This window comes from Heteronotia binoei, chromosome 18 (genome assembly GCF_032191835.1).
Source record: "Heteronotia binoei isolate CCM8104 ecotype False Entrance Well chromosome 18, APGP_CSIRO_Hbin_v1, whole genome shotgun sequence".
Classification (NCBI taxonomy): Eukaryota; Metazoa; Chordata; class Lepidosauria; order Squamata; family Gekkonidae; genus Heteronotia; species Heteronotia binoei.
Window position 1 is genome coordinate 48,751,950 of NC_083240.1, and position 133,024 is coordinate 48,884,973.

At 47.4% G+C, this 133,024-nt stretch overlaps 1 protein-coding gene across 1 annotated transcript; it reads right to left on the bottom strand.

Moving 5' to 3' along the window:
- Positions 1 to 11,067: 11,067 nt before the first annotated feature.
- Positions 11,068 to 118,947, bottom strand: MNT (MAX network transcriptional repressor). Its single transcript, XM_060258987.1, has 6 exons — positions 118,872 to 118,947; positions 99,881 to 100,454; positions 96,027 to 96,068; positions 93,439 to 93,550; positions 14,930 to 15,122; positions 11,068 to 12,623 (listed from the first exon to the last, which is right to left on the bottom strand). Exons 1-6 carry the CDS (start codon positions 118,945 to 118,947, stop codon positions 11,917 to 11,919), a joined length of 1,704 nt encoding a protein of 567 aa, XP_060114970.1. The 3' UTR covers positions 11,068 to 11,916.
- Between the last annotated feature and the right edge of the window lie 14,077 nt (positions 118,948 to 133,024).

The window sequence follows — 133,024 nt, forward strand, 5'->3', positions numbered from 1 at the left end:
TTGGGATATGAAGACAGGCCTCTGACAGGTCAATCAATGCCATGAAGTCTCCTTGTTGGATGGAGGTTAAGATGGACCTCAGTGTCTCCATCCGGAATTGCTTTGTGATGATCCACCTGTTTACCCACTTGAGATCCAGGATGCCTTGGACATTGCCATTCTTCTTTGGTACAATGAAGAAGACCAAGTAAACTTCCTGAGATCTCTCTCCCTGCGAAACCAGTTCTATGGCCCCTATGCTGACAAGATGGTTGATGGCTAACAATAGTGAACAGTGTTTTTCAGATAGGCAAGATCTGGGGACTTGGGTGGTGGTCTCTGGGGATGGAGTGAAACCGTAGTGCAAGGGTGGCCAACGGTACCTCTCCAGATGTTTTTTGCCTACAACTCCCATCAGCCCCAGCCAGCATCCTATCCTTGAGTCGTCCAGGGACTCGGCATAGTCAGGCTGAGGTGGTCTTCTTTGGCTCCTTGGAGGATTGACTCTCCTTTCCAGAGAAAGGGGTCCTGTTATCTCTAGACTTGGGTTGCCATTTTTATCTAAAAGACTTGTGGGTATTTTGTCTGGAGTCTCTTCTGTTGTCCCAAAAGGGCTGGAATCCCTATCTGTTCCTGTTACCCCGTCTCTTGGAAGGAAGGACCTTCTTCTTGTCCCTGTCTTCTGTCAGGAATCTGTCATGCGCCTCTCTGAAGAGGAAGCCTCCCTTTAAAGGAACTGCCGCCACCTTTGCTCTAGCTGAGGGGTCCGCATCCCAGTTGCGTAGCCAAGTGTTTCTTCGAGCCATAACACTGGATGCCATGGTTCCAGCCAATAGCTGCATTGCTTCCAATATGAAGTCTGCTGCGAATGCATTCACCAGTGTGACCTTCTTCAGACAATCCTTCACATCCTTAGGGAGGTTGTCTCTTTTGGAGAGCTCTCATAGCCAGGTGTAGGATGCTCTGCAGAACAGGGAAGCCGTTGCTGACACCTTGAGGGAAATGGAGAATGCCTCAAGGTCCCATCTGAAGGCTTGTTCTATGCTTGTCAGAGGGGTCCTTTGGCATCCCATCAGCGTCCATAGGTAGGATGGAGTTGGAAGCCAAGCTGTTGACTGGGTCATAGGAAGTTTCAGACGTTTAGCTGCCTCAGGAATAAAGGAGTAGAATTTAGAAAAGGTAGAAGAAGTGGCTTTAGGCTTTGCTGGATGTTCCCACTCAGCCTTGATGATGGAGAAAAAACCTGCTGGAAGGGGAACCTGAAGTAGTTCGTAGTTGGATTTGGGAACAGTGTCATCCGTCCCCACTGGGAAGTCCGTAGCCTCCTCCTCCTTGACCTTGGGGGTGTACTGTAGCTGAAGTGTCCTGACTACTTTGGGCAGCAGGCAAAAATAAATATCTTGGGGGAAAGTTTAGAGTTGTAGCAATCGTCTCTTCCTCCTCTGAAAGTTCCCCATCATCATTGGGTAGAGAAGAGTCAGAGAGATCAGAAGCCTCCTCCTGGTCTGAAAAAGAAAAGCCTTGGGCCTGGGAAGATGACTGACCCCCTGTCTTTTAACACTTGGGAGGGAAAGAAAGACTCCTCTTCCTTGTCTTGTTCTCTGTGCTGCTGTTTGGAAGCTTTCTTGAAGGGGAGGTCTGGCTGGGTACTCCCGGTGGAAGCTGTCTGCACCTCCCTTCTGACCAGCTGTTGGCTCCAGGAGAACAGATTGGCTTTGGCATCCTCCCATGACAGATCCACAGACTGGGTGTCTGCCCTATCCTCCTGGGCTGGGGATTCAGAGAGATCCAGGTCACATGTAGCATCATCCATGATTGTTCCCTTAGAGAAGTCAGAGGGGGTGGCCATCTTGATAGTTTAGAACTGAAAGTGAAAGTAAACAGAAAATGGCCACCTTTCTAAATAGCCCATCTACAATGGCCAGGACTGAGAAAGTCTCACCATAGTCTGTAAGGCATTGCTCCCACCCACCCCCTTATTAGTTATCAGCAGGGACTTCAGGTCTCCTGTCAGACCTATAGGGCGCTCATCATCATTGGGTAGAGAAGAGTCGGAGAGATTAGAAGCCTCCTCCTGGTCTGCAGACCTGCAGCAGCGGCATCGATTGCTGCAAAGAGTTCAATGCTGATGGGGGGATCCCCCCACTCTTCAGTCTTCTACACTCTGCGTGCTACAACTCCTGGGTTTTTTTAAAAAAAAATTCTCTGGGACAAGAGTGAAGAGCTCTGCCAGCACATCCTGCTCTGAGGGCAGGGCCAAGCAAACTGGAAACCAAAGAGACAAGCACCTCCCCTCCGGGATCAAGTGTGCTGGCCCTGCCTTCGAAGAGGAGCTACGATCTCAGGAGTAAGGACTGGACCACTCTGGGACCACCGGAGAACTCCCTGCAAACAGAAACCCAACACAGAGAAGTGACAGAATCTCCCTTCCTGCAACACTTAATTTTTTTTGTCTGCAGGGAGATTCTAAGCACATGAAAGAACATCCCAAGCTAGACGTGCAGTCTTTCACACCCACACTCTGCCATCCCATTCTCATGAACATGTCGAAGAGGACTTGATCTTCAGATGCAGGTGACTGAAGAGATCCTGAGGGGATGCACCCTTTCCCTCTCCAATAAATAAAGGAGCCAAACGCTCACACTTCTGGGGAAAGGGGACAGAGCACAGGGTGTTGGTGGCAGATGACCCACTAAAGTCCTAGCAGCTATCTGGACTTAAACAAAAAATCATGGGAAACTCTTCCTCCACATAATTCTGTCAGTGGGGTAGAGAACTACAATTAATTACTTACTAAACAACCTCGTCATAGCCATGCAAAGCAATGCCACTGCCTTTCAGAACAAGGGCCATTCCTTGGGTAGAAAAACAAGCATTGAATAAACATTTTGAACAAAATTTTAAAAATGAAATGCAAAGGGGGTTTCAAGCAAGTTGAGATGCCAAAATATGGTTGTCAAATTGAGTGTGGTGGGGGCTGTGAAGGAAGGTGGAATGTGATGTGCCTAAGCACACAGCACTCCCCAGTGCCGACCAGCCATCCACCCCCCCATGCATAAATGGCATTTTTTGGCACATAGACATAGAGCTGGAAGGGACCTCAAAGGTCATCTTGTCCAGCCTCTGCACAGTGCAGGAAACCCACATGTCCATGTGCCCCCTCTGTTGCAAGTGTTTTGTCTCCTTGTGTGGAAGCACTATGAAGGCATGTCCAGAGCATTCTGTGATGCTCCCCCAGAGGTGATCTGAACATTTTCATCACCAAACTAAGTGGGAGGGAAAGATGCAAACAGTCCTTTTCAAGATTCTGTTGCTCCCCAGACTCCCGAGTCCACTTGCGAAGAGGGCGGGATATAAGCTTAACGTAATAAATAAAATAAATAAACACATTTCTAAAACATGAAACCTTCCCTTTTCCTGCTGCCACTACAGGCTTGGCAGGAATAATGCACAAATGGTCCCATTTAACCAGGGAAAGTCAGGCCCAAGTAACCAAATCTCACCAAAATGTCAGCCAACAAATCTTCTCTTGAGTAGGCAGCTGAATCTTGGTCATGTGTGTCTGTCTAGCACTGAATCGCAGTTCCCCCACAGCTAATTTATTAAAACCCTGATCACCTTGTTCACTTACATGGACACATGATGGAGAATTTGGTGGGATTCTGCATTCAGCCATCTTCTCTACTGTTCATTTGCCACTTGAAGGGAGACCTTTCTGTAGGGAGGCCAAGTACAGATCTGATTTTGTGTGTGCAAAACTTAGGCAAGTAACATTCATTTCATTTATACCCTGCGTTTCTCCCTAATGGGGACCCAAAGAAGCTTACATTGTTCTTTCTTTCATTTTATTCTCGCAACCATCCTGTGAGGTGGGTGAGGCTGAGAGTATCTGACTGGTCCAAGGTCACCCAGCAAACTTCCATGATAGTCGGAATTTGCACCTGCCTCTCCCAGAGTCTGGCATTCTAACCACTACACCTGAAACCAAGAATGGGCAACAGTGAGCTAGAGTATATAACAGTGTGAGTGTATACACCAGTTTTATTGGTAAGAACTGGTAATTTGGATTTTTAAAATCCTCAATAGAAGCTGGGGGTTGCATGCAGAGGGTTCTGGCCAACAATGGGCAACAATGAGCTAGAGTACCAGAATACATTATACAAATCAAATACATTGGGCTATCCCATTTTCCTTTTTTTAAAAAAAGATGCTTGGATCTCAGCCATTTCTGGACAGGAGAACCAACAGATAGCAAGCTGAATTTCCAAACAAGGACTAGTTCAAGATCAGAAATGAAACATTTTGCAGATTTTGGCCTGCAACCTAAAGTCATGGTAGCAGCCAGGACTCCTGCAAAGTATCAACCAAAACACTATATGCAATACAAGGGTAAGATACCAGCACTCTTCCTTCCCTCCTTTGAAACCTGTCTCAGATTCGGGGAGGGGGGCAACAGCAGCCAGGGACACCTGGCAATGAAGTGAGCCATACAACTGTGAACTTGCCTGCCACAACCAGTTTGCAAGAAGAGATGATTTCTGGCAGCAGCCAGGAACATACCTACATGAAGGAACATGCCTACATGATCATGTACGCACACATACACACTTCTGCTTCTGTTGCCCATGCGATTAAGCAGAGATTCAGAAATCACGTCTATGGTTGGTAGGACATAAATATTTTAATCCGGTTACAAAATAAACCTAAAAGCTACTGCCACCTATCAATATTACACAGCTGCCTCTTCCCGATTCTGAGACACATGCCCATTCCAGATGGGCTTTGTAACCCACTGGCTTTTGAAGGCAAATGGGTCTTCTAAAAAATGTTTCACAAACCTTAATTTGTCAAAGCCACCCTGGCTCCTGAAGTGAATCTAATTCATAAGTTTCATGCACCTGCAGGACAAAATGCTGTCCTCCTACTATTAATCAAGTTTTAATCTGGATTTTCCAAAACCAGTTTTTGCTCGAATATTGTTGTTATTGTTAGAAAGCCTTCATTATCTATAAGACAGCACTTCACCTCATAGGCACCAAAGTGGGTTTAAAGAGTCCGTTTGCGGGGGGCATTCATCAGGCCCAGCTTCTATGATTTAAATTCACCACCACCACAAGAGTTAAGGCTGATATTTTAAGAGTTCTGAATAGTTTGCAGGTCTCCAGTCACCAAGTTGTGGTGGAAAGACACAGGATATACATCATCCCCTTAGTCAAGATACCAGATGATCTTGATAGGCTGGAAAACAGGACTAAAACAAATGAAATAAATTCTAACCGGGATAAATGTAAAGTTCCACATTTAGGTTGGAAAAATAAAATGCATCATTATATGATGGCAGTAGATTATGCAAATAGAATCTTGGGGTCTTAGTGGACCATACACTGAACATGAGTCAGCAGTGTGATGCAGTAGCTAAAAAGGTCGATGCAATTTTGGGTTGTATCTACAGAAGTGTAGTGTCCAGATCATGCAAAGTGATGGTATCACTTTATTCTGCTCTGGTTAGGCCTCACCTAGAGTATTGTGTTCAGTTTTAGGCACTACAGTTTAAGAAGGATATAGACAAGCAGGACAACAGATTGCAAAGTTCTCCAAGAGAAGGGATACAGTGATCATGGGGGATTTCAATTACCCACACATCTGTTGGAAGTCCAACTCTGCTAAAAATGAAAAGTCAAATAGAATCCTGACTTGTCTTGCTGACAACTTCCTTTTCCAGAAAGTGAAGAAGGAAACAAGGGGATCTGCTATCTTGGATTTGATTCTCACCAACAAGGAAGAATTGATTGAAGAAGAGGAAATAGTGGGCACCCTGGGCAGTAGTGACCATGTGATTTTGGAATTTACAGTCTTAGGGAAGGGAAAAGCTATACGTAGTCAGACTTATAGGTTGGACTTCAGAAAGGCAAAGTTCGATAAACTTAGAACTATGCTGGGTAAAATCCCAAGGTCAGAAATACTTAGGAAGAGAGGGGTTCAAGAGGGGTGGGAGTTTCTTAAAAGCGAAATACTGAAAGCGCAATCACAGACGATTGCTATGAGAAGAATAAATGGAAAAGGCCTAAAGAAGCCGAGAAATAAATAAAGAAATAAAAAAGACTCATTTAGGAATTGGATGGAGAGCCTTATAACCAAGGATGAATATAAACAAATCACCAGTGCTTGTAGAGAAAAAGTTAGGAAAGCTAAAGCTCAGTATGAGCTTAGGCTGGCCAAAGATGCTAAAAACAACACAAAAGGGTTCTTTTCTTATGTTCAGAGTAAGAAAAAGAGCAAGGACATGGTAGGCCCATTGTGAGGGCAAGAAAGTGAAATTGTAACAGGTAATGAAGAGAGGGCAGAACTAATCAATTCCTGTTTTTTCTTTCTTCTCTTCTGAGGGAAATGGTGCTCAGCATGGCAAAAACAGAACATATAAGGAGGGTATGAAGTTCCAACCTAGGATCAGCATAGGGGTAGTACATAAACACCTAGTTTCTTTAAATGAAACTAAGTCCTCAGGGCCAGACGAAATGCATCCAAGGGTACTAAAAGAGCTTGTGGGTGTAATTTCTGAGCCTCTGGCTATTATGTTAGAGAATTCTTGGAGAACAGCAGAGGTGCCGGAAGATTGGATGCGGGCAAATGTTGTCCCAATCTTCAAGAATGGGAAAAATGAGGATCCGGGTAACTACCAACCCATCAGCTTGATGTCTATACCTGCAAAGTTTTAGAACAAATCGTCAAACAGTCGGTCCTAGAACATTTAGAAAGAATGGATGTGATAACTAAGAGCCAACACGGTTTTCTCAAGAACAAGTCATGTCACACTAACCTGATCTCTTTTTTTTTTGAGAAAGTGACTACCTTGCTGGATCAGGGGAATGTTGTAGACGTCGTTTATCTTGATTTCAGTAAGGCTTTTGATAAAGTTCCACATACTATCCTTGTTGACAAGTTGGTAAAATGTGGTTTGGATCCTGTTACCGTTAGGTGGATCTGTAACAGGTTGACAGATCACACCCAAACAGTGCTTGTGAATGGTTTCTCATCCTCTTGGAGAGGAGTGACAAGTGGAGAGCCTCAAGGATCTGTCCAGGGACCTATTTTGTTCAACATCTTTATAAACATTTTGGATGAAGGAATAGAGGGAATGCTTATTAAATTTGCCGATGGTACTAAATTGGGAGGGGTTGCAAATACAGTAGAAGACAGAAACAGGATACAGGATGACCTTAACAGGCTGGAAAACTGGGCTAAAACCAAGAAATTTTAACAAATAAATGTAAAGTTCTGAAATTTGGTAGGAAACATCCCATGCATAGTTATAGGATGGGAGAGACTTGTGTTAGCAGTAGTATGTGAGAAAAGGATCTAGGGGTCTTAGTGGATCATACGCTGAACATGAGTCAACAGAGTGATGCGGTGGCTAAAAAGGCAAATGCAATTTTGGGCTGTATCAACAGAAGGATAGAGTCCAGATCACGTGATGTGATGGTATCGCTTTACTCTGCTCTGGTAAGACCTCACCTGGAGTATTGTGTTCAGTTTTGGGCACCACATTTTAAGAAGGATATAGACAAGCTGGAACGGGTCCAGAGGAGGGCAACGAAGATGGTGAGAAGTCTGGAGACCAAGTCCTACAAGGAAAGGTTGAAGGAACTGGGTATGTTCAGCCTTGAGAGGAGGCGGCTGAGAGGTGATATGATCACCATCTTCAAGTACTTGAAGGGCTGTCATATAGAGGATGGCGTGGAATTGTTTTCTGTGGCCCCAGAAAGTAGGACCAGAATTAAATTGAAATTAAATCAAAAGAGTTTCTGGCTCAACTTTAGGAAGAACTTTCTGACCGTTAGAGCGATTCCTCAGTGGAACAGGCTTCCTCGGGAGGTGGTGGGCTGTCCTTCTTTGGAGGTTTTTAAACAGAGGCTAGATGGCCATCTGACAGCGATGGACTAGATGGTCCTGGACTAGATGACCCTGGAGGTCCCTTCCAACTATGATTCTATGATTCTGTGTCTAGAGGAGGGCAATGAAGATGGTGAGGTGTCTGGAGACCAAGTCCTACAAGGAAAGGTTGAGGGAACTGGGTATGTTTAACCTGGAGAGATGACTGAGAGGCGATATGATCACCCATCTTCAAGTACTTGAAGGACTGTCATAGAATCAACATTGCTGTCAGATGTCCATCTAGCCTCTGCTTAAAAACCTCCAAAGAAGGAGAGCCCATCACCTCCTGGGGAAGCCTGTTCCACTGAGGAACTGCTTTAATGGTCAGAAAGTTCTTCCTAATGTTTAGCTGGAAACTCTTTTAATTTCAACCCCTTGGTTCTGGTCTGACCTTCCGGTGCCACAGAAAACAACTCTATATAACAGCCCTTCAGGTGTTTGAAGATGGTGATCATATCGCCTCTCAGCTGCCTCCTCTCCAGGCTAAACATGCCCACCTCCTTCAGCCTTTCCTCATGGTCAAACCAGAACCAATGGGTTGAAATGAGATCAGAAGCGTTTCTGGCTCAACATTAAGAACTTCCTGACAGAGCGGTTCCCCGGTGGAGCTGGCCTCCTTGGGAGGTGGTGGGCTCTCCTTCCTTGGAGGTTTTTAAATAAAGGCTAGATGGCTATTTGACAGCAATGCTGATCTTGTGAACTTAGGGGAAGTTTTCCATTGTGCAGTGGGTTGGACTAGATGACCTTGGAAGTCCCTTCCAGCTCTATGATTCTATTATTAAAGGCACCATTCCTGGCAAAATTGTCTCCAGCGCCCTTCACATATTAAGCCATCAGTGCATGCATGACCATTCTGGAGCAACTTGCAGAAATACTTCCTCAAGAATCTAAAATTGTAATGACCTGGATAGCCCAGGCAAGCCCAATGATCTGGTCAGATCTCTCTCAAGTGGACTTCACTGAACCAATTTCTAAAGGAAAACTATGACCTGGATGCTGGGGGTGCAAAGCGATGAACATATGAAACTGCTCTCTACTGAATCAGACCCTCGGTCCATCAAAGTCAGTGTCTACTCAGACTGGCAGTGACTTTCAGGGTCTCAAGATGAGATTTTTCATGCCTACTTGCCTGGACCTTTTAGTTCGAGATCCTGGGAATTGAACCTGGGACCTTCTGCTTACCAAGCACATGCTCTACCACTGAGCCACCATTCCTCCCCAATCTACAATAGTGCTTGTCACAAAAACAAAGGGCATTTTATACATACATGATCACCTATTTTCACATCTTTCTATTGCCCAAAAACTCCTTGGATATCAGCTTGTCCAATCCAGCAAGGAATTTCTTGCAGAATAATCTCACAGTGCACGGTCAAATGCCTTAACAATCAAGAGATTCTGAATATTATAAAAGAAAAAAGGAAAAGAAGAGATTTTGAATACATAGCTAAGGATTGAAAATAAAATGGCCAATGTTTAATGCCCCTGTATAATCTATGGCGCATCCTCATTTGAAATACTGTGTAGTTCTGTTCACCATGTCGCAAAAGAGACATCACAGAGCTGGGGAAAGTACAGAGGAAGGCAACCAAAATGATTAGGAGGTTTGAGAACCTTCCTGAAGATGAAAGGCTGAAAGGCTGAGACTGTTCCGTTTAGAAAAGCGACGACTAAGGAGGGGGGGCAGAATGTGATAGAGGTTTATAAAATTATGCATGGGGGAGAGTGTTGATAAAGACACATTTTTCTCCCTCTCCCCAAATGTGAGCTTGAGGGCATCCAATAAAGTTGATGGGCAGTAGATTCATGATGAACAAAATAAGGTGCTGCTTTACACAGAGAGTGATTCAAATGTGGAATTTGCTGCTAGAGGCTGTTGTCATGGCAACAGGAATAAACAGCTTTAAAAGGGGGTTAGATAGAGTCATGGAGGAGAGGTCTTGCCATGGTGACTGAGGGGAACCTCCACATTCAGAGGCCACCAAGGGAAGGCCTGAGCTCCCATGCCCCACTGCTGGCCCTCCAGAGGAACAGCTTGGCTACTGCATGAGAGAGGGTGCTGGACTAGATAGGCCACTGTCTGATCCAGTAGGGCTCTTTTCTTATCAGGGGAAGGCCTTGGCCTCTGCTGTTGGCTGTCCAGGAACTGGTTGGCCACTATGAGAGGTGGGATGCTGGACTAGATGGACCACTGGTCTGACCCAGCAAGGTTCTTCTGATGTTCATAAATGTAAAGTTTGTCAGTGAACCACAAAAATCAGTGCAAGACTGCAGTTGGTCCTCCCATGTTTGGGTTGGGGGGAATGTCAGTCCAGGCCATTCTCTGGCAAGACTTCACAGTCCTTAAAGTTGTCTCGTATTGAACCAAGAGGGTCCTCTAAAACAAATTCTGCATTCTCGTGGCCACACACTGTAGAAGACAACATTTGGTTCCCCATTCCTGACCTACAGATGGGGGCACCCTCCCCAGATCAACAGAACCAGCAAGTTCCTTGGAAGACCACTCCAATACCCACCTGCCCTGAAACTTAAAAGATAAATAGGAAAGAAAAAAGCCTGAGACTTCTAGTGGAATGGGTTCAGCATCCGTGCATCAATGTTGAGAGGGAAGAGCCTGTGTTTTCTTTGATGGTGGAGGTCTCCCCCTCCCACCTACAATTTTGTAGGTATTTTTTGTAGAGATTTATACCTTGCTTTTCTACCCAGATGGGGGCTACAACAGCATTCAGCTTACATCATCATTATCTCTTCTTCCATTTTATCCTCACGGACACCACCTTCACGGAGTTGTCTGGGATGAAGCAGTGCAACTGGCCCAAGATCATCTAACAAGCTTCCCTGGCAGAGCTGAATATTCGAACCTTGGTGTGTACAGAGACTATGGTTATCACACAATTAAAAAAAATCAGTCAATTAATGAGCTTTAGTTGATTAACAGCCAGTTCAATCTGCATTTGAGCAATGGTTTCCCCGTTCTCTCCAAAATGCAATAGGAGCCCCTGTCGTTTCTGGAGGAGAGACAAGCCGGGAATGGGTCATCCTAGATCATCATACAGAATAAATCAACTTTCGAACACTGGAAATGAGAGCAACAAACTGAAAGATCATAAAATGTAAAGCTCTGGGAACTCAAAGAGGAAAGGAAGCCCAGCTTGGTGCCACTTTTTTTTCTTCTCCTTTTATTAGACAGAGGATTTCTTTAAAATGCCATAACAAGTCACAGTGATTATAGATGGTTTACTGAAATGCAAATATACTGAAAGGAAATACCGTAACATGTTATGCTCCTGTTTTTAAAATATGGTTTTACCCTGGTCCGCCAAACCATCTGTCTTTGAAGATTCTGATTTTAAAAGGATGCTCTGTCTTCTTAGTCCAAAGGAAAGAGTGTCTAATATTCCTGCAAAGAATCCACCTGTATCAATGGCCTTCACTGATAACCATATTTATATATATATATGTAGCTATAGGCAGGTAGATATATATAAATATATATATTTATATATATATTTATATTCTATGATTTTCTTTTTTTCTTACTCTATGCAGAGTCTCAATAAAGAGATCAGCCATTTTTATTTAAAAAATCCTACAAAGAAGCGACACGTCAAAAAAAAGGGTGGGGGATGTGGAAAAGAGAAATTAAAAAGTCTTAAGGACGTTATAAGTCGTATCTCCTTGATTACATGTAAAAAGTGGGGGGGTTAATAATCACTATGAAGGACCATTAAACATTTTCTCTGATTGGGAGGGAAGGTTTCAAGTGCAAAGCTGACCCGATTTCTCAGTTACCGGGTTGCTTAGATAAATGGAAAGAAGGAAAAGTGTGTGTGTGTGTGGGGGGGGGGGGTAATTTTTAATTTTTTGCCAGTGCCCCATCCCACCCAGTCTTTTGCACGATTCTCACAGCAAAGTTCCCGCACCCGCTGTGGCTCTCTCCTCCTCCTCTGGAACGGGGCGCGCTTGGAATGTATGGAGTTTGGGCTGGAGCTCCCCGTTGCTCTCTCAGGCCAGCTTCAAGGTGCTTACCGGGAAAGAAGGCATGGTGACCATAGTTACCGGGTTCAAGACCGTCTGCCCCACCAACTGTTGGTGGTGGACCACCGGGGTTCCTACAGCAGCAGGCTTGGCCATGACTGCTGGCTGGCCAAGGCTTGTGGTTCCGTTCACTTGCTGGTGAGAAATGGTGTGGGCGATGTGGCTGACCACTGGCTGGCTGACGGCCACAGACTGCGAATAGAGGGGGAGCTGCTGGCCCAGGTGGGCCACGTGGTTGAGGGTTGCCGGGTGCACAGTGATGTGGCCGATGGGCTGAGCCGTGGTGGTCAGCTGGACCGGGCTGGAGGTGGACGGTGCAATGTGCGCGATGTGCTTGGGCTGGGGGCCCTGGAGGACGTGGTTGACAGTCTGGATGACGGAGGCGTGGGTGGTGGCCGTGTGGGCGATAACAGTCGATTGCACCGTGGAGGCGGCCACCAGGTGAGTTTGTGCCGGGACGATGGCCTGGGGCTGGACCAGTGCTTGAGGCTGGAGGGGGGGCTGCGTGTGGGGTGGGGTGTGCTTCTGGGGGAGAGGCAGCACCGGTGGGTGGTAGGAAGCAGCATTCGGGGGCAGAGGCTTCAAAAGCTCAGAGTGCTGCCGATGAGCAAGCTTTGGCAACGAATTCACTGGCTGGTCCTCTTCCATGTCCTCATCTATGTTGTCTTCACCCTCTGGAGGAGGAGAAAGAAGGAAGGGGAAAGAAAGACAAAGGAAAAACAGATCAATGGAACAACTATCTACCCAAGAAACCTCCATAGAGAGAGACCCCTGCCTACAAGCTGTTGTCTGGGCTGCAGCAGCAAGCAGGGCTCACACAGGATGGAACGCACCTGCATTTAAAAAAAAATCCCATGCACACAGAAAACTAGCATGCTAGAGAGAGGTCCAGGCTCTTCTCTCCAGTATGCTGGCTTTCTGCATGCAGGGAACACTTCTGCATGGATGAACTTTACAAAAAGAGCCCAAGAGAGATCAGAGCCAAGTTCCTTGAAGCGCAGCATTCTGCTTCCCACTGTGGGGGCCTCCAGCCAACTCCCCACAACAGGCATTTATGTAATGTTATGTATTTGGAAAAGTCTCCAGAGACTGTTTGAGGAACAATCATGGAAACAGTGAAATATTTGGAATAACCCATAAAAAACAAACCAGGGCATAAAAGTAGCATTCAGCAGTTCAAAAAATAAGCCAAGGATTGTTCTCAGCCATAAAAACAGTTGAAAGAAGCCATAAAAACAGTTGAAAGAAGCAGCAGCGCTTGGGTCTGGGGCCAGGCCTGAAGGGAATCTCCACCCCTTGGTCGTCTGCTGCTGCCCCACACAAAGAGTAGCCTGCTAGGCCTACAGCCCCACTGGCTCCTCTTGCCAGGACAGCTGGCTCGATCTGGGGCCTGCTGGCCAGAAAGCTCCCTGGATGACCCTGGAGCCACTTCTCTCCCTCAGAGGTCCCAGTAAAGGATACAAAATATTAAAAATGAGCTTAGCCCCTCTCTTCTGCAGGCACCCCATGAGGCAGGCTGGCAAGTCTTGCTTTCTCAGCCTCAGCTCTCCAGTCTGGGCAGTGCTCTACAGCCCAGGTTTGTCGCACAGATAAAATTGTAATATTTTGGCATCTAGCTTCTTTATTTTTGAAAAGTAAGTTTCCCAGTCTTCGGAGTCAAGTAGCAGATAAGCTTCAAATCATCCTCCAGCAACCTGACACATTCTAACCCACACCAGCCTTGCTCAAAGCTGGCAAATCAGTCACAGGGAGGTGATGGAGGGCCTGACAGCCGTGTCAGAAAGCTGAGCCTGACGCCAAAGCAGAAGGAGTGAGAAAAGGGGCAGATCTGCCCAAGACTGAGTCATACCCTCAGTTTCTCCAGTTCAAGACGGTCTACTCATGCCAACTTGTGGCTTCCCAGAGTCTTGGGTAGAGGTCTTTCACATCACAAGAGAAACCAGGAGATGCCAGGGACTGAACCTGGGGCTATTTGTACATGTAAGAGATACTCTACCTGCCACTGAGACATGGTGCCACCCCAATGGGGGTGGGAAGAGCAGCTGAGCCCTGCACATGCTCTGCTATCTTTCTATTTTCAAGGGATTGTAAGAGAAACAAAGAGGGAAGCAGCAAGGGGCATTGTGTTTCCTCTTTCTCTCCTCTTGGCTACCCACATATCCTCCTCACCCTTCTCCCCTTCCCACCCACCAACCCACCTACCTTTTGTCTGTTCCACCCATTCATTATTCATTTATTTCATTTACACTTGGGGATGTGAAGCATTTTATCCTCACAATTATGTGAGGCAGGTTAGGCTGACAGAGCATGACTGACCCAAAATGAACTTCCACATCAGAGTGGTGATTTGAACTGGGTCTCCCAGATTCCAAGCTGAATCTAACCACGACACCACAGTGGCTTCCTTGGGGAGGCTGCAGTTGAACAGCATGTGCTGGGTGAGTCATGCACATTCTATGGCACATCTATAGCAGAGCCATGTCTCCTGTCTTTGCTGACAGAAACCAAGGTTTGAAGGCTCATGATACTGCATGGTTGCCTAGCAGCGACCACTGTGGCCATCTGCTTCTTAAAGTTACAGGAGCAGTTCCTATTATTTTAGAGGTTTTAATCCCCCTGTGCTTTTTAAAAAAACCCAGATTTTCCTGCAAACCTGGGGCATTTCTCTGTTGGTTCATGTTCAAGTATCCATAGATCTGGTCATATGGAGAATCAGATATGACAGTGATATGAACAGCATAATTTTTTCCTTGCATCTTGAAGATCCCATTCTACGCCTTCCTTCTGTGGCAAGTCCGATGCTGGCCTAAGGGCCACTCATTCTGCAAGGAGGCAACACGGTTTGATGCAAAACTGCCAGTTGTGTATAAATGTACTTACAAAGCATTGTGCATTTAGGATTGCACTGAACAAAGAGGAAAAATACATGCCTTCCACTCAGAGCGCTCAGGCTGCACCCAAAGAAGAGGGCTAAGAGTACCTGAAGCAGTGGAGGTAGACGCTTGATCGTCCTCTGGCTGGACCGTCTGCCGGATGATGCGCTCGATCTCTGTGATGTCCATCCGTTGGCTCAGCTCATTCTTCAGCTCCTCAAGCCGCTGCTGCGTGGCGATCTTCTCTCGGGCCAGCCGCTCCATCTCATGCTCATATTCCTTCTCCTTACGCTTCAAGGTCTGGAAGGACAAAAAAGGACCCAGATGAGAAAAGGTTCTCACTCCACATGCTGCCACCAAGTCACACTGAGACTCTTCTTTGGATACAGAAGGAGGAGCCTTGAGCTGTAATTAGAGCTGTTGCCGGTTTGTAAAGAGAATACGGAGACTTGGTGTCTATTTGTGAATGTATTACATAAGGAAAATATTATAAAATATTGGAGGAGGAAGAATTTAGAGTTGCCTTCCATTTGGAGTGTTTTAAAACTAATTGGAGTTGTCTCCATTGAGAAAAAGAATGTAGGGTGGAAGAAAACTTCAAAGCAGGATACCGTTGGCTTCCTGTACATTGAAACTCTACTTGTTTTGAGAACTTATGTGGAAATTGAGAGTATTTTGAGATTGTTCCAGCATATGTAACTGTATGTATAATATGACCTACATTTCACTATAAAGAATAGTTTTTGTAGCACCTAGTTTAGTAATTTTTGTCACTATAACCCTGTGGGTTGTTTATTGATATATTGATGCAAACCTGGGCATTTTTCTTGACTACAACAACACTCCAGTTGCTCCAAAGCAAACGCTGGGTTTTTCTAGAAAAGTGAAGGACTGAGGAACTAAATCCTCAAACCACAGGCAAAACTGGGGGGGGACAGACTGAATTTCCTCTGGGCACTGTGGGTTCAGGGGATGGAAGGAGGGGCTGACCTCCAAAGGCTTCTTGGGAGGCCTTGCTGTTCTCCTGCTGCTGTGGTCTAAGCAGAAGCTGACACTAATAAGGGACAAGGTTGAGAAAGGCAGCAATATGGTTCTATTGTTGCCTGGAAATCCAGGCTTTGGACATGGGAAGCAAATCCTCACGCATGTTGTCTGATGGCAAAGAAAGTGCAGATATGCTGACAGCATCTGGTATGCTTCTGTTCCTGTGTGTGACTGAACATGTGGACACCTTCTGCACTAGAATGCAATCTCTGGGATACAAAGTTTGGGAGCCCAGTGGCACCTTTAAGACCAACAACATTTAATTCTGGGCATGCACACAAAAGCTTATACCCAGAATGAAACTTTGTTGGCCTTGAAGGTGCTACTGGACTCAAACTTTGTTCTATTCCTTCAGACCAAATCTGGGGCAACACGGCATCTCACAGTGGACTGTGCAAAGGGGGCGGGTGTTTGTCCAGCTGCTGCTTAAAGACGGCCAGTGAGGGGGAGCTCCCCACCTCCCTCGGGAGCTGAATCCACTGTTGAAACACTCCGACAGCAGTAAAGTTTCTCCTAGTATCCAGCTGGTACCTTCTGCCCTTCATTTAAACTCATTATTGCAAGTCCTCTCTTCTGCTGCCAACAGCAACAGCTTCATAAGAACATAAGAGAAGCCATGTTAGATCAGGCCAATGGCCCATCCAGTCCAACATTCTGTGTCACACAGCGGCCAAATATATATATATATATATATATACACACACACACACACACACACACACACTGTGGCTAATAGCCACTGATGGACCTCTGCTCCATATTTTTATCTAACCCCTTCTTGAAGGTGGCTATGCTTGTGGACGCCACCACCTCCTGTGGCAGTGAATTCCACATGTTAATCACCCTTTGGGTGAAAAAGTACTTCCTTTTATCCGTTTTAACCTGTCTGCTCAGCAATTTCATCGAATGCCCACGAGTTCTTGTATTGTGAGAAAGGGAGAAAAGTACTTCTTTCTCTACTTTCTCCATCCCATGCATTATCTTGTAAACTTCTATCATGTCACCCCTCAGTCGACGTTTCTCCAAGCTAAAGAGCCCTAAGCGTTTCAACCTTTCTTCATAGGGAAGGTGTTCCAGCCCTTTAATCATTTTAGTTGCCCTTTTCTGAACTTTCTCCAATGCTATAATATCCTTTTTGAGGTGCGGCGACCAGAACTGCACACAGTATTCCAAATGAGACCGCACCATCGATTTATACAGAGGCATTATGATACTGGCTGATTTGTTTTCAATTCCCTTCCTAATAATTCCCAGCATGGCGTTGGCCTTTTTTATTGCAAACGCACACTGTCTTGACATTTTCAGTGAATTATCTACCATGACCCCAAGATCTCTCTCTTGGTCTGTCTCTGCCAGTTCACACCCCATCAACTTGTATTTGTAGCTGGGATTCTTGGCCCCAATGTGCATTACTTTGCACTTGGCCACATTGAACCGCATCTGCCACGTTGACGCCCACTCACCCAGCCTCAACAGATCCCTTTGGAGTTCCTCACAATCCTCTCTGGTTCTCACCACCCTGAACAATTTAGTGTCATCCGCAAATTTGGCCACTTCACTGCTCACTCCCAACTCTAAATCATTTATGAACAAGTTAAAGAGGATGGGACCCAGTACCGAGCCCTGCGGCACCCCACTGCTTACCGTCCTCCACTGCGAAGACTGCCCATTTATACTCACTCTCTGCTTCCTATTACTCAGCCAGTTTTTGATCCACAAGAGGACCTGTCCTTTTACTCCATGACTCTCAAGCTTTCTAAGGAGCCTTTGATGAGGAACTTTATCAAAAGCTTTCTGGAAGTCAAGGTAAACAACATCTATCGGGTCTCCTTTGTCCACATGTTTGTTCACCCCCTCAAAGAAATGTAACAGGTTAGTGAGGCAAGATCTTCCCTTGCAGAACCCATGCTGAGTCTTCCTCAATAACCCGTGTTCATCAATGTGCCTACTCATTCTGTCCTTGATAATGGTTTCTACCAACTTTCCCGGTATTGAAGTCAGACTGACTGGCCTGTAATTTCCCGGATCTCCTCTGGAACCCTTTTTAAAGCTTCCCGCCCTCCTCTATTAAAAAAAAGGCAATCCCCTGTGCAAGCACCAGTCAAACTGGAGAGCCAGTTTGGTGTAGTGGTTAAGTGTGTGGACTCTTATCTGGGAGAACCGGGTTTGATTCCCCACTCCTCCACTTGCACCTGCTGGAATGGCCTTGGGTCAGCCATAGCTCTGGCAGAGGTTGTCCTTGAAAGGGCAGCTGCTGTGAGAGCCCTCTCCAGCCCCACCCACCTCACAGGGTGTCTGTTGTGGGGGAGGAAGGTAAAGGAGATTGTGAGCCGCTCTGAGACTCTTCGGAGTGGGGGCGGGATATAAATCAAATATCTTCTTCAATATCTTCATTTCTGACTCTGGGGTGACATCATATCACGACGTTTTCATGGCAGACTTTTTACGGGGTGGTTTGCCATTGCCTTCCCCAGTCATCTACACTTTCCCTCCAGCAAGGTGGGTACTCATTTTAGTTTTACCGACCTCGGAAGGATGAAAGGCTGAGTCAACCTTGAGCCAGTTACCTGAACCCAGCTTCTGCTGGGATTGAACTCAGGTCGTGAGCAGAGAGCTCAGACTGCAGTACTGTAGCTTTACTACTCTGCACCACAGGGCTCCTGTACCCTCCTCTATAGCTCCCTCATTTTTATAAATTACTTGGATGGAGTAATAAAGGGAATGCTTTTTAAATTTGTAGATGATACTAAATTGGGAGGGGTTGCAAATAGAGTAGAAGACAGTCAGGATACAGAATGATCCTGACAGGCTGGAAAACTGGGCTTAAAATAAATAAAATTAATTTTAACAGGAACAAATGTAATGTCCTGCATTTAGGTAGGAAAAATCCAATACATAATTATTTCATTATGCAGGCACATTGATGAACACAAGTTATTGAGGAATACTCAGCATGGTTTCTGTAAGGAAAGATCTTGCCTCACTAATCTGTTACAGTTCTTTGAGGTGGTGAACAAACATGTGGACAAAGAAGACCCGATAGATGTTGTTTACCTTGACTTCCAGAAAGCTTTTGATAAAGTTCCTCATCAAAGGCTCCTTAGTAAGCTCAAGAGTCATGGAGTAAGAGGACAGGTCCTCTGGTGGATCAAAAACTGGCTAATTAATAGGAAGCAGAAAACGAGTATAAATGGGCAGTCTTCGCAGTGGAGGACGGTAAGCAGTGAGGTGCCGCAGGGCTCAGTACTGGGTCCCATGCTCTTTAACTTGTTCATTAATGATCTGGAGTTGGGAGTAAGCAGTGAAATGGCCAAGTTTGCAGATGACGCTAAATTGTTCAGGGTGGTGAGAACCAGAGAGGATTGTGAGGCACTCCAAAGGGATCTGTCGAGTCTGGGTGAGTGGGCGTCAACGTGGCAGATGAGGTTCAATGTGGCCAAGTGCAAAGTAATGCACATTGGGGCCAAGAATCCCAGCTACAAATACAAGTTGATGCGTTGTGAACTGACAGAGACTGACCAAGACAGAGATCTTGGGGTCGTGGTAGAGAACTAACTGAAAATGTCAAGACAGTGTGCAATTCCAATAAAAAAGGTCAATGCCATGCTGGGAATTATTAGGAAGGGAAATGAAAACAAATCAGCCAGTATCATAATGCCCCTGTACAAATCGATGGTGTGGTCTCATTTGGAATACTGTGTACAATTCTGGTCACTGCACCTCAAAAAGGATATTATAGCATTGGAAAAAGTGTAGAAAAGGGTAACTAGAATGATTAAAGGTTTGGAGCACTTTCCCTATGAAGAAAGGTTAAAACGCTTGGGGCTCTTTAGCTTGGAGAAACGTCGACTGCGGGGTGACATGATAGAGGTTTACAAGATAATGCATGGGATGGAGAAAGTAGAAAAAGAAATACTTTTCTCCCTTTCTCACAATACAAGAACTCATGGACATTCAATGAAATTGCTGAGCAGTCAGGTTAAAATGGATAAAAGGAAGTACTTCTTCACCCAAAGGGTGATTAACATGTGGAATTCACTGCCACAGGAGGTGGTGGCGGCTACAAGCATAGCCAGCTTTAAGAGGGGATTGGATAAAAATATGGAGCAGAAGTCCATCAGTGGCTATTAGCCATGGTATATATATATGTGTGTGTGTGTGTGTGTGTGTGTATTGGCCACTGTGTGACACAAGAGTGTTGGACTGGATGGGTGACTAGCCTCATCCAACATGGCTTCTCTTATATTCTTATCATGAGGGAGACTTGTCTTGACAGTAGTTGGTGTGAAAAGGATCTAGAGGTCAGCAGTGTGATCTGGTGGCTAAAAAGGCAAACGCAATTTTGGGCTGTATCAACAGAAGTATCCAGATCACGCAAAGTGATGGTATCACTTTACTCTGCTCTATTAAGGCCACATCTGGAGTATTGTGTTCAGTTTTGGGCACCACTTTTTATGAAGGATATAGACAAGCTGGAGCAGGTCCAGAGGAGAGCGACAAAGATGATGAGGGATCTGGAGACCAAGTCCTACAAGGAAAGGTTGAAGGAGCTAGGAGAGGAGGCGGCTGAGAAGTGATATGACCACCATCTTCAAATACTTGAAGGGCTTTCATATAGAGAATGGTGTTGTTTTCTGTTTTCTGTTGCCCAAGAAGGTAGGGCCAAAGCCAGCAGGTTGAAATTAAATCAGGAGAACTTCCTGACAGTTAGAGTGGTTCCTCCGTGAAACAGGCTTCCTTGGGAGGTGGTGGGCTCTCCTTCTTTGAAAGGTTTTATAGCAGAGGCTGGATGGTCATCTAACAGCAATGCTGTTTCTATTAATTAACTGGAAAGCCAAAACCGCTGTTCAGACCACTACACAAAACCACACAATGCAATTAAAGTATATCAAAACAGTTTATGCCTATCTCATCTGTAAACTCTTATCTAAACTCATATCATATGGTTTTTGAACCAAAACCAATATGCAACATACAATAATCACATATGCCCAAAGCAAAAAAGTGTGTCAAATCAATCATTCAGATATTAGAAAACCCAAAGTACAAGTCACTAAATATACAAGTCTCACTCGTACTGAAAAGACAGGTTGCTTACCTGTAACTGTAGATCTTCGAGTGGTCGTCTCTGAGACGAAAGCCTGGAACCTAACTTGGGAGCAGCTTATGAAACAAAAATCTGCTTGTCCTTATGAAAAACCTTTGAACGGTTCAAATAAAACAGCAGAGCACGCTTTACGTCCAAAGCATGCAATCTACGTTCCTCACCCGAGGAAGGTGTAGGGAAAAAAGTGGGCAACCAAACCTCTATGTTGAGGTGGAACTGGGAGACCACTTAAGGAAGAAAAGTAATGTCTAGAGCTAAAGACTCACCAGCCTCCCAAAAAACAAGGTAGGGATAATCACAATGCATCGCCGTGAGCTCCCCTACACGACGTACTGATATGATAGCAACTAAAAATGCAGTTTTCCATGATAGGAGCTGCAAAGAGCACTTGGCCATTGGCTCAAAGGGGCGATGAGTTAGTTTGTCCAGCACTAAGGTTAAGTCCCACAACTGCGGGGGTGATCTTGATGGTGGATGCAGCCTAAACAAACCCCTCAAAAACTTTTTGGAATGAGTGTGCACAAAAACAGACTATCCCTCCACTGGGTTATGAAAAGCAGATATTGCTGCCAAATACACCTTAATGAAGGAAAAAACAAGACCAGCATCCACTAAGGATAACAAAAAATCAAAAATTACCGACAGCCCCACCCTTCTAGGTGAGACTGAAGGGTCAACTATGAACTGAGTGAATTTCCGCCACTTCCTGTCATAGGAAGCGCGGGTGGAAGGCTTCCTACAGTTCATAAGGACTTGCTGGACCCTGTCAGAGAACCCCAAGGATCAATGAGCCACGCTGTCAGCTTCAGGTGGGGCACGCTGTGATGGAGTACGTGGCCGCCCTGAGCTGACAGAAGGTCCGGTTCTGCCGGGAACTGGTAGAAGACCCCCCCCCCCCCCGACAATTGAAGCAGGATCGAAAACCAGTTCTGGCGAGGCCACCAGGGAGTCACCAGGATGCAGCATGGCCTCTCGCTTGCTATTTTGTTGACCACCTTCGTCAGCAACGGCAGAGGTGGGAACATGTAGAGGAACCGGCCCTCCCAAGGAAGCAGGAGCCCGTCTCCCAGAGAGGCTGGATCCGCTCCCCCTCTGGAACAGAACATGGGACATTTCTTATTCTCGGCCATGGCGAAGACATCCAGCTGCGGGTACCCCCAAAGCTGGAATACAGGCTTCAGATAACGCCACTGCAGTTCCCACTCGTGTGGGGAAGCCCCACCCCTGCTGAGGGAGTCTGCCTGTATGTTGAGGACCCCCGGAAGGTGTGCCGCCTTCACAAAGATGTCGTATTGGAGATACTCCAACCAGAGATCCATTGCCAACGCACAGAGCCAACAAGACACCGTCCCTCCCTGCCTGTTAATGTAGCACAGGGCAGTGGTATTGTCCGTAAGTAGCGCTACAGTCTTCCCCGCCACTAGGGGGCGGAAAGAGCGTAGGACAAAGTGAACTGCCAGCAGTTCTAGGTAGTTTATATGGAACTGAGTCAGTTTTGGCGGCCACTGGCCCCCCCCCACACAGGCCTTCCATGTGGGCCCCCTAGCCCCACAAGGAAGCATCTGTTGTGATAGTCACAGTAGGAGTCGGGAGATGGAAGGGAGCTCCCTGACAGATGTTGTTCTCTGACTCCCACCACTGTAGCATCTGAAGAGTCCCAGATGGGATGACGAACTTCTTTCGAGGTGAGTCTCTGAGTGGGCGAAACTGGCGAAGAAACCACAACTGTAGGCCTCTCATCCTCAGTTTTGCAAAAAGTAGCACGCTTGTCGCCGCCGCCATCAGCCCCAGCATCCACAGAAGCTGCTGTGCTGTGCCCCACTTTTGCCTCTGTAGCAGTCGTACCAGACCGATAATGTCCCTTGCCCTCTGCAGAGGCAGGTATGCACGATGCTGGTTTGTATCCAGCAAAGCCCCTATGAACTGCACTGTCCTTGACGGAGTAAGGTGAGATTTCTCCAAATTGACCTGCAACCCCAAGGTGTCGAGAAGACGTAGAGTGATGGCAATGTGCGTTGACAAACTTTCCCTCGACTTCGCCACAAGGAGCCAGTTGTTGATGTATGGAAAAACAACTCCCTGAAGACGGAGATGGGCAGCCACAACACTCATCATCTTCGTAAACACCCGAGGTGCAGTGGACAGGCCGAACGGAAGGGCCTTGAACTGGAAGTGTTGGGAACCCACTGCAAACCGGAGGAAACGCCTGAACGCCGGATGGATGCTGACGTGGGAAGTAGGCATCCTTGAGGTCCAGGGTCGCCATCCAGTCCCCTTGATTGATGAGGGGCAGGACTGTTTGCAGCGTGGACATTCTGAACTTCTGGTACAGAATAAATTTGTTCAGATTCCGAAGATCCATAATTGGTTTTAAGCCCCCGTCTTTCTTGGGGACCAGGAAGTAGCGAGAGTAAAAACCTCCCGTCCTGGCCTCCATCGGAACTCTTTCTATGGCTTGTTTCTGTAGGAGGTTGTTCACCTCTGCCAGCAGAGGTGGGGAAGGGGGAGTGGTGATCACCACGGATTGGTTCGGAATCTGAGCAAACTCTATTTTGTAGCCCTCTTCTATGATGGACAGAGCCCACCTGTCTGTAGAGATCAATTCCCAGGCAGGTAGGAAAGGGTGGAGGCGGATAGATGTTGAACCAGTAGGGGCGATGACGCGTGCCACGAGAAAGTCAAAGGCCCTGCTTTTGAGGGCGAGCACCCTTGGATTTGCCAGTGGCCTGAGAACCATAACGGTTCCTGTTTTTGCCTGAGTACGATGGTCTGTCAGGCTGGGTGGAGCGAGGTCACCATTGCTGTTCGGGCAAGAACATTTGATAAGGCTTCTTGGCCCATGGTTTGTGCCACTGCTTCGCCTTGGGAGTCCTGGAGGTGGCCTGCACACCCAGGTTCATGGAGGTCTTCAGGCTCTTATCTATTTCCTGCAGTGCACTGTCTGTGGTGGTGCTGAAGAGGCCATCCCCCTCAAAGGGCAAGTCCTTAACGAAGGCCCTAATATCTTGCTGCAGGGCTGTTGACCGTAGCCAGGAGTGCTGACGAATGCACACAGCAGACGTGATGGCCTTTGCCGACACATCCACCATGTGCTTTGCTTCAGCCAATTGTTGCTTGGCCACAGCAAAACCTTCTTTCTGCAGCTTCCTAGCAGCAGCCTTTTTGTCCTCGCTCAGGGAAGAGAGGAGAGGGGTGAGTTGTTCCCATACGGAGTATTGGTATCTAGCCATGCAAGCTGCAGTTAGATACCTTTACTCCTAGGGCCCCTGCAAAGTAGACCTTTTTTCCCATATTGTCCAGCTTTTTTCCCTCCTTGTCAGGTGGGGATGAGTAGACCTTGCGTGCTTTGGAGGAAGAAGAGACGACCACTGAGTTCGGTTTCGGATGGGTGAAAAGGAACTCAGCCCCCGTCTCCTGGACCCTATACATGTGGTCCAGCCCTCTGGATGACACCGGTGTCGAAGATGGTTTCTTCCAGGGCTCCTTGACTGCCTGCAGAAACACTTTGGTGACCGGCAAAGCGATTGCTGTAGATGTGTCTCTTTGCATAACGTCAAAGACATTATCATCCACGATGGGTTGTGGTTGCATCACAGGCAGGGAGAGGGAGGTTGCCATCCTCTTCACCAGGTCGCCATAGGACTTCAGATCCTTCGATGGCGAGATAGGAAGATCCTTGACCGTATGGGACCCTGGCGAAGGCTCCAAAGCACCTTCCTGGGTGTTGGTACCGCTCTCAGAGTCCGACGAGGAAGACTTCCGGTGTATGGAGTGTTCAGAGAGGATCGGTGTCGATTCCCAGATGGGCGAACGGGTCGATGTTGATGGCCACCGCCGAGTCTCAGCCGCTGGGGCGGTGCGCCTCTCCGGAGAGATCAATACCGCTGCCGATGGTCTTCGAGAATGGTGCGAAAGCCTCGACATGCAGGATGCCTCTGACTGTTGATCCCACTCTGCAAACTCCCTCGGTGGAAACCACTGATATGGAGGGTAAGGATACGGATAGGTGGGCGGCCACTGACGCTGCTCCCATGGTGGTAGCGGTGGGAAACGGCGTGGAGCCATGGAGGGCTCTAACTCCCAACGGCCTCTAGGTTCCATCGGGGTAGACGGGTCCATCGGCGCCGATGCCTCAATTTCGGAGATTGAACCACTCCCACTATGACACTGCGACCCGGATGACGAGGATCGCTAAGTGAGGTCGATCTCCTGCTCAAACGGGGCAGGAGAGTACTGCCCTTCGATGCTGATGGGCTGTGGCACGGGGACGCCAGGATCTTCCTCGGTGGAGCAGAAGTCATTGGTGCCGAAACATCGCGAGAAGGCGATGGAGTGCTGGACCTCTTCCGCTTCTCCTTGGACTTGGCCTTCTTCGGAGTGGATGCTCAGGTCCCCAAGTCATCCCGACGCTTCTTTGTGGGCGTGTCCACTGATCCTTCATGGGATCGTTTTGTGGAGGAGCCTCGCTCAATCGGCATTTCAGTCACGATCGGGGTCACATCGGCTGATGTGACTGTCGGGGCTGGAGTGTCTGCCATGGTCGATGCCGACGGGCCCGATGCTGATTTCTGAGGGCGGAATGCCGACTCGGTTAAGGCAGCCGAAAGCCGCGCCGCCCGGTTCTTCCTCGTTTGCTTGGAGAAGCGGAGACAGTGTGGGCAGGACTCCACGCAGTGCGCTTCACCCAAGCAGAGAAGACACAGAGAATGGCCATCTGGGGGGGCAATCTTCTTCCCACAAGAGCGGCAGCGTTTGAAAAAACCCCAACGTCTTTCCATAGACGCCAGTTGCCAAAAAACCCACTCAGAGTCCTCTGAGGGGAAAAAAACTTTTTTGGGGAAAACAAATGGGGGGAAAGGCCCCGAAGGGCAGTCCAACAAACACACACACAAACTTTTTTTTTTTACTAACTATCTAAACTATCTACTCTAAGAAAACAACAAACGGGCTATATACAACGATGAAGGCAAAAAAACTGATATCTCACCGACCGGGGACACGAAAGGCAAACCTCTCTGCGCAGCAGTCAGAAAGGAACTGGCGGGATCCCCGCACTGGCGCCGGTGAGCATGCGTACTGGGACGCCTGCGCATGCCCATTGGCGCCGAGCACGGAAAAATCCCGGGCTTTTCAGATACCGATTCGGGGATCGGCGCAGGCGCTCTATCCCATGAGTGTGAAGCACAGAGACCACGAAGAAGATCAATCTCCTCTTCAGTCAGGATGTATTTTCCAAAGTTCTTTAAGGAGTGGACCAGTGAGCATACAATAAAGAAATGCCCAAAAGCCAAAGGATGACACGTTTGCAATCTCAGAATGTTACAGATACTACTAAAGGAGTCTAAGTTCATACATGATTTGCGGACATCCAGCCCTCATGAGGATGAATCAGAACACAGATTTTGCCTCATTCATTTGATTTTGTCAGCACTTATATTGTAGTCACTCACTTGGGCTTTACCTGGAGGATTTACCTGATCCCATCTTATGGCATAAACTTGTCTGTTTGAAAGCTATGCTTAAATATGTATTGTATAGTTACATGCTTTATTTACTGTGGTTGACTGTAATTTTGTATCACTTAGAACCCAATACAGTTTGGATAAAGAACCATTTGAAATGTGATACTATACCACCTGGAAACGCAGCATCCATTTTTTTATTCCTCATTTTTGTTACCCAGATGTAGAACTCGGCTCTTATCCTTGTTAAATCGCATCTTAGTTCACGTCTGCCCACTTTTCCAGTGTGTAAAGATTTCAGTTAATTTTATTTCTATCTTTTGGTGTTTGCTGCTCCTCCCAATTTGGTGACATCTACAAATTTAATGAGTAGCCCCCCCACCCTCATCCAGATCACTGATAAAAAATACTCAAAAGTACCAGGCCCAGAACCAAGCCCTGTGGCAGCCCACTGGACACCTCCCTCCATTCAGATGAAATGCTATTGACTACTCTTTGAATGCGGTTCTCCAACCCTATCCACTTAACTATCCTAGAGTCCAGTCCACAGTCTTCTAGTTGACCCACCAGGATGGGACATGATGGAACACCATGCAGAACTCTGTTGAAAGCTTAACTGAAATTCAGGTCTCCAGTTCCATAAATCAAATCAGACTAGGACAAAATAAACATCCATGAGTAGACAGAGAATCTGTGTCTGGCTTGTCCTGCAGGCAGTGTTCTATTTTTAAAAAGAGTGTGTTCCTTGCACATAGAAAACTAGCATGTCAGGGAGACAGCAAAACTAGAACTATACCATATGCAGGGAATTTTTTAAATGGAGGTTCATTCACTTCTGGTGAAACTCTAAAATGGTAGTCTCAAATGGTAGAGCCCAGACTTAGACTGACTACCTCACAGAGGACTAGACCCGACAAGACGTAACATAACAGAAAGTCCCAAAATAGAACGGAAGTGGGGGTGGGGAGGCTGAAAGGCAGATTCTCTGTGCTCCTCTTTAGTGGAGGTGAACAAAGGGAGGGAGGGAAGAATGACTTTTTTCAGGGCCACAGTCAGAATTTTTTAAGGTGGGGATGCTTTTTAAAAATTCAGAGGGCACCTGAATTTTTAGAAGTGCCACCTATGACTGCCCTACACCACTTAAGGCGACTTATGGCGACCCCAGCCCCTCCTGCCGACTTTATTTCTTCCTTCTGGTTTTACCAGCAGGGGCCTGGCCACACACTCTATCACAGCCCCTCCTTCTTCTGGGAAACTGGCCAAGGGCACTTCTTGCCCTCCTTGTGTCTAGCGCCACATCTTGCTCAGGGAGGGGGGAGAGAGCTTTCCCTGCCTAGAAGTGCCTGCATATATTATGGCAAAAGCAAGAAGAGAGTTGGGGGAGGGGAGGCTTGGCTCTCCAGGACAAACATTTTAGAGGCATCGCACTGGCTGGTCAGTCATCCAAAATGAGCCCCGTGCCCATCCAGGTAAATGGCACCGATTTTTTAAAAAACCTTTCTTCTGCTGCTCTCAGCTGTGTCAGGGAGCAAACTGAGTGACAGCAAAGTGTACTAGATAGAGCCATCTTTCTGGAAGTTTTTGATCTTCCCCCTTTTAAAAGAGGGTCAGCTAGGTGTCACAGGTTCAAATCCTCCCTCTGACATGAAGCTTGCTGGGCAGCCTTGGCCAATCACGCTGCCTAGTCTACTTCACAGGATTGTTGCGAGGGGAAAATGGGGGGATGGAGACTGATGTATGGCACTCTGAGCTCCTGCGGGGGGGGGGGGGGGGAGGGAGGGATAAAATATATATTAAAAACAAATGCTCTTTCCTTGGTTGTCCCCCCACCATCTCAGCGCCATGAGCGAGACCTAGGTGTGCAACGAAGTGCATACCACCTGTTTTGTCATGACAGCTTTGGGGGGGGGGGGGGGCAGGGCGGCAGGGTAGTAAATAAAACTTGATCTCTCATCCACATCCAACATGATGCACAAGGGGTGTGTCATAAGTATCCCGCTCCTGAGAACAGAACTGGAGTCACCCCTCAGATGTAGGTCTCTTGCTTCCAGTTGGTCCCCTTCCAGTTTGTCCTCTGCTTGCTGGAGAAGCCTCAATTCATGCGCCATTCCAAGTGACCTCAGACATCCTCTGAAGGGCTGCCAACTCCAGATTGGGAAATTCCTGCTGATTTAGATGTGCAGGATGGGGAGGGACCACATCAGAGTACAATGCCACAATGCTACTCTCCAAAGCAACCACTTTCTCTAGGGCCCGACCTCTGTAATTCCAGGTGGTCTCCAGGTCTGGAGGGTGGCTGTCCTGCTTCCTGACCCCCAGTGAGTATCAGCCCCATAGCCTGCCGAAGACTGACAGAGGAGGGAATCCCTGGTTGTATAAAGCTGCCCTGGAATGATTCCAGCACTGCTTGCTGTTCTCAGGGTTGGCCTGTTCTGATTCCCAGCAGAGCCTCTCCCATCACCCCACTTCTCTACCCAGATGATACCCAGCTGTATCTGTCGATGGGTGGCTGGCCAAATGCCACCCCAAATATTCTAGAATACAATCTGAGAGAGGTCACTATAATGGATTACACAACAAAAAATGCAAGCTAGTGACCAATTTACTAAGAAGTATATAGAAATCAGTCCAAATGTAAGAAGCCACATACTGAGCTGTAGCCGATGTGAAATTGCTGCTGGAGACATTCTGCGTCCCTCTTTTTTGAAAATTGTATAAAGAATCTATATAATTGAATCAATATTGGTCCCAGGTCTGATGAAGACTGGAAAGAAACAAGTACTTAATTGATTGGCTTGTCACCACACTACTTTGGGACTTGAATATACACATTTTGGACATTTGGACTGGTTTCTATATACGTCTTAGTAAATTGGTCACTAGCTTGCATTTTTTGTTATGTACCCCAAATATTCTGGCTGAGTGTTTGGAGGCTGTGGTTGGATGGCTGTAGCAGAGCTGGCTGAAATTAAACCCATCTAAAATGGAGGTTCTGTGGCTGGGCCAGGGGGATTCGGGGTTAGGATGCCAACTCCCTGCTCTTGACAATCAAGAGTTTAGGTGTGATTCTGGATGTCTCCCTTTTGATGGAGGCCCAGATCACAAATGTGGCTAGACTGGTGTTTTTCCACCTGCACCAGGGTAGGCAACTGGTCTCCTTCCTGTCTTGCCCTGATTAGCCACAGTGATCCATGCAACAGTCACCTCCAGATTAGATTACTGTGATTCACTTTACGCAGGGCTGCCCTTGAAGCTGACCCAGAAACTCCAACTAGTCTAGAATGCAGCAGCTTTTGTTCTTAAGGGAACCTCAGTTAGACCCTGTATCCAACCAGTGCTCCGCCAGCTGCACGGACTCCAGGTCGAGTATCATATCAGGTTTAAGGTTTGGGTGTTAATCTTTAAGGTTCTAAACCATCTGCAGGACCACCTCTCCTGGTATACCCCCCAAAGAGTATTATGGTAAATGGGTAACAACTTACTGGAGATCCCTGGCCTGGAGAATATTCAGCTGTCCTGCACCAGAGCCAGGGCTTTTCAGTGGATCTCTCTATTGAGTGAGACAGGGGCCCTATGCCATCTGATGCAATTCCATAGGGCCTATAAGACGGATGTTCTGCCAGGCCTACAGCTGAAGACAGCCGTGGTTTCCTTCACAGCTGACTTCCCTCCTCTCCCCTACCCCCTGCTTCCCATCTCCTTTTGGCATTCCCTATTCATGGAATAACAGTTGGAAGGGATCTCCAGGGTCATCTACTCCAACCCCTGCACAATGCAGAAAATTCACAAGTACCTCCCCCGCCCCGCTTCTACATACCTAGTGTCCCTTGCTCCAAGCCCAGAAGATGGCAGAAAAGAAAAAACTCTCCAGGATGCCTTTGACATGCCTGCAAAGCACAGCGGACCACTTGAATGTCCATCCCTACTGTCACTCTGGCCTAGTCACTCACCGAAACAGTCAGCCTGTCCCTGGGCTATACTAATTCAGACTGCTCATGTAAGCAAGCGCTGCTGCCTGCTAAACAAAAACCTTTCCGACATAGGTAAGTGCCGTCAAGTTACAGATGACATGTGATCCCAGAGGGCAGCCGTGTTGGTCTGAGGCAGCTGAACAAAGCAGGAGTCAAGTTGCACCTTTAAGACCAACCAAGTTTTATTGAGAACATCAGCTTTCATGTGCTCTCTAAGCACACTTCATCAGACGAGAGGATCGGGTATTGTGGAGCACGGCACATGAGAGGCAGAAGCTGAAAGAAAACTACAAATAGAAAATTATCCAGCTTTCTGTGTGCACAGAAGGTTTGCATATGAGAGAATATAAAGTCCCACGAGGGCCCCAGCTGTGGCCTGAAGTGGAACAGCCAGAGATTTAGATGTTTCACCATTACTTCTATGTTTATGCTCTGCTTTTATTCCCAAAGGGACACCCCAACATAGCTGACAACAATACTGTTCTCCCCTCCCTCCATTTTATCCTCACTACATCAACCCTGTGAGGCAGGTGAGGTTGAATGAACAAATGGCTCAGCCAGCTTCCATGGCAGAAGGTGGGTTTGAATCTGGCTCTCCCAGATCCTCATCTGGCCCTCTAGGCCAGGGGCGTTGAACTCATTTGTTATGATGGCCAGATTTGACAAAAACGAGACCTTGTCAGTCCAGGCCATTTGTGTCATAAAATGTAATGCCAGGTAGCGGGCTTATAAACTGTAAAAAGGGCGCAGACAAATACAATTAATTTTTTTACTTATAATAAAACATTAGCACATTTGCAATATTTTGTTTTACAGCCTCTGATAAATGTCATTTCTTACTATGAATTACTGCATCAAAAACTGCAGACAATGCCTGTGCTGTACCAATCTTGAATATGCTGTTCAGGTGTTGTTCAAGTGTGCACATCTGTAAGTTGCAAAGCTACTTTTGATTTATTGACATTCATTATAAAGATCTCATGGTCAATGCTTTGAGCCTAAAACCCAGAGGAAACATGAAGCAGCTGGGCACTGTGAGGTTTTGTACATGTGCTGGTCAAGAATATGTGAAGGCACCATAGCACAGACTGAGGGCTATGTGCCTGTCTGCAAAACTATAGTCTTCTCCAGAAAAATAACTACAATTCCTATGTGGCAGTGCAAGAACAGCGAGACTGTGATGTACAATGGTCAGTATCAGCCTACTATCTGGGAAGTCTAAATTCAAGATTCCCAATCAAAGGAAAATGTGAAAGAAAAATCAAGGGCAATTTGCTGGGTAAACCTCGGCTGGACACACACACTCAGCCTAATGGCTGGCTTGTTGTTAGTTCTCTTCTAAATAGTTCACATGCTTTCCTAAAGAAAGACTGGAGGGCATGAATACAGTGAAAAAGAGGTGGGGAACCCAGCTGCACCCATAACAAGCCCAATTAAACTCTCTCTCTCAAGGCAAAAAGCTCATACTTTCAATAAAATGCCCCTAGTCTTAAAAGTGCCTTTGTATCTCTCCTGATGGTGGGGACTGGGCAAATAAAGCTCTGGAACTTTTCTTCCTTCCTCAAGGCACGAGGATGGGCAGGAGCCTCATCCACTACAAGGAATTGAGGCTTGGCTCAGTAGCTCTGCAGGGTGATTAATTGGGTCTGGGCAAACTTAATCACATAGCAGAGCTACAGAGCCAAGCTCCTTCATTGGCTGAGGTCCCCCCCCCCCCATCTTTGGGAAAAGGGATGTGGAAGAGGGAAAGAGCAAGGGAAAGCTGCTTTGCTGGCTGCCTGGTCGCAGGAGAGAAATACAAAATGGTGACCGAAGGAAGCAGGGAAGGAAGCAGTTGCTGGCAGGCCTGATTGGAGCCCTCTGGGAGCTGGACCAGGCCTTTAGGCCGCAAGTTTGACACTCCTGCTCTAGGCAGTATGCCACACTGGCTCAATTAGAACAACTGGTGAGGAGCATTGGCCATCAGCTGCCCCCTCCCAGAACCAGGCCTGTATGCCCACCCAACATGATGACTCCATCTGCATTCCACGCCCCCCCCCCCCCCAAGCAGTGTATCATAAGCAGAGGAAATGGCTGAGAAATTAGCTCAGGCTAAAGGACCCAGTCACTCACATATCCCACCAGGGTCACTGGGGGAGGGGGAAGATTCCATCATGATCATAAATGTGGGTTGTGTCCCAATATATAGGATGGCTAAAACTCCTGAAGTTACAGCTCAGCAAAAGGTCCCCCAATTCAACATGTAACATTCACACTTTACAAGGATCTCAGACAGCAAATAGGAATCAGGAGCCAGAAAGATCAAGAAAAATCAGGAGCCAGAAAGATCAAGAAGTGCCCCAGTTCTCAAAGGCAGAGTCATTTTTGGAAATATCAAATCGGACTCTGCCCCAGAAAATCTGACCAGGGCATCAAGGGCTGTGGCTGGATGGCTGCAGCAGAGCCAATTAAAGCTTAATCCAGCGTAGATGGAGTTCCTGTACCTGAGCCGGGGTGGAGTTGAATCAGGAATCAGGCTACCCACCCTGGATGGTGCAGTGCTTGTGCCAGTCCAGAAGGGGAGATCCTGGATGCCTCACTCTCTACGAAGGTCCAGGTCACTGCAGTGGCCAAATCTACCTTTCATAATCTTTGGCAGGTTAAATAACTGGCACCCTTCCTCTCCCCTCAGGACTTGGCTACAGTGACCCATGCAATAGTCACTTCCAGACTTGACTACTGTAACTCACGCTATGCAGGCTTGCCCTTGTGGCGGCTCCAGAAACTCCAGCTGGTGCGAAATGCAATGGCGCACCTGCTGACTGCATTGCCTGTGTTGCCCTCTTGGATGACGCTATGTCAACTGAACAAGCTACCAATCAAGTACCAGATCTGCTTCAAGGTGCTGGTACTAACCTCCAAAGCCCTGCGCACTTGGGACTGATATACCTAAGGGACCGCCTCTCCCCATATTTGCCCCTCAGAGCTTTACACTCTGTGGATCAAGATTTGCTAGTTGTCCCCCAGCCCAAAGGATGTCTGTTTAGCCTAATTTTTTCTGCCCTGGCCTGGTGGAACATGCTCCTGGCTGAGATCCGGGCCCATAAAATGGAGCTGTTCAGCCAGGCTGAGGAGACAGGTGGCCAATAAAACAAACCACCTCCCTTGCTGAAACTGAAGTTATTATTTTGTGGCAATGCTATAACCCGTCTGCAGGTTTTTTGTTCCTGTTTTTGTCATCAGGTCAGCTGACCTACGGCGACCCTGCAGGATTTCAGAGATGGCTTGCCATTGCTTGCCTCTGTGTAGCGATCCTGGACTCCCTTGGTGGGCTCCCATCCCAGTACTGACCAGGCCCAACCCTGCTGAGCTTCCAAGATCCGAGGAGATCAGGGTGGCCCGTGAGTTAAGCCACTGACATTAACCTAGTGGGGAGCCTAGGCAAAATATACTAGCTTCCCTAAAACCCACTTCACAGTGTAATCCTAAGCAGGTCTACTCAGAATCTTACCCAGGCCTACTCAAGGGTGGTTGTTTCTGGGAAATTGTTCTTAGGATTGGTCTGTTAGTGAAGCTTGTGGCAAACTGTGTAATCTCCGAATCATAGAAGAAGATATTGGATTTATATCCCGCCCTCTACTCCAAAGAGTTTCAAAGTGCCCAGGCCTACTCAAGGGTGGTTGTTTCTGGGAAATTGTTCTTAGGATTGGTCTGTTAGTGAAGCTTGTGGCAAACTGTGTAATCTCCGAATCATAGAAGAAGATATTGGATTTATATCCCGCCCTCTACTCCAAAGAGTTTCAAAGTGGCTCACAATCTCCTTTACCTTCCTCCCCAACAACAGACACCCTGTGAGGTGGGTGGGGCTGAAAGGGCTCTCCCAGAAGCTGCCCTTTCAAGAACAGCTCTGCCAGGGCTATGGCTGACCCAAGGCCATTCCAGCAGGTGCAAGTGGAGGAGTGGGGAATCAAACCCGGTTCTCCCAGATAAGAGTCCGCTCACTTAACCACTACACCAAACTGGCTCTGGCCTAGCTATCATGCTGCATCATGTTCCCATACTCAGCACATGTGATTCCTGCTATGCAGAAACAGGATGCACACACAGAGAACATGCACATCCTGCTTTGCATATATAAACTAAATACAAAATGTGGAACGTTGTCTGGGACAGAAGGATATGCATGCTCCAAGCCTCACATTTAATGTTTTAAAAAGGAAAGTTTTAGTCCCTATGATGGCATGAAAGTGGACACCTTTTGATAATTCGGATGGAGGAGGAGAGCTGAGGACGTCCATTGCTCAAGTAGAACATCAGGCTCCTTGCTTCTCTTCCTCCCCACAGTTTGTATAATACACAAAGTAAGCTTATGTAGGTCTCTGTATCTGACTTATGTTCAACCGGAGGTATAACAATGAGTACATTTTATGGGTGCCAACATCACAATGCTGCAGCCACATTATCCACGAAAAACCACATATAAACTCAAACAGATAATACATGTGGAGTTAATAAGTAGTGGAGGATCTAACTGAATTTGATGGCTGCCGCCAGCTCAGAGCTAGTAACAGAGGTTTCCCTTTCCTGCCATTCATGGCCCTTTTCTACAAAAGGCCTACAATATTTTTGGTATTGCCCACGCACTTTACACAAAGCATTCACCCTGCAGCATGAGCATCATGCAGTGAATCTGGTGATGCTGCTAAAAATGCAGGCACATTTTTCATCTACAAATTCCTCTCCCCGCACACACATACACAACCAATGAAAGAACAAGCAATTTAAAAATGGGAGGGGGGGAGTCCAAAAGGATAGGAGTTAATTTCCTAAATATCCCCCACCACTATAATACACCACCACCGCACATCATTTTTAATCATTTTATAAATGGAAAAGGGCTGCAGTAATAATAGTTCTTCAGGAGGGCACTTTGATAATACAGGAGGGCCTGTATTACCTTGGGTTTTAATGTATTATTTTTTAATTTTTGTAAACTAGTTTTAAAATTTATTTACTTCATTCAAACGCTGCCTTTCTTCACAGTGGGACACCAGAGTAGCTTACATGTCTTCTCTTTTATCCTCACAACAGCCCTGTGAGGTAGGTTATGTCTAGAGTGTGTGATTGGCCCAACGTCACCCAGCAAGCTTCTGTGGCATAGTGGGGATTCAAACCTGGGACTCCTAGATCCTAGTCAGATACTCTAACCAAAATGCCATGCTGGCTTCCAATGCTTTTGCATAGTCTTACTGTATTCTTTCCCAGTGTTGCCATCAGTAGGCTTCCTACTGGTGGTTGCAGGGTTTTCCCCAGTTTCGGGCCCCCCAACCTGCCCCAAAGAGCTCTGTCATGCACAGTGGCACACTGACAGCACCCGGAAGTGACACTGTGCCAGGCACGGCGTGCGGGGGCACTCTAGCAATCTGGGGAGAAACTCTATGATGTCACAGAGTTTTTCCCAAAACTGCCAGAGCATCCCCTCAGGCTGTGCCCAGCACGACAACGTCACTTCCAAGTGACATCAATACACAAAAGAGTCCACCACCAGCAGTCGGTAGGGTCTTGGCAACCCTAGGAATCAGTCTGGTGTAGTGATTAAGTGTGCGGACTCTTATCTGGGAGAACCGGGTTTGATTCCCCACTCCTCCACTTGCACCTGCTGGAATGGTCTTGGGTCAGCCATAGCTCTGGCAGAGGTTGTCCTTGAAAGGGCAGCCACTGTGAGAGCCCTCTCAGCTGCACCCACCTCACAGGGTGTCTGTTGTAGAGGGAGAAGATATAGGAGATTGTAAGCCTCTCTGAGTCTCTGATTCAGAGAGAAGGGCGGGGTATAAATCTGCAATTCTTCTTCTTGAGTCTCACCAAAAAAGGCAAACAAGGAATAAAATTAATCAAAATGCAAAAATGCAAACAGAGCACTGCTGGACAGAAGAGGCAGATCTGAGCCATTTGGACGGAGACACACATCACACGCTCATAACTTCTTAAGTGGGGGCCAGATTCAGGCCACTCCTTTCATCTATGTGCCTGGGAGCTCAATGGTTTTCCATCCACCCATCTAGTGCCCAGTACATTTCTTCCACCCTTGTTCTTAGAAAGGGGGCAGTTTTGCACTGAACCAACATTGTGTTACAACATCCTCCAAGAATTCCTTCATTCTCTCAGTGAAGTCACTGAAGGGTCTCTTAAGAGCTCTTTTTAAAGTCTCTTTCATACAACAGTCGCTGTGGCCAACAGAGGCTCAAAATCCATGATGCACAATTCATTTCCATGCAAAATGTATTTATTTTACTCACACAGGCTACTCTGCCACTGCACGAACTGTAGAAAACCTGCGGGGGAGAGGAACAGATCTAGCCCAGCTGATATGCTGAATTTCTGTTTGCAGGGAATTTTCAACACATGGAAGAGCATATGTGTGAGGCCCCCATCAGCACATCTGACACACATGGCCCAGACACAAGCTCACTGCCTCCATGAGAACTCTGCTCAGCACCTCCACTGAACAGGGTCAAGGACAAGTAGAGAGCATTGCAGCATGTGTGAACAGGGATGGTGAAAGGAAATACTTCTTTATACAGACAGTAATTAAAATGTGGAATTCGCTGCCAGAGGATGCAGTGATGGTCAAGGGCATAAATGGCTTTCATAGGGGATTAGACATCCACAGAGGATAGGTCTATCAGAGGCTACTAAGCCACAGTGTGTAAAGAGAATCTCCACATTCAGGGGCAGCCAAACTCTGGATCTCAGTGCCAGTGGAGGTAACATCAGGGGAAGGCCTCGGCCTCCATGCCCTCTTGTTGGCCTCCAGAGGAAATGGCTGGCCCCTGTGTGAGACAGAAAGCTGGACTAGATGGACCCTCCCTGTTCTGATCCAGCAGGGCTCTTCTGATGTTCTTCACAGGGGAAGGCCTCGGCCTCTCTGCCCTGTTGTTGGCCCTCCAAAGGAAATGGCTGGCCTCTGTGTGAGACAGAAGGCTGGACTAGATGGACCCTCCCTGGTCTGATCCAGCAGGGCTTTCTGATGTTCTTTAGCATGACCTCTCTTTGAAGACGTAAGGCCCACCTGGGCTTTGCTGAACGGGGCCTCCCCTCTCCCCCCACCCTCATGCACATAGAGAGGGTGCCACAAAAGGGTCCCACAGAGAAACCCAATGCCTTCATGTTGCCTCTTTGTCAAAAGCACAGTGGCCATTTTCAGCACAGGAGGCAGGCTGGCCACCTTGAGGGATCTGTTGCTGGAGCAACACCACACCTCTGACACACCAGAAGGAGGCTGGCTGTGATTGTGGCAACCATACCTCGGAGACTGCAACAGCAGCATTTTGCCTGCACAGGGGTTCCCACTGAGCCAGTCCCCACACAAACAACCAGCAGCACCGTTGCCTGCTGTTCAAAAAAGCCTTTTTTCCTCAATAAGATATGGACATTATTTTAAAACCTGCATGCAAACATTCCAAAGAAAATCCTGAGGTAATTTCAGGGAAATCTGCCAAGACACCCTACAATGAGGCAAAAATACCTTTTGAGGTTAAGATATTTGCTGGGGCGGGAGGACTATCTTTTCTCCACAAAGAAAGCAAAAATTCTATTCCCACATAGGCTGAATTTGAAACCCAAAATTTCTCCTGTTGTTTACCTAACATAAATTTATTCTACCTAGAGTCATAGGGCTGGGTCATCAGTCCATCAGTCCAGGGTCATCAGTCCAACCCCCTGCACAATGCAGGAATGTCGCAAAGGCCCCCCACACCACACATACATCCCCAGTGACCCCTGATCTATGCCCAGAAATGGCAAAAACCTCAAGGATCCCTTGCCAAAGTGGCCTGCAGAAAAATTGCTGACTGACACCGAAGTGGAAAATAGCATTTTCATGGGTGTGTAAGAAAGGGCCATGAGAACTAAGCACTGATGCAACCCTTCTCATGATCTGCCTAATTCACAGAATCAGCATTGCTGTCAGATGTTCATCTAGCCTCTGCTTAAAAACCTCCAAAGAAGGAGAACCCAACACCTCACAAGAAAGCCTCTTCCACTGAGGAATCGCTCTAACGGTCAGGAAGTTGAGCTGGAAACTCTTTTGATCTAATTTCAACCTGTTGGTTCTGGTCTGACTTTCTGGGGCGACAGAAAACAACTCTGCAACATCCTCTAAATGACAGCCCTTCAAGTACTTGAAGACGGTGATCATATCACCTCTCAGCCGCCTCCTCTCCAGGCTAAACATGCCCAGCTCCTTCAACCTTTCCTCATAGGACTTGGGCTCCAGACCCCTCACCATCTTCACTGCCCTCCTATGGACCCATTCCAGCTTGTCTATATCCTTCTTAAAATGTGGTGCCCAAAACTGAACAAAGCTGAGGTCTAACCAGAGCAGAGTAAAGTAATACCATCACTTTGCATGTTCTGGACACTATAGTTTAGTTGATACAGCCCAAAATTGAATTTGCCCTTTAGCCACTGCCATCACACTGCTGACTCATGTTCAGCATATGATTCACTAAGACCCCTAGATCTGGACATGATACTTGTGATACAGCCCAAACTTACATTTGTCTTTTTAGCTGCTGCATCACACTGCTGACTCATGTTCAGTGTATGGTCCAATAAGACCCCAATATTCTTTTCACACACATTTCTGCCACGACAAGTCTCTCCCATCCTATAATTATGCACCTCATTTTCCTACCTAAATGCAGAACTTTACATTTATCCCTGTTAAAATTCATGTTATTGGTTTCAGCCCAGTTTTCCAGTCTGTCAAGATCATCCTGTTTCTGTCATCTACTGTATTTGCAACCCCTCTCAAGTTAGTATCATCTGCAAATTTAATAGGTATTCTGTCTATTCTTTCAGCCAAACCATTTATAAAGATGTTGAACAAAACAGATCCGAGGACAGATCCTTGAGGTACTGCGCTTGTCACTCCTCTCCAAGAGGATGAGGAACCATTCACAAGCACTCTTTGGGTGCGATGACAACCAGTTACAGATCCACCTAACGGTAACAGGATCCAAAACACAGTATGTAGAACATTATACTGAAATCAAGATAAACTATGTCTAAAGCATTCCCCTGATCCAGCAAGGTAGTCACTTTCTCAAAAAGATCAGGTTAGTCTGACTTGACTTGTTCTTGAGAAACCCATGCTGGCTCTTAGTAATCACAGCCATCCTTTCTAAATTTTCCAGGACTGACTGTTTGATAATTTGTTCTAAAACATTTCCAGGTATAGACATGAAGCTGATGGGTCCATAGTTACCCGGATCCTCCTTTTCCTCCTTGAAGATGGGGACAACAATTGCCTGTCTACAAACTTCCAGCACCTCTCCTGTTCTCCAAGAATTCTCAAAGATAATGGCCAGAGGCTCAGAAATTACATCCATAAGTTCTTTTATTACTCTTGGATGTAGTTCATCTGGCCAAGAGGACTTGATTTCATTTAAAGAAACTAGATGTTTCTGCTGATCCTAGGCTTCTGTTTAGCCATGTTGAGAACTATTTCCTTCACACAAGAGAAGACTGAGGAAAAGTAGAAATTGATCAGTCCTGCCCTCTCTTCATCACCTGTTACAATTTCACTTTCCTGTCCCTGCAATGTGCCTACCATGTCCATGCTGTTTTTCTTACTTTAAACATAAGAAACGGACCCCCCCCCCTTTTAGCATCTTTTGCTAGCCTAAACTCATACTGAACTTTAGCCTTCCTAACTCCTTCTCTACAAGCACTTGTTATTTGTTTATATTACTCCTTGGTTATAAGGCCCTCCCTTCCATTTCCTAAATGTTTTTTTTATTTCTCAAGTCTTTAGAGAGCTGTTTATGGAGCCACTTTGGCTTCTTTAATCTCCCATTTTTCTTTATCATAGGAATCATTTGTGATTGTGCTTTCAATATTTCACTTTTAATAAATTCCCATTCTCCTTGAACTCCCTTCTCCTTAAGTATTTCTGGCCATGGGAGTTTACTCAGCATCACTCTAAGTTTGTAAAAATCTGCTTTCCTGAAATCCAACCTGTATATCGGGCTACATGCAACTTTTCCCTTCCCCAAGACTGTCAGTTCCAAAATCACATGGTCACTACTCCCCAGGGTGCCCACTACTTCCACCTCATCAACCAGTTCTTCCTTGTTGGTGAGAATCAAGTCCAAGATAGCAGATCCCCTTGTTTCCCTCTCCATGTTCTGGAAAAGGAAGTTGTCAGCAAGACAAGTCAGGAATTTGTTTGACCTTTCATTTTTAACAGTGTTGGACTTCCAACAGATGTCCAGGTAATTGAAATCTCCCATGACCACTGTGTCCCTTCTCTTTGAGAACTTCACAATGTGTTGTAGGAGTATCTCATCCAAGTCCTTTGCCTGATTTGGTGGTCTATAGCAGACCCCCACCATAACATCACTGTTATTTCTTACTCCTTTTATTTTACCCAGAGACTCTCAACTGAACTGCCATTCTCAGTTTCACGTATTTTATCAAAAGTACATACCTCCATCACATATAATGCTATGCCTCCATCCTTCCTTATTTGTCTGTATCTTTTAAATATGCTGTACTGCTCAGTCCCAATATTCCACTTCTGAATGTCATCCTGCCCAGTTTCAGTAACACTTATTAGGTCATAATTCCCTTCCTGTATTAGGTCTTCCAGTTCCTCCTATTTGTTTCCCATACTCTGCACATTAGTATAGAGACATCAGAACCCATGTTTTATGCACCCTGAGGTTTTTGTTTCTGTACATACCTGCAAATTAATGTAACCTAGTGCATGCATCACTCCCTGCAAAACTTTGGCATTCTTACCTTCAGTTATTGGCATCATATCATACTTTTAATCACTGTCTTGCTCCCCCATATAATTTACTTTAAAGTCCTCATTAGGTTAGAAAGGCTCTTACCAAACACCCTTTTTCCTACCATTGTAAGGTGCAAACCATCTCCAGATAGAAGACCACCATCTCAAAAGCATAAGCCATGGTCTAGAAATCCAAATCTCTCCTGATGACACCATCGACGTAGCCAGTCGTTTATTTGAAGTATTATTCTTTCTCGTCCTAAGCCACGGCCTTCGACAGGGAGAACTGATGAAAACACGACCTGTGCTCCCAGCTCCTTCACCATAGTCTCTTTTAATACGTTCACAGCTGTGACAGGCAGTATCATTTGTTCCCATGTGGATCAGCAGGAACGGATGATCTGTAGGCTTGACCAGTCTTCCTACCCTTCCTGTCACATCCTGGATGTGCACACATACCTGTTTGTGTCTTGCCTCTTCCCAAAGAAGCTCAGGGAGGGGGTCTTCCCCCCGCCCCCAGCTACTGTTTTACCATCCCATCCCATCAGACCAGCAAGGTGAGGTTAGATTGAGACCAGTGACTGATCCACAGCTGCCCAGCCAGCTTTCATGCCAGAGTGGAGATTCAAACCTGGGGCAACTTGGTCTTACTCCAACATGCCCACAGCTACACCAGGCCAGCTGTCTGGCTCTGCTAATCAGAGATGAGGCCAAGGGAGGAACACACAACGCCAAAGCCCTGACTCAGGTAAGTCCTACTGAGCTTCCCTCCCCACCCTCCACCAGCAGCCTCATCAGGCCTTGGGCCAAAGGATGGCTCTCCAGGGCAGGATCTAGTCCCTGCTTGCTTTCCACTGGATAGCTGCACACCTTCCAGCCCACGTGCACTCATCCTGCTATGGCTAAAGCAACAGAGCAGGACTTGGGAGGTCCCAATTCCAAGCCCCATTCAGCCAGGAATGTTGCCTAGTGACCCCGGGCCAGTCATTCTTGCTACCTAGCAAGGTTGTTTGAGGACAAAGCAGCAGGGAGACAACCAATTCTCCATGGAGGAGAGGTAGGCTAAAAACATATAGCTAGAAAAAGCAAGGAACCAAGGACCAGATCTCTAAACTGCCTTTACCACTCTTTTCCTCACAAAATGCTTTACAGGTCTCTAGTGACAACAACAGGATGACATGGATCTCACTCAGGATCTGAGCCTGGAAGGGGAGGCGGGGCTGGGGGGAGTGCCAGAGCAGAATTGGTCCTTTGGTGCACCGCTGATGTCATCACCCCCCAGAACATGAACTGGCAGAGCAATCTCATCACCCACATGTTACTGATGTGCTGCCAAGCTCAGAGTGCAGGTCAGTTTCTCACCAAAATCCTACCCTTAGTTCTTGTGGCCAGCAATTTTTCTCCAGGCCTCTTTGGCAAGGGATCCTGGAGGTTTTTGCCACCTGCACACAACAAAACCCCCAGGAGGTTCCAAGTTCAGGCACAAAACCTCTGAGGGTTTGGGGAGGAAGCCCAGAGGAGCTCTGATAAGCAAGAGTTCCCTTAGGGGAGACCACACTTGGGGAGGGGCAAACAACTGCTTCAGCTCTGCTTCCAGCTAGCTTCAGCAACGTGCCTCTTCTGCAGGCCCACTGTGCACAAGACACAACGTGTGCTGCAGCAGAGGGTGGGCAGCAATGAGTTTGTCTTGTAAAAGGTTTTCTCTGGGTATCATTCTGGCTTTGTTAATCTGTTTCCTGATTTCATCAGGTGGGTACTTCAGTCCTCAAAAGGTTTGTAGATCCCTCAAGTGAGAATCTCTGTCAGCAGGATTGGAGCAAATGCGGCTGTAGCGAAGAGCCTGGCTGTATACAATGGATCGTTTGGTATGTTACAAGACAAACCCCAAAAAGACAATAACAGAACACCACTAGTGGTCACACACAACTTTCAACTGAAAACATTTCAACATATCATCAACAACTTACAACCTCTATTGAATAGTGACAGCTCTCTTTCAAAAGTACTGGGGGGGTAAACTTTTTCTTACACACAGACAGTGCCCTAATCTCAAACAACTCCCTCACCCACAACAATACAACATCTCATCTGAGCATGGACACTGGTACCTCTCTCTCTCGGCTTGGCTTCGCGAACGAAGATTTAAGAAGGGTGCAATAGTCCACGTTTGCTGCAGGCTCGCTGGTGGCTGACAAGACCAATGCGGGACAGGCAGGTCCGGCCACAGTGGCTTCAGGGAAAAGTCTGATTTAGGGTTGGTGCTGTAGCAGTGCGATTCTTCCTCAGTCTCCTTTTGTCCTCAAGACCAGCTATGCGTGCGTTCTCAAAGGAAGAGACAGCCTGGTGGATGGTGTGCCTCCATGCTTTGCGATCTGAGGCTAGGTCAGACCACTGGTGATGGTTGATGTGACAGGTGCTAAGGGATTTCTTCAAGGTACCAGAGCTTGCAATAAACCCAAGTGCCAACTTTGCTGCCACAGACACCCAGACAACACAATCACTGGGCCTAACAGCATTAACTACACCGTCTCAGGCTCATTCACTTGCTCATCTTCCAACATTACATATGCCATTAAATGCCAACAATGCCCTTCAGTTCTCTACATAGGGCAAACAGGACAAACCTTCCACCAAAGTTTAAATGGACACAAATCTGACATCAGGAATTACAGAACTGAGAAACCTGTGGGGGAACACTTTAACCTTCCAGAGCATTCAATGGGTGACATCAAAGTAGCTGTTTTACTGCAAAGGAACTTCAAGAACAGAATGGAGAGAGAAATTGCTGAATTACAAATTATTATGAAACTTGGAGCAAACACCTCCCCAGGACTGAACAGAGATATTGGTTTTTTATCTTATTACAGATGCTAAACCCACTCTCAGAACTTCAAGAACAGAATGGAGAGGGGAATTGCTGAGATATTGTTGTTGTTTTTTATCTCATTGCACATGCTAAACCCACTTTCATCAAGTATGGCGATATATCCACAGTATTCCAATGTGTTTCTCTTTTAGAACAGTGTATCAGAACAATGCTTTTGTATTGACATACTCCAACAAGGGATATTGGCTGTTTATCTCATTACATATACTAAACCCATCTTCCACTATATTTTAATGTATTTTTTTCTAATGGCAAACTAGAATGACGTATATATTTATGTTACATGTTAAAAGGTAAATTAGTTGGACAGGAAAAACTTCTGGGAAAGAAATACCTTCTTTTTGACCCAGGTTTATTAGCAATAGAATAATTAACAGGCATTCTCACATTTTGACATGTTACTGTTTTATGGTTTCCCACGCTAATGCAACACAGATCAAAGGTTTTCTGAATTTGTTAATTTTACTATTCTGCTATTGGTTTTTAACTTTGTACCACTTGGCATTCCAAACCCCACCAGCTATATGTGTCTCTGCTTACTGTACCTCATTCCTCGTCTGAAGAAGTGTGCATGCACACGAAAGCTTATGTTCTATATAAAACTACGTTGGTCTTAAAGGTGAAATTGACTCCTATTTTGTTGTATAATTCTATGATCAGGTTGAGAGGTTCTAGCCCAGCTCCTTCCCTTCTGTATTAATTTTCTGCTTACAGGGGAGTTTCTTTGTGCTTGCTCTTTTTAAGAAAACAAAAGTACTAGGGAATGTTCAGAAACGGCTTCTTTCACTTGGGCTCTGTGCAAAAGGCTTTGAGGTCCCTTCAGGACTCTACCATCTGGTTCAGGGTGTCAAATGTGCGGCCCGAGGGCTGGATCAGGCCCCCAGAGGGCTCTTATCAGGCCTGCGAGCAACTCACTGTCAACTGCTTCTTTCTCTCTCTCTTGCTTCCTTCTTGCTTTGTAAGGCTTGCTCAGTTGTACAAGAGCTACAAAGCAAAGCCTTTATTTTCTCCATTGGCTGACCAGCACATGAAGCAACTTATGCGCAAAAGCTCACAATGCCCAGCCATTTCATGTTTTTCCCTGGGCCTTAGCCTCAAAGCATTGACCATGAGATTTCTGTAATGAATGTCAATAACTCAAAAGTAGGTTTGCAGCTTATATACACACACACATCCAAACAACACCTGAACAGCAAACTGAGGCTTGCTACAGCAAGACATTGTCTCCAGATTTTGATGCAATCATTGAGAGCAAGAGGTTTCAGTTATCAGATACCGTTAAATAAACAAAATATTGCAAGAGTGCTAATCTTTTAAGCATATTTTAAGTTTTAAAAATCTTTAATTGTGTTTGTCTGTGTACTTTGTAAAGTTTATATCTCTGCTCCCTGGCATGACATTTTATGACGCACACAGCCTGGCCTGACAAGGTCTCATTTATGTCAGATCTGGCCTTCATGAGTTCAACACCCCTCATTCCACCACATACATCATTTAGCAGAAGGACTCCACTTCTGCTGTACTGCTTCAGACTGCAGGTGGGGTATTCTATTGCTGATTGCTCCCCCTGAGAAAGAGCTCCCTGCAGGTCATAATGTTATTTATTTATTTAATCAGATTTATATCCCACCCTCCCCTGACAGGCTCAGGGCGGCGAAGAACAAATAAAAACAACATAAAATATTTAAAAACAAAATATATAATAAAATCATTTCCATACAGAAAATTAAAGGTAGCAGTGAATTTCCAGTGCATTGGGAAAGTTTTTTTTTAAAAATAGAGGAAGCAGTATTTATTTATGTATCTACTGAGAGATCAATACCCCATTTCCCTCCCATGGGTACCTGAAAAGACTTTGCATCATTGTTCTCTTCTCCATTTTAGCATTGAAGCAATAACCGTGCAAGGCAGTGGCCCACAGGCCTTTCCTGGCAGAGGGGGGATTCAAGCCGGGGTCCAGGCCCAGATCCTGGTCTGACACAGCCTTCTAACCATTCTCCCCCCCCCCTTTGTTCTCTAAATAGCCATTCAGTGGAAGGATCCTGGGCTGTGTCATTCCATGTATGCAAACTGCTGCTCTAATGTTTACAAGCAAATTGCTTTTCCTTTCCTTTTCCTTTATTTTAATAAGGCCTTTTCTACAAACTTCCCAGACACAAATTGCACAGCAAGGCACTGTTCCAAAGGTGAGGCGTGTGCCGAGAATATCCCTGGAGCTTTGTGTTTTTTTCTTTCCACCCAGACGCTTGAATGAGCAACTTAATTACAGTTCGCTAGAAAATTGGAAATATTTGTACAGTGACAAATGGGGGTTGCTGTGTACCAAAGAGTGCCACTGCCACAGCTGCAGCAGACACGCCTGGCCCTGATGCTGGATTTATTTCTCTGAAAGGCATTTCAAAGGAAACAGAGGCACTGAAATGATCCCCAGTGCCATGACCCCTGGTAGTTAGGCCTGTCTTATCCACCCACATTGCTGTTGGCAGGCTGATGCAGACTTTCCTAAGACTGCCTAGTGGGTTCTCTTCAGCTAAGATTTGAAACAGGGGCTTCCTGATTTCTTGTCACTGTTCTACTCTACCGTCTTGCTCCTGGTGTTGCAATCCGTGGGCCACGTACCTCAGAGCCAGTCTCCTCTAGCAACATCCTGCTTCCCTGAGTGCGAGGAGGCAGTTCCACAAATGTAGTGGTTGTGCAGCAGAAGAGGAGAGTGCCTCCTCTTCCTCCCCTTCCGTGAAGGCAGCAGCTCCCATTGCTGCCCACCCTCTGCTGCAGCACACGTTGTGTCTTGTGCACAGTGGGCCTGCAGAAGAGGCACGTTGCTGAAGCTAGCTGGAAGCAGAGCTGAAGCAGTTGTTTGCCCCTCCCCAAGTGTGGTCTCCCCTAAGGGAACTCTTGCTTATCAGAGCTCCTCTGGGCTTCCTCCCCAAACCCTCAGAGGTTTTGTGCCTGAACTTGGAACCTCCTGGGGGTTTTGTTGTGTGCAGGTGGCAAAAACCTCCAGGATCCCTTGCCAAAGAGGCCTGGAGAAAAATTGCTGGCCACAAGAACTAAGCACTAATGCAGTCCTTCCTGCCCTCCTTCCCATGATCTGCCTAAGTTCACCCAATCAGCATCGCTGTCAGATGGCCATCCAGCCTCTGTCTGAAAACCTCCAAAAAGAAAACCATCTCCCAAGGAAGCCTATTCCACGGGGGAACCACTCTGTCAGGAAGCTCTTTCCAATGTTTAGCTGAAAATTCTTGATTTAATTTCAACCCACTGGTTCTGGTCCAACTTTCCGGTGCAACGGAAAACAATTCTGCACCATGACAGCCCTTCACGTACTTGATGGTGATCATATCACCTCTCAGTCATCTCCTCTCCAGGTTGATGTGTTTAGTTCAACATGCAGAGAGGATGGAAAGATGTCCGAAATGGCATTTCTCGTCTACAGTCTGAAGTGGCACAGCCTGCCCTGCTGCCTGAGGACTCGGTAGGATGGCTCAGACATCTGGTTCTTCCCAAGGCTAAGCAGAGGCTTTGAGGAAGGTATGTTAACCAAGACAACAGTTCTAACATCTTAAGAACTTCAGCTTCTGCTGTTTTTTCCTCCATCAAGCTTCTCTCTAGGGAGAAGGCTTTTCAACTGCCAAAGAAAGCCAGATTCAATACAGTTTGCATAAATTTATCAAAACCTGTGAATTTATTTTGCTGTTTTCTCACACACAGGGCATAGCCAAGAACTGAAACCCTAGCACTGCCCAGAACAAGCCCTGCTCAGACCACCCCCGCCCCCTATTTGGAGTGTTAAGAGGACTAGAAACTTAGCTTTGCATTTTTCAAAAATGATACTTAGTTCTGCTCTGTGCTTGTGCCGCACAAAAGAAAGGCAGAGAGCATGCACAGCATAGCCCTGAATCTTAACTAGTGTGGGGGGGAGGCGCTAGACAGGCTGAGCAAGGACTATAGTAGCATTTGGTTGTTTCACTTACAGGAAGAACCATCTATTTTGGAGGACATTCAAGTGAGCCAAATTCACTGTAAGGTCTGAGCCACCAAGTATGTGGTAGGATCAAGCCTCAGCATTATATTAAAAGGCGCAAATTTCATATTCTGCATGTTTAAAAGCTCAGTTTCCTAGGAAACAAAAGCTAGAGTTTCCATAGCAACTGTTGCGTGCAGCTGGCTCTTTCAGACAGTGGCGCCGGGAGCAGAGAGGTTCTCTTCCTCTGCTCTCCTTCCACAGACTAGAAAATAAGAGGAAAACTTGGCAGTGGGGTTGTATTGACATGCAGAAATGAGAAAGGGTGGAGGGGCAGGAAACCCCAGCTTTGCAACACCTCAGCAGTTCTTGTGAGTTTAAATGGCAAGGAAAACATGCATAGAAGCACAGTCAGCAAAATCCCAGGAATTTCTGGGTAATGGTGAAAAGTTAAAACGCTTGGGGCTCTTTAGCTTGGAGAAATGGCAACTGAGGGGTGACATGATAGAGGTTTACAAGATTATGCATGGGACAGAGAAGGTAGAGAAAGAAGTACTTTTCTCCCTTTCTCATAATACAAGAACTCGTGGGCACTCAATGAAAATGCTGAGGATTAGAATGCATAAAAGCAAGTACTTCTTCACCCAAACTAATATGGAAGTACTGCATTCCAGTTTAGGGTTGCAAGGCCCGACTCACGAAATATCTGGGGACTTTGGTGGTGAAGCCAAGAGCAAGGCTGCAACAAGCACTACTGAACTCCAAAGGGATTTCTGGCAATCACATTTAAAGGAACCACACGCCTTTTAAATGCCTTCCCTCCATTTGGAAATAATGAAGGATAGAGGCACCTTCTTCTGGGGCTCATGGAATTGGACCCCCAGTCCAATCTTTTTGAAACTGGGGGAGGGGTGTTTTGAGGAGAGGCACCCGTTGATGCACACATTATGTCAACAAATTTAGAAAACGCAACAGTGGCCACAGGATTGGAAAAAGTCAGTTTATATTCCAATCCCAAAGAAGGTAATGCCAAAGAATGTTCAAACTATCGCACCATTGCACTCACCACATGCCAGCAAGGTCATGTTAAAGATCCTACAAGCTAGGCTTCAGCAGTATGTAGATTGGGAACTACCAGAAGTTCAAGTTGGGTTTCAGAGAGGTAGAGGAACTAAATTGCCAACATTCAATGGATAATGGAGAAAGCACGGAAGTATCAGAAAAGTCTATTTCTGTTTCATTCGCTATGCTAAAGGCTTTGAGTGTGTGGATCACAACAAACTGTGGCAAGTCCTTAAAGAGATGGGTGTACCGGATCACCTCACATGTCTCCTGAGAAACCTGTATAAAGGTCAAGAAGCAACTGTCAGAACGGGATATGGAACAACTGATTGGTTTAGAATAGGAAAAGGAGTTCAACAATGATGTATATTGTCACCCTGCTTATTTAATTTATATGCAGAACACATCACGCGGAATGCTGGCCTGGATGAAGCACAAGCTGGAATTAAGATTGCTGGGAAAAACATCAACAACCTCAGATATGCAAATGATACCACTCTAATGGCAGAAAGTGAGGAGGACCTAAAGAACCTCTTGTTGAGGGTGAAAGAGGAGAGCACAAAAGTAGGCTTGAAACTCAACATCAAAAAACTAAGATCATGGCATCTGGCCCCATCACACCTTGGCAAATAGAAGGGGAAGACGTGGAAGTAGTGACAAACTTCACGTTTCTGGGATCCAAGATCACTGCAGATGGTGACTGTAGCCATGAAATTAAAAGATGTTTGCTCCTTGGGAGGACAGCTACAGTGAACCTGGGCATTATAATAAAAATTAGAGACATCAGCCTGGCAATAAAAGTCCGTATAGTCAAAGCGATGGTCTTCCCAGTAGTAATGTATGGCCGTGAGAGCTGGACCATAAGGAAGGCCGAGCGCAGAGGAATAGATGCTTTTGAGATATGGTGCTGGAGAAGAATCTTGAGAGTCCCTTGAACTGCAACAAGATCCAATCAGTCAGTCCTAAGGAAAATCAACCCCGACTGTTCCCTGGAAGGTCAGATGCTGAAGCTCAAATCCTTTGGCCACCAAATGAGAAGGGAGCACTCCCTGGAGAAGATCCTGATGCTGGGAAAGACAGAAGGCAAAAGAAGAAGGGGACGGCAAAAGAGGAGATGGCTGGACAGTGTTACTGATGTAACAAACACGAATTTAGCAGGCTTCGGAGGATGGTGGAAGACAGAAGGGCCTAGCGTGACTTTGTCCATGGGTTGTAAAGAGTCGGACTCAACTGTGTAACTGAACAACAAAAATTTCCATATTACTGATGTACATTACCCAGGGCCTGGCATTAGCTGGGATGGGGAGATTAATAAACTGAATGATGTCCAGTTCTACCTACAGAGATGAAGGCCAGATTCCCACAGGAAAATCACACAGCAAGTCAATGTGTGTGTGCGCGCGCACATGCACTCTCCCTCCTATGCTAGTTTCCTATTGGGATGGCATTCTTATAATGATGTTTTAAATTATATGTTGTACATTGCTCAGAGCCTGGCGGGAGCCAGGATGGGGTGATTAACTAACAACAATAACAACAACAACTTGCCATCTGAGTGGTGCAGCTCCTCCTATCACCCCGGGCTTTGCCCCCCTTCACTGCCATTTCTCTCTCTTCCTGCAGGCCGTACTGCTGCATCAGGGAAACCCCGGATAGGACACCCACCCTGTCGAAGCCACCATGCATCAAACCAGTTGAGGAAAAAGGCTAATGCAGACATTATTGCAGATACTCTAGCCCTGTCAGTTTCTGCCCAGTTTACTCAGTTTTTCTTATGCAAAAGGCTGTTATGAACATAACATAAAAGCAAATACAAATATGGCCTACAAACTAAAGCATGTAGGGGTGAAACTGTAATTAAAAACTCTGCACCAAAAGGAACAGTCAGCAAATTGTTTAAATTACAACAATTTAAAATGTACATACTTTTGAATAATTTAATTAGATTCAGCTACTTTACAATTTACATAGAAACCCTGCTCAAGCTGCCAGTCCCAGGACTGCACAAGTTTCGCTCCCAAGTGTACAAAAACTGAAAACAGCCCTTTCAAAAATAAATACAGTCCTTAAACGATGAATAGCTCACACCAGTACTGAAAGGACTTCACTTGTTTCCAACATTAATTCAAGCATACAAAGCCATGAGCATTCTGGGATTAGGGCACCAGCCTGACCTACTACTGGTCTTCCCAGTAGTAATGTATGGCCGTGAGAGCTGGACCATAAGGAAGGCCGAGCGCAGAGGAATAGATGGTGTGGAGGGCACCACACCAGGTCCTGCTGGTCTTCGAAGCTAGGCAGGGGATGTCCGGCACCAGGGTCTTCTCAATTGTGGGCTCTCATCTTTGGAACACTCTCTCCAAAGAGGCACACTGGGTCACCAAGCTCTCTCAAGGATTTCTGTGTTTAAAATGTTTTATGGAGTCAAAAGTCAATTTATCATGTGGACAAAGGGGACCCAATAGATGTTGTTTACCTTGACTTCCAGAAAGCTTTTGATAAAGTTCCTCATCAAAGGCTCCTTAGTAAGTTTGAGAGTCATGGGGTAAAAGGACAAGTCCTCTTGTGGATAAAAAACTGGCTAATAGGAAATGGGCAATTTTCGCAGTGGAGGGTTTGCAGGGCTCAGTACTGGGTCTGATGCTTTTTAACTTGTTCATTAATGTTGGGAGTAAGCAGTGAAGTGGCTAAGTTTGTGGATGACACTAAATTGTTCAGGGTGGTGAGAACCAGAGAGGATTGTGAGGCACCCCAAAGGGATCTGTCGAGGCTGGGTGAGTGGGCGTCAACATGGCAAATGAGGTTCAACGTGGCCAAGTGCAGAGTAATGCGCATTGGGGCCAAAAATCTTAATTATAAATACAAGTTGATGGGGTGTGAACTGGCGGAGACAGACCAAGAGAGAGATATTGGGGTTATGGTAGATAATTCACTGAAAATGTCAAGACAGTGTCCGACTGCAATAAAAAAGGCCAACGCCATGCTGGGAATTATTGGGAAGGGAAATGAAAACAAATCAGCCAGTATCATAATGCCCCTGTATAAATCGATGGTGCGGCCTCATTTGGAATACTGTATACAATTCTGGTCACCGAACCTCAAAAAAGGTATTATAGCATTGGGAAAAGTCCAGAAAAGGGCAACTAGAATGATTAAAAGGTTGGAACACTTTCTCTATGAAGAAAAGTTAAAACGCTTGGGACTCTTTAGCTTGGAGAAACGTTGACTGAGGGTGACATGATGGAGGTTTACAAGATTATGCATGGGATGGAGAAAGTAGAGAAAGAAGTCCTTTTCTCCCTTTCTCACAATACGAGAACTCATGGGCACTCAATGAAATTGCTGAGCAGTCAGGTTAGAATGGATAAAAGGAAGTACTTCTTCACCCAAAGGGAAATTAACACATGGAATTCACTGCCACAGGAGGTGATGGCGGCTACAAGCATAGACAACTTCAAGAGGGGATTGGATAGACATATGGAGCAGAGGTCCACCAGTGGCTACTAGCCACAGCGTATTGTTGGAACTCTCTGTCTGGGGCAGTGATGCTCTGTATTCTTGGTGCTTGGGAGGGGCAATAGTGTGAGGACTTCTAGTGTCCTGGCCCCACTGATGGACCTTCTGATGGCACCTGGCTTTTGGACCACTGTGTGACACAGAGTGTTGGACTGGAGGGGCCACTGGTCTGATCCAACATGGCTTCTCTTATGTTCTTAAAGCCTTGAGCAATTCATGCAGAAATGCTCAAAAGAGACTGCAGAATATAAACTGCCTAGGTCCTGCTGGTTTTCGAAGCTAGGCTAGGGCTATCAAGTATGCTGGGTGAACCCAGCTAACATTTTCAGTCTCTAGAATGTGGAGCAGCTGAGACAGGGCTCCCCCCCCCGCAGGGGTGTCTACCTTGTCTTTCAAATGCCCTCCTCCCTGAGGCCTGTTTCTCTTTATTCAGACTTTTAATTGAAGTTTTAAGCCATCCTTCTTAGTCTTTTGTTTTTATATCACATATCCTGCCAGACTGCCATTTTTGATTACAGTTTTCCATGTAGACAGATCCATGGAGGAGAGGTCCATTAGTGCCTATTAGCTATAGTGACTAAAACGAACCTCCATGTTCAGAGGCAGTCAGCCTTTCAACATCAGTGCCAAGAGGCAACATGAGGGATGGCCTCAGCCTCTCTGATCTGCAGTTGGCTATAAAGAGGAAGTGGTTGGCCGCTGTGTGAGAGAGGATGCTGGAATAGATGCACCACTGGTCTGACCTTTCAGGGCTCTTCTAACGTTCTCTTCCAAAACAGATCTATGCAGCCTTCCTTAAGCAGGTCTCTGGAGAAGCAGTCTACCCATTTTCCAAACAATACATTTCAGTAATTTTAAATGTAGCATTCCTTCTGTTAAAGGAGTCACATCACAGCCTACTGTTCAAATGCCAATACAATTTTAGGAGCATTTTGTGGCATCCATCCAATTTATAAAGCAGGATCAGGCTTCTTTTTGCAGGCTTTTCCTATAATTAACACCAGAAGCAACAGTGCTTCCTTCCACCTGTGTCATTTTAAACACCACACAATGTCACAGTCTATTGTTATCTGGCTGGAACTCACAGACAATCTAGACATAATTTGATACAGCAGCACAGCCCTTTCTAATTGATTAGGTTAAAAGGGAGCCGAGATTCAGAAGAGGTCTTTTAATACCACTTGTTGGTGCAAGCATGGCCAAGAAAAAAGGACAAAGAATGCTCCAGCATGAAATGGGAGTCTGACCCCTGTGGGATGATTCTTGGCCAAGCAATGAGGCCTTGTGGACCATTCACGCAACTTAAGTTTCTAGTCCTCACAGAGACAGACATGGAGTGCAGCTTTCCAGTAGGTCAACAGCTGGAACAATACCAACACATCAGACAGAAGGAGGCAGGTCCCAGTTTATTTCATCTCCAGACCCTCGTGAACTGACCAGAAGAGGCCTCAGATGTCCTAATCTTGCAATAAAAGCACACAGAACTAATGCAATATGCCACATGACAGTGGAAGAAGCAGCATCAGTGGCAGGGGAGACAAAGGCACCAAAACAACAATGGGAAAGCCAGGACGGGGGCACAGTTTTACATTTTCAGGAGGGCTTGTAAATGGTTGAGGATGTCCTTTGCTTATCGTTTCCCACAACCAGCTAAAAGAAGTATTCCCAGCTATTTAAAGAAACTAGGTCTCTAATTCTGCCTGTAGCCTTAATCAGTCCCCTCCCCCAATCATTCTTAGACTAAGAAAGCTTTCATAGGACAAGTGGGTCAGTGCCTGATGCGAACCTGTTGCTAAAGCATGCAGCATCCAAAGACAGACCTCTAATGCAGACTTCCCAGAATCACCACTGGCATAGACTTCATTGCCTCCTCCTCTCACAACTGAAAAAAATCCGCCCCAAATCTTGAAGGAGGCAAATAGAGGGACCTTGAAGTTGTCTCTGGTCAGGGAGGGGGGTTTCCAGCAGGAAAGCAGTAAGACTGAAAACTGGTAAAGAGACCCTCTTCCCACTGCCTGGCACTCCCTGCTGATAAGGGGAAATGACTGCGCTGACCTCCAAGTAGGTATTTGTCCACAAACCACTATTTCACTTTCCTCATTTTGTCCATGCAACACTTCAACATAAAGTTATTAGAAGCTATTTTGCTTTCTTTCCATGTCAGGTGAAGTGCAACGGGGAGGGCGGTCATACAGCTCCCCACCCCCAAACTGCTTGTCTTTATTATGACAGCCCATTAAACAGCTTGCAGTTTATCTTGATCTCCCCAGCAATGTCACTTAATGAAGAGATTTCTCCCCCACTCCCTGCAAGAACACATCTAGGCTGTTGTAAACTGGCCAGGTTTTGAATTTTTTATTCCACATGGCCAAATCCAGGCTAATTAGAAGAGATGAAGGGAGTGGATCAGGCCAGGTAAACAACCCCGCAGGGCACGTGAGCGACTGACACATGGGGACTGCGGGGGGGAGGGGGTCCAGGCCTCAGGATTCCAAGCTATTTTTGCTGCTGCTTGGAGATCAGCAGAAAAAAAAGCCCCTGATGTCAGCACAGATTTCTCAGAAGACGGGGGAGAAGAGAAAGGGAGGGAGGCAAAGTAAAAAGGATCCTTTCTAATTTTCTCTTAATATTCAGGTTTGAGAATATTGCTGGAACCTTAATGTTTTTTAAGTGTCTGAATAATGGGTGATAGATGTAGACTTTTTTAAAAAGAAACAGCCAGCTGTGGGTAATGATCCCAAAGGGCAATTGGGGGCGGGGGTTTTCCTGGGGTTCCTTGCCCCAGGCATCCCAGGACCCCTTTAATAAATCAAGCTCATCCTTGAGTGCAAAGCCCGCTCACCAGTTCCTTCTCATCCAACTTCCATAAGGGGCACTTGGTAAGCCAGAGGTTTGGGGGATTCATTTGTATTCCTTCTTTTATTAGCAGCAGACTTTGATGAGCACAGGAAGCAACAAAGGCTCCCTTGACCCAGGTTTCCTCTTCTGAATGTCCCCACAGTGTACACTGCGGAGCACAGAGTCCAGAATCAGAAGTGCCCCTCTTCTTTGGGAAGGAAGAGGTTATGCAGTAGCTGAATGACCTTCAACTCTCAGCCCAGCCACAAACCCTTTGGTTAGGCATCTCTTTCTCACCTCAGTTCCTGCTCTGCAATAAGGGGATGATACTGGTCTCCCTTTCAGAGATGTTGCATAGATTGCTGCAACAAATACTTGAAGCACTAAGAACACTAAAAGTATTGCATAAATGCTATTATTTAGTGTGTTAGGTGCTGCACAGCCACAGGTATGATCTGGTCTCTTGATGATGAGGCAGTGAAGTGATCGGAGTTGTGGAAGACGGAGTTTACATTTGTGCCAGGCTTAGTCAGTCCTGAGGCTTCCCACAATCTGCCAATCACAGATATTGGTAGAGTATCAAGCCCTTATTCTCTTCAGTGGCAGGCCATCAGCACTTGGGTTGGGGCATTCCTCCCCAAGGTACTGTGAAGCCTCAAGACTGGCCAGCCTGGCACCAATGGAAACCTCATCTCCTGCCTTAACTCTCCCCACTCAGAGCCATAAGAACATAAGAGAAGCCATGTTGGATCAGGCCAATGGCCCATCCAGTCCAACACTCTGAGTCACATAAGAACATAAGAGAAGCCATGTTGGATCAGGCCAACGGCCCATCCAGTCCAACACTCTGTGTCACATAAGAACATAAGAGAAGCCATGTTGGATCAGGCCAATGGCCCATCCAGTCCAACATTCTGTGTCACATAAGAACATAAGAGAAGCCATGTTGGATCAGGCCAATGGCCCATCCAGTCCAACACTCTGTGTCACATAAGAGAAGCCCTGTTGGATCAGGCCAGTGGCCCATCCAGTCCAACACTCTGTGTCACACAGTGGCAAAAAAATATATATACACACATACACTGTGGCTAATAGCCACTGATGGACCTCTGCTCCATATTTTTATCTAAACCCCTCTTGAAGGTGGCTATGCTTGTGGCCGCCACCACCTCCTGTGGCAGTGAATTCCACATGTTAATCACTCTTTGGGTGAAGAAGAACTTCCATGACTCTCCATACAAAACTCCTCAGACAGGCAAAGCCAGGGAACCGACCAGCTTAGACCCCCTCCACTCAGACTTCTAGTGTGCTCTATGCAAAGGATGTGGTTTCTCTGGTTCACAAACGAAAGGACTGGCTGATACTAAATGCAAACACCATCTGCAGTCTAACCTGGCACAAGCGTGGCATGCCGTTGCACTGAGAACCAGCCACCCACACATGGCTTTAACTAGTATCTTAACCTTGCACATTACCCTCAGCCAAAAATGTAAGCCTCTTGGGTAGGCAATGACCATGCATTGTATGAAGGCAAAGACTGGGCTTAAATAGATGGGGAGCTAGGATTCTAAACATACTTGCTATTTTATTCCTTTCATAGGAATGCCAGTCTCCAGAGGGACCTGGGGACTCCCAAGAATTATATCTCATCCCCAGACTACAGAGATCAACCTCCCTGGAGAAAACGGTTGCTTTGGAGGGTGGACTCTACGATATTGCACCCCACTGAGGTCCCTGGCCTCCCCAGACTCCACCTCTAAACATCGAAGATTTTGCCAACCTGGATCAGGCAATGCATTGGTGGTCGGGGGAGCCTAGCAACTCTGCTTATGGTTGATCCTTGCTATCCAATATTTAAGTTTTAGAATCAGATGGACAAATATTGCAGAAAAGGCACACATACACGTATTTCCAAATATATCTGAGTTTGGCTCATAAATGTGACCTGAGAGTCTCCCCATGCCATGAATGCATTATTATTATCCTTTCTTGCTGATCCATGTAGGAACAAATGATACTGCCCGTCATAGCCCTGGACGTATTAGAAAAGACTATGTGGCTCTGGGTCAGAAGGTGAAGGAGCTGGGCGAACAGGTTGTGTTCTCATCAGTTCTTCCAGTTGAAGGCCATGGCTTAGGACAAGAAAGAAGAATACTTCAAATAAATGGCTGGCTATGTCAATGGTGTCATCAGGAAAGAGTCGGATTTCTGGACCATGGATTATGCTTTTGAGATTGTGATCTTCTACTGGGAGATGGTTTGCATCTTATGACGGTAGGAAAAGGGGGGGGGGTTGTAACAACCTTGCTAACCTAATAAAGAGGGCTTTAAACTAAATTGTATGGGGGAGCGAGACAATAATCCAAAGCCTCGCATGATGCCAGAAACTGGGGATAAGAACACTAAAGATTTGCAGAGAGTGGCGCATATACTAGATAATGTTAACTTGCAGATATGTATGGAAACTAAACCCTAGGGATGCATAAAACATGGATTACGATGTCTCTACACTAATATACAGAGTATGGGAAACAAACAGGAGGAACTGGAAGTCCTAATACAGGAAGAAGACTATGACATAATAGGCCTTACTGAAACTTGGTGGGATGACACTCATAACTGGAATATTAGGATTCAGGGGTACAATTTATTTAAAAGGGACAGAAAATTAGAAAAGGTGTAGCAGTATATGTGAAGGAGGTATATACTTGTGAGGAAATATGTGAATTTGAGTATGGCAGTTCAGTTGAGAGTCTCTGGGTAAAAATAAAAAGTAAGAAATTACATTGATATTATGGTGGGGGTCTGCTATAGACCACTAAGCCAGTCAGAGGACTTGGATGAGATACTCCTACAACAGATTGCAACGTTTTCCAAGAGAAGGGATACAGTGATCATGGGAGATTTCAATTACCCGGACATCTGTCGGAAATCCAACTTTGCTAAAAATGAAAGGTTAAGTAGATTCCTGACTTGTCTTGCTGACAACTTCCTTCTCCAGAAAGTGAAGAAGGAAACAAGGGGATCTGCTATCTTGGATTTGATTCTCACCAACAAGGAAGAATTGATTGAAGAAGTGGAAATAGTGGGCACCCTGGGCAGTAGTGACCATGTGACAAACTTCGATAAACTTAGAACTATGCTGGGTAAAATCCCATGGTCAGAAATAGTTAGGAAGAAGGGGGTTCAAGAGGTGTGAGAGTTTCTTAAAAGCGAAATACTGAAAGCACAATCACAGACGATTCCTATGAGAAGAAAAAATGGAAAAGGCCTAAAGAAGCCGAGTTGGCTCCATAAACAGCTGTCTAAAGACTTGAGAAATAAAAAAGACTCCTTTAGGAATTGGGAGGAGGACCTTATAGCCAAGGATGAATATAAACAAATCACCAGTGCTTGTAGAGAAAAAGTTAGGAAAGCTAAAGCTCAGTCTGAGCTTAGGCTGGCCAAAGATGCTAAAAACAACACAAAAGGGTTCTTTTCTTATGTTCAGAGTAAGAAAAAGAGCAAGGTCATGGTAGGCCCATTGTGAGGGCAAGAAAGTGAAATTGTAAAAGGTAATGAAGAGAGGGCGGAACTGCTCAATTCCTGCTTTCCTCAGTCTTATCTTCTGAGGGAAATGGTGTTTGACGTCTATACCTGGAAAAGTTTTAGAACAAATCATCACACAATCAGTCCTGTAACATTTAGAGAGGATGGTTGTGATTTCTAAGAGCCAGCATGGGTTTCTCAAGAACAAGTCATGACAGACTAACCTCATCTCTTTTTTTGAGAAAGTGACTACCTTGCTCGATCGGGGAATGCTGTAGACATAGTTTATCTTCATTTCAGTAAAGCTTTTGATAAGGTTCCACATACTATCCTTGTTGGGAAAAGGAAAGGTCCCCTGTACAAGCATCAGTCATTTCCAACTCTGGGATGACGTTGCTTTCACAACTTTTTCACGGCAGACTTTTTATGGGGTGGTTTGCCATTGCCTTCCCCAGTCATCTACACTTTCCACCCAGCAAGCTGGGTACTCATTTTACCTACCTCAGAAGGATGGAAGGCTGAGTCAACCTTGAGCCGGCTACCCTAAAACCCAGCTTCTGCCAGGGAACAAACTCAGGTGGATCTGTAACTGGTTGATGGATTGCACCCAAAGCGTGCTTGTGAATGGTTCCTCAACCTCTTGGAAAGGAGTGACAAGTGGAGTAACTCAAGAATCTGTCCTTGGGCCTGTTTTGTTCAACATCTTTATAAATGGTTTGGCTGAAAGAATAGACAGAATACCTATTAAATTTGCAGATGATACTAACTCGAGAGGCATTGCAAACAGTAGATGACCAAAACAGAATGATCTTGACAGGCTGGAAAACTGGGCTGAAATCAATAACCTGAATTTTAACAGGGATAAATGTAAAGTTCTGCATTTAGGTAGGAAAAATCCAATGCATGATGGGGGAGACTTGTCTTAGCAGCAGTATGTGCGAAAAGGATCTAGGGGTCTTAGTGGATCATACGCTGAACATGAGTCAATAGTGTGATGTGGTGGCTAAAAAGGCAAATTCCATTTTGGGCTGTATCAACAGAAGTATAGTGTCCGGGCTTCTGGCCCTGGCACCTCAGCATTAGAAGCAGCCCCGACTCGCTCTCAGCGGCTGCTCGTAAATCTGGCAGTTGGGGGGTCTTCTGGCAGGGAGACTCGACTCCAAGACTCAGGGAGGGTCTTGGGAGGCAAGCAGATTGACAAGGCTCTGGAGTTTGGTGGCGACCGACTCCCTGAGCAGCTATTGCTGCGATGCCCCGCTGCTTTGATCACCATTTCTGAGTGGTAACAGAGATGACCGCCGGCTTCTCTTTTTCATGCTAACGATCTTTCATAGCATCTGCTTTTCTACTACAACTATCAAAACAGTACCTTGCAAGTAAGTCTGATCTACAACTTTACCGACTACTGAAATCCTTATTTCAAAACCAACTTGGACTGTTCTGAAAGAGGGGGAGGAGGAGAACCCCTCCGCCATAACAGAGGCTTCCACAAGAAAAGAACAAACAAATTTGGGCTGACTTGGTTTAAAACTAAACAACATATCATATTACAACTTGAACACAGTCTGACTGATGTTAAAAGGGAGAAGTGCATTTGAGGACTTATTGGGACTGAATTGAGTCAAACTGGAATGAAAGAGAAAATATCTTTTAAGTGGAGATTTGGAAGTATTTGTTAATTTGGGACTTTGAGGTATTATTCAGCTTTCACTATTGAACTGAATTATTTTGTGGAAAGATGACACAGCAAGTAAAAATGGATGATTCAAAAGACTTTATAGCTACCATATCCTCTATAAAACAGTGAATTGGTTTCTTAAAGGAGTTGATAACAAATCGGGTGCAGAAGTTTCTGGTTAAATGTAATGAGGCTGAAATTATACAGGAGCAGATGGACCAAGACTATCAAGATCTTCCTAATGAGCTGTGAAAACTGAACAAACAAGTATCTGAAAATGTTTTGTGTGTACTCAAAATGGAGGTGACATACGAAGTTTCACAGCAGAAATCCAAACTACAAATTATCAAGATTAACACAAACGGGAGTGACTTTGTTTTGGCTTCAATGCTTCTTGTTGTACTGAAGAGCAACTTAAGGGGAGAACTGGTAGATTCAACAAAAATCCACAGTTCTATGGCAATCTCTAAGACAATTAAAACTTGGAAAACTTTTTAAAAGAAAAGACTATGAGCTCTGGCGTCTTCATCTGGATAACATTGGCATATCTTCAAGGAATTGGTGTATTATTTTGAGATGGAAATTTGGATCTTTAGGGCTTTATCATTTATTTTTTACATTTTTTCAACTGCATGGTATAAATAAAAGTCTAGACCAGGGGATTTGTAGGTTTGTATGGACACTAAATTAAAAATAGGGAATTGGATGGAAAAATAGGCTGGAATCTAGGAAATGGTGATATTAAAGATACAGGGAAGGTTTTATAAGCATTTTTTATAACGAGGGTGTTTCTTAAAAAAACTTAAATCACACTGGGGAGAAAATATTAAAAGGATAAAACAATAGCTAATAATAAACTATAGAGAATTAAATATTTTTAATAGCTAAAGGGATATTTTATATTTTATTTTTAGAAGCTAAACCCTCAGTGAACCTAGAAGTAGTTACTTATACATTTACAAATTGGAAGTTAAGATCACAATTTGGAAGCATTCTTTCTTGGGTAGTAAACAAGCCTGTATGGCAGATTAAGACTTCTTGTTTTCTCTCCTCTTTCTATAAGTATTATGGCATTTGGGCATATGTTGTCTCCAAGAATGTTTCATTAATTTTGAATAACCTTTTTAGTGCATGCTTCACTGTTATCAGTTTATGGTATCTGCTGTATAACGTCAGAGATCTGCTTTTCACATTTTGCTTGGAATTCTCATTAATATAGTCAAATGGTTGTATTGAGAAGCAATCTTATTTTTTGGTAGTAATGAGCTTGTACGACAGACTAAAAATCTTTCCTCACTTTCTCCTTTACATTTTCCTTTTTTCTTGTTTTTAATTATTCTGCTTGTTATTTTTCCTTTCTCTTTTTGTTTCCTTCTTTCTTCTTATAAGTATTAAGGACAAATGGATATGATCTAGAATTTGTTTAACAGAACCGTAAGAAAGCATATAAGGTCACAAAACGTTTGTAGAATTTAATGGTAATATTTGTTTGATGGTAATATGGTAGCTTGCAGGTATAATGAATCTTATAGCTTTTTCTGTAGTAGAAATAACTGAGAAGGGCAACGAAGATGGTGAGGAGTTTGGAGACCAAGTCCTATGAAGAAAAATTGAAGGAGCTGGAGATGTTTAGCCTGGAGAGGAGGCAGCTGAGAGGTGATATGATAACCATCTTTGAAGGGCTGTCATCTAGGGTGTGGAATTGTTTTCTGTGGCCCCAGAAGGTAGAAGCAGAACCAATGGATTGAAATTAAATCAAAAGAGTTTCCGGCTCAACGTTAGGAAGAGCTTCCTGACCACTAGAGCGATTCCTCAGTGGAACAGGCTTCCTCGGGAGGTGGTGGACTCTCCTTTCTTGGAGGTTTTTAACCAGAGGCTAGATGGCCGTCTGACAGCAATGAAGATCCTGTGAATTTAGGGGGAGGTATTTGTGAGTTTCCTGCATTGTGCAGGGGGTTGGACTACATGACCCTGGAGGTCCCTTCCAACTCTATGATTCTATGAATGCACTAGGTGGCCAGGGTTCAGGCAGAAAGCATGCAAAAACTCGTGACGAGGTGACTAGAACATCTTATAGGAAGTTTATGAAGTCCTATGAGATGGCAATCAAGGCCGCAAATAAAACATACTTTGCAGCTAAGATTGCATCTGCAAATTCGCGCCCAGCCCAATTATTTAGAATTCAGAACCTGACTACACTGCCTCAAGGCAACTTAAAAGCTAAGGAATTGGAGATTGGCTGTGAGGCTTTTGCGAAATTTTTTGCGGATAAGGTCCAATTGCTCTGCCATGACTGCCCTGCCAATTTGGAGGCAGTAAGTGAACTCGAAGCCCAATGCGTGTCTTCTGATTTAACTCTGGATTGCTTCGACCCGCTCAGCTTGGAGGAGGTCGACAGAATTCTTGGCACTGCACGATCCACGACTTGTGATCTGGACCCATGCCCCTCCTGGCTAATTAAGGCCTGCCAGGAGGAATTAAGATATCCTATACGGGATATTATAAATCGATCCCTTTCAGAGGGTGTTTTTCCAACACCCCTGAAAGAGGCATTGGTTCGCCCTCTCTTGAAAAAACCGTCATCAGACCCGGCCGAATTGGCACACTACCGGCCGGTCTCAAATTTGCCCTTTTTGGGCAAAATTATCAAGAGGGCTGTGGCGGTGCAGTTACAGGAATTTCTGGAGGACGCTTCCATCTTAGACCCATGCCAGTTCGGCTTCCGCCCGGGCCATGGCACGGAAACAGTCCTGGTCGCCCTCATGGATGACCTCCGACGACAACTGGATCGAGGCGGCTCGGCGGTACTGCTGTTGCTAGACCTATCGGCTGCGTTCGATATGGTCGACCATCGGCTGCTGACCCGCCGCCTCGCCGACGCAGGAATTCGGGGGCTAGCCTTACAGTGGCTCTCCTCCTTTCTTGACGGTCGGGGACAAAGGGTGGCAATTGGGGGGGAGCTGTCTCAGAGGCACCCACTTCATTGTGGTGTGCCCCAGGGAGCAGTTCTCTCCCCGATGTTGTTTAACATCTTTATGTGCCCCCTTGCCCAGATTGCACGGAGGTATGGGCTGGGTTGTCATCAATATGCAGATGACACCCAGCTCTATCTATTGATGGACGGCCGGGCTGGTGATGTCCCTATAAATGTGGACCGGGCATTACAAGCCGTGGCTGACTGGCTCAGGCTGAGCGGGCTGAAGTTGAATCCGGCGAAGACTGAGGTCCTTTGCGTGGGCCGCGGCGGACCGGGAGGGGAGATTACCCTACCGGCTTTTGACGGTGCGCCACTGGTACCAGTGCGCAAAGTCAAGAGCCTGGGAGTGCTACTGGAATCCTCTTTATCAATGGAGGCCCAGATAGCCGCCACTGCTAGATCCGCCTTCTTCCATCTCAAGAGGGTGAGGCAGCTGGCTCCCTTCTTAGAGCGCAGCGACCTAGCAACTGTGATCCACGCAACAGTCACTTCGAGACTAGACTACTGCAATGCCCTCTACATGGGGCTGCCCTTATACCGAACATGGAGACTTCAGGTAGTCCAGAACGCGGCGGCCAGGCTGCTGGAGGGACTACCACGGTGGGAACCTGCGCGGCCTGGGCTGCGGGATCTGCATTGGCTGCCGGTTTTGTACCGTGTTCGCTATAAAGTGCTGGTTATTACCTTTAAAGCCCTATATGGCCGAGGACCTGCCTACCTAAGGGACTGCCTCTCCCCATATGTGCCCCAGAGAGCACTGAGATCTAGCTCTCAGAACTTACTAACAATCCCTGGGCCAAGAGATGCTAGGTTGAAGGCTACTAGGGAGCAGGCCTTCTCAGTGATGGCCCCACGTTGGTGGAACCACCTTCCAGAGATGGTGCGAGCCCTGCGGGACCTGAACCAATTCCGCAGGGCTTGCAAAACATTTCTTTTCCAGCTTGCTTTCGAGATAGAACCCGATTAATCTGACGTGTGGACATCTAGCCATCTTGTGGATATTATGATTATAGTATTTTAGCACCCATTTTATACATTTTATCTATTTTAAATAATTTATTATGCAATTGATATATTTAAAATTGTTTACATTGTTTTACATGAATCATGGGATCTCCATGTCTGTTAGCCGCCCTGAGCCCGCCTCGGCGGGGGAGGGCGGGATATAAAAATAAAGTTATTATTATTATTATTAAAACAATGATGCTTTTGAACATTGTGCAGAATGCTTTCCTTCTCACTGCTAAGCACATAGTCTATCCATTCAATGTTCATACTCTTTCTTTCAAGGAGATCAGTGATGTAAGCAATTCACCCTTCTTCCATTTTACCCTCCGCAGCCCTATGGACTAAGTTGGACTGAGCAAATTACTGGCTCAGGGTCACCAAGTGAGCTTTATGGGTGAAAAAGGATTTGAACCTGGGTCTCCTTGGGCCTAATTTGGCAAAAGCTCTCGGGCCAGCTAGCTGACTTCTCAGATGAGAGAGCTGTCAAGTATGGTTGAATATTATGGTCAATGGATTGTTTTAGGGTCCTGCCTAAACCTGATCTGTGAACTGTCATAGAGGACCCAAGTCTATTTGTTTGTTATTCTTTCCCCTTTCCTTGTCCCACTTTATGGCTGTTAGTTAAGAGTAGTGTGAAGGGAACAAAGTAATCAGCACCTTCCCATATATCCTCCGGAGGGAGGATGAAACATCTGGCGAAAGCAAGGACAAAGCCCTGATAAACGTCCTGGGAAAGTAGACAGTTTGCTAGTTTAGGTGTGAACGCTTCCCCGCAGCCCCCTCCCTTGGAATCCTTTTGAAGTATGCCTTAAAAGTATTGTATCAATGTATCAGTTTCATTACTCTCAAGAAATGGCTTCGGCTAAAGTATCGGTCTATCAATAAACGTAGTCTTTGTATCAACTTCGACTTGTCATTGAACCCGCATGCTTGACAAGAGCTAGCTTCCCAAGTCAAAGAGTGACAACTTCCAGAAATGCTTGGGCAACAACAGGTTTGTTATTTTATGGGGTGGCGGGAGAAGAAGCAAGAAGGAAATTGTTGAATTTATTCCCTACTCTGGGAAGCGTATTGCCAAGAGTAATGACAAGGAATATTCAAACTATCACACCATTGCACTCATTTCACATGCCAGCAATGTCATGTTAAAGATCCTATAATCTAGGCTTCAACACTATGTGGATCGGGAAAAACAGGTTGCTTACCTGTAACTGATGTTCTTCGAGTGGTCTTCTGTGCATTCACACGCATGGGAATAGCGCACCTGCGCCAATCCCGATCGGTACTTAACAAGCCAAAGGATTTTCGCGCCCAGACTCCAGTGAGCATGTGCAGCAGCCCCACCACACATGCTCACCAGAGTGGGCGCGGACATTCCTCCAGTTCCTTCTGAATGCTGTATGATCCTAAATAAAGCCAGAGGACCGATAGCAGTGGGGAAGGAGGGTGGGTGGTGTGAATGCACAGTAGACCACTCGATCATCAGTTACAGGTAAGCAACCTGTTTATCTTCTTCGTGGTCTCTATGCATCACGCCCATGGGAGATTAGCAAGCTAGCCCTAGGTCTGGAGGACAGTGCTGGAGGTCATTCAGACACAGCAGACAGCAGGATTACGTTGCCCACTCCAAAACACTGGTTCAGACACACATTGAAGGCACAGCAAAATGTTAAAATGCCTAGATCATAGTTCTGCAAATCGCTTGAATTGGTACATGTAGAGGGAGAAAATAAATGCAGCTAAGGCCTACAGACTGGAACATGGTAGGATTTTTCCTCCTTTTAATTATTTTTTTTTGGGGGGGAGGGGATAGATTCACCCTGCATCCCAAACTGGAGTAGGTCAAAACTTGACTGAATTTAGTAAGTGAGGGTCTGTTTGGATTTTGCAAACATCTGGATAGCCAGTTTGGGGTAGTGGTTAAGTGTGCAGACTTATCTAGGAGAACCGGGTTTGATTCCCCACTCCTCCACTTGAACCTGCTGGAATGGCCTTGGGTCAGCCATAGCTCTGGCAGAGGTTGTCCTTGAAAGGGCAGCTGCTGTGAGAGCCTTCTCAGCCCCACCCACCTCACAGAGTGTCTGTTGTGGGGGGAGAAGATATAGGAGATTGTAAGCCACTCTGAGTCTCTCATTCAGGGAGAAGGGTGGGGTATAAATTTGCAATTCTTCTTCTAGTTGCAGGCACATAGTTATACCCCGGAAGCAGAGGTAGACTGCAAAGAGCATCATGGTTCTGGTGGAGACTGTGTAGCCTTCAGGATGCCAAATGGTGTCCCAAGTGCAAATCTAGATATTCCTGGCACCAGGGCAAATGTAGATTTGGAAAATGTCCTATCCTCTTGTTGAATCAGCAGGAAGATATTGTTCAGGACAGACATGCCGGGGTTGTGAGGTATATGAGGGGCAGTGGTCCCCTCATTTTCTGTCTGTCTGTCCATCTCTCTCTCTGGAACAGAAGAATAGAACCACAGAAGGGTGGAAGAAACTTGCTCCCTGACTCGGTACGTGAGGAGTAACTGTGCGTCTTTCAGGTGAATGATTGAGAATGGTGATGGTATACACTTACACTCAGTAGGTAGCTGAAAAGGACTGTACCACAGGTGTCTCAGCTGTGATAAGAAGCACCCGCCCGACAGAGATGATGAGCCTCTGAGTTGGTCAGAATGGGTACAGGCAAATAGGTTAGTGGAACTTTGATTCATTGTCAAAGGGTATGTATGGTGGATGCTGAGGTAGAACCATGCCCTCATCAGAGTTCAGAGGGGTAACACTGGGGCTGCATTTGTTCTAGACAATGCCTTAGAATTTGTCGAATTTGGAGGTGAGGCCAGAGCTTGCAGCATCATGATGCTCCTGAGCATCTCTCATAAAATGATAGCTGTACTTGCATGTACAGGGCTAATGCTGTAAGTAAGAGGACCTCAGCATATGCCCTAGTGCCCGGCTGAAGGGCAATGCAGTAGAATCATATATGGCATCTGAAGGTGACAGCTGAGGTAACCGTCTTGGTTGCAAGGTTGACCCACTGTTTGTATAGACTGAGCTGTAGTCGGAGCAAAGATGTGCTTCCTTTGGATGCATTTGGCAGTCTGATGGTTAATGTTGAGGGGAAAGGGGGGAACTACTATCTGAAAGCTGTTCCCCTACACATACTGGTACTAGCTCATGTAGCTAAAGGTCTTAATGCCTGGGCACCAGCCACACAGAATGTCTGCCAGTGTTGGTTTCTCCCTCCCTCATCGGGGAGGAGGGGTCAGCAGAGCGCGGACCCTAAAAAAATGACTCCTGGATTAGATTTTGGTGAGTGAGCGTAAGCTCAGCCCCAGGTTCCTGCATGTAAGATGCAGCCAGGAGGAGGGACTTAGAGAAGGGATCAGCATGGATGAAGAATCCATGGTAAAGGTTAAATTAAAGGTAAAGGTAGAGTCCCCTATGCAAGCAGCAGTTGCACCACGATGTTTTCACCTGAACGGAGCTTCCGCCGGGATCGAACTCAGGTAGTGAGCAATGACTGCAGTACTGCAGCTTACCACTCTGTGCCATGCCTTTCAGTGGTGAAAGCAGGGACAGTCAGTGACGTTCAGCCAAATCAAACCCGCACAGAGTGGCTGAAGCTTGCTCTGCATCAGAGAGGCCAAGTAAGGGGAACAACACATTTGGTGCTGATGACAGAGCCTTGTCAGTTCGCTCAGATTATTTGTGAGAGCACACTTCCCAGAGCTGATCCAGTATAGGGTCGGTCTGGTCACTGTTGCCAACAGCCAGTATAACGGATGGTGAAGCACCCACTGTTTCTGGGAGGCTTCAAATGCTGGACTCAATCAAAAGGCTCTCGAAATCGAAAAACATGGAAAGGTGCCTGGGACAGGGTGCACCCTGTCATGTCCCCCCCCCTTGCAGGACCCCCCCCCCCACACACACGCCTGGCCGGTCAGGATAGGCCGTGTAGAACTGCTGCACGAGGTCAGGGGCGTGTGAATGGTCCTCAGGGCCATAGCCTTCCCAGTCCACGAGGTACTGGAGGTCCCCATGGTGGATTCGGGAATCCAGGAGCTGGTGGACCTCGTATTCCTCCTTGTCATCGACCAGGACAGGAGGAGGCAGCACTGGAGGTGGCGGTCGGATGGGATCCAGTGGTTTAGCAGGAACAAGGAGGGATCGGTGGAAGACCGGGTGGATGCGGAGGGTGTCTGGCAGCTGTAGCTGGAAAGCAATGGGGTTGATTTGGTCCGTGATCAGGTAAGGCCCCGCAAAGCGAGGGTCCAGCTTGCGAGACCAGCCAGGCCGATGCAGGTAACGGGTGGAGAGCCAGACGTGATCCCCGGGCCTCAGTGGGGGCCTCACCTGTCGCTTTCGGTCGGCGGCTGACTTGTAGGTCTCTTTAGCCTGTTGAAGTTGCTCTCAGAGCAAGTCCTGGAGAGCCCAAAGTTCCTGCAGGTGCGCATCAGCAGCAGGGACTGCTGTGGGGGGCAGGACTGCAGGAAAGAAGTGAGGGTAGTACCCATAGGTGGCAGCAAATGGGGTCTGTTGATGGCCAGGAGTTCCTGCTCCCAGATGGTGTAGTTGCGCTCTGTGGGATCAGCTGCCGTGAGTACTATGTGCAGGGTTGTAGTGGCTGGGAGGGGTCCTCCTGCTGGAATAGCACTGCACCGAGGGCCACGCTGGAGGCGTTGGTCTCTACTGTGAACAGCAGCTGCGGGTCTGGGTAACGCAGGAGCGGCAAGGTGTTGAAGCAGGTTTTCAGGATGGTGAAGGCATGGTCTACCTCTGGAGACCAGTGAAATGGCTCTGGGCTGGAGGAGCTGGGTCAGAGGCGTGGTTAAATCGGCATAGGCAGGCATGAACTGGCAGTAATAATTGGAAAAGCCAAGGAACCGCTGTACGTCCTTGCGGTTCCGCAGAGTCTGCCAGGTCAGCACCGCCTTGACTTTGTTCGGGTCCATCCAAGTTCCATGGGGTGAGACAATGTGGCCAAGGAACTCGACTGCTTTTAAGTCGAAGGCACACTTCTCTAGCTTGGCGTAGAGACCATTCTCCTGCAGGCGTTTCAGGACCTGGTGGACATGCCTGTGTGGTGGGCGGGGCTTTGGGAATAAATTAAAATGTAATCTAAATAAATGATCACAAAGCGGTCGAGCAGGTCACGGAAGATGTTGTTAATCAGCCATTGGAAGACAGCGGGGGCATAGATCAGGCCGAAGGGCATCACAAGATACTCGTACTGGCCATAGCGGGTCCCGAAAGCCATCTTGCATTCGTCTCCTGCACGGATCCGCCCCAGAGATCCAGCTTGGTATAGACCTGGGCCCTCTTTTCTTCAAAGACATCGGCACAGTCTGTGTAGGCCGGGGGAAGTAGAGGACCAGCAGCCAGGGTGGCTGACCGGGCCTGGTGAGGACAACGGTCCTTAAAGTTCAGCTTTCCCTATGCCCAGTCCACCAGGGGGTTGTGCTTTACGAGCCAGAAGAGTTCTTATGTGGTGGTGGCGGATACAGGTATAGCTAGCTTCAAGAGGGGGTTAGATAAAAATATGGAGCAGAGGTCCATCACCGGCTATTAGCCACAGTGTATGTGTGTGTGTGTGTGTGTGTGTGTGTGTGTATAAATTATTGGCCACTGTGTGATACAGAGTGTTGGACTGGATGGGCCGTTGGCCTGATCCAATATGGCTTCTCTTATGTTCTTAAGAGTCCCAGAATGAGGGGAAAGCGGGGCATGCAAGCAACATCAAATTGTACCTGCTCGTAATGGTGTTGGATCTGGAGCATGACCGGGTGTGTCTTCTGGGTCACCGGACCGAAGCGGAGGAGGCGCCCATCGATGGCTTCAACCAGGGTTGAGGTGTCTTTGTCCTGCACCGGGATCTGGTGTTGCTTCACAAAGGCCACGTCGACGAAGCAGCGGGTGGCCCTGGAGTCGACCATGGTGTAGATGAACAGCCAGCACCTGTCCGGCAAGCTGAGTGTGACCGGTACAAGGAACAGGCCCTGGCCGGTAACGTATGGTTCAGGGGACCCAGCTAGGTGCCCCAAGTCGGGGGGTCCACTCAGACTTGGGGCTGGTCTTTTACTGGTGGCGGTAGCACGGTACTGGGCTGGGTGCGCTTGGAGGGGCAGCTGGAGGAGAAGTGCCCCACCCCTCCACAGTTCAGACAGAGATTCTATGAGTGGCGCTGTGCTTTTTCCTCAGGGGTGAGACGTGGCCGTGCAGCCCTGAGTTGCATGGGCTTGGGGTCGTCAGTCTCAGGACTGGTGTGCATTGGGGTTGAGGCAGCTGAGAGGGACGGGTGCTGCTTTGCGCTTGGCGGCGGCTTTCCAGGCGCCCATCGATGTGGAGACACAGTGTGATTAGTCCTTGCAGCGTGGCCGTTCGGTCTACTCGTGCCAGCTCATCAAGGACTTCATCAGCCCGCCCCTCCATATACTGGTCCATGAGGGCAGCCTCATTCCAGGCCAGGTCTTGGCCCAGAAGCTTGAACTCAGTGGAGTACTGGGAATCAGAGTCTCTACCCTGCTTCAGGGTCCAGATCTTCTGATTGGCGGTGGCTGCTTGCTGGGGGTTAGCAAAGGCTACCGCCATATGATCCAGAAAGCCCTGGTAGTCAGTCAGCAGGGGCGATGGGGCTAGAAGCAAGGGGATAGCCCATTTAGCTGCCTGCCCCTTGACAGTGAAGGCTGACAATGAAGCATACCTTGGTCTTGTCATTGGGGAAGTCTCTGGCACATAGTATACAGTTTGCACTGTGCCAGGAACGCAAGAAACTCCTCCACCTTCCCAGCGAACTTCTCTCAATCAGCCTGCTCCCTGGGTGGCAGTGACTCTGCTAGAACTCAGGGCTGAGAGATCTGAAGCATCGGTGTGCATCATAACTTCACTCTGAAAGTTCTTTCCGGAGCCTGCTTCGAACTCTTGAGATGGGAGGAGGAGAGCTTGGAGGAGACTGATTGTCAACAGCTGACACTGGTGCCTGAAGAAGAAGAAGATGAAGATACTGGATTTATATCCCGCCCTCCACTCCGAAGAGTCTCAGAGCGGCTCACAATCTCCTTTACCTTCCTCCCCCACAACAGACACCCTGTGAGGTGGGTGGGGCTGGAGAGGGCTCTCACAGCAGCTGCCCTTTCAAGGACAACCTCTGCCAGAGCTATGGCTGACCCAAGGCCATTCCAGCAGCTGCAAGTGGAGGAGTGGGGAATCAAACCCGGTTCTCCCAGATAAGAGTCCACACACTTAACCACTACACCAAACTGGCTCTCCTGGAGAATGATTTATGGGCCAGCTGCTGTTTGTTCAGCTGAGGAACTGGCTAGCAACTCTTCCATATCTGTTAACCCTTCCAGCTCCTCCTCGTCAGGGCTCATGACACACCCCGTGCAGATATTGCCCCCATCACTTAACCCACATAAAGGGTGAGGGCAGCAGCAGATGCAGGTGTTGTTACTGTCCTCGCCGCTGATCAGCATCCACTACTGAGGTCAGATGGAGGGGGCGGTAGCAAATGAAGAGTCGCCACCCTCGCCACTGATAGGCTTCCACTATCGAGGTCGAACATCGGTATGGAGGGGTGTTCTGGCATTGGTGCCCACAGGACCACAGCTGAGTGGGAACTGCTGGCACTTGGAGGCTGCGAGTGCGTTTGCACTCCAAGCTGCAAGAGCTGAACTACCAGGGCGGAAGCAAGCTGAGTGTCGGGAAATTCAGTCGGTGGGGAGGACCTCCAACTCTGACACAGATCCTCTTGTGGAGGTAAATGGCATATGATGACTGCAGTCATGTTTGCCTGGCTTGCCCTCCTCTGCAAGCCCTTATCCTCCCCGGAGCGCAAATTTTGACAGGTAGCGAGGACTCTGACTTCAATGCTGAGTTTGCTCGTTCGAGAGAGCGGTCAGTGTTGGAATGAGATAAGAGCCACGATAGTTTCCCTTGCTCTCAGAGGGCTCAGGGACCAACATAGCAAGCTGGGCCATACATCATCCAGGTCAAGGATGTTCCACTCTTTCCAGTCGGTGTGAGAGACAACTTGAGCTTAGCAGGCAGGCGTGTAGGCTCAAGTTTTCTTTCATCTGCAGGAAGGACTTAGCACAATGCGAGAGTAGATCTGCATTGAGAGTCATCCTGAGAAAGGGCGAGCAGAAGAGGAGTCAACGGGAGAGGAATTTGCTTTCCCACATCCATTCAAGAAAAGGCAGCGAAAAAAGGGGAGGGGGGATGTCCGAGACTGAGGAAAGTAAAATCCTGCACTTTCCCCTCCCACTCTATGTTTGTTTAAGGTTTCCTTTGTTTTGAGATGTAGATAAGAAGAGAATATTTGAAGAGGTGGAGAAGGTGTAGCAAAAAGTACGAGTGAGGAGATCAACGAGAGAGGAGTCTGGGCGCAAAAATTCTTTGGCTTGTTAAGTACCGATCGGGGTCGGCACAGGCGTGCTATTCCCATGAGTGTGATGCACAGAGACCACAAAGATCTACCAGATGTTTAAGCTGGGTCTCAGGGAGGTAGAGGAACTAGAGATCTGATTGCCAACATTTGCTGGATTATGAAAAAAGCACAGGACTACCAGAAAAAACCAGGTTGCTTATCTGTAACTGATGATCTTCGAGTGGTCACCTGTGCAGTCCCACACATGGGATTCAGGCCCTTGCTTGAAGCCGACCTCTGAGAACTCCAATAGCAGTGTAGCGTGTTTGGGCGGGCTCCTTCCCTGCTCTGGAGAGCAGGCACGCAATGCACATGCCTAGAGCGGGGGAGGAGCTCTGTGTCCCGCTCAGTTTCTTCCAGCCACTGCTTAGCAAGTCCATACAAGTAAGTTGTAGGAAAATGCCAGGCTGGGCAGGTCATGTGTGACTGCACAGGTGACCACTCAAACAGTTAAGCAACTTGTTTATCTTCTTCGTGGTCCCTTGCAGTCCCACACATGGGTGTTTAGCGAGCTGAAGTTCCTGGATGGTGGGTGCTGGCAAGTAGAAAGCTGACCTAGAAACAAGCACAGGTTAGCAGCTTAACATGTACTTTGTCTTGTACTTTGTTTTATAGGCTCACCTGGAGGCCATGGCAGGAATCTCACTGGAGCACAGATGATAAGACTGATCTGCTGAAGGACGCATCTCACCTTGATCAAACATCGAGGGCATAATGCGCCACAAAGGTTGAAGGGGAAGACCAGGTGGCTGCAGCATACACATCTTCAAGTGGAACCCCTTGAAGAAAGGCAGAAGTGGATATCACCCTGGAGTGGGCACAGACCACTTCAAGTAACAGTTCCTTTGCCAGTTCAATAGCAAAGTTTAATTGCTGATGACACCCATTTCGAAAGATGCTGGGGTGTTATCTTTGTGCCTCGCTTAGGGGCTCCACAGGCAATAAAAAGTCTCTGGTCATTCCTAAATGAGCTGTGAAGATAGAAAGCCAGTGCTCTGCGTATGTCGAGTGTGTGCAAGGCCTATTAAGTGGAATCTGAAGGATTCGGACAGAATGTTGGCAGGACAGTAGGTTGTGAAAAATAGAAAGGGGAAACAACCTTTGGTAGAAAAGATGGACCAGTCCACAGTACTTTGTCCTTATGGAAAAGGGAATCCTTAAGGGGAATCACAACGGAAGGCCATGATATTGCTAGCATGCCTAGCCGAGGCGACATATACCAAGAAAGCTGTTTTCCAGGAGACAGATCCAAGACGGCAGCCGGACTGGTCTGAAGCAGTTGAAAAAAGCAGGAGTCAAGTTGCACCTTTAAGACCAACCAAGTTTTATTGAGAACGCAAGCTTTCGTGTGGTCTCTAAGCACACTTCAACAGACAAGGAGATCAGGTATTGTGGGCTGAAATACATGCAGTTTGTTGTTTAAGAGTGCAAACTGGCTGTAGTCACATGATACAACAGTGTGGCTTGGCCATTTGGTCTGCATAGCCATAAAAGGTAATAAAGTTCCCTGCCAACTGGTGTTTTTGCAAATCACAGAAGAACATGTATTTCCTAGTTGTAGACTACCTTACTTATCAGCATCAATCTATATATTATAAACATCATTCTAGTCTGCCATTAGAAAACAAGAATACATAAAATGAAAATGGGTTAGGTATATGTAATGAGATGAATAGCCAATATCCCTTATCTGAGTATGTCAATATAAAACATTATTCTGATACACTATTATAAAAGAGAAATACGTTGGAATACTGTGGATGTATAGCTATACTCACTGACAGTAGGTTTAGCATATGTAATGAGATAAAAAAAACCAATATCCCTGTTCAGTCCTGGAACGTTTTCCAGGAGAGTAAATGCAATGGCGTAGTTGCCAGCGGTTCAAATAGTTTGCACATGAGCTGCGCCAGTATGAAAGGCTCCAAGTATTCACAAATGGCTTAATCTGTGGTTGAATCCATGAACAGCCCTTCAAGAAAGTTTTGGTTAGAGGGTGTGAAAAAATGGAGACATCTACAGTGAGATGGAAGGCAGAGATCGCTGAGGGGTGAACTCTGATCGATGAATGGCTAAGACCAGCGTTGGAGAGTGACAGTAAGTATGAAAAAATTTCAGAGAGTTGTGCAGTATAGGGATCTAAGGCACAATGTGACGCGTAGGCAGAAAATTGAGTCCATTTCAGCAAGTAAGTTTTGTGAGTAGAAGCCTTCCTAGTGCTTCGCAGAACTTCCCGCATGTCCTCTAGGATGGTCTCCAAGTGACCATGCTCCCTGAGCAGTGAGAATGTCGCAGTGGGCTCCCCAACCTGCAAGTGAGGCCTCGGTCATCAGAAGTCGGGTGGGCGTTGACAGTTGAAAGGGCATGCCCAATGTCAGATTGGCATCCTGCAGCCACCAAGCCAGTGAGTTCAGGACTTGGCACTGTATGCAGAGTGGCAACAACTGAGGATGAACAGCAGGCTTGAAATGATGGAGGAACCACAGCTGAAGTGTCCTCATGTTGAGTCAGGCAAATAGGACCATGAAGTAGTGGCTGCCATCATTCCTAGAAGATACTGAATGGAAACAGCTGGCTGAGTGGGGCTGGCCAGGAAGTGTAAAATCGTATCTTTCAGAGACCGTGCTCTGTCTTCAGGAAGCTACGCTCTGAAATGTGTAGTATGTATTACTGCACCTATGAAGTGCAGCATCTGGGTTGGTTGCAGATGCGATTTGGCAAAGCTGACTACTAGACCGAGGCTGTGGAGTAACCGCAGGGTTGAGTCGATGTCTTGCTGTAGGTATTATTCACCATCAGCCAATCGTCTATGTTTGAATCCACTGCTGAAGATGTGCTACAATGGTGGCCATGCACTTGGTGAATACTCTGGGTGCAGTCGATAGGCCAAAGGGCAGTGCTTTATATTGGCAATGTTCCTGGCCTACAGTAAAGCAAAGATATTGGAGGTGATGAGGCCGAATCATGATGTGGAAATAAGCGTCCTGGAGATCCAGGGTGGCTAGCCATGCATCTTTGGGTAAAAGCTGCACAATCATCTGTAGGGTGCCTAGAAACCAAACATCAATGTCTAGACAGGGAGCGTCGATGCCTAGAAGCTCTTGAGGCAGAGCGCCGGTGTCTGGAAGCTCTGGAGGTGGATCATCGATGTCTAGAGACTGTAGAAGTCGAGCACCAATGTCTAGATTGGGAATGACTTCGTCGATGGGAACGCGAGCGAGATACACAACGAGATCGTGCCTTAGACTGCGAGTGATTGTGTCGATCTGTACAAGTGGTAAGCTGCATTAGGAGTTGAGGAGAAATGTTAGGAACTTCCTGAAACCAAGCTGAGCGGTCTTGAGCAGAAAGCTGGCAGTCCACGCATTGGGGCATCGACAAGGCTGGGTCAAGGACCTTGTTGATGGTGGCTGCAGCAGACAGTAGGAAGTGGCATTTTTCAGGGATTACAAATAAGTGCTGAAGCAGTGAAGTCGATAGGAGCCGGTTGAGTCAAAGCCGGTCGAATGGTCATAGGTTGTGCAGTTTGAGAGGTTTGGAGAGAGTAGGCTTGGGTAGAAGTAGACTCCATCCAAGCTTGTGAATCAGTCGATCTTGTGGTGTTTAGAGATGTGAAAGCCTGGAAAAAAACTGGAAAAATTTGGAAAAAACCCCTGGTTTTTTTTCCATTTTTTTCCTGAAGCCTTTTTTTGTTTTTTTCCCAAAAAATTGGAAAAATTGAAAAAAAGAAAAGAAAAAATGATTATGGAACATTTTACTTTAACATGATGAATAAAATATTTCAAGACAAGGTGTTCAAATATTTTCCAAATCATTTCTAAAAAATATGTATGGTATCAGACTATTCTAATTTCTGTGCACTGAGGACAAGCAAGTCCTAGATCATACCCATTCACGCCCTTCTATCCACTTCCCCCCTCTTCAATTCTTTTTACGAGTGAGGGGTTTTTTTATTTAATACTGTGGAGAGGAAATATGAATAATTGTTACTTCTGACTTTTTAAAAATTGCTTTGTGTTGGGTTTTTTGTCTGTTCCACAAACTAGTAAACAGTTGCTCCATTTGTTACAATTACAAATAAATATTATTTTAAAAGTAAATTTCATTTGTAATAATTGTTTGGATACACTATTTTTTAATATGCTAATTGTGATAATATCATGCCAAGTATAACTGTCCATAGTCATATTTTATGTTCCTAAAGTAACAGAATGACTTTCAATCTGGAAAAAAAATTCTAATGTAGCATTTTTTTTTCCAATTTTTCCGAAAATTTCCTTTTTCCAGAAAAAATCGGTTTTTTTCCCAAGCTTCAAAATTTCTGGAAATTTTACATCTCTAGTGGTGTCAGAGGTTTGCAATGGTTCCTTGGAAGTCGAGGGTTTCAAGGTTGCGGCTCAATCCTTCGACTTCTTGTTGGACTTGCGCTTGTTATGGGAAGCTCCCGACAAGCTGAATCTCCCTGCTCTTTAGGCGGCGGTCGGAGGGCATAAGAGACGCTTCTAGAAGATGGCATCAGAGTCTCGCCACCTGATTCTTCTGTGTCTGTTTCCCAAAACCACGACAGTGGATGCAACTATTGACTTTATGCCCTTCCACCAGGCATACAAGGCAATAAGAATGCCTGTCGATAGAGGGGAGTTTTGCCTGGCACTTGAGGCACCTTTTTTAAAGGTGGTTGTCCCTCTTTTGTCTGCCAGTGTGGGGGGTGGGGGAGGACAGAGGAAACGCAAGAAAACAGAAAAAAACACTCACGGTCCTTTTTTTTTTTTTAAAGAGGACGACGATGAAGGAAGTTAAAACAACAATGAAAGATGTAAGGCGAATGACGAAGAAAGGCAATGGAGAGACAGTGAGGTAAGGAGCTAAAACAACGAGGTCCAGTAAGGGCAGCAGCAAAAAAGAAACTGAGTGGGAGATGGAGGTCCTCCCCTGCTCTAGGCATATGCAATGCGTGCCTGCTCCCCAGAGCGGGGAAGGAGCCCGCCAAAACACGCTATGCTACTATTGGGGTTCTCCGAGGTCAGCTTCAAGCAAGGATCCGAATCTCATGTGTGGAACTGCACAGGGACCATGAAGAAGATTGTCTATTTCTGCTTAATTGATTATGCTAAAGCCTTTGATTGTGTGGATCACAACAAACTGTGGCAAGTCCTTAAAGAGATGGGAGTACCCAACCACCTCACATGTCTCCTGAGAAACCTGTATAAGAGTCAAGAAGCAACTGTCGGAACGGGATATGGAACAACTGATTGGTTTAGAATAGGAAAAGGAGTTTGACGAGGATGTATATTGTCACCCTGTTTATTTAATTTATATGCAGAGTACATCATGCGGAATGCTGGCCTGGATGAAGCACAAACCAGGAATTGCCGGGAAAAACATCAACAACCTCAGATATGACGACACCACTCTAATGGCAGAAAGTGAGGAGGACCTAAAGAACCTCCTGCTGAGGGTGAAAGAGAAGAGCACAAAGGTAGACTTGAAACTCAACATCAAAAAAACTAAGATCATGGCATCCAGCCCCATCACTCCTTGGCAAATAGAAGGGGAAGACGTGGAAGTAGTGACAGACTTCACGTTTCTGGGATCCAAGATCACTGCAGATGGTGACTGTAGCCATGAAATTAAAAGATGTTTGCTCCTTGAGAGGACAGCTATGGCAGACCTAGGCAGTATAATAAAAAGCAGAGACATCACCCTACCAACAAAAGTCTGTATAGTCAAAGCGATGGTATTCCCTGTATGGCTGTGAGAGCTGGACCATAAGGAAGGCCAAGCGCAGAAGAACAGATGCTTTTGAGCTGTGGTGCTGAAGAAGAATCTTGAGAGTCCCTTGAACTGCAAGAAGATCCAATCAGTCAGTCCTAAGGGAAATCAACCCAGACTGCTCCTTGGAAAGACGGATGCCGAAGCTGAATACTTTGGCCACTAAATGAGAAGGCAGCACTCCCTGGAGAAGACCCTGATACTGGGAAAGACAGGAGGCAAAAAAAAGGACAGCAAAAGATAAGATGGCTAGACAACATGAATTTGAAGGACAGGAGGGCCTGGTGTGACTTGGTCCATGGGGTTGCCAAGAGTCGGACTCGACTGTGTGAAGGGCTGTGGCTCAGGGGCAGAGCCTCTGCTTGGCATACAGAAAGTCCCAGATTCAGTCCCCAGCTTTCCAGTTAAAGGGATCAGACCATGGGTATTGTGAAAGTCCTCCATAGGAAATCCTGGAGAGCTGCTGCCAGTCTAAACAGACACCACTCTCCTCGAGTGACCGAAGGTCTGATTCGACAAATAAGGCAGCTTTGTGTGTGTTCTTGTGTTCTCCATCTGAAAAGGGTTTAACTGTTAGTGCCCATGTACTGGACAGATGATCCACAGGGAGTAACTCTGCCATTGATGTTAAAATTTGATTCACAGCTTGCTCCTATGCAAAAGTAGGCTTAATTTCATTGAAATCAGTGGGTTTCGTTGTGCAATTTTATGCAGATTTATGCAGGGAGGGGTCACAGGAACTACCTGGAATGAGAATCCTCCCCTGGCCTTTGTTATTTTGCAGCCTGCAGAACATGTGCAGGAAGAAAGCAGGTGGGCCCATGAAAATGAAGACTTTCCAGCCACTCACTTGCAACATGAGTGATTTACTCTCTGGGCTAAAGTTAACCAGATGGGAGCTGATGTTGTGCTGAACTGGTCCCGCTGTAGCCCAAAGGATATGGGGATTCTCTTTGAAAAATAAATGCCTCCTTTGATGCTTCTGCCCCATCAAAAGAAAGGCCGGCTGCTTCAAATGGTGGTGAGTTCATAATAAGTAAAACTAAAAATGGTCAGTAGGAATAATATGAAATTTTTATGAATAGGCCTTTCCAGAAGCCAGGCCCGAGAACACAAGTGGGACCCTTTAGCTGTGGCAGCCCCAGAGTCCCTCTGGCTGCCTGTGGATTGCCAGACCCCACAAGAGTGGAAATAAAGTGCAGAGAGAGGAGGCAGCAGCAGAAGAGTGAACCAGAATCCCCAGCCAAGGAGTGAGCAGAGCAGGCCGCCTCCCTCCCCTTCCTGCAGCCGCATGTGCAACCTCGTGCAGCTCTTCCAGCTCACATTCCTGTCTGGGCAGGCAGCCCTGGTGACGTCGCAGGCTGGAGCAGGCCATGTGCTTACTGTACACGTGGACCCTCTGGCTGGCAAGAGCACAGTGGACTGGGGCGGGAGCTAGGAGGGAGGGGGGAGGCTGTGTGGGCAGAGTGACCTTTGGCTGCAAAGGAGGGAAAGGCCCGCAGCTCCTGCTTAGTGCCCCACCCCCAGGAGGCAAATCCAGGCACAGAGAGCACACAACAGACAAGAAGCAGCAGCACATCCCAAATCATGTGCACAGAGAAAGAAAAGCCAGCAGAGGGTGCCCCCTCAGGGTTACCCAAACATCATTTTGGAAAGGGAAACCCAGAACCAGCCACTGCCTGGCGACAATCAATGCAAAATAACATGTTGCCTCTGGGAGGGGAAAGAGGGCTCTCCCCACCATTACCGAGTACATAGATTTATAATCTTTTAAAAAGAAAAACCTAAACAGAGTGATTCATGACCCAGCCTCTTATAAAAGCTCAGGATAGCTTGGATAGAGTAAAAGGTGGGTCAAGTGAGAGTCTGATTGAAACACAGCTAGAGAAATAGTGGGGAAAGACAGTTTCTACCCCCCACCCCCAGCACTGGCACTCTTCCCACCAAACTCCCGTGCAAGGGAAGATCTCTCCTTCCCAGCCAAAGCACCCCTGATCTATCCAGATCAGGCATGCTTCCTACATTCCGAGGGGTGCAGGGCGGGATGGGGGGGCCACAATGGCCAGATTTTCAGGCATTGGGGTAATTTTACAATTTATCTGATGTAACGATTATTGCCTGTCTCTGGGCTCCCAAAACTCTCCATCAGATCTACTGTTTAAAAACCCACACTATTAAAAACCACATACTCCATTTCCAGTTGCTACCCTTTTAACTTTTGTCCAGGATATCTGACTATCAATTCCACCTCAAAATTAGTGTCCAGAATTGTCAGATCATACTGTAAAACAGTTTTGCTGCAGTGAGCTAAGTCACCTCACTATATTAAGAAAAAAATCTACCCTTATATGTAAAAAGTTAGCATGTCAGCATAAAGGCCATATTGCAGTCTCTCTCTCCAGTTTTCCATAAAGACAGATCTACCTAGAGTTGTGAGAGACCTTGGGAGCCCATCCAGTCCAACCTCTGGTACAAAGTTAGAGCAATCCCCAACATATAGCTTTTCAACTTCTGTTTGAAGACCTGCAGGGAAGGAGACACCCACCACTTCCTACCTAGACAATTCACTCCATTGTGGAGTTGCTCTTACATCAGAAGGTTTCTCCAAAGGGTCAAATGGAATCTCTACTTCTGTAACTTCAGCCTGCGTCACACACACCAGGGAATGAAGGTGCTGAATGAAATGCTATTTTTTAAAATTGTTGCCATTACTCTGTTATTTAATGTTTTATCGCTTGTTTGTGTTTGTAACTGAGTCTTGTAATTGAGTCTTTATTGATTGGTTTAATTCCTTTTCTTTGAAAATTTGGAAGCTGCTTGGGGCACTTATTTGGCTGAGAATGGGGGGTTGTGACTAAATACAATGTCTGATTGACAGCTATCATTTCCCTGTTGAGCTGTCGGGACTTATCAAAGAATATGCAAATAATAATAATAAAAAAAGGAATGTGCAAATGACACACGCCTGACTCCAGAAAGGCTTGCGGGGTTGTGTCATACAACAAAACAGCAAATTCTATTATTATTTTTCTCTCCCCCCCTTCTTGCAAGGACCCTCTGGTTCACCTCCATTTGAATCCCCACATCAACACTGCAAGGTAGGTTAAGTCAAGAGAGCCTGACTGGCTTGCAGCCGCTCACTGAACTGCATACTAGAATGGAGATCTGAACCTAGGGTCTCCTTGATCCTGCTCAGTCTGACCCCCACACTACAGTGGCTCTCTGAAGGTATCTTCTGCTGATCTAAATATCTAGAAACTGAAAATTCCCCCAAAGCCTAAAGGGCAGAAACCACCAGAGAGTTGGGGCCAGAAACAGCTTTTACTGCAGCAAATATCACATTTTGGTTTGCTTTCCATGAGGTAACGTTAGCCAGGCATCTGAGGACACGAGTCTGATTTTCACTGCTGCTCATCTCTTGCAGAGAGCTCCATTGCAAGTGGAAGGGGGGGGGGGAGCAGAGAGACTTAGACAGGTGGGATGCGGGCAGCAAAGAACTGCACCAAATTTTAGGATGAGTGAACAGAAGCTACATAAAGCAAAGGGAGGGAGAGTTTTCAGTGATGCATTGAAAGAAAGCGGCTGCTTGAAAAGATAAAGCTCTCTGTATGAGATGGGGGGGGAGCCCAGAGACAGAGATGCCCCTGTTTTTGCTTTACAACTTCATCTGTGCCAGTGTCTTCTCCCTCTAGAAGTTAAATCTCCAAGCATGCAATCGATGCAGCTCACCTCTGCAATGTTCGCCCCCTATAACACACACACACACACGTGCTAAGGTTCTCCCCCCACTACAGCTAGACACACCATAGCTGCTGAGGTCAATTTAGAAAGGTTGCTAAGGTAACCTGTTCTAGGACAACTGGGTCTCCCAAACAGATCTGTCACCCAAATCAATAAAAATGGAGCAAGCCAATATAACACACAGCAGACAGAGTATGAGTTCAGCAGCATGCACAAATAGTGCTATGTAGTTCTGGCATATGGGAACTGGGACCAGGGAATCACAGAATTGAAAGGGAACTTGTAGATCTAGCCCAACCCTTGTTCAACCCAGGAGACCTAACTAGAGCACTCCCTGAGTGCAAACCTCCAGAGAGGGAGGGAGTTTCTCCAAACTTTAATCTGAAATTTACCCTCCTGAAACTTACAAGCAAAGCATCTATGGTGTGTTTTGCCCCCAAGGAGGGCTAAATGTGGCACTAAAGGGTAAAAGCATTGGTGAGGGCTCTCTGTCCAAGTTTCAGCTCCCAGACAAGCTGCCTTCTCTCAACCTCTTCTCCTTACCTTTAACATGTGGCTAAAAGTGCCTGCCTACCTTGCAAGGCACTTGAGGTCTGGAACCTGGGCTTGTCCAGGCCTTTATTCCATGGTGTCCCTGCGGCTGAGCCCACTGCTCCATACCACCATCCCTGCAGGTTGCTAGGGACCAAGTGATACAAGGAGCCACTGGAGCCTCACCTGGCAAACAAGGATGCTGACTGTCTCCTTGGCTTTCCAATCAGAGCAGACTCATCTCCACCTACCCACTTCTTTCCTGTAGGGAACCTTAAGTCCCAGAAGGGCTTCTTTGGTGATGGTACTCGCTGGTACTGAGCAGTGGCATCTTGTAGGGGGCTCCCCCAAGTCCTGATCCTCAGGCATCAGCCTGCACCACTCAGCCAGAGAAAATGAGAGGAGATCCTCAGGAACTTCCTAGGGGATCTGTAGAGGGAGGGGGAATTGGTGGAAGTCGGTGCAACCTTATATATGAGAACTGGCACCTTTAAAAAAACAAAGCAATGGTAACGTGCACTAAGTACTCAACACAAGCATATCATTGCTAAAATGGGACTAGCTTCAATACAGGATGGCACCGCTGCTCTACCAATTGTTGCCGTCAAGAGAGAATTCCAGGAAAAGCCACTTCTCCCATAACAGGACAGCAGTTGCAAACATAAAATAACACCCCCCCTGCTAGAATCATAGAATCACAGAGTTGGAAGGGACCTCCAGGGTCATCTAGTCCAACCTCCTCCACAATGCAGAAACTTCACAAGTGCCTTCTCCTCCCCGCACACACACCCAGTGAGTGGCTCCTCCTCCAAGCTGATAAGCTGGAAAAAACAACTAGGATCCCTGGCCAAAACTGGCCTGCAGAAAAATAGCTGACTGACCCCAAAGTGGAAAACAGTATTTCCCTGGGCACATAAGAAAAGGTCACAAGAACTAAGCACTGATGCAGCCCTTCCTGCAATTCTTCTTATGATCTTCCTAATTCACAGAATTAGCATTGCTGTCAGATGTCCATCTGGCCTCTGCTTAAAACTCTCCAAGGAAGGAGAGCCCACCACCTCCAAAGGAAGCCTGCTCCACTGAAGAACCGCTCTGTCAGGAAGCTGAAGTTTTTCCTAATGTTTAGCAAGAAACTCTTTTTGCTTTAATTGCAACCCATTGGTTCTGGGGCAACTGAAAACAATTCTGCACCATGCTCTATATGACAGCCCTTCAAGTAACGGTATTTGAAGATGGTGATCATATCAGGCTAAACGTAGCCAGCTCCTTGAACCTTTTGTAGGACTTGGTCTCCAGACCCCTAACCATCTTCATTGCCCTCCTCTGGACACGTTCTATATCCTTCTTAAACTGTGGTGCCCAAAACTGAACATGATACTCTATGTGAGGTCTAACAAAGAGCAGAGTAAAGTGATACCATCACTTCATGCAATCTAAATATTACAATTCTGTTGATACAGCTCAAAATTGTATTTTCTTTTTAGCTACTGCATCACACTGCTGACTCATGTTCAGTGTATGGTCCAATAAGACCCAAAAACGTTTTCACACATACTATTGCCAAATCTTCCCCATCCTATAATTATGCATTGGATTTTTCCTACCTAAATGTAGAAATTTACACTGATCCCCATTAAAATTCATTTTATTTGTTTTAGCCCAATTTTCCAGCCTGTCAAGATGATCCTGTTTCTGTTTTCTACTGTATTTGCAACCCCTCCCAATTTAGTATCATCTGCAAATTTAATAAGCATTCCCTCTATTCTTTCATCCAAATCATTTATAAAGATGTTGAATAAAACAGGTCCCAGGACAAATCTTTGAGGCACTCCACTTGTCACTCCTCTCCAAGAGATGATGAACCATTCACAAGCACTCTTTGGGTGTGCTGTCAACCAGTTATAGATCCACCTAACAGTAACAGAATCGAAACCACATTTTATGAACTTGTCAACAAGGATACAATGTGGAACTTACTGAAATCAAGATAAACAATGTCTACAGCATTCCTCTGATCCAGCAAGGTAGTAACTTTATCAAAAAAGATCAGGTTAGTCTGACATGACTTGTTCTTGAGAAAACCATGTTGTCTCCTAGTAATCACAGCTGTCCTTTCTAAATGTTCCAGGACTGACTGACTGATGATTTGTTCTAAAACTTTTCCAGGTATAGATGTGAAGCTGACAGGTCATTAGTTACCTGGATCCTCCTTTTCCCCTTCTTGAAGATAGGGACAACATTTGCCCACCTCCAACCTCTGGCACCTCACCTGTTCTCCAAGAATTCTCAAAGATAATGGCCAGAGGCTTAGAAATTATGTCCATGAGTTCTCTTGAGAACCCTTGAATGCAGTTCATCTGGCCCGAGGACTTAATTTCATTTTACCCTTGTGCCGGCCCTAAGTTGCAACTCCCTTCCCTCATCATGTGTTCTGTTTTTGCCATGTTGAGCACCATTTCCTTCACAAGAGAATACTAACAAGAGGCCCTGCAGACAAGTCCTGTTTGGGACCTGGAACCTTCTGTACTTGCATTGCATATTTCTGGTACCTCGTTGTACCCCCTCCCCACAATGTCCTGGAGGGCAGATTCTACACTACATCGGGGCCCTTTAGCTACCACCCCAATGCCTCAAGTCAGCAGTGAGGGGGGGATCTATCCTACATTTATCCCAGGCTTTCTCTGTATACTGTTCTGCCTCCCCCCCCACCCACAGGCACTTTATTAGATTACTTTCCCACCACTTTCCTGCCCAGTCTGGCAGCTGCTGGCCCACAAAGAGAGCTCTTTTGTCCAAGATCACAAAAAGCTTGTCCTCCAGCAAGGTAGGCAGCTCTTTTCTATTTGTGTTGGGTTCTGCCACCCTGGCAATCAGCCACTATCAGGAATCCCAAAGGAAATTTTAAAAACAACTATTAACAAAGAATCCTTCCTTTGTGTGGCATTTTAACTTAGCTTGGTCTACTTGACTCCTTTCCTATACACAGATATCTTATCCAGCAACATAGCATCAACTTTACATAACCACTTCTCTGCTTTAAGGTAAAACCTGATCTTTCCAAAACTGTGCCAAACCCATTTCATCTGTGAACATTTAATCCTTAAGAAGATACAACTGAATTTTAGGAAAAATCTTGTTACAACAATCCCAACAATGGACACATTTTGGCTGTGATCACACACACTAAAAGGCACTTTCAATCCACTTTCAGTGCACTTTCCAACTGGATTTTACTGTGGGAACTGGAAAGTGCAATGAAAGTGGATCGAAAGTGCATTATTTAGTGTGTGCGATCTCACCCTTTAAATGCTAAACACAAAATTTTACAGATCTCATTGTGAATGTTATTCTCAGATTCAAGAGTCCGAATTTGTTTGGTGTATCTCCATCATAAGAACATAAGAACATGAGAAGCCACGTTAGATCAGGCCAATGGCCCATCCAGTCCAACACTCTGTGTCTCACACACAAACACACACACACACACACACACTGCGGCTAATAGCCACTGATGAACCTCTGCTCCATATTTTTATCTAAACCCCTCTTGAAGGTGGCTATGCTTGTGACCGCCACCACCTCCTGTGGCAGTAAATTCCACATGTTAATCACACTTTGGGTGAAGAAGTACTTTCTTTATCCATTTTAACTTGTCTGCTCAGCAATTTCATAAGATATAAAATCATAAGATATAAACATCTATCTATAGCACATAAAAACCAAGAGAAAAAGACAAAATTCCTTCCTCTCCCTATTGAAGAATCAAACCCCAGACTGACTTACCCCAAAGGGGAGGGCAAACAGACAAACCTCTGCTAGATGATCAGGAGGGACAGGGTACTGGTGGCCCTTCCCCCAACCTCATTCACAGACACAACTCCAGTTCTACAGATTTCAGCATCCAGTTTGCAGAATTAAGGGCTGAACTCCTGCTTCAAAAACCAAACCATAAAAAAGGGAGTTGGGGGCATCAGAATTCCACAGTTATTCTGTGCTCCCAATCAGGCTTCCCACTTGTGTGATGGCGCAGCTGCAGAAAGCAGAAACCAACACAGGTGAATACTCCACGGCCTGTTCCCCTAAGAACTGCCTCTAACAAATGGTAGTACTGTTTTATAGAAACAGCGCTATAGAATGGTTTTAAAATTGATATAAGTAAATTATGGTTTTATATGTTTTATTGGATTGATTGTATTTTATGATGTTGTAAGCCACCCTGAAGAAAGAAAGAAAGAAAGAAAGAAAGAAAGAAAGAAAGAAAGAAAGAAAGAAAGAAAGAAAGAAAGAAAGAAAGAAAGAAAGAAAGAAAGAAAGAAAGAAAGAAAGAAAGAAAGAAAGAAAGAAATTTATTTAAGATAAAGGTAGTCTCCCAACCCATGGGGTGACGTCACATTGCGATGGTTTCTTGGCAAACTTTTAACGGGGTGGTTTGCCACTGTTTTATTACATAGCGTAAAAAAAGAGGGGAAATGGAAAAGCTAGGCAGAAGATAAACTGAAAAAATTAAATATTTGAGCGTAAGAATTTTGTACCAAGCAAGAATGAAGGTCCCTCAGTCAGCTTCCTTTTACCAGCATCTCCTCTCCTCCCTTCCAGCACCTGAGATCCTCTGAACTGGAGATGCTGAGGATCTCTACAGAACCTTGGATACTCACCGTGAGGGTTCCCTCTGCTCTGAGGTTAGGAGGACATCTTGATGTGGGTGATTCCCATCAATTGCTCAGGGAGGCAGGACTAAACACTACAATTTCCTGTCTCCTGGGTGGGTGTCACCTTGGCTCAGTTTGCTTACTTCACAAGCTAATGAGTCCAGCGCTAAAGGAACCCTCAAGGTGAGTATCCAAGGTTCTGTTCTTGCTCTGAAGAGGAGGGCATCTTGATAGGGGACTTCCCATAGCAATGTCCCAGTGACAGGTGGGAATTAACTATCATCTACCACAGGGGTCCTCAAACTACGGCCCGCGGGCCAGATGCGGCCCTCCGGGTTATGGCAAAATCAGACCGGAAGTGACATTCGACCTAAACTCGCGTTAGCAACACACACTTCCGGCACTGGGCTGAGGCGGCGGAGACAGAGTGTGAGGTGATACCGAGATGAGGTGAGTTCCCAGGCCGGAGTGTGTGGTGTGGGGAAGGGAGAGAGATGCAGAAGACGGAGAACTGACAGCCCGCGGCCTTGTACAGTAACGGCAGTCCGGCCCTCCAACAGTCTGAGGGACAGTGAATTGGCCCCCTATTTAAAAAGTTTGAGGACCCCTGATCTACCATATGCTGCAGCACTCCGTGTCCAAAGGTGGCATCAGCAACGAGAAGGAGTTAAGTTTGTCATGTCTAACAAATGCTGCAGTTGAAGGCCTTGCCTGTTTCCTTTAGTGAGGTCTGATGACCAAAGGCTGCACTAATGGCTGCACTTCTTACAGAGCGCGCTGTGATGCATGCTGGATCCGGAATGCTGCTCGCCTTGTGGGCAAATAGTATAACTAATGGCCATTATCTGAGGCTGTTAATGAAATGAAAAGAGAGTGTCTTTCAGAAGGACTCTGTATGTCAGAAGTAACTGCGAAGGGCTCTCTGGAGGTCTAAAGAGTGCCAGTCTTTCTCCATGGGGTAGCTAGGATGTGGGCAGAAGGATGGGAGATGAATTCCTTGACTCCTGTGGAAGGTTGAGTTCACTTTTGGAACAAAGATGGAGTCTGGTCAGAACACCACCTTGTCCTTGTGGAAAACAAGTAAGCAGCCTTTCCTGGCTGACGGCTCCCAGTTCCAACACTCTTCTAGCAGAGGAAGAAGATCTTCATGCAAAGCCATTTAAGGGGAGCCTCCCTTAAGGGTTCAAAGCGAGGTATTGCGATTGGTGCCCTCTTATTGCCCCTTCTGTTGTTGCTGGGAATGAGATGGACCAGCTTCCAGAACTACACAATGGCTGCTCTCGAGATTAAGGCTGAGGTAGCCACTGCCCTGATAGACACTGCTTTGGCCTCATGGACTTCCACAGAGTATAATCTGCTTTTCTGTCCAATCTGTCCTTTTTAAACTCAACACCATCCTCGGAGAGCTGACCTGTGGACTGTAATGCTGCAACTGGAGCACTCCCTGGGGGAACCTGCAACAATTCCGTAGCATCATGACCCCAGGAATAAAGCTTTTTGGTAATGTTTGGGAACTGCCTGTTAGATACAGACTTAGCCTGTTCTTCCTTTATCAGCCTTTCAAAGAAACTGAGGAAAGGAACTGGAGCCCAGGGAAAGAATTCCTTGTTCCCCTGAGGCCTGGATTCAGTCTCTGAGGGTTCCTCCCCGGGGTGAGGGATTTCTGCAAGGCCTAAGGCCAGGGTGGCTTGGGACAGGCAGGCATCTGCATTGAACAGGGCTGTGGCCTGCTCAGAGACTCTGAGCTCCTCCTCTAAGGAGAAGTCCTCCTTCTTCCACTTGGATTCTGACTGGGATGGGGGCCTTCCATCCCTGAGGGCTGGCAGTCGAGGGCCTCAGTGGGCCACCGAGAGCCAGGACACCAACGGGGTGAGGCAGGCCCCTCCTGAGGCCTGGACCTTTTCCTTGGGGGCAAGCCAGGGTGGTCTCAGATGGGAGTGCTGGACGCCCCCACCACCACCACCAAGAAGAGGTGGGGGAGGAGAGCTCTTGCATCCCTTGCAGCTCTTCCCTCAAGGCTCCCCTCAGAAATCCCATAAACACAGTCACCCACAACCTCAGACAGGAGGGGGGGAGCAGGGAGACACCGCACATTAAATCTGTTCTGGTGGTCAAGGAGTCCATCAGGGGTCCAACAGAGGAGCCTGGCACCCCATCATAGTCCTCAGGGGCCAAACTGGGTGCGCCTGAGGAGTCATTTCCCCACCTTTCTTATGGTGCATTTTTAAGCACTTTCGCTTTTGACTCAGGGCCTTCCTTGCTGGCTCTGGGTGGCCTGGCCTAGTGGAGGCACTTTTGCAGGACAATCAAGTGGGGGGGGGGGGGAGAGCAAAGACAAAAATCTGGAAGACAAAGGAAGCAGCAGAGCCAAGAGGAGGTGTGAAGAGAGAGCAGGGCAGGCTGGAGAGGTTAGGAAACTCTATCTCCTGTCTGAAATTGAAAGGCTGCAAAAAAGAGCAAAAAGTGAGCCACTCTGCTCCACAGCTGCTCTCCCCACCAGGTAGGAAACAAAGGGGCCCCCACTCAGGAGGCAAGAAGCTGAAGAGCTGCCTCACCCACGTCAAGAAAGCCTCCTCCTCAGAGCCCAAACAAGGGCTTTCTCCACTCCTTCCTGCACCAGCATTTCCCTCTTCTTCCCAAGAATAAACTCCTGGAGTTTAACACCAGTTTGGAGACTTTCATGCAGTCTTTTTGTACCCTACCAGTAAAGACCTTGCCAGACCCCATCTGCATTCCCAGGAGAACTGGGAAACAGATTTGGAGCCACAGCTGGCCAACACAGACTCCACATTCCGCTGACTCCAGAAAGCACTTTCCAGTCACACCCCTTAGTGCTCAGGTCTACAAGCAAGACAGAAACTATGTCAACAAGCCAAGCACAAACCCAAATTTGTATTCTAGCAACTGCAAGATGAGGGGCATTCCCAGAGAAGCCAGAATCTCCTGCCTAGCTGGTGCCCAGCCCCAACCTACTTGACTACTTGACATTCCAGCAGGCAACTTCAGGTCATTCTTTGACAGGGGAGTACTAAATGACAAACATTTCTACTTTCAGAATGCTCTAGCTACTGACCTGAAAGTCCCCAGTCATCCCAAGAGAAACTCCAAAGCAAAACTGCTGAACAGAACTGTCCAGCAAGCTTGATTCTATTTGCTTACAGCTCAACCAAAACCAAATATTCGTTAGCAAAGCAAAGATAAAAGTAACTGTCTCCCCCCATCAACAATTACGGCTGTGAAGCATCACTGCACTTATCTGGAATGCATGCAAGATTATTCATTTATTTGCTTTCTTTATAGCCCTCCTTTCTTGTTGAGACTTGAGCCAGATTACAGAATATAAAACAGTACAGTCAGGCACAATAAAACAATCAATGAACAATGCAATTGGACTAGGATTACAGATTGAAAAGGCAAACCAAACAACAAACAGTCAATGGCAAGGTATACAATGAACAATGCAGAAAATGGAATTCTAAAGACAGAAGACAAGAAGATACCTAGAAAGAATTATCACTGCAGTAGACCAACAGAGTCCTTGTCTGAGATAAAGGTACCCTCCAGAGCAGTTCCCAATCCCTTCATAAAAATGCCCTCCTAAACATGCCTGTGTCACACATTCTGCCACATGAGAAGGCAGGAGCCACCACAAGGACAGGGCAGTTGCCCATCTTGCCCAAGGGCAAGGCGGCACCTTTGGGAGGTGTGGCGGACCGGTCCTGCATCTGCTAGCTGGCCCTGCCTAGCCCTTCCCAGTATGCTGACCTGAAAGGGCTGTTCCACTTTGCTGCCTCAGGGTATTCACTGCCACCACTGTCCCTCTCTGGTTAGGAGGGACAGCCTCTTAACCTCCCTCTGAACTTACTAGGAACCTGCCTCGGGCTTCCCAGGGATCTTTGGGGCTCCCCTGGGGAGTTGGCAACCAGCCACTGTGTCACTTCTCTCCACCCAAGGGATTTGCCAACCTACTCCTAGCATTCCAAGCAGTTGGGGGGAAGCAGGTGGTACAGAAGGATTTATTTACAGTAATTAACTATGTACAGGCATTTCAAAGAAAAGCGAACAGAACAAATAAATCAAAGGGGGGGGGGGGGGAACGCTCCTTCTCTCCCTGTTAAAATACTTGCCCTAACTAGATGACATGCATGGCAGGCACCTTACTTGGACTGCTGCAAGCCTGACCAGCCCTTCCTGAACCTGTCTGAACAACAAGACTCAACTCAACTGACTGCCTGTCCACTTTGAACTGAGGGTTTCCCGCCCAAAATCTCCTATATAAAATGCAGTTCCCACTCAGGAACTGGTCTACCCTCCTGCAGCATTCCTGGAGATAGGCCTGAAGGACTCCCTGTCTCTCTGGGAAGCTCCCCCCCCCCCCAATTGCTGATTCCTGATTCTCTGGGAAGCTCCACCCCCCCAGAATTCCTGAGGGGAGGGGAAAAGAGGAAGAGACTAGGCCAAAGCCTGCTTCCAGTTTGAGAGACTCCTCCAACCACTCCCAGACAAACATAGGCCTAAAATGGTGTTTCTCCACAGGAGGTTCTGCTCTGCAGTGAACCACGTGCTCTCTGGGTCAGACCACTGCTGGCCTCTCTTTGTGGCATCTCCCCTACCCTCCACTTTTCTGTTGTGAATATAAATGCCCCAACTTTCTGGATATGCACTTCATGTATATGATAAAGTGAGTTCTGACCTCCTGGGACTCAAGTTTTACTGTGCTGCTACATACCAAGAAATAAAGACCCTTGCAATGCCCACCCTGGAAGCATCCCTGAAAGGAAGGAGCTGCTCTTCCCTGTCCAAGGCGACAACCCCTGCTACTCTTTGGCCCAGGACTGCTGGGAACCTTTGGCCTTGTAATAGGAACAACAACAAAGCCATTAACCAAAGTGGGATGGGAGAGCACCAATTCACACCCAGCAGAAGGGAAAAGAGCACGTCAGAAGGGAGCTGGGCATCTGCAGTGCAAACGCTGAAGCCTGCCAAGACAGACAGATCGCAGAAGTAAATATAAGCGGCTAGGGCAGATCTGGACACAGCAGACTCCAAACCTTCTGGGCCCACATCAGTCCATCAAGATCCAGCTGACAGGCAATCACATGACTTGCCCTGTTTCAGAAGTCCCAGGGTCACCCTAGACCCACCCAAACCCCAGCAGCCTTGAGAGGGACTGGCCAATGTGCTTTCCCCGCCAAGATGGGCTTTTAGTGCATGGGAAAACTCCAATGATATATGGCTGCAGAAAGGGACTCAAGGCATCTGAAATCAGCCCACTGCACATGGAACTGCAACCAATCAAAACCCAAGAAATCTGCTCACAAAGAACACAGACATGCTAACTTCAACATTTAAACATAAGAACATAAGAGACGCCATGTTGGATCAGGCCAGTGGTCCCTCCAGTCCAACACTCTGTGTCACACAGAGGTCCACCAGTATAAAAATATGCACATGTACACACAAGAGTAGTTCCACTAAAACTGTTGCCTGTTTCAGCCTAGTGCAATTCAGAAAGCTGCCACAAATCCCAATTGTATGCATGTCCCCATGGAAGACAGTCCCTTTGCTCCCAAGCAAGCTTTTCCCAGATCACAGTCAGTGAAAAAAATCTGAAGCCAAAGATACACTGGAACAGTATCAGTTTGGTCAAACTGGGGTACTCATATAGCTACATTTCAGGCCTTACCTGGATATATCTCAAGGCACTCCGTAGGACGCTGAGGTTAGAAGTTTTCTTGTCATCAATGTTGGGAATGTTGCGTTTCAGAGTCTCAAAGCATTCTTTCAGATGGGCACGTCTGCAGAAAACAGAAGCCACGTGATTATGTAGCTCTCAGCACAAACTTTAACCCAAAAGGCAGGCTGATCTGTAAGTAGGACTGATTTCTGTGCCATGGGGTGGCCTCCTCATATGAGAGATGCTGGAGACTGAACCAGGCCCCTCAGCCCCCAAGGCTCCACCCCTCCTCTCCAATTCCAAGGAATTCTCTTCAAAGGAAGGTCAGTTTGGCTTCATAATTACAAGGCTTCATGTGACAAGCAACATATACTTGGGCAAAAGTCAACGTGGTGTAGGACTAAAGATACCCGAGTTAAAATCCCCCCTTAGTCCTAAAGCACACTGCCTGATCTCGGCCGCTCACATGCTAAGGGGAACCTAAGAGCCACAACAAAGCAGTTCTGAAAGGTGAGTTCTGGGAGGCCCAGGCAGAAACCTCTACTCTACCAGGGGAGCTCCCTGGGTGACTGGGGGGTGGGGAGCCCCACACTCTAGGCCTCAACAACCTCACAGGGTGGTCATTGTGAGGATAAAAGGGAGGAGCGGAAATGATGGAAGTTGTTTTGGGTCCCCATTAGGAAGAACAATGGGGTGTAAATAGCTAAACGAAGAAAATACTTCACAAGGCTGTTGTGACACTCAATTGGGCTACCCTGAGCTCCTCGGAGAGAAAGAACATCCAGGACAACTTCATAATTCAGTATTATGGGGCAGAGATTTTCTTCCCCAGCTTCACCTACATTATGCAGGGTGGTTTTATTTTGTTATCATCTTGTCTGCAGTTCTGTCTAAAACAAAAGGAAGGAGGCAAGTCTTTAAGCAAACCTCCGGTCCTTCCCTCAGCACTGCCTTCAAGAGCGCTGCAAGACCCCCACAGGGGCCAGCCAACATGGAACACCTGCCCCCCGCCAAGAGGGGACCAGGTCAGCAAGCCCACAAAGGTCAGAACTGAAGAATGGGGGAGTTCAGAATGGCCAACGAGGATCTCCCCCACCATCCTATACTCACAACAACCCTGTGAGGTAGGTACATAAACTTCCCAGTGTTTCTGGGCTCAGACAAGAAACTGCTCGGCCTTGGAAGAACATGCCATCTGCCACTTTCTGCAGCCAAGTGAAGCCAGAATTGGAAGGATGTTTCAAGGGAGTTCTTCTAAACCCCTAGAGCAGGGGTGTCAAACATCTGGCCCGGGGGCCAAACCAGGTGCTTGGAGGGCTCCTATCAAGCCCCTGAGCAACTGGCTGTCATCTGCTTCCTTCTCCCCATATCTTGCTTCCTTCTGCATAACAGCTTGCTTTGCAAGGCTTGCTCAATCGCACAGGAGCTACAGAGCAAAATCTCTATTTTCTCCATTGGCTGGGGTTCCTCCCTTGGGGAGGAGGGGGGAAAGAAGAGTTTGCTTTGCCAGGCTATCACAATTGCACATCAGAGCTACTCTTCCTTCTATTGGCTGAGGCTCCTCCCCCTCCTGGTCCCCTGGGAAAGGCAGAAAAGAGCCAGACCTTCCTTTGCCCAGTTCCCTGGATCCCATGGGAGAAATACAACGAAAGCACCTTTAAGACCAACGAGTGCTAATGTTTTAAGCATGTTTTAAGTTTTTTTAAAAAAATCTTTGTGTTTGTCTGTCCTTTATAAAATTTATATCTCTGCTACCTTGCCTTGGCCCAACCCGACAAGGTCTCATATGTCAGATCCAGCCCTCATGAGTTTGACCCCCCTGCCCTAGAGGGGGCGGCAGAGCAAGCAGGCAGCTGCATTCAGGAGGAGCTTGAAAGTTTGAGGCTGTGTGTGGGGGGGGGGAGACAGCTCCTGAAACAGAGGGTGGGATCTGAGGAAGCAAGAGGCAGAAGAGGTTGGCGCTCCTCGCCATCAAGGGCCAAGACCCTCATCAAATCTGGCAGCTTCCCAGTGCTGAAGGCCTGGCCTCAGACACTCTCAGTTTGTATGGCATTACCAGCTGAACCTGACTTCTATGCCACATACCCTCCTCCTTCAGGCTGCACAGCAAAGGAGATCAGAAGTATCAGAAATTACTGCAGTGCAGACACCACTCTGAGCCAGAGGTCAAGAGCTGAACCAAGATTCAGTGCTACTGACAACCCACAACTGGAGAGGGGCCAGCAACCCGGAATCTGAAACCAGTTTAATGTGGACTTGCAAATCTTGGCTTGTACTAGTTACAGTTATGTGTGAATCACCAGTCCTTCATTCTGCTCCAGGAGGCCACACTGCAAAAGATGGGGGAAGGATACAGGCCATGGCTCGCTGCTATATTCGGAAGCACAAACCACAGTTTGGAATCAAAATTATGCTGGGTACAAACCACAGTTTGGCTTGATGTTTGCATTCAGCTGGGAACCTTCCCTACCACTGCTGGCCTTCTGATCAAGGAGCTTCTAATAAGCTTCCAAAGAAGCCTTGGAATGCAGCCAAAAAACCACTAGCTTAGAAAACCAAAATATCTTTTACTTCCCATTTTGCAACCATCTACATACCTGTTCTTCTCCAATTTATTATGGACCTCCCGAGTGCCAACCCTGAAATTTGAAAAGAACAAAACATGCCATCAGCATCATGTTTTGAAAAATCTCCCCACTGAGAGGTTTCCAAACAGTGACTAAGACCCAGAGGCCCCAGGGAAAGGCTGGGCTTCCCCATTTCCACACATTACAGTGCTGCAAAAGGCACCAGAAACAAGGCCAGAATTGTGCCTGAGCTACACGTGCAGCAGAAAAGTGGCAGAACACTAAGGTGGTCGAATGGGCTGCAGATTTCCATTTTTTTATTGTATTAAAGACTCCTTGTAAGCAGAACATCAGCACAGTAAGGTTCTATCCCAACTTTTTAACTTTTCTCCTGCAATGCAACTTTTCTGTTTGTTGGGAGTGTCACACGGAGAAGCAGACACAACCGGGTTGGAGCCTGTATACTCACCATGTTCATGGTTGGGAACATGATATCTGGCAATGCCAAATGTTAAACTGCACTGCATGGCATACGTAATCTTTTAAATCCCCTGGAACTCTGGAGAATTTATCCCATAAGCCATTGCAGAGATCCTAAACAAAGTTGTGTAAGTCAGTACTTTGAAAGCAGAACCATAGGGACAGGCAATTTGATTCTTTTAGGTTTGTAATCAGAACTCTGTGGTCAGCCCGTTACTGAAAGCCTCCTTCCCCAGGAGCATAATACAAACATTCTAATTGCTTTGAGCCAAAAAAGATCACAGAGAACTGTTGAGATGAACTACTGATGTGAAAAATGAATGCATATGTCATGAAACATGTCATGTGATGCCTGCCCCATCTAGATTAAGAATGAAGTCCACTCTACCAGGCCTAAAATGTGGCAGTGCGGCAACACTTTAAAGGGGAATGTCAGAATGAACTCAGTGCAATTAAGATGGGGGTGGGGGAGATTCTCTCCATCCCTGCCTCTGAATGCGCTTCACTAGAATTACAGAAGGGAACGCCCACAACACATGCTTTTTCCAGGCATGCCAGACTTGCATGGTGCACTGGATGCCACATCACTGTTGCCCTGGCAACAAACGCATCTGTTTGCAGCCAAACTGCTGAGAGGAGCACAAGCTGCAGGCATCACCATGGCTGAAGGAGGGGGCAAAAGGCAAGCAGTTTGGGGGAAGACAAGAACAAAGAAAGTTTGTTTGTTTTTCAAACAAAGAGAAAGGCACACAGGTGGAAAGACGAAAATGGAGCGCCTTAAAGGAACATCTTAGGAGCTCTCTAAATTCATTGCTCTCTCAGGAAGGTGCAGGAAAAAGACTGAGGGCAGCTCCCCACCCCCAATGGAAAGTGCAATCCATTTCCTGCCTCCAGGGATTGTGGGAAGAGGAACCCGTTTCTTCCCTCTGGCCATTCTGACCACAAAATGCTTTATTGTTGTTTGGGGGGCTTTCCTGGGGCTAGAGGGAGACTACCTCTGGAATTTGTTGTGCTCCAAACACACACTGATTGCCAACTTTCCACAAAAGACATCAGGAAGGTTGAAATAATCAGTTCTACAGCAGCCTATCAAATTTGGGCACTGGGTGAGCCTTATACAGATGCAAACAGGGTTTAAAACGTTCCAAGGTTTTGGAACACACCCGTCAGCCCAGGAGCCCATCTCCCTCAGCACTGCCCTCCTCTGCCCAGCAGTGGATCTGCGGTCACCAAAAAGTCCTCTCCAACGAGAAGAGGAGGAGATTGGATTTATACCCCACCCTTCACTCAGTCTCACAGTTACAATTCCCTTCCCCACCCCACAACAGACTCCCTGTGAGGTAGGCAAGGCTGAGAGAGCTCTGAAAGAAGTGCTCCTGAGAGAATAGTTCTGAGAGAACTAAGACTGGCCCAAGGTCACCCAGTAGCTGCATGTGGAGGAGCAGGGAATCATATCCGGTTCTCCCAGATTAGAGTCTGCACGCTTAACCACCACACTAGACTGGCTCTATATAGGCAGCTTTTAACACTACCTAAAGCTCACAGAAGGGCTCCTCCCCCACTTGGAAACTGCCAAACCGTTGGCCCATCTATGGAGAGGCTTGCCAGGTCTCTCCTCTGCTGCTGCAGGTCACAGCGATGGCCACAAGTAGAGACAGCATTCAAGGAGGATCCAACAGAGTCCTGGAGGAGAGGTTCATCGATGGCTACGAGCCATGGGGACTAACGGGAGCCTCCATATACAGAGGCAGGAAAGCCCGGTGCTAGGGGGCAGTAACAGGGGAAGGCCTTGGCCTCTATGCCCCACTGCTGGACCTCCAAGCAAACGGTCTGGCCATGGTCTGAAATGGGAGGCTGGACTAGACAACTACTGGCCTGACCCAGCAGGGCTCCCCCCCCCCCCCCGTGAGTGACAGCAGCTCCCCCCACTCCCCACAGCACGACAGTCCATTACTGAAAGGCTGGTAAATATTAAAACAAAACAAAATCACCAAAATGTTTCTCAGGACTTGAAAACATGCAATCTGAGCACAGAGGGGAAGTCTTTCACAAGACCATATGGTTACAGACAGTTGAAATTAACCTGAGAGGACTTTTCCATCCTGAACAATGGTTGTGTTAAGAGGATGCAACAAGCAAAGTGAGCAAATTTATGCTGATACATTATATGCAGGTCGATTACCTTAAGTTCTTGATTTAGGATCTACTCTGTGGGGGGAGGGAAAATGAAACTCCAGCAGCTCTAGATAATGAAACGGTCCCATGTTCAGCCTACAGCCTCAGACATCCATGCAAGAATACTGGAAGAGCCCTGCTGGATCAGGCATTCTGTTCCACACAGCAGTGACTAGAGGAGGCCCTGGAGGGGCACAGCAGCTGAGCCCCCCTCCCCAATTCTGCCCCCCCAGCACTGCCTTGGTCCATGGGAGCTCCCTGCAGCCAGGAGCCACTGATAGACCTCTCCACCATGAATCTGTCTAACTCCCTCTTAAAGCCACAAGAATACAGAATCAGACCCCCCTTGGTCAATCCAGGTCAGCCATGTCTACTCAGACTGGCAGCAGCTCTCCAGGGTCTCAGGTGGAGGTCCTTCACATCACCTCCTGCCTGAACCTGCTGGGGACTGAAGCTGAGTTCTTCTGTGTGCCAAGCAGAGGTTCTTTGCTTGCAGCCCCCATCTCTACCCCTACTATGAAAGATGATGATATTGGATTTATATCCCGCCCTCCACTCTGAATCTCAGAGTGGCTCACAGTCACCTTTATCTTCCTCCCCCACAACAGACACCCTGTGAGGTGGGTGGGGCTGAGAGGGCTCTCACAGCAGCTGCCCTTTCAAGGACAGCTCTGCAAGAGCTATGGCTGACCCAAGGCCATTCCAGCAGGTGCAAGTGGAGGAGTGGGAAATCAAACCCGGTTCTCCCAGATCTCCCCGGTCCACACAACCACTACACCAAACTGGCGGTAGAAAAAGGCATAGAAAAAGACTTTTGATTTCTGAGGAGAGGCTCTACAGAAACAGAAATGAAGGAGGGGAAGAGTTTCCAGAAATCCAACTGTGGACCATGCACAGATTTAAGCCAGTGCGCTAAAGGGACTGTGCAGGGCTCTCCTGTGTATATTACTTATTGTGAGATCTTGTGTGCACCACTACTTATCAAACGACTCATCACACTCAGTGTTTGGGCTGTGCAGGCTTTGTGGATGATCAATTCACATGCCAGTTGACAGTAATGAGAAGCTGTATAGTTTTATATATGCAAACAGGCTTCCTTATGCTGGTTCCTCCTTGATTCTGTCCTCCTTTGGCTCTTGATTTGCAAGATTGCCAACCCATAGATTAGCCCTCCCTCTTCCATGCAGCCCCTGATAGCCCCAGAGATGCCTGCAGCACGGCCCACTCACCCGCCAGGTCTTTTCTTTTGCTCGCTGGGTTTGGCATCCTCCGAGGGAGCCAGCTTCAGAGTGCCAAGTGACTGGGGGGCCACCGGATGCTGCTGCAGTGGCTGGTGCGGAGGTGGCTGTGGCTGGATGGGGTGCTGGACCATGTGGTGCTGGGAGATGGCCAGGACGGGGGCGGCATAGTGGGGGAGCTGCTTAGGGCTCCCGGAATGGGGTGCGGGGGCCTTGATGTCAGGCAGGAGCGGGCCAGACGTCCTCTGGATCACAGGTGCCACCAGGGCTGCTTCCTTGCTGAGGCCTGTGGTGGTGACGAGGGGCTGGTGGCGCGGGATGAGAGGAGGGGACAGGGCACTCTGGGCCACCTGTTGTGGGGGGCTGGCAACCACAGGGATGGGAATGACGGAGATGGGGGCTGCAAGTGGAGGGGGAGGAGGAGGAGCTGGAGGAGACAAGGGGACTGCTGGGAGTTCATTGCGGGGCTCCTCGGGGTGAACGGCATGGTTAATCCTCTGCACACTGGTCTTCTTCTGCTCCTGTTCACACTCCAGGAGAAGCTTTTCGTGCTTCTCATTCTCCTCTGGCAAAAAAAAATGAAAAGGGGGGAAGAAAAGAAATATGGCTGCATGTTAATATAATAATAAGAACACAAACCATAGTGTCACTGTACTACAGAGAACACCATCTTTTCTTACTATTCATTGTATGACAGCCACAGAACTCTATAAGCAACAAGACAATTGGTCTCCAGTGTTCCCCCCAAGCTGTGTAACTGAGAAGCTGCTCATGAACCCAGGAAGCCCCACTCAGCAGCAGCCCGGAGCCACTCGGGTCTCGCAGTGCCCCAGGCCTATTTGAAGATGACAGCCGTTCTGTTCTGCTCAGGAGGGGAAGTGCTCCCCTTGGGGGGGGGGGTGGAATTAGAGGGAACATTGCTGGTCTCTGAACAAAGCGGTCTGCTACTGAAATGTTGCCATGTTTTTGACGGAAAATAAAATGGAATAGGCATGACCAGGGGTAGTCCACTGAATTAGTGTCATACTCAGAATAAATCAACTGCCAACTAGTCAAAAAAGACATTTTTCTCAATATGTTTCTATGGCCAGGTTGCCCCTGTTAAAACCTTTATGCTGACATCAATATACACAGTACACTGGCTTCAAGCTTCTAGTCCTCGCTTCTCTGGCTGCATTTCCTCTTCTCCATTCTGCTCTGAGCTCCCCCTCCTGTGCTGCCTCCACTCCACTTTTCCTGCCTTTCACATTTTTGTTCCATGTGCACCCCCCCCACACACACACACACACTACTGTTTTAGTTGCTTTTCTTCTCCTCCTTAAAACCCATCTTAAAGCAAGCCTCGCCTGACTAGTCCCAACCGTACCTTCCTTGAAATCTGACCCACAACCCCCTACAACTTGCTTCCTCTAACCAGTTAAAAACCTTCTGGCCCAAGATGATTTCTGTTCAGCACTGAAGTAGCAGCAGCTGGAGCACTCTGCATTAGCTCAGAGGACCTCTTCAGCCAAGCCTCTGCCTTCTTCATATAAGAGGGCATAAAAATGGATTGACAAAATCATTCTTCCTTGTTGCTATCAGAGGCCAACTAAAAACTCCATCTGTAGAGGCAACTATATTTATTATATCGGACTTCTAACCTGCCCTCCCTTTGCAGCAAGGCTCAGAGCAGGGGGGGGGGGGGGGTTACAACAAGTTACAACAATAATCAAATTGTTACTTGAAGTGGGGCCTGGGCAAGAAGTGCCCTGCTTGTGAGACTCCCAAACACAACCGCTCTGCAGGAAACAGGGTCCCACTCCAGGAGGATTTTGGTCTGATTCTGCTGGGCTCATACACGAGCATTCTTGGTGCTTGGATGTGACCAACAGAACTAACTAATTCAAACTGGAATTTCCGGATTAGCCAAAAAAAAAAAAAACCTTGCTGTAACAAATTCTGCAGTCCTGGGCTTAAGACCGCAAAGTCGACTTTGGATGGAGAATTTCTCAATGCGACTATCAAGACACCAAGGGGATCCCTGGACATCTATGAGCTTTGCAGCTACACAGAAATTGCTACAATTATGCAAATCATGGGGGCGTAAGATGGAGGGGGCACACAATGCAATGCAAGTTAGAAGAAAATGCTTACAGAAGATGAGCAAATTAGTCATAAATCCATGGTGCATCCATGGTGGTTAGTGCTGGAGAAGAATCTGGGAGACCCAGGTTCAAATCCCCACAGTGCCACGGAAGCGCATTGCCACTGAGCCACAAACAGCCACTTCTTCTCAGCATAGCCTCCCTCACAGGGTTGTAGCCGTAACGATAAAATGGAGCAGGGAAAAGTGACGCTGCAAGGAGCTTTTGGGCCCCACTTGCAAGATCTGTTTTTTAAATGGGCTGCAAAGTTCTGATAGTTAAGCAGTCTGATTTTCTTCTACAAAGTCTTTTAATAAACTCAGTAAGAGTCCTTGTTTAGCTGAACAGCAGTTTTTAAAAATAATTCAGTGTTATTTTAATTCTTCTAACCTTTGAAAATAGTGAGTGTCAACACAGAAGAGGCACTCTTTCCTGCGTGACAGTAGAGGGGGATGCCTCTTTGCTGTGATAAATGCAATGCCTAAAAACAAAAAGTGCTCTTTTTAACCTTCACATCTATTTCTTTATATGCAAACAGAATCTCTTAATTAGCTAAGCAAATAAAACTTATATAATTAACTACAATTTTTACCATCATGGGACAGTCTTTCTTTTAAAAACAAGTTCATTTACCAAAGATGCCATTTTGTACAAATGCTAGCCCTCTCCCTCAGAAAATATGGATCCTCCACGCATTTCTCTGTCACACCCCAAGTATATTCCCAAGATAAAGAAGGGGCTTACTGGGGAGCTCTTGAAAGCTTCTGCCCCCTCCAAATCTTGTTCTCTAAGGTGCTCCTGGACTGGAATCCAAAAAAACTAGGAATGTTTCTCTTCCAGAATACAGCAAGAGAAGCAGCTTGAAAGGGGGGAACAGACATCTTCATGGAAGAAAGGGACATCATGACAGCTAATGGAATGTCCATGTTCTGTGGTCCTGTACCTCTCTCTGCCTCTGCCTATCAACTGTTGGCAAGCAGCACTGGACCCCACACCTGTCATATATTCATTCATGCATTCAATTTGCTAGGCTGCCCTTCCCCTCAAGCAGGGTTCAGGGGTGGCTTACATCAAAATGAGATACAATCAGATTAAATCAATCTCATATTAAAAGAACTTCTTCAAACAGTCACAAGTACAGAATATATCCAAGATGACAATTAAATCAATCTCTGTGAGCCCCCAGGGTGGAGGGGATATGGAGAGGGAAAAGGGTAGTATGAGAGGGACAGACCACTGCTGTCCTCAACCAAATGCCTGGGGGAACATCTCTACCTTGCAAGCCCTATGGAAAGGTAATAAATCCCGTAGGGCATGGATGTTCTCTGGCAGAGAGTTCTACCAGGTGCGAGCTAGGGCAGAAAATGCTCTGGCCCTGGTCAAGGATAGCCAGATCTCTCTCAGGCTGGGGACCACCAGAAGGTTCTTATTACTGGAGCAAAACGCTCTTCCAGGGGACATACTGAGAAAGGTGGTCCCAAAGATATGTAGATCCATGACCACTAATGGCCTTAAAGAGCAACAACAAAACCTTGAACCAGATCTGGTGCTCCACAGAAAGTCAGTGCACTGGTTGAATGTGTGCCATCTGAGGGATCCCTGAAAGGACCTGCATGGCTGCATTCTGGATCAGCTGGAGCTTCCAGGTGAGGCACAAGTGCAGGCCCATGTAAAGTGAATTACAGTATTCTGCCTGGAGATGACCATTGTGTGAATTACAGTGGATAGGTCAGGGCAAGATAGGTAGAGAGTAGGGATGTGCATTCGGTTAGGCCGAACCGTATTTACAGCCGAATCACCACTGATTCGGCTGTATACGGAATAGGCTGCAGCCGATCCCCATAGAAGCCCATTATACAGCAGCCGAATACGGCTCGCCGTATACTTACGAATGGCTATTCGGAAGTATACGGCTGTCAATTCAAAAGGCGGGAAAGTAGCTTCTGCAGCCTCAAAGGAGCTGCTTGCCTACTTTCCCGCCTTTAGTTGCTTTTTCCCGCCTCTCCCATAGCCTCCATGGGATCAGGGAGGGGGGGAGGGGGAAGAGGAGCCCCAGCAGCCAATCCAAAGCATGCATTTGCAAAATGCATTGCAAATGCATGCTTTGCAGGGCTTTTTAAGGAGTCTTCCTTCCTGGCTGGACTCCTCCATTGCTGCTGTGTGTGAGAGATTGTGCTGCTGCTGGCTGGCCCTTGGCTTCAGCTGCTGCCTGCTGCTCTCTCACTCAGCCTTACCAGACTTCCCTGGACTAGAGAAGACAAGGTAAGACAATCTTGGGGTTCTTGTTTTTATTTATTGTTGGTAAAAGGACTTTTTAAGACTTAGAGTTCCTTTACTTATCCAGATTTGGGTGGTGGTGGTGGTGGGTAGCTTATTTGGGGTTAGGGGGTTAGGGGTTTCTGCTTGGGGAGGGGGCCTGGGGGGGTTGCCAATTTGCCCATATCTTAATTTAGTGAGAGGACTTTTAAAAGTGCAGTGTCCTTTTACTTCTCCTGATTTGGGTGGCTTGGATTTCTTGGGGTTAGGGTGAAGGGTTTTTTTGGGGGGGAGGGGTTAGCAAAGTTCCTGTATTGTTAAAAGTTAATTTTTTTACTGTTTTAAAAGTATTCAGTTTTGGATTTGTTGCTGCTGTGTTGTGCTGCTGCTGTTACTCTTCTCTTCGGGTTCTTTGGGGGGGGGGTGCTGTTTGGCCTAATTTCCATTGTTTAAAAGGCCACTTTTGTCCCCCTTTTCCTGGTTCTGGTTTTAGGGAGGGGGTTTTGTTGACTGATTTGGCCTGAGCTTTCTTATTGGTGAAAAGGCCATTTTTTAACACTTGAGTTGCTTGGCCTTTTCTCCTGTTGTCCCTTTTCTTGGTTTGGGGGTGGGGGTGTTGTTGACTTATTTGGCCTGAGCTTTCTTGTTGGTGAAAAGGCCACTTTTTAACACTTGGCCTTTTGTGATTCTGCTGGTTTTGTTTTGGTTTTTTTAAATTACCTCTGGTTGGTGTGGGGGTTGGCGAGGGTGTGTGTGGGCTGGGTCACTTTCTTGTTTTTATAGAGTAGATTGTGTGTTCTGTGGCAGGGAAGCTGGCACCTGGGTGAGAGACCCAGAACCAGCATGCTTGTTGTGGTTGGCCAGCTCTCTCCGTGTTGTTTGGGGCAGGGCTGGAGAGTTGGCATCTGTAGATTGTGTGTTCTGTGGCAGGGAAGCTGGCACCTGGGTGAGAGACCCAGAACCAGCAGGCTTGTTGTGGTTGGCCAGCTCTCCCCGTGTTATTTGGGGCAGGGCTGGAGAGCTGGCATCTGGGTTTGCTGCAGCCAGGTCTGCAGAGCAGACCTTGAGCAGATTGTGTTTTGTGTGGCAGTGACGTTGGCAACTGGGTTTATATTGCTTCCAGGCCTGCAGGGTTCATAGAGTAGATAGAGGGATGTAGTGCATTTGGGTCCTATAGAGATTCTCTGATGTGGTTAGGTTTGGTTTTGGGTGCCCCAGGAATTGGGCCCCCTGGTCCAATTTTTTTTGGCCTTGTGGGTTTTGTGTGGGACAGTGCCCTGAAGCTGCACAGCAGTTTGGGGGGCTCTCCTCAAAACCCCCTGCTCCCCAGAGCCACTTTTCCCACGACAATTACAGTGAGGAAGTGGCTAATTAGGCTTTCCCCATCATTGTTGGCAATGGGCCTTTTGGGGAGCCCAAAGACAGGGACCCCCTGGCCCAATCTTTTTGGGACTTGGGGGGGGGATGGAGGGGAGAGTCCCCTGCAGGTCCCCTGCAAATTTGGGGGCTCTCCCTCAAACCCCCTGCCCCCCAGTACCCTCTAATTATGCCCTATGTTGCCATTGATTTCAATGGCCCATAGGGTATAATGATGGAATAGGGGCACCCTCTTTGGGTGCCCCTGGAATGGGATCCCCTGGCCCAATCTTTTTGGGACTTGGGGGGGTTGGAGGGGAGAGTCCCCTGCAGGTCCCCTGCAAATTTGGGGGCTCTCCCTCAAACCCTCTCCCCTCCATGCGGCTTCAAATATACCCTATTTGCCATTGATTTCAATGGCCCATAGGGTATAATAGGGCCGTATATTTGGTAATAGCCGCACATCTACCGTATATGCGGCTATTCCGAATGCGGTATTCAGGAGTATACGGGGATTCCGAATCCCCCCCCCCCCCGTATACTTCCGAATCCGTGTAAAACCGAATATTTTTTTTGCACATCCCTAGTAGAGAGCCAGTTACCTAACCTGGCATAGTTGGAAAAACACCAGCTTGGCAGCTTTCACCACCTGGGCCTCCATGAACAAGGTGGCATCCAGGATGATACCCAGACTCTTGATGGTAGAAGCCAGTGATAGGGGCACCCAGTGATAAGGCCCAGGAGACTACCCAACCACAGTACCCCCACCCAGCCAGAGAACCTGTCTTGCCCAGATTCTGTTTCAGCTGGTTCTGCTTTAACCACCCAACCACAGCTTCCAGGCCCTTGGCTAAATGTGTGGGAATGGCGTCTGATCTTCAACAGAAATAGCTGGGTGTCGTCAACCCAAAACATGAGAAGGTGCATGCAGATGTTGAATAACATCCAAGTAGGAACCTTGGGGACACCAACCCTCCCAATGCCACCCTCTGTCCATGACTGCGAAGAAATGAGGTAAGTCACTGTAAGACTACCCCATGAATCCTCATGTTGACAAGACAGTGAGTCAACAGCTGATGGTTAACTGCTGTAAGGTCTAGAAGCAGCAGCAGCACTGACCTGCCTTCATCCAGTTTCCTACTGAGATCATCCACGAGGGCAACTAACGCAGTCTCCATCCTGTGTGGCCAGAGTAGAAGCTGGTTTGAAATGGATCCAGCAGTGATGTGCCATCCAGAAATTTCTGGAGCTGCTCAGCCACTGCTCTCACAATTACCTTACCCAGAAACAGTAGGTTGGAAACTGATTGGTCAGATCCATAGGACCTGAATTCTGCCTTTTAAAGAGTGGAACAACCACCACCTCCGTGCCTGTCTCCTGATGTTATCTTGGATCACTTCGACGCGCTCAGTCTTGGGGAAGTCGACGAAGTTCTCTCAACTGTACGCCCTACAACTTGCGACCTTGACCCATGCCCCTTCTGGCTAATTAAATCCTGCCAGAGGGAGCTTAGATATCCTATACGGGATATCGTAAATAGATCCCTCTTGGAAGGGCAATTCCCAACATCTTTGAAAGAGGCCATGGTCCGCCCTCTCCTAAAAAAGAGTACAGCAGATCCGGCCGAATTGGCAAACTACCGACCGGTCTCCAACCTACCATTTTTAGGTAAGGTCATAGAGAGGGCAGTGGCGTTACAGTTGCAGAGCTTTTTGGATGACACTTCCGCCTTAGACCCTCACCAGTCCGGCTTTCGTCCTGGTTATGGGACGGAGACAGTGCTGGTCGCCTGGTGGATGACCTCCAGCGGCATCTGGACCGAGGCGGCGTGGTGGTGCTGATATTGTTGGACCTGTCGGCCGCATTTGATACGGTCGATCACCAGCTACTGGCCCGCCGGCTCGCCGACACGGGGATTGGGGGATTGGCCTTACAGTGGCTTTCCTCCTTCCTCGAAGGACGGGGACAAAGGGTGGCCATGGGGGGGAGCGGTCCCGGAGGCACCCACTAGTATGCGGGGTGCCACAAGGGGCAGTTCTCTCCCCGATGTTGTTTAACATCTATATGCGCCCCCTTGCCCAGATTGCCCGGAGGTTTGGGCTTGGGTGCCATCAATATGCTGATGACACCCAGCTCTATCTACTAATGGATGGCCGGCCTGCCTCCGTCCCAGAAAGCCTGGACCTAGCATTGCAAGCCGTGGCAGGTTGGCTCAGACTAAGCGGGCTGAAGTTGAATCCAACGAAGACAGAGGTCCTTTGCTTGGGTCGCGGTGCCCTGGGAAGGGAAATCCCCTTGCCGGTTCTTGACGGTGTGCAGCTTAAAGTGGCACATAAGGTCAGGAGCCTGGGGGTTCTTCTGGAGCCTTCATTATCAATGGAGGCACAGATAGCGGCCGCTGCCAAGTCCGCGTTTTTTCATCTTCGACGGGCGAAGCAGTTGGCCCCCTTCCTGGAGCGCCGTGACCTAGCAATGGTGATCCATGCTACGGTCACCTCGAGACTGGACTACTGCAACGCCCTCTACATGGGGCTGCCCTTGTGCCGAACTCGGCGGCTGCAGCTGGTGCAGAACGCGGCGGCTAGGCTGTTGCTGGGGCTCCCAAGATGGGAGCACATACAGCCGGGGCTGCGCGGGCTGCACTGGCTGCCAGTGGTATACCGAGTTCGCTACAAAGTGCTGGTTATTACCTTTAAAGCCCTATATGGCCGAGGACCTACCTACCTGAGGGACCGTCTCTCCCCATACGAGCCCCAGAGGGCACTGAGGTCATCTGGGAAAAACCAGTTGAATATCCCTGGGCCAAGGGAGGCCAGACTGAAGGCCACCCGGGATCGGGCCTTCTCTGTCACTGCTCCACTACTATGGAACCAACTTCCTGAGGAAGTGAGGGCCCTAAGATGTTTAGATCAATTTCGTAGGGCCTGTAAGACCCACCTTTTCAGGATGGCCTTCAACTAGTGACAGAATCAATGATAAAGCTAGGCATGCTGCTGGAAATGTTTTAATGTCCTTTTTTTTAGAAGTCTACCAAATCTAATGTTTATAACGCCACATTGTTATGTTATGTTAATTTTAATAATTTATAACTGTTTTAACCATGTTTTATAATGTAAAACCGATGTAATGTTTATTTTATGTTGTGAGCCGCCCTGAGCCCGCTCCGGCGGGGAGGGCGGGATAGAAATAAAAAATTATTATTATTATTATTATTATTATTATTATTATTATTATTATTATTATTATTATTATTATTTAGCCCCATTGTAAATGTCCCTGTACTTAGGGGCAAACTGGTATCTTCCAGTGGCCCTTGCAACCCCACACGGCTGAGGGGTATGGGGTCAAGGAGGCAGGTGGTCAACCTCACAGCACCCATACTGGAGGCCCCTTGGCTGTCTTTGGATTCAGTCTTTGATAACTTCAGCTGGCTCACCCAAGCTGATGTTGACAGGATTCGGGGTGCTGTGAGGCTGACCACCTGCCTCCTTGACTCCGTGCCCCTTAGCTCTGCCCACAAATCTCCAGGAATTTCCCAATATGGATAAGTCTGACCCACCAGAGGAGAGAAAAGGTGGTCTATGCTGCACTGAGTGCCCTGGAAACAGAGAAGTGGCATATATTTATCTGCCACATTTTTAAAATCCTGCCCTCCTCTAGCAAGCTCAGGGTAATGCACATGAGTTTCCCCTTCTCCATTTATTCTCACAACAACCCTGTGAGGCCGGCTCTGCTGAGAGAGAATGACTGGCCCAAGGTCACCCTGGAACACTTTATGGCAGCTTCCAAGAAGCACCCTGCTGTCCATCAATGGCCACTAGATTCTGGAGAACAACAAAAGCCTTCACTGCCACCATACTTCACCCCATGATCAGCTGCACAGCACTGGGTAAAGAGTTCCCAGGCAAAGGAGCTGAAAAAATCGTTGTGCCTGCCAGAAGCTGCAGAGGGAAATGCCTCTCTGTTCCCTGGGCCAGTTCTCAAGCACATGCCTGCCTGCTCCACACCGTGGAACATAAACACAACAGAGCCACTGGCTTGCAGCCAGAAACTCAAGCCAAGCCTATCCCACAAATACCACGCCAGGACCGCCACCCAACTGCCGAGCATCAGTGACGCAACTGCACACAGCATCTGCGGTATAGCGTGTTGTTTTAGAGGGATGGTGAGGCGGGGATTTAAACAACAGCAGCAAAGGGCAATCCTCAGAGTTCAGTAGCCATATTCAGCAAAGTTGGAAGGAAGGGGAAATTACAACCGTAATCCTACACTACAAAAAGAGATTCCACAACTTGCAGTCGTTATTAATCTGCACAATGCAAAAATCAATGCTGCATCTGACTTGGGGTGTTTTTTTTTAGCCTTTCATGTCGGAGGCATTGAAGGAGAGGCAGACACACATGCACAGCACAAAACACCCAACCTTGGATTGTCAGAAAAATTCTGCTCTGGTTTTCCTGGATTACCCAGGCTCTCATTTTTCAGTCTGTTTTTCAATCCTGAAGGACTTGAAACTTTCCTTTTTCAAATCAATGGTATTTCAGATTCTGCATTCTATGCTCCATTCCAGTTCTGTATCTGCATAATCTGGAGCAGAAACAAACGAACAAAAGACTTTGCCCATGCAATCTTTTTTAAGACAGCATCTTGGATCTCTCAGGCAAAAGAGAACTAGGAAGGGCACAGGAGAGAGGAAGTGAATCTCAAAGAGAAGAAAGAGGAGCTGCAGACTTTCCTCAAAAATCTTACATGCACAGAACTAAAACAGTGGAATAGTCAGAGCATCTGGTCTGCCAAATGATGCAGCAGAATTCTGAGATAGCAGAAGGGACTGAGCTACATTCAGGTTGTGGTAGGAGGCAACCATATTTTACAGGATCCTCCACATAATGACTGCCCACCAACTCGTGTGCAAGGGAGAACAAGAGTTGTAGTCTAGCTCTTTTAATCTGTACTAGTTTCCCAATTACTAAGAGCAGCCTTAGAACACTTCCTCAAGGAATGTTGTTATCTGGTATCCAAGGCGACAGACTTGGCTGGCCCAGGCAGATGCTGCTGCCCACAGAAAGCTAACCTTGAACTGGATGTCGATAGTGTAAAGGCCTGGGAATCTTTTTAAATGGGTGTAAAGCGCAAACTCTGGGCATGCTACTTAGAGCTGTAGCTTAATTGTTTTAATTTTAAACTGTTTTAACTGTTAAACTGTTCTAATTATTTTTAAACTGTTTTGATTTTATTATGTTGGAAGCCGCCCTGAGCCCACTATGGGAAAGAGCGGCCTTTAAATCTGTGGAAATAAATAAATAAAACCATTATATCTTTGTATAAATATGTGCTTGAGTTTTGATTAAGCCAGTTCTGCCAGGGATCACCTTGCTGAGTGTTTGCTACGGATCTTTCCAATAAAGCTTTTTCTGCACTCATCCGAGGAGCCTCCTTGACTGAATCTGGGCAAACTTCACAATATACCTGCCATCTGCTTGCATCAGTTCTTTAAATTCCCCAGACCAAGAGAACCAAAAATATATCAGGAATTGCTTCTAACAAAAGGGGGATCTGCAAGGAAGGGAGATTGCACTCCCTAACTTCAGCTCTGCCTTGCCTTCCCTTCCTCTGGAGGGATTCAGAACCCTGAATAATTTAACACATCATTACACAAGAACACAAGAGAAGCCATGTTGGATCAGGCCAGTGGCTCATCCAGTCCAACACTCTGTGTCACACAGGGCCAAAAAACCCAGGTGTCATCAGGAGGTCCATCAGTGGGACCAGGACACTAGAAGCCCTCCACTGTCCCCTCCCCCACAAGCACCAAGAATACAGAGCATCACTGCCCCTGACAAAGAGTTCCACCAATACATGGCTAATAGCCACTCATGGACCTCTGCTCCAGATGTTGATCCAATCCCCTCCATATGTGTATCCAATCCCCCAAGCATGGGAATTGCACATACTGGCTTTCCAAAAACGAGATTTGGCCACAGAGCAGGAATCAAACTTGAGACACTTCTGAAGGGCATTATTCTCTCCTCTGTCACCAGCAAGAGCTGAATACAAGTATTTTGTCCCCTCTGTAGCTCTTATGGAACTCTCTGGCTTTAAGGGGCTGAAAATAAGACAACCAGCATCATAATTGCCCTGGGAGAGAACATTTGGAACCCTGTGAACAGTTCTGGTCACCCCATCCCCAAAAAGGGTATCAGAGAGCTGGGGAAAGTGCATAAAAGAGTCAACAAAATGATTGAAATTATGCAGTATCTTCCTTATGGAGAAAGGCTGAGTTGGGAGAGTTCAGTTTAGAAGAAATAGACTTGTGATAGTGTGTGTGACATGCCAGGGATTAATAAAATTACGCACAATATGAAAGTGGATGAGGGGTGGAACTTCTCCCTCCCCTGACTTATCATAATTCAGGGAGCAGCTATGGGACAGAAAATAATAAAGTAAGCCTTCACAACAAAACATCATCAAACTGATGGAATCCACTGCTACAAGATGGAGTCTCCTGCATTAAGCCAGATGGCTTTAAAAGGAATCAGACAAAATTCACAAAGGGCAGATCCACCAATCGCATTGGTCACAACAGCCCTCTGCTTGCAAGCCTTCCAGGACATCTGATTGCCCCCCAAGGAAAACAGGATGCTGAATTAAATGGACCTGTGGCTCAGTCCAGCATAGCTTTTCTGGTGGTTTCATTCTCCTCTATGACTCACAAAGAACTCACCACCTGCCCAGGTGGGTGGAAGTCACCAACCCTAGGTTGGTAGGCAGGCATGGCCTAGATGGGATCTCACTCTGGCATCATCTGCCTCCCACTTCCTGTAATATAGACATGCCCCAAGAAGAGTGTGGCCATTTAGGTAGATGCAACTCAAGGACACCGCAAAGCCTTGAGCCATAAGACATCACAAGGTGGTTCCAGTGACTTGTTCCACAAGCTCTCAGCCCTAGGAAAAGGCAGCCTTTCCAAGTTCCCTAGTCCCTTGGGCCCAAATTGAAATGGCAAGCACTGGCCAAGTTCACAAGAAAGAACTATCTCATGACCACTGGAAAAATACAGCATTTTGTGAAGAACTCAGAAGACGTTAAGAAGAGAGCAAATGAATAACGGATTTTCCAACACGAACAGTTTGGGAACTCCCAACACTCAGCACAAATCAAACAAATCCTTCAGCACCCTTTTATCATCAACAAACACCTCCAAAACAGCCTACAAACTGCAAAAAAAGTAATAGTAGTAGTAAAAGAACAGATGCCTGAGCAGAGTAGACTGTCATTAGAAAAAGCAATCTTACAAGGTCTACACAGGCTTGCAGATGTCAGCTACAAGTTCAGGCCTCTCTTCAACGATGCATTTCCTGACCTCGGGCATCAGTCTTTCAGCTTCCCTGACAGCAGCCTGAAAGCCCAGCCAAGCCTGATCTCACAAGCTAAGCAGTGTGGGCCATGGTCAGTATTTGGATGGGAGACCAAGGAAGCCCAGGGACACTATGCAGAGGCAGGCAAAACAAGCCACCTCTGAATGTCTCTTGCCTTGAAAACTCCAGTCCAGAGTTGCCATGGGTCAGCTGCAACATGACAGCATGGAACTATTATTATTATTATGAAGCTATAGGCAAGTTTTTTTGTGCTAGAGTGTACATAACTGTTCTTTGTATGCTCTGTATGCCATCTTCAGTTCTAAGGATTTCAATGAGACCGTGGAGAGCTGCTGAGAGTCAGTGGAGACAACATTGAATTGGTGGACCTATGTCCAAGTAATTATAATAACAGTTGTAACTGACACTAGGCAACAATTAATAAACATTCATTTTCACGCTGAGGTTCTGTAAGTCCATGAAGTCCGGACAAAGACCCCAGGTGTTTTTTATTTCTCCTTTTCAATTTTTAGAAAACCTTCAAAGTGGTGTAAGCTTCAAAATTGTATTTGGATGCCAAATGCCAGCTACAAGTATTGCTATTATTTCCTTATCTTCCTTCGCTATTACTGCCTTATCTTCCTTTCCAAAATCTCTAAGTGCTGTCACGGATTCAAGCCTTACATCGGTTAGAATAGCATCTTCTAGCCAATGTAAGTCTTGAATCCATGAGAGTGCTTAGAGATTTTGGAAAGGAAGATAAGGCAGTAATAGCAAAGGAAGATAAGGAAGTAATAGCACTAATTGTAGCTGGCATTATTCTTTCTTTGGCATCCAAATACAACTTTGAAGCTTACACCATTGTTGAAGATTTTCTAAAAATTGAAAAGAAGAAATAAAAAACACCCGGGGTCTTTGTCTGGACTTCATGGGCTAACAGAACTTCAGCGTGAAAACGAATGTTTATTAATTATTGCCTAGTGTTGGTTACAACTGTTGTTATAATTGCATATACTATCACTCCATTGTTTTTGTATTGTATTCCGATGTTGAAGTAGCCTGACAGTTCTGAAACAAAAGTTCTGTAGCTCATGTGTCCATCAACATCAAACTTCCAAGTACAGAAAAGTACTTCTGTGCAAACACTAAAAAAACAAATAGGGAAAGCCTCATTACCTTCATGCCCTTGTTGGGAACAGGACACTGGGCATGTGAGGCTTTGGTATGATGTGGCAAAGCAGTTCTTCAGACGCTCAAAGACGGGTCTGCCTCTGAGGGAGTCACAGCTCAATGGCAGAACACCTGCTTTATGCACACAAAGTCCCAGGTTTGATCCCAGGTTAAGCAGTGCTGGGAAAGCCATCTCTTCACCTAAGATCCCAGAGAGCTGCTGCCTGCCAGAGTAGGAAAAGAAAGAAACACTATAGCACTGTGATAAGAACTGCCAACGCAGAACGATCAAATATAATTTAAACAATCTGGGAATGAGCATCTAAATTTCCACCTGTTTCAAATGTACATATCTTCAAAGCTGAACTATTCAAGGAGGTGTTCAATGTATTCTCATGCAATTATAATCTGGAACTGAACATAATAACAAAAAGTGAAGAAATCTGCAAGAATCGTTAACAGGATCTTACTGTATCAAACTTAATGAGCCCGTTAGAGGAGGGCAGGATATACATTTGATAAAATAAATAAATAATAAATAATGAGGAACTGTGTCGAAGGCCAGATTGGTCAGGCTGTACATTGAATTGATCTATAGGAACTTTGTATATATTCCTATATACATTGTATCCAAGCTCATTGCAATTTATATAACGTGCAGTTGCTCCATTTATATGCCATGTGATTAAAACATTCAAGATAATGATGAAATCAGAGTTGGAAGGGGCCAACCCCCTACTAAATGCAGAATCAACCTAGATCAGGGGTGTGAAATGTCTAGCCCATGGGCCAGAACCAGCCTGCCCAGACCTTTAATCAGGCCCACTGGCTCTTTTCTCCCCCCCTCCCCCTCATCCTGTCCTCACTCTTTGAAGCTCTGAGGCCGCTGAAGTTCCCAGCTCCTTTTGCCTTGTCTTTACCAGCTGCAGCAAGAAGCTCAACTGGCAAAACTGCAATGAAAATGCAGAATGGATTTTGCATTAAGATCCCTGCATCCAAATAGATAGCCTATCTGGGCCCAGAGACCTTAATGGAAAATCCATTCCAAATTTTTCTTGCAACTTTGTCTGTGCTGCAGTGTGTTTCACTTTCCAGCTTTAGTATGGCCCCAGATGAAGCTGCTGCTTCCTGGAGTTGCGTCCTTGCAAATAAAGGGTTGATGTTTTGAGTCAGCTTGTCTCTGCTGAATGGACATGAGAATTGGTGCTCTAACCTGGGAACCCACAGCCAAAGTGGGATAATACACTGGAGAAGCATTGCCAATCTGAGTAGACTGGGGGGGGGGGCAGAGGGGAGGAGAAGCTTGTCCAGCTATTTCATGTTTTCCAAGGCTTAAAGCATTGTATATTTTAAGTTTCCACTGTGATCCTTGTACTTTTTCTTGATGTTTTATTTTTAAAACTGCATTGTCAAATCACACCTTACCTTTTTAAACAAAATATGGCAAGAGTTTTATACGTTTGTATTTTAAGTTTTAAAAAATATTTCAATTGTGTTTGTCTGTGTCCTTTACAAAGTTTATCTCTCCGCTACCTGGCACTACATTTTATGACCCGTTTATGTCGTAACCCTCGTAGCAAACACAACACCTGACTTAGAGCATCCCTGACAAATGTTTGTCCAGCTAGTGAGTGGGAGCTCACCACCTCCCTAGGAAGATGATTCCACTTTCTTACTGTAAAAAGGTTTTCCTAATATCCAGCCAGTTCCTTCCCACCCTTAATTTAATCCCATTATTGCGAGTCCTCTCCTCTGCTGCCAGAGGAACAGCTCCCTGCCCTCCTCTAACAGCGCTTCAGATACTTCAAGAGGGCAATCATGTCCCCCCTCAACCTCCTCTTCTCCAGACTGAACACTCCCAAGTCCCTCCGCCTTTCTTCCTTGGGCTTGGTCTCCAGGCCCCTGATCATCCTTGTTGCTCTCCTCTGCACCCGCTCCATTCTGTTTACACCCATCTCAAAGTGAGGCCTCCAGAACTGCGCTGCACACAAGACTCCAGGTGCAGCCTGACCAATCTGATTAATAGTGTAGTCAGATTATTTGTTTCAATTGGATAATGTTTAGTTCGAATAAGACATTCCGACACAAACAGATTGTAAACATTTCATTTTATTAATGAGATAGTTTTGGCAATGCTTCTCACAGTGCTATACTGTTTCTTTGTTTTCTGACTCTGTGTTGTGGCCCCAGCTTTGGACACAGACACTGAGAACTGGTGGGATTAGATCGATGACTGTGCAGTTACCTGAGGAAACTTAGTTTTCATTTTCATTTCCTCTCCTCCACCTTTCTTTGCATGACTCATCACTTAAAATAATACGTTTCAGGCTACCTTCCATCACAGCATTGTATAATAAAACACACTGGTTCCTCCCTTGAGGTTGGAAAAACGTATGCTACCCATTGCTGACTTCACACCACCTCACAGGAAAGACTCGCTCCCCTTCCAAAGTGACAGTAATAAGCAGTAGGCAACAAAGGGAATCCCTGAGAAGATCTGAAGCTTCACTTCCAGGCCACGCCTCTGGCTCTGCAATGCCACACAGTCCCCGCCCCCTTGGTCTGCTAACATGGCCAGGCACATCTTTACAGAAACCTTCCAGCAAAATTTCACTGGGACTGCCCAGAGCAAATGGCCTCAAACTCTGTCAGAGCTCAGCTAAGCAAACCCTATCCAGATCAGCTTCCACGCTGGCAGACTGGTGGGCAGACAGAACTTTGTCGAGGGGAGGAGTATGATTTGTGTGGCGAGTGTGCATGTGGTGCTCTGCAAAGTAAACAACAGACAGCTTCCTGCCCTGAAGGGAACCCTAGCTGGAATTCAACAGGAGCTGGAGGCAGGTGACAGCAGGAGGATAATGAAGGTAGGAAAAATCAGAAGCTGATCCAAATAGACACAATTAGCCATAAGGGCTAAATGGAGCCTCCATATTCAGAGGCAGTGTACCTCCGAATTCCAGTCGCTGGTGGGACAAACAATGGCCAAACATTTGTTGGCTTTCTGAGCTGGTTTGGGGCTTCTTGAAAGCCACTGGGGGAAACAGGTTGGGTTCGAAAGAATTCTTGTCTGACACTGTAGGACTGCCTCTTGTGTTCTGCTGACCAGTTGTGTGCCAACTCTCTCCATTAGCAAGATGTACTTGGAAAAGGGAACTCCAGCCCAGAATGCGTTTTGAACACAAGGCCTCCCTCAGGGGATCTGAGAAGGCCTCTGAGCACAGGCTGAGTACATCTCCCTTAGCATGGCATTACCACAGCTCATCTCCCCACCCTGTATTTCCTAGAAACCTTCTACCACCTCCCCTATGGTGACCAAGAGTTACCTCCTGACACCCATGATGGAAACCTTTAGGCTGGCTTCTTTTCTTAGGCTACCAGAGTGCCAAGAGTCCATTACTGGAGAGTAACCTCAGAGGAGTAAACAAGCATACTATATGGATGTGTTGAAAAAGAAATGAAAATGTGGAGTAAACTAGTAACTTATATGGACTCATTTGCAGGGCCACTTATGTATACATAGTATGGAGGTTCCCAGATAATATCACAGTCAGCTCTTTAAACAGATCCAAATGCATCATTATACAGGCCTATACACCAATAGCAAAATTTCAGCCCTTTTACAAGTGAAGAAATCATATTTCTTTGTATTTGTATTTTTTAAAATCTTGCAGTAATCTACCACAAAGATCTTTACAAGGTAGAAAGGGATGTTTCAAAAAAAATATGCATTTTATCACTAAATACACTTCAGACCTGGATCAAAAATAAGGGGAGGTAGTAATCAGATATTAGCATGAGAGATGTGCTATGTACCTGCATGTATTTTACCAAAATAAATCTACAATTTATTTTGCTCCAAGCTGCATGGACTACGGTGGCCCACTTCATCAGTTGGCTTGTGCTGTATGGAATGGAAATCCACTTCTTTCATGATAAATGCTATGGATTTACACTCCATGTCTGATAAAATAAGCTCTGACTCACAGAAGCTTACACTAGGGGAAAAACTGAGAGTCTTCCAAGGTGCCACTTGACTTCTGCTATACTGGAAAACTCTTCACAGGTGCCTATGGACAGGACCAAACAGAGGGCAAAGAGGGAATATATGCCAGCCAGAGTAAGAACACACATCCCTATGCAGAGACCGCTGATATGACATTTGTTAAGAGATTGCAGGAGCCAAAAGCAACACCAAGAAGCGAAAACCAGGTAGTTCCTTTTCGGCGTGATCGAGCAGCCTGCCGCGTGTCCCCCCCAAGTCCTGCTTGTCCCCACCCCAAATGAATCCCCGCACAACCTGAAACAGAGCTGCATCTTTCTAAACCCAGAGAGCTCTGCGGCCTTGAAAGGCAGAGGTTGTGCAGGCTGCAATCTCGGGCTGTCCACTGAGCAAGACGAGCTCCGGGCAGGGGAAGAGGCCCGCAGCCTGGCGACCCTGAGGCGGCGTTCCCGGGGCTGCCCCCCCCCCCCCCCGCGAGCCGAGAGGCCAAAGCGAAAGCCCCCGCAGCCCCCGCCCCTCCCCCCGCCCCGCGCACGTGGTAGAGGGCGGGGCGGGCAGGGCACGTCACCCCTCGCCCCTCCGCCCGCCAATGGGAGTGCCTGAGCGGCCGCTCCATCGAGCCCCGCCCTGCCGGGGGGGAGGGGGGAGGGGAGGGGGTCCCTGCGCAGCCCCCTCCCCCCCCGGAGCGCGCCCCCGCCCCCGCCCCCCCCCGTGCTTACCGCGCGGCGCCTGCTGCTGCTGCTGGGCTTGCCACTCCAGGAAGCGGGCGGCCTCCAGCAGCGTCTCAATGCTCATGTCTCGGCCGGGCGGGCGGGCGGGCGAGGAGCGGGCGGAGGCGGGCGAGGAGCCGGGCAGGCAGGCCGGGCCAGGCCGGGCACCGAGCGCTCCCTCCCTCCCTCCCGCCGGGCGGCAGACGAGAGGCGGCGGCGGCGGCGGCGGGCGGTGCAACAAGATGGCGATGCGTAACAGAAACACAACAAGGAAAAAGGACTGACACAGCCCTCCCCGCTACTACGCCGCCGGCCGCCGCCGGAACCCGGCCTGGACCAGCCCCGGGAAGGGAAGGGAAGGGAAGGAGGAGAGGAGGGGCGGGGCCTCCCTCCCCCCCCCCCCCCCCCGAGGAGCCCGCTGCAGCTGCTCAGCCTCCGGCTCCCCCTGAGCAACGGGTGCATGCAGAAGTCTCGCCCACCAGGCTCCGCGCCCTCTCCGCAAATTAGGCATTTGCCCAGGGCCCCCTCCTGGCGCCCCACACAAAGGCCTGCTCCCCTCCTGCACCAGCTCATTGGCTCTCTTGGCAGGGGGCACTCCAGAGCGATGCCAGCCTCCTCCTCACCTGCTTCGACTGACTGCAGGTTTATACCCTCTCTGAGCAGCTCACAATCTCTTACAAGAGCTCTGGCTGACCCAAGGCCATTCCAGCAGGTGCAAGTGGAGGAGGGGGGAATCAAACCCGGTTCTCCTAGATAAGAGTCCGCACACTTAACCACTACACCCAACTGACTCTCTATTAGAGCTATTGCTGACCCAAGGCCATTCCAGCAGCTGCAAGTGGAGGAGGGGGGAATCAAACCCGGTTCTCCCAGATAAGAGTCCACTCACTTCACCACTATGGCTGACCCAAGGCCATTCCAGCAGCTGCAAGAGGAGGAGTGGGGAATCAAACCCAGTTCTCCCAGATAAGAGTCCACTCACTTAACCACTATGGCTGACCCAAGGCCATTCCAGCAGGTGCAAGTGGAGGAGGGGGGAATCAAACCCGGTTCTCCCAGATAAGAGTCCGCGCACTTAACCACTATAGCTGACCCAAGGCCATTCCAGCAGCTGCAAGTGGAAGAGTGGGGAATCAAACCCAGTTCTCCCAGATCAGAATCTACACACTTCACCACTGCACCAAACTTTCTCTCTTAAGAGAGCACTCTACAAGGCTTCGTTTCCCTTCCCTTCCAGTTCCCAAGTCTGCCTGCAGCACTGCACACCCTAGGGAAACATCCTAAATGTGCCTCATCATATCTTAAGTTTTCAGGTATCACACATTAGCACATCACTAATCAATGGCAGAGAGCCGTGTGCTGGCGGTGTGGTACCAGAGCATGCAAATGTGCCACAGCACACCAGTAAGTGCATTTGTACACAGGACATTCGAGGAATGCAAACATAGGTAGGTGCTTGAGTGCCCCACTCGCCCTGTTATTGGGAGATTATACATTCTTCCATCCATTCCACTCAAGCACCTTCCATAGGTAGGTGCTTGAGTGCCCCACTCGCTCTGTTATTGGGAGATTATACATTCTTCCATCAGTCCAACTAGCTTGCATTCAATTCTATGAGAGACATAAGCCAAAGTGGTATGAAGGGTTAAGTGGATTAGATTTCAGTGGTGAACTGAACTCTGTAGGACGGGAGTGATAGAACTCAATTCTCCCTGCACCATCTTAGACTGTCATATTCAGGGGACACTGCACGGTCTCCCCTCACCCCCTTTCCAGTGTAACTCAAATTGTTTAATATTCCACAGAATAAAGTGAGAGCCATTGTGAATGAAACAAAACATACAAACAGGCTTGTTAACAATCCAAGCACTAATGTTTTTGGGGGACAGCACAGAATATCGATACAGTACCAAGGATTTCTTAAAAATATGTTATTTCTATATATTTGGGATGCTGAGTTCATAGAGCACTGTGCCTAATTCCTGGGGTATTTGCTGTCCAAAAAGATGTCCAATATGGCTGTCCTGTTGTTCCTCTGATAAACAGGCCTGGACACCTGATGAGGGAGCTCTGACTAGGGAAGCTGAATGCTGGAATGACTTTTCTTTTGTCTTTCAAGTACCACTGGACCCATTTTGCTGTGTGACTGCTGACAATCTTGCAGTGTTATGTACAAACTGCTTCCTGGTGCCACAGCTTAGGGGTCAGACCACATAGCTGCATTCACCACAGGGATCCAGCCAAAAACAGATTCTCAGAGGTAAGTGATCATGTCCTATCAAAATCTGATGGGAGAGTTCTTTGAGGCAAACACTTATTTACCTTTCTGTAGGTAAAGCAATCCCTCCCTATGGGAAGGCCAAGGTTTCCTACATCCTTGTAGCCCCTGTTAAAGTTAGCTGGAAGATCTCTGGTTCAAGTCTTGCCACTGCCTCAAACTCACTAGTGACCTTACGGAAGCCACGGCTTCTTTTTGCTGCAGCTTCTCATCTGTAGCAAGAGTACGGTCAACCTTGCAGAGTAGTTGTAAGGATGACTACAAGACAATGCATGTGAAGCTGTCTGAATGCTGTAAATGTAAAATCCAATCCTATTCATGCTTAAAATCTGTTGAGATCAACGTGACTTGTAGCATCATCCTAGTGTTTCCCCAGTAATTATGCATAGATTTACACTGTGACTTCCTAGCGATTTCAACCAGGATAAGGCACCAACTGCAATTCATTTGCTAGGTTGTTTTTTTGAATGTAACCACCATGCTTCAGGCAGACTGTTAAGGGGAAGGGGAGAGCATTTTTAACAGTTTTAAAACAGATCAAACCAACACACAAGACTGAAGCTCACCCAGCAGGAAAAAAAAAACAATTACTGCTTGAATTTACCCAGAAGAAGAAGAAACTGTATTTATACCCTGGCCCTCGCTCAACGTGGCTTATGATCTCCTTTCCTTTCCTTTCCCCTTCTCACAACAGACATCCTGTGAGGCAGGTGGGACTGAGAGACATCTTCAAGAACTGCTCTTGAGAGAGCAGCTCTTTTGAGAACTGTGACTGACTCACCCGACATATGGAGGAGTGGGAAATCAATCCCAGTCTGCCACTCTTAACCACTACACCAAACAAAAGGGGACTCCCATAAGATTGTCATGAGCTTTTATACAGAGGAAAGTGATATCTAGTTGGTTTTGCCATGTGAATTTTGTTTATTTACTCATCTACAGACTTTAACCAAACTCCCCCAAATAGCCCAAACTTAGTAAGCTTTGAGGAGTCAGTTCTCCAATTAAAAAATCATACTGTAAACTTTGGCTAACTACAAAAGTCCTGGAGGGGACATGAGAAGCACACACTTGGTCATCAGGTCAAGCTTAGCTGCAGATAATTTTAAAAGGTCTTTCTCAGGGAGAAAATGTTGGCTCAGGTGTGCACAAGGCTGAACTCACATGCCATAAATAAGCCTAGCTGGGAATTAATCACTGCTGGATATTTTACATACACAGAAATGGAGGCGTTTCTTTGCCTACTTCCCTTTTCTATTATAAACCCCTTCTGTTGCAAGGTTCTTTTGGCAGAGACATTGTGCTATCACCCTGTAAAGAGTCATGCATGTTAATGGCCTTATTTTAATCATGATAGTGATATCAAAGCTGCAGCAACCATCATGTATTTATTTACTTGACCCAAAGTGGTGCAGGACTTTTCCCATTCCTGTTTTATCTTCACAACAACCCTGTGAAGTAGGATAGGCTGAGAGAAAGTGGCCATCCCAAGCTCACCCAGCAAACATCCATGTAAAAAGTAAAGGGTGCAAGCATCAGTTGTTTCCAACTCTGGGGTGACGTTGTATCACGACATTTTCACAGCAGACTTTTTATGGGGTGATTTGCCATTGCCTTCCCCAGACATCTTCACTTTCCCCCCAGCAAGCTGGGTACTCATTTTGCCAACCTTGGAAGGCTGGCAGAGTGGCTATTAAAATTCGGGTTCACTCAGAGCCTTGTTTGACACTGTAACCATTACACACAGCTACTCCTTCAATAACAGCTTGGCATAATAAATAATAAGCACTTGTTATTAATATTATTGACTGGAGTATTCTCAGGACTTTTTTGAGCAGTAATGCACAAGAACGCAGTTCTGGCTGACTTGGTGTTAGGGGGTGTTGCCTAATATGAAAAGGAGTTGCTGCTGGACTTTTTCTACAAAAAAGCCCTGATTATTCTCACTATTATTAGCTTTGGTGAACGTGTTCTGTTATTACACTCGCAAAAATAACGTAATAAGCTCGACAGGGCCTGTGTTTTTGACACCCGTCAAGAAGGCCGGTTCTGGCGAGGGCGCACGATGTTCCTCCGCTCCCTGGCAGCAGCTGGCTGTGGTGCAAAGCTCCTCTCCGGGTTTTCCGGCTGGCCCTCCCCCCCGCAGTGCGCTCGCATGCTGCTCGCAGACGTCATCCGGGCGCCAGCCAATGAGCGGGCAAAACAACAAGGCATGGAGCAGCTCCACATGGGCGCCCGGCGGCCTGCGTCTCCGGCGGCGCCCTCTTTAAAGAGACAGCGGCCCCGCCACGCGGCCAGGAGGAGCTTGCAGCGGCCTCTTCCTTGACCGACGGCGCCCCCGGCCGCTCTGGCTGGACTCCGCGGCTCGGCGCGTCGCAGAAGCAGCTGGCTCCGGCGGGCGAGGGGGAGGCCTTCCTCCTTTCAGGGCTGAGGAGCCAAGGCAGGCCGGGGGCCTTCGACGCCGCCGCCGCTCAAGAGACTGGTCTTTCTTTCCAGCCTGTGCGCATGCGCCGCCCGTCGGGGCTGCTCTGCTGGGATCTGATCCGCGCCAGCCGCTGCGCGTTTGACTCGCGAGCAAACCTCCCGGGCCTGCACCCCGCCGCGCCTTCGCCCACTCGGGAGGAGGCCGCGTCGATTCCAGCGGTGGACCCTGCCGGGGGCCCTGGCTGGAGCCCTCGGGGGGGGGGGGCGCTTGCGCTGCTTGGGAGGGCGGCCGGACTGCTCTTCCGGGTGAAGTCAGAGCAGGTAAACCGCAGCTGGCCTCAGTGGGACTTGCAGCCTTCCAAGCACTAAAATCTGCCAGCCATGTACAGCCCGAAGAGGGTTGCCTTTGTTTCGGCTCTCATTCCCTGCTTTCCTCCTGGGTGGGGAGGGGACCCAGCTCACAGGACTGCTCTGTTACGGGCCCTTTAATACTCACAACAACAGCCCTGCGAGGTAGTCAAGCTGGGAGACTGGTCCAAAGCCTAACAGAGGGGGAGTTTAAACCCTCTTGTCTGCTGTGCAAAGCCCTGTGTGGTTAGCAGGGCCCTTCCCTCCAGCAAAGCCTTGGGGGCAGGTAGGTGGGAACTCAGGGCTGCTGTGGGGCTCCTTTTCCCTTCCCATCTTCACAGCCAGGCTGAGAGAGACTCGAGGCCCCTTCAGCTCAGACCCCCTGATGCTGCAGTGCTCCCATCCTTGCTGTCGCACACAGTGAAGCTGACTTCCCAGTCAGCGAGCCCCCCCCCCCAAGGCTAAGCGCATGTTTGTGTGGGGTGCAGCACGAGGACTTGGGTGGAATGACTCAGCAGCAAGCAAAGTTGCAGGAATGCACAAGAGCACACCATATGGTGACATGCAGCAGTGTGTTGTCAGTGAAGCACACGAGACAGGCTAGCTAAATGAGAGAGTGTGATTTAAACCATGGCTGCAGATCTCTTTAGAAAGAAATCTTTTTTGGGGGGGAGAGGAAATTCCTTCCTGCTGAACTTACTGTATTTATGTACATTTAGAGATGTAATTTAAGTAAAAGCAAATGGGACCAGGTCTGTAACAGATCCAAGTGGGCAGCCATGTTGGTCTGAAGCAATAGGACAAAGTAGGAGTCAAGACCAACAAAGTTTCATGTACACGAAAGCTTACATTCTGAATAAAACTTTGTTGGTCTTAAAGGTGCAACTTGACTCCTACGTAGGTCTGTAACAATCCAGGATCCCTGCCGGAGCATCCAAACTATTTCACGTGCCCCGAATTCTTCTGACGCTGCCTGTCTTCCATCAGTGTGAAAAGCCAAATCACTGTTCATTCTTTTGGTTAAAGGGAACTACCAGAAGTTCAAGCTGGGTTTTGGAAAGGTAGAGGAACTAGAGATCAAATTGCCACCATTCGATGGATTATGGAGAAAGCAAGGGGGTATCACAAAAAAAGTCTATTTCTGCTTCATTGACTGTGCTAAAGCCTTTGATTGTGTGCATCACAACAAACTGGCAAGTCCTTAAAGAGATGGGAGTACCAGACCACCTCACATGTCTCCTGAGAAATCTGTATAAGGATCAAGAAGCAACTGTCAGAACAGGATATGGAACAACTGATTGGTTTAGAATAGGAAAAGGAGTTCAACAAGGATGTATAGTGTCACCCTGCTTATTTAATTTATATGCAGAGTACATCATGCGGAATGCTGGCCTGGATGAAGTACAAGCTGGAATTAAGATTACCAGGAAAAACATCAACAACCTCAGATATGCAGATGACACTACTCTAATGGCAGAAAGTGAAGAGGACCTAAGGAACCTCTTGTTGAGGGTGAAAGAGGAGAGCACAAAAGTAGGCTTGAAACTCATCATCAAAAAAACTAAGATCATGGCATCTGGCCCCATCACACCTTGGCAAATAGAAGGGGAAAACGTGGAAGTAGTGACAGACTTCACATTTCTGGGATCCAAGATCACTGCAGATGGTGACTGTAGCCATGAAATTAAAAGATGTTTGCTCCTTGAGAGGACAGCTATGGCGAACCTGGGCAGCATAAAAAAAAGTAGAGACATCACCCTGCCAACAAAAGTCCATATAGTCAAAGCAATGGTATTCCCAGTAGTAATGTATGGCTGTGAGAGCTGGACCATAAGGAAGGCGGAGCGCAGAAGAATAGATGCTTTTGAGATGTGGTGCTGAAGAAGACTCTTGAAAGTCCCTTGGACTGCACGATGATCAAATCAGTCAGTCCTAAGGAAAATCAACCCTGACTGTTCATTGGAAGGTCAGAAGCTGAAGCTCAGATCCTTTGGCCACCAAATGAGAAAGGAGCACCCCCTGGAGAAGATCCTGATGCTAGGAAAAACAGAAGGCAAAAGAAGAAGGGGATGGCAAAAGATGAGATGGCTGGACAGTGTTACTGATGTAACAAACACGAATTTGAGTGGACTTTGGAGGACAGGAGGGCCTGGTGTGACTTTGTCCATGGGGTCGCAAAGAGTCGGACTCGACTGTGTGACTGAACAGCAAAAACCTTTTTAGAGAGCCCCGTGGCACAGAGTGGCAAAGCTCAGTACTGCAGTTGGAGCCCTCTGCTCACGACCTGAGTTCAATCCCAGCTGGGACCAAAAGCACCAAACAAAAGCAATCTGCCCCCCCTCCACTTCATCTCCACAACAACCCTCTGAGGTATCTGAGGAGAAGATGGGAGCAGCTTTCATGGCAGAGTGGGAGCTCATTTGAGGTGCTCGCAGATCCACCTAGCCCAATGTTGTTCACAGCTACTTTGCACTGGCTACACTTACAGAATGCAAGATCAGAAGAAACCTGTGGCAGAATTCATGTACCACCTTAATAACAACTGTGCATCTCCACTCAGGGACTGTTTTAGATATGCATTTCTTGTTGCATTGCAAACAGGCTAGAAAGAAGGAGGAATTGTCAAGCATGATATTTCTGTGTATTAAATCAATATAGGTATTGGAAGCCACTTCCACTTCGCCTTAAAATTCTTCTCTCTCATAGTTGCCTTTCAAAGCTTGGTTACTCCCCCCCCCCCTTTCTTCCTTTCTCTCCTTTCTTTCTCACCCCTGGGTAGAAGATTTAGAATATGCAAGTACCTTTGATGATAGAAGAAAGGCGCCTCCCCTGAATTGTTCCCATTCACACACCTTATCAGAAAGACAGGAATGCCTGGGAACGGGGAAGTTGTAACCACATAATAGTAGTATGTAGTACCCTTTGAACATCTGTTGCAATTCACATCTGTATGTTATGGTTTTAAGCTATCTCTCCTATTGCTTTTGGAGTAGCCTTTAAGAATCTGTACCGTGTGAAACTTTGTATCACTTCCAAGGTATCAGGCTGTGGGAGAGCACCGGATTATCAAATAAAACGAGTCTTTGAATTAAACAAGTGCTTGGTTGTTCGAAATACCGATGCTTGACAGGAATAAACTTAGAAATCAGTGACTGTGCATGTAGAAACCCCTCTGCAGTTCTGAGCCATATGGGGTGCTGGAGAACATTCCAGTAATGTTCAGCTCCTTTAGCTAAGAGTGAGAAAACATGGATAAGTTATAAACTCACTCATGTATCTGTGCCTGTTGTTTGTGTGCTAAGAGGAGATTTCAGAGTTTTGAGGCATTTGTAAAGAAAAGCAGCATGTGTATATTGTGTCCCAATATGGCACATTGATAGTTACAGTAATCTGATCTCAACCTTCCCCTAAGGAGCTCACAGGTTCTCTCCTCATAACAACCTTGTGAGGCAGGGTAATGTGAGAGATAGTGCCTGGGGTGATCAAGTGAGCTTCCTGGCTTCGTGGAGACTTGTACCTAGGCTTCCCCCTGACCCTTTAGGCAGAGATCTTTCATATCATTTTTTTTTTAAACCTGGAGATGCTGGGGATTGAACCTGGGACCTTCTGCATGCAAAGCAGAGGCTCTTCCATTGAGCCACAGCCCCTCCCGTCTAGCTTTCCCCAATCTAGTCTGATACTTTAGCCCTTTGACATAGGGTTCCCAGCCTCCTGGTGGAGCTGAAATTACAAGTGATCTCTTCCTGGTTTCACAACTGATCTCCAGAGTCCAGTTTCCTGTGGGGGGAGGGAAGCTGCTTTGGAAAATGGGTTCTCTGACGTACCTGGCTGAGCTCCTTTCCCTTACCAAACCTCACCCTCCTCAGGCTGCACCCACAGATGCCCGGAATTTCCCAGCCCAGAGTTGGTAACCCTACTGCTGGACAACATGGATGGTCATTGCCAGTTGAGCAAAGACTTGAAATGGCTGCAACAGCCCTGCACTGATGTGGGTGAGCTGGCAGTTCAGATGTTGCTTCTGCTGTGAGCTGCCCAGGTGGCATCCACTCTCAGCCCCTGCCTGTGTGTGTTTGGATTGCTGGGCCACGCCAGACTGGTGTCACAGTTAGTGGCATCTAGGATCTTGGAAATCCTGGTTCAAATCCTCATACTTCTATGGACACTGCTCCTCTCTCTCAGCCTAGCCTACATCACAGGGCTGTTGTGAACATAAAATGGAGGAAAGGACAACAATGCTGAGGAGGAAAGCAGGGTATAAATATTTGAATAAATAGATAAAACTGTTCCAGATTTGGAAACACCTTTAATTCCCCACCCCATGGCACGATAGAAGCCACTGAACTGAAGGCAATGTGACATCACAGCCCTGCCTTTGCTGGAAAGGAATCTTAACCACCCCTGGCTGGCTGACTCTTGGCATTCCCAGGCAGAGGAGGAGGGCCGCTGGCAGCAATCTGTGAGCCAAGTGAGGATTGTTCTGGAGGGACTTGGGAATCAGCCCCTGAGAGCCCAGAGCCCAGGGTCAAGGACTACTGTTGGGCAGGGTTGTGGTAGAAATGTGGTTCTTTCTTGTTTTGCTGCCTGTTGGGAAACTCGGAATGACTTTCAGCACTCTTCCTTCCTTTTTTTCATTCTTGTAGCAACAACCCTGTGAGGTTGGTGAGGATAAGAGAAAGTGACTAGCCAAAGGTGAGCATCCATGGTACAGAGAGGATTGGAACCTGGGTCTCCCAGATCCTAACCACTACCCCACTTGTCTGTTCAAATTCACAGAGCTGGTTAGGCCTAGATAGCTTAATGGACCTTCCAGCTTCAGAGGCAGCACACCTGAATCCCGGCTAGTGGGGCAAAAGCAGCAAGGCTCTTCCTCTGAGCTTCCCGGGCTGGTCCCAGGATGCAGAACTAGACAGACTTACTGGCCTCGATTCTGATCCCATCAGCTGCGTTTTATATCCATATAAGAAACAAGGTCGATTCTATTCCAGGTGATGGTGGGAGGAGGCATGTAATCCTTAAGATCTGTCAGAAATATTTTAAAAGAATATGAGCTGCAGATTGGAAAGACCTTTCACCCTCCCCCTAAACTTGCTGCACTCCGACTGCTCTCTTCAAAGAGTTCAGTTGGTGATGCGTTTCCTGCCCTACTGCAGCCTGTTTGTTTGTTTTTGCCCCCCCCCCCTTAAAGGGGATGCTTTCTAAACCAACCCTTTCAACCCAGCAGGGGTCCCCAGGAGAAGGGGAGCAGGCATCTTCAGCTGTAGGGTGGGTGTTTTAAAAATGCAAAAACAGAAGCAGCTGTGATTTTGAAAGCCAAGCTCTGGTGCTTCCTTACCCACCCCCTGCAAACCACTCTCGTCTCATCTGGTGAAGTGTGCTTAGAGAGCACACGAAAGCTTACGTTCTGAATAAAACTAAGTTGGTCTTAAAGGTGCAACTTGACTCCTATTTTGTTCTACTACTTCAGACCAACACGGCTGACTACTTGGATTCCCCTGCAAACGTTACCCTTTTCTGCCTGTTTCAGCTTGGAATCGGATTGAATCCATTTGCACACAGAAACAGCTCCTGGGGGTGCTGTTGGGGGCCCGGGCATGGATGAAGGGGCTCCACAGGCAGCCCAGTGGTGGATTTGGCTGGGGAAATGGCATGGGGGGGGTGGCTGAATCCCCTCTCCCTTCTGCAGTGGTTGTGAGCCAAATTGGAAAGAAGTTCCCTCACACCAGATGTGTGACTTTGAGTCAGGAGCCAATGGCAGGCTTGGTCCTTCAGCCTTGGTAGACTTTAGCCTAGGGTGCCCATAATGTCTGAAGGCCAGCCAGGGACACCTTTGGGGGGGGGGAAGGTAGGGGTGCGTGTGCGCGGAGCGCGCGCCGCCGGAAACAGGAAGTGACGTCACTTCCGGTGACGTCATGCCACCACCGGAAACAGGAAGTGACATCACTTCCTGTGACATCACCCCCCCGTGCCACCTGCCGGAAACAGGAAGTGACGTCACTTCCGGTGACATCATGCCACCACCGGAAACAGGAAGTGACATCACTTCCTGTGACATCATTTCCCCCAGCGCCACCTGCCGGAAACAGGAAGTGACGTCACTTCCGGCGACGCCATGCCACCGCCGGAAACAGGAAGTGACGTCACTTCCTGCGACATCACCCCCCCCGCGTCACCTGCCGGAAACAGGAAGTGACATCACTTCCGGTGACGTCACTTCCGGTGATGTGCCACCGCCGAAAACAGGAAGTGACATCACTTCCTGTGGCATCATCCCCCCCCCGCGCCACCTGCCGGAAACAGGAAGTGACGTCACTTCCGGTGACGGCACTTCCGGTGATGTCATGCCACCGCCGGAAACAGGAACTGACATCACTTCCTGTGACATAATTTCACCCAGCGCCACCTGCCGGAAACAGGAAGTGACGTTACTTCCGGCGACATCATCCCCCCCCCCAACGCCACCTGCCGGAAACAGGAAGTGACGTCACTTCCAGTGACGTCACTTCCGGTGATGTCATGCCACCGCCGGAAACAGGAAGTGACGGCACTTCCTGTGACATCATTTCCCCCAGCGCCACCTGCCAGAAACAGGAAGTGACGGCACTTCCGGAGACGGCACTTCCGGTGATGTCATGCCACCGCCAGAAAAGGAAGTGACATCACTTCCTGTGACATCATCTCCCCCAGCGCCACCTGCCGAAACAGGAAGTGAGGTCACTTCCGTTGACGTAACTTCCGGTGATGTCATGCCACCGGCGGAAACAGGAAGTGACGTCACTTCCTGTGACATCATTTCCCCCAGCGCCACCTGCCGGAAACAGGAAGTGACGTCACTTCTGGTGACATCAATTTCCCCAGCGCCACCTGCCGGAAACAGGAAGTGACGTCACTTCTGGTGACGGCGCTTCCGGTGATGTCATGCCACCGCCGGAAACAGGAAGTGACATCACTTCCTGTGGCATCAATTCCCCCAGCGCCACCTGCCGGAAACAGGAAGTGACGTCACTTCCGGTGACGGCGCTTCCGGTGATGTCATGCCACTGCCGGAAACAGGAAGTGACATCACTTCCTGTGTCATCATTTCCCCAGCGCCACCTGCCGGAAACAGGAAGTGGCGTCACTTCCGGTGACGTCACTTCAGGTGATGTCACGCCACCGCCGGAAACAGGAAGTGACATCACTTCCTGTGACATCATTTCCCCAGCGCCACCTGCCGGAAACAGGAAGCGACATCACTTCCTGTGACATCATTTCCCTCCGCGCCACCTGCCGGAAGCAGGAAGTGACATCACTTCCTGTGACATCATTTCCCCCAGATGCCACTGCCGGAAACAGGACTTCACAGCACTTCCTGTGACGTCCCCAAAAATCCCCCAAATATCACCGCCGGAAACACCAAGATTATTTATAGAGAGGGAAAGGGGGAAATAAAGTTAAATAAAACTCTTTTTTTACTTTTTTCAAAGTGAGAAGACTAGAGAGAACGGGTTCCACGCTGAGAAGCCAGTCAGATTCCAGTGAGATTCCAGTGAGACTGTGCTGCATTATGCAGCCTATTTATTTTGTCCTGTTTGCTCTGTTGGCTCTATCTGCGCCACCTTCATCACTTTCGGGGTGTGGATCCCCCAGTGGGGTGGTCTCCCGACTCCCTCCGCCAGCTGTTTCTGATAGCCCTGCGCCCCCTTTTTCATTTGATATGTGTCCCGTGCAGGTGCTACCCTCCCGCCGGGAGATGCCGCAAAATGAGCCCCCTTGAGGCTTATGGCGGCAGGGCTCGGGGGAAGCGAGTTAGACTGCTGTTCTTTTGAGGGGTTATAGAGTGTTTCGAGCCCGTCCCTGTGGCATCGGTCCCATCGTTGCGGGACCCAGGGGGCCGGCGCAGCGGCACGCCGAAGCAGCCTGTCACTAATAACACAGGTCGAGATGCAGGACAGGAACCCGGAAGTGACCGACAAGGGGGCTCATTTTGCAGCATCTCCCGGCGGGAGGGTGGCACCCGCACGGGACACATATCAAATGAAAGAGGGGGCGCAGGGCTATCAGAAACAGCCGGCGGAGGGAGTCGGGAGACCACCCCACTGGGTGGCGCAGATAGAGCCAACAGAGCAAACAGGACAAAATAAATAGGCTGCATTATGCAGCACAGTTGAGAAAGTGCCTCATCCCATATACTGATGAAGTAAATACAGGATCTGAGAACAAAATTGCACCAGAAGACACAAACACAAAGCTCCCTTACACTGAATCAGTGCTTGGGTCCACCAAAGTCAGTATTGTCTAGTCCAGTCACAAACACAAAGCTCCCTTACACTGAATCAGTGCTTGGGTCCACCAAAGTCAGTATTGTCTAGTCCAGTCACAAACACAAAGCTCCCTTACACTGAATCAGTGCTTGGGTCCACCAAAGTCAGTATTGTCTACTCCAGTCACAAACACAAAGCTCCCTTACACTGAATCAGTGCTTGGGTCCACCAAAGTCAGTGTTGTCTACTCCAGTCACAAACACAAAGCTCCCTTACACTGAATCAGTGCTTGGGTCCACCAAAGTCAGTATTGTCTACTCCAGGGGTGGCCAGAGGGAGGGAGGAAGGAGGGAAGGAAAAAAGAAAGGAGGGAGGGAAGGAAGGAAGGAGGGAGGGAGGTTGCAAGGAGGGAGGGAAGGAAGGGAGAAAGGAAGGAGGGAGGGAAGGAAAGGAGGAGGGAAGGAAGGGAGGAGGGAGGGGTGGAAGGAAGGGAGGAGGGAGGGAAGGAAGAAAGGAGGGAGGGAAGGGAGGAGGGAAGGAGGGAGTGAAGGAAGGGAGGAGGGAAGGAAGGAAGGCCGCCCCCTCCCGCCAGCCGCCCCCCCCGCTTTCGGCCCCCTCCCTCCCTGTCTGCCCTGCTTACCTGCTACCAGGGCGGGTGGAGGCCGCGCGGGGCCCGGCGGCGGCGGAGAGGCCGGGGCGGCGGCGGAGAGGCCGGGGCGGCGGCGGAGAGGCCGGGGCGGCGGCGGAGAGGCCGGGGCGGCGGCGGAGAGGCCGGGGCGGTGGCGGAGAGGCCGGGGCGGCGGCGGAGAGGCCGGCGCTGGTCGCTGGAGGGCCTCCAGCGACCAGCGCCGGCCTCTCCGCCGCCTCCCCGG

What these genes read in the sequence shown, in the direction of transcription:
- MNT (XM_060258987.1), bottom strand. Translation starts at nt 118,947, where the DNA reads ATGAGCATTGAGACGCTGCTGGAGGCCGCCCGCTTCCTGGAGTGGCAA. An exon ending in GCAGCAGCAGGCGCCGCGCG is followed by an intron (nt 100,455 to 118,871) that starts GTAAGCACGGGG and finishes TTTTTTTGCCAG; the next exon opens with AGGAGAATGAGAAGCACGAA. An exon ending in CAAAAGAAAAGACCTGGCGG is followed by an intron (nt 96,069 to 99,880) that starts GTGAGTGGGCCG and finishes TTCAAATTTCAG; the next exon opens with GGTTGGCACTCGGGAGGTCC.